The 114378-nt window shown below is 39.4% G+C and overlaps 1 protein-coding gene across 1 annotated transcript; it reads left to right on the top strand.

Moving 5' to 3' along the window:
- Positions 1 to 9074: 9074 nt before the first annotated feature.
- Positions 9075 to 105193, top strand: Tes (Testin). Its single transcript, XM_067159024.2, has 12 exons — positions 9075 to 9401; positions 9499 to 9641; positions 12000 to 12088; positions 13277 to 13395; positions 26936 to 27039; positions 38406 to 38560; positions 47170 to 47230; positions 47602 to 48178; positions 50842 to 51920; positions 56206 to 56310; positions 76618 to 76776; positions 99768 to 105193. The coding sequence occupies exons 2-12, from the start codon at positions 9579 to 9581 to the stop codon at positions 99975 to 99977; spliced, it is 2721 nt and encodes a 906-aa protein (XP_067015125.2). The 5' UTR covers positions 9075 to 9401; positions 9499 to 9578; the 3' UTR covers positions 99978 to 105193.
- The last annotated feature ends 9185 nt before the right edge of the window (positions 105194 to 114378 follow it).

Below are 114378 nucleotides of genomic sequence, written 5' to 3'. Positions count from 1 at the left end.
GGGTGAATGTAAATTTAGAATCAGCAACTAGTCTTTGAGATAGCACTCTGCCTATATGAGTCGATATGAATGGCAGCTTGGGATTGGTTGGATGTCTATGTTTCAGCTCATAACCACCAGACAGAGCCAAAATCGATCAAAACGTCAATTTAGAAGTAAAGCCGTGCAGAGTATAATGCTGCAGCTGGGAACATGAACAATGATTAACATCAGCGAAGAATGAGCAGGTGCATTATTTAAATCTCCCATTAATCACACTCTGGCCTGAGAACATGCAAGCATAGAAAAACTAATATTGGTCTTAACTGTTTGAGTGCTGAATACAATTAATTGTACCATTGGTTTTCTTAACATTGCTCTCTTGTTACTGTGCCAACCCTGTGCATGACCAACCTCAGGAATATACCTGATACTATTCTTGTATGCTGAGTAAACCACAGAGCCATGTGTGTCTCCAGAAGTAGAAATCTTATTTCTTAATTTTTTGACTTCTTGATGGAGATTCAAGCCAATGTTCCTATCGGATGGGAACCAAGACACCTTTTGGCAGCCCCCAGTGGTGAAGCAGCAGTTAGGTAGTTAATAAGAAGACAGTCCATGCATAAATATAGGAAGGGTACACAGGAAAAAGGGGGAATGTCATATTTTCTACAAACTGAGATAATTCAATTTGAAAGTTTCAACCTTTAAGATTATCTACAATATAAAATACTATGTTATAGCTTAATGTATTGGTATTGTACATAGATAATAATGAAAATGTAGAATTAAGTTTTATAATTGAAAAAAAAAATTGAAAATGAAGTAAGTACACATTTGTCACGAAAATAAAGGGGAATGTCAGTCTTATGAACTCATTATCACAGAAATAAAGAGGAATGTCACTTTTAACAAATAACATTATTACCATGTCAATTAATAGTGAGGAAGTGTATCAATGAAGGATCTTCCCTGTGGTCCACAAAATGCACATGCAGATCAGAAAATTTTGCTGCAGAGATTGGATGTAAACCTGAAATGGAAATAAATTACAAATTTAAAATCTGAATATTCCCAGCATGCTTGCAAATGTAGAGCAACTTCATGTACTCTTAAGTTTTCCAGTTAGGTTCATAAGATGACTCTGGAAGAACAAACTCACTAACTGGTGTTTCTGGGAAGTGTGGAGTTGATCTTGGAGCATTTACAACAGATCTTTCCCAATGACCATTGTAACTGTCTCTGTATTCCATGAATCATGGATGCTCAATGGAGATGACATGTTCCCTTATAGGCCTTGTTTTAAAAGGGCAAACTTTTCTGTACAAGGGAATCAGAAATGTGGTCCATTGACGAATCATTGGTTGATAAACTTCAATTACATGGAAAGGGAAGAGCTTATTTCTGGCACAGTCCTAAAATGATCCGCCCAGTCTTCTGGCATTTCAGCTGCAAATTTTTTATTAATAAGTGCCTTGTTTCTAACACATTCTTAAGTACGAATGTCCACAAATTGGAAATACTATTTTCACAGAATCAAGGCATTTAGCATGAGATAGTGGAGACAGTCCAGTTCTTGTTCAGTCCACATGCAGAATCACAGAAGATTGTTAAGTGTTTTATCTCATTGCAAAGTTCACAAAATATAAAATGCACACTTCATCTGCTGCTTTATGTGCAACTGTCTCTGGGTATGTATAGAATACAGTGTGTCCATTAGACAAAACATGTATATTGAAGGAGAACAGTGACAGCTGTCTATGGTAATACACGTTGTTAGTGGATAAATTAGGTATGTATAAATTCTTTTGGAAATCACTATTGATTCCCTATCAAAATCTTGGAAGTAAGCCTCGCAAGTCGTTTACGTGTGTAAAACTTGCATCTTTTTGAGTGTGCTATTTACCAACTGAGGAGCCCAACTTAGCACACTGGGGCAAAACGCTGGCAACCAGGAATGAATTAGCTGGAAAATTTATAATGTCCAATAAAGGACCATTTATATTGGTATAATAAATTTACTCATTCGGGACAAATATTTCAGGTTCCCTATAGGAATCTATATCATCTGATGGCGAGGCAGGCATCAAATTTTGGTAAGGAGACAGTCTCTCATAGTGCATTGGCTCTCCCGGTGGCTCCAAGTAGCCTACGCAGTAGCCTCCACGATATGCACTAGCCATGCGTCTTGGTGGGTGGGCTATTTACCAACTGATGAGCCCAACTTGGCACACTGGGGTGAAATGCTGGCAACCAGGAATGAGTTAGCTGAAAAATTTATGTCCAAAAACGGACCATTTATATTGGCATTATTAATTTATCTCTTTCCGCATTAAGTTCCTACACTTATGTTCTCTTCTAGCTTTTAATGTTTTTGTACCTTAGACCGTTATTCCTTATCACCTCTCATTGCATTTGTACTAATTTTAAAATCATAAATGAAGTCCCAAGTTACAAACAAAAATTAAAATTGTTTTGATTTGAGTGACAACTAACGGAGGTCAAGGGCAAGTGAAAGCACTAAAATTTTAAACAGTACAACTGACAGAGTTTCAGTTTTGGGTGTCAAAATACTCATCGCCCATTTGGCAAATAGAGTGGTCCTGATATCGGTGTTCGGCTGACAGGCATGTTACCCGATGATAAAGTCAAGGCCAATTATGTTTTCGTATGATAGCAGCCTACTCATATTGGAGTGAAGAGCTATAACTCACGATCTTTGAATTGGAACATTTTAGTAGAAATATTTTATGAGACATTAGGGTAATTTTAGTAAATTGATTGTATTCTTAGATAATAGACAAGGATGACATTTTAAGAAAATTATAAATAGAATAGTGTATTTTTAGTGTTCTTATATGACATTTAGGATATATTTTATTTTAATTATGACAAATATTAGATTTATATTAACGAGCATCCGTGGCTCAGGCGGCAGCGCGTCGGCCTCTCACTACTGGGTTCCGTGATTCAAATCCTGGTCACTCCATGTGAGATTTGTGCTGGACAATTGCTGAGGTGGGACAAGTTTTTCTCCAGGTACTCTGGCTTTCATTCCAGTATCATTTCATCTGTCAGTCATTAATCATTGCCCCAGAGGAGTGTGACAAGCTTCGGCAGCCGGCACAATTCCTATCCTCGCCGCTATATGGGGGCTTCATTCATTCCATTCCTGACCTGGTCGAATGACTGGAAACAGGTCTTGGATTTTCATTTTGTTAGATTTATATTAAGAGATGTTTAGAAATTTGGTGTTTGATGTGTAATATTAGGTTGAGAGGTCCAAGAAATAATTGGTAGTGACAGGAAAACCCGCTGAGGAAGAGGACAGTAGGTCCTCGAAACATGTTACAGTGTATGAGGTAATATAATATAATTAATTTTTTTTGCTAGGGGCTTTATGTCGCACCGACACAGACAGGTCTTATGGCGACGATGGGATAGGAAAGGCCTAGGAGTTGGAAGGAAGCGGCCGTGGCGTTAATTAAGGTACAGCCCCAGCATTTGCCTGGTGTGAAAATGGGAAACCACGGAAAACCATCTTCAGGGCTGCCGATAGTGGGGCTCAAACCTACTATCTCCCGGATGCAAGCTCACAGCCGCGCGCCTCTACGCGCACGGCCAACTCGCCCGGTATATAATTAATTAAACAAGGCTGACTTGTAACTGCCAAAGGTGTATTTATTGAAGTAGAGATTATAGTCAATACAGACCATTATAAAGATCAAACCACAATGGTTAAGTTAATAAACTCTTCAAACATCTGACTAGTTCTGCTGGGTTTGAACTCACTATATCGAGGATCTGGATATCAACACTCTACCACCAAACTATAGAGGCAGCATGAAGGAGGTGAAATAAAGAAGGAACACCCAATAATTTTCTTAATCAATAGGAAATAAAAGGGCCTGCATATTATCAGAGGTTGGAGACAATTACTCATTGCTAGATGACAGAAGTTAACATGTGCTGGGACATACTATGCAGGCCTTGGCAATAACAAAATTAGATAGAGGAAAGTCGATTATGGTACCAGCATCTAGCCTTTTTTTTTTTTAATGCTATTTGTTCGGGGCGTTGATCTATGAAGATCTTTTGCCCCTACTTGCACTGTATGTGAGGAACTTGCGTGTATTATGTAAATGGCAGAAGTGTAAAGTGTTGAACATGAGGAAAGGAACGTTAAGGATGATACAAACACGCAGTCCCCAGACCAGGGATATTAATCATTTCCAATTAAAACCCCCTGACCCGGCCGGGAATCGAACCCAGGGCCGCGGGGTGACAGGCGGACACGTTGCCCCCTACACCGCGGGGCTGGACAGCATCTAGCCTTAAGATACTTCAAACATACAGCCTGTGTCATTTCATCTTGACAAAGAAACAATGTAGCTGAAACATCCACGCTTTTATCATTTCTGTGCACGGCCTAATATCCTTAGAAACAATCTAAGCTTGTTGCTTGACATCGGCTTTGAAAGCTTGCCCTTATATATTTTAATCTTGTTTGATAATTAAGGTATGTTGAACCATAGATTTTCCAATTCTTTGATGCCGACTTGGATGCAAAATAAAAAAGATAATTGCAGAGTTTTCATCAAATTTTTAAGACGTTGAGATTTTCAAACCTAAAATTTGCCCTGCATGGGGTCAAGTGGTTCTTATGAGCATATGCATGTACTGTAAGGTACAGAGTTTCTTCTGCAAAGAGCATCAGAATCTGAATGATTCCAGAACAGGAAAATATTCCCATAATGAAAGCATAAGCATTATTCCCACCCATTTTCTTTCAATTTATGATGGCTGGTCGATGATTCTCTGTGATAGACTTTGTACAGCTACTGGCTAAAATTAATAAAATAGTGCTATAAACAGCATACTGCTCACCACTTGGACCGTCCTGATTAAACCTGTGCATTAGTATTGGATACAGTAGGCAGTATCAGGGATTAGATGGGGGGCAGTCCCTCCCCATTTGTGGAGAAAACGTATTTTTATTCCATTTTAGCCGGCTGAAACTATTAATTAAATTATTTAAATAAGCAATTTGTACAAGCCCTGTTGTCTTATCAGCTAATTCTTTCTTTTATTTTCTTTAATTATTAACAAAATTATTAGCGGAAATATGGACAAAATGTCGTTCAATGCGGCTAACCGATTTGTATAGCGCCATAGACTTTACATGTGTTACAAGGATGGGTAGAAGGAGTATATATTTTTGTCAAGGCCATGGACACTGAGGTACGATTCACCTGCTTCCCGTGTGCATTCATCAGTCTGGCAGTCTCTTTAGTACCTGTTAGTTCCTTAGAGTGCAGTCAAATACTAAATTATTTTTAATTGTATGAACAACACACTGTACTTCTATTTAATTGTAATACATATCGTCCCTGTTCTGCCAAAACAGCGAATGTGACAATGCTCTTCCTATCCATTATTTCCCTTAAGACTGGTCACGCCTTCCAGCCACATATTGATATGCGGTCCATCAGAACAATGTCCGTTGAGTTCATTTTCCTATGAGGATGTGTAAAGGAAAATGAATCTTACTGTACCATACTGAAGGAATGTATGTTTGCATGAATTTACCCCTCCTAGAGTGTGATGTATTTAAAGTTCATTCTCCTTTACACATGAGCATAGGAAAATGAACTCGACGCAAATTGTTCTGATGGACCGCATATCAATATGTGGCTGGAAGGTGTGACCAGTCTTAAGGGAAATATTGGATAGGAAGAGCATTGTCACATTCGCCGTTTTGGCAGAACAGGGACGATATGTAATTATTGTTCCTTTGGTGAAAGTTTTATTGTATATTGTTGAATCAAAATCTCAAAAAAACTATTATTACCACAGTTAAGTGGGTAAACTGTCAACCTTTACTTCTCTGTCGAAATTCGCTTAGAGGGCATCAAGAAACTTACAACTTCATCGAACCCAGGTACCTTTTTTTTGTCTACATTTTTGCTGCACCCCCCCCCCCCCACTTGTATTCCCAATTGCCGCTACTGGCAGTGGGAATGTGAGGGCACAAACACACGTGAAGAAGGCTTTGGTTGATCCGGCAGACCACCAGCTGGGAAGTTTGTTTAATTCATGGTTGACCCTGCGCACCACACAGAGACACGCCATGGCAGCTGGTCATGTCGACCAGTACCGGTACAATATCCAGGCACTGAGCTTGATAGCTGCAGTCGCTTAAGTGCAGCCAGTATTCGGCAGATAGTGGGTTCGAACCCCACTGTCAGCAGCCCTGAAGATGATTTTCCATGGTTTCCCATTTTCACACCAGACAAATGCTGGGACTGTACTTTAATTAAGGCCTCAGCTGCTTCCTTCCCACTCCTAGCCCTTTCCCGTTCCGTCGTCGCCATAAGACCTATCTGTGTCGGTGCGACGTAAAACATATTGTAAAAAATAACAATATCCAGGCAACTACCAGAGCACAATCTGTCGTCACTTAGCATTGCCGAGAACGTCTGAAATTCAGCCAGGAATGAGAAGCATGGTAGTTTACGGATTTGCGGCGAATCACAATTTTGTCTATATATAAACAACTGCCGAATTAGAGTTTGGAGACTTCTTAGGCAGCACAATGATCCACACCACATTGTCGAGCAGAGACCATCCCAACAAAAAGTGAGATTCCATTTCCCATGGTTCCGGCTCCCCATGGGTTTTGAATGAAAGAACATCCAAAAGATTCTGCGAGCGCTGTACTTTCCTTCCAAGTGCAGCTCAGCAACTCCATTTTTTCAGCTGGATAATGCTCAACCTCACACAACAAGGGTACCGTATCTCTGGCCTGCCTTCGCGATGTCAACATGCTTCTTCCTCTGTCACCAAAGACTCCAGACCTCGCGCCCATAGGTAACGTTTGAGTCCAGATTGGATGACACAACTGCAGATTTGGAGGGTTAATTAATTGCATCAGATGTGGCAGAATCTTCCTCAGGAGAATATTCGACATATGTATGGCCGTATCGTCTGTGTGATACGGGTTGCTAATCCTGGTAATGTTTGTACGGTACCGTGCAGTAAATGCTTGGTGTGGCATAATACACTGACTGACAGAGCAAATGCAACACCAAGAAGGAGTGGTCAGAACTTTATGCCAATTGCAGGGTAGACTGACGTCACTGAGGTATGCTCATGATGTGAAATGCGCCGCTGTGCTGCGCACGTAGCGAACGATAAATGGGACACGGCGTTGGCGAATGGCCCACTTCGTACCGTGATTTCTCAGCCGACAGTCATTGTAGAACGTGTTTTCGTGTGCCACAGGACACGTGTATAGCTAAGAAAGCCAGGCCGCCGTCATCGGAGGCATTTCCAGCAGACAGACGACTTTACGAGGGGTATGGTGATCGGGCTGAGAAGGGCAGGTTGGTCGCTTCGTCAAATCGCAGCCGATACCCATAGGGATGTGTCCACGGTGCAGCGCCTGTGGCGAAGATGGTTGGCGCAGGGACATGTGGCACGTGCGAGGGGTCCAGGCGCAGCCCGAGTGACGTCAGCACGCGAGGATCGGCGCATCCGCCGCCAAGCGGTGGCAGCCCCGCACGCCACGTCAACCGCCATTCTTCAGCATGTGCAAGACACCCTGGCTGTTCCAATATCGACCAGAACAATTTCCCGTCGATTGGTTGAAGGAGGCCTGCACTCCCGGCGTCCGCTCAGAAGACTACCATTGACTCCACAGCATAGACGTGCACGCCTGGCATGGTGCCGGGCTAGAGCGACTTGGATGAGGGAATGGCGGAACGTCGTGTTCTCCGATGAGTCACGCTTCTGTTCTGTCAGTGATAGTCACCGCAGACGAGTGTGGCGTCGGCGTGGAGAAAGGTCAAATCCGGCAGTAACTGTGGAGCGCCCTACCGCTAGACAACGCGGCATCATGGTTTGGGGCGCTATTGCGTATGATTCCACGTCACCTCTAGTGCGTATTCAAGGCAGGTTAAATGCCCACCGCTACGTGCAGCATGTGCTGCGGCCGGTGGCACTCCCGTACCTTCAGGGGCTGCCCAATGCTCTGTTTCAGCAGGATAATGCCCGCCCACACACTGCTCGCATCTCCCAACAGGCTCTACGAGGTGTACAGATGCTTCCGTGGCCAGCGTACTCTCCGGATCTCTCACCAATCGAGCACGTGTGGGATCTCATTGGACGCCGTTTGCAAACTCTGCCCCAGCCTCGTACGGACGACCAACTGTGGCAAATGGTTGACAGAGAATGGAGAACCATCCCTCAGGACACAATTCGCACTCTTATTGACTCTTTACCTCGACGTGTTTCTGCGTGCATCGCCGCTCGCGGTGGTCCTACATCCTACTGAGTCGATGCCGTGCGCATTGTGTAACCTGCATATCGGTTTGAAATAAACATCAATTATTCGTCCGTGCCGTCTCTGTTTTTTCCCCAACTTTCATCCCTTTCGAACCACTCCTTTTTGGTGTTGCATTTGCTCTGTCAGTCAGTGTATTTTGATGTATCCAGTTACGTGACCGTATCGATGGCTCCTTCACGGTGCGCATTTTATGTTTACCTATGAATGTTTTAAGAAATTTGGCCCTAAAATGGCTCTTATTTTTTTAAATACATCTTGCTGTCATCAAATACAGTAGAGACAATACAAGACACCAAATACAGTAGAGACAATACGCGACACTGAGCGAGATATCGAGGGACAGCTATTGGAGCTCACTCTAGCGGATAGACCTGAACGGTACTGATTCTGTCATAAGAGCACGTATATTTTGTGTGAAGGTTTTGGTGTTATTTATGCGTTTTCAGTGAGTTGACATAATTAAATAGTAGCATGTGTCATTCCTTCATATCTCCTCTCAACATGAGGGGAAAGGTATGTGCGCAATATAACACCAAAACTTCACACAAAAATATATACACGTGCTCTTATGACTGAATCAGTACCGTTCAGGTCTATCCGCTAGAGTGAGCTCTCATATGTCCCTCGATATCTCGCTCAGTGTCGTGTATTGTCTCTACTGTATTTGCTGTCATTTCGTCCTTACTGAGACAAGTATATTATCTTCCTTTTAGAACTACCTTGAATTTCTCTCAGCGAATGGGCGAACACTAGACCAAAGAGAAGGAGAAGAGAGTTGGGTGTTTACGTTTCTTTATCTTTGTTTCTGTTTGATATTTAAATTTTTGGTTATTTTTCGTCATTTTCAGTCATTGACTTTTATTTTGTTTTTGTTTTAATGTTTGATAGTCCGTATTCAGTTTGTTTTTGTTTGTAAATTCAAGCTGTTCAGATATTTCATAATATTTTACCGTGGGGCTTTGCTGTTTCTTGGAGGCTCATTTCATGGGCTGGGCTACGCCTATTCCCACTGCTGTTTATCTAAATCATGAAGTAAAGCTAATATATCCTATTTAATACGATACATTTATACAGAGTAAGTAGGTAATTATTGATAACAAACTGCATTCGAGATAACGTTACTCTTTCTGAGTAGTCATATTAATCATTTATGACGACATTCATGTCTCCAGGTATTAAGGAGTGACTCACCCGGCCAGTGATTGGAAATCTCTCAAAAGTTGTTGTAGTTTTGTTGCTTTGTTTCTTGACGATGGCAGAGAATGTGGACCAGACTCCAGAATGGATGTTACGGCTAGAAAACAAGAACAAGAGGGTAAGATGATCAGTTGTAGTCATAGCCTGCATGATATACGGAGGCACTGCGTGACGTACTTTATGTAATTAATTTACCACAACATACTTACGACCTCATTAACTGTATTATGAATATAAAAATAGAGCATTGTTATGTTTAAATTAAATTGTATTGTAACAGACATTTAAGTTTACATTGAAATTTCAATTTTGTTTTCTGTCAGGTTACTTTTTAAATTAATTTTAATTTCGTAGTAGGCCCTACTGTAACTTAATTGGTAATTGTGTCATTGATGAGTTCAAAAAATTAGGAATTAACATGTTTGCCTGCAGTTGTGGCAGGATGGGTCTTATTCCCTTGAATATGAGTATAATACAACAATTTGACAGATTGAAATTCGACAAGTGGATATTTCTTGGAGTGTTATCACTGATAGTCAAATTTATTTTTTGCTCTTTGATCCCATTCAGCTCAGGAAGAATATGAGCTATAGACAACTTATAATTGATTACTAGAGATTGGATTTTCATGCAGTAAAATCAATCAATCATCATTGGTCTGCACTTAGGATTGCCATCCATTGGCAGATTCCATATCAGATGTTTACCTAGTCTTATCTTAAATGATTTCAAAGAACTTAGAAATGTATTGACTATTTCCCTTGATAAATTATTAAAAGGTCAACCTGCAAAGTTTGTAATGAGTAACAAGTATCTGTTAGCCTGTTCTTTGGTGCTTTGGGAAGAATTGGGATTTTAGATGCCATATTCCCAATATTATTGCAGATTTTGTAGAGAATTGTTATGTTTTAGAAACAAAACAATGAAGTTAACCTCCTAAGAACAACCTTAATGCAAAACAGTTTCGCATTTAATGGAAAAGAAATTGTCAAATGGAAGGGTTAACTTGAAAACATTGAAAACAATTCTTAACTAACCATCTGAAGGGTTTTTACGGCGGTGCAGATACGTTGGTGGCATCATATGCATATGTGATAGTGACATTACAAACCTACAGCACTTATTAAACACACTGAATTCCTCCAATAGGTCAGTCAAATTCACAATGGGACCAGAAACTAACACGATCAATTTTTTAGACATGACAATCGGTAGAAAAAACAAGAACCTGTCTTACAAAATATGTGGGGAAACCCACACAAGACTTCACGCAATAGACAACAAATCGAACCACCCAAACATGCACAAATTAGCAAGACTGAATACAGTGATACACAGAGTAATATTCATACAAATGACCACAACAGATTTCAAAAATTAAATACAAACAAAAATACAAATCATGAAAGGAAACAAACCACCCAGCTGACACAGTACATAGATTATTAAGGAAATAAAAAACACAAGACTTAATAACAACAAATTCATCGTCCCCAGTCATGTAAACAAGAACACCTGCAACATAGCTACATTTTAAAAAAAGCTAGGCCTAAAAATAGCCTTCAGAATAAACAACTTTTTTTTTTTTTTTGCTAGTTGCTTTACGTTGCACCGACACAGATAGGTCTTATGGCGACGATGGGACAGGAAAGGTCTAGGAATGGGAAGGAAGCGGGCGTGGCCTTAATTTAGGTACAGCCCCAGCATTTGCCTGGTGTGAAAATGGGAAACCACGGAAAACCATCTTCAGGGCTGCTGACAGTGGGGTTCGAACCTACTATCTCCCGAATACTGAATACTGGCTGCACTTAAGCGACTGCAACTGTCGAGCTCGGTAGGTGAACAACGTACTACAAAGACCCAGAAGCACATGCAACGTAAACAGGACAGACTTTATCTTCAAATAAAGCATTTATGCACTCATATATCAAGAACCAAACTGCAGTGCTACATATACAGGCCAAACAAAACGCAATTTCCTCACCAGATATAAAGAACACAAAATTGCTGTTGGATACGATTGAAAACACGTATGACAGCTGCCACCTTGTCACCGATATCAACACAGATCTTAAAATTTTACACATCGAAAATAAAAGTAAATCATTAAACATGAAGGCAATAGAAATATACTTTTTTTAAAAGAAGCCAACCAAACCAACATCAGTATCACACAAACCTGAAAAATTTCCCCCCTCTTCATGCTACTAAATTTAAATTCTGATAAAACAGCATTTCACACTATTTTTCTTTAGCTCTTAATTAATCCATTGGAAATTACTCTGATGTGAAGTACTTCTGGGTGTAGGTTAGATTATACCTAACTTATTTGTACTAAATTCTATGAATTCAGGCAGCAGCTCACCAATTGGTACTGTTTTGTAAGCTATTGTTTTACCACTGAAGATAGTCGCACAAAGTAATCTTTAAGCATATTGGTTTTCCTTTCTAAATCATTATTGTAATTTGGTTTCAGCCTCATCGTTTGGCACATGAAATTGGAGCTGGGTCACCTTGTTTGAGCTGTGGAGATGCTTGCCCTGGACTTGATTTACATTTTTGGAGGTGAGTTTTAGCCTATTCATCATTACCAAATGTTCTTTATCTGTGTAAATAAGAGTTTTGCTATTCTGTAGTCATAGTTTTTTTTAAAATCTGTATTTGTGTCCGTCTTGTCCAGAATAAGAAGGAATTATAATTTTTAAATTTCCATCTCTTATGTATGTGTGAATATATATATTTTTGCTGGTGGTTTAAAGTTGCACTAACACATTGTAGGTTTTCAGTGATGCAAGGATAGGAATGTATTATCTGTGCACTTTTTAGCGATAGTTTTACACTCTAGTGCTGAATCGGTCGACTTCGGTTATCTTTGAGATTAGTATTGGCAACCTTTGAAACACAAACTAAGAATGGCTTATCATCACTGTGCGACATCTGGCGTACACTTTAAGTACTCGTACTGTTGTTGTTTACACAGCAAAGCCAAACTATAGAATTCATGCTAGGAACACGTTTCGCATCGGGAAATGTTATATAGTATTATATATTGTGTGTGTGACATAGTTGTTGGCATAAGATAATAAAGGTTTAGAAAAATTCATATCGATCGTTCATATTATCGATTCAATTCAGATTTCATTTTCATTCAGTTGGTAGTACTACCAGAACCGGCAGTGCTCCCTTCTTACTCCGCAACCGAGTACAAAAATCCATCACTAAAAAGTGCGCGTACTATACAGATCCCTTCAAGATGGCGTGGAGTGATATTGCCTTAGTGGATAAATAAGATTGATTGGAGTTTTTTTTAAGTAGGAAAGATCGTAATACAAAGATAAAGTTGAGATTCTAGAGGACAAATTGGGGCAGATATTCATTTATAGGAAGAGGAATTATGGATGGTATAATTTATCAAGGGAATGTTGATACTTTTCCAAGTTCTTCAAAATTATTTAAGAAAAGATTAATAAACATTTGATAGGGAATCTGCCATCCGGACAACAATCCTAAATGCAGATCGGTGATGATTGATTGATTGATTCATTCATTCATTCATTCATTCATTCATTCATTCATTCATTCATTCGATTGACATAATAAGAATAAATAGGGCCCAAAATACGTTCTAAAATTTAAGAGTATTGAGTTGCTAGATAAAACTATGGATGACAATCTAATGTGAAACTTACAAACTGAAAAGGGCATTAATCCATTACTGTTCAGTTTGACAAATACGTGTTTATTTGTCTGCAGGAAGTTATGTCGCAACTGCAAGTGCAAGAAAGAGGAGCACGATGTGAAGGATGACGAAGGATACGAGCAGTTTGAGATCCTGCTGGGACCTGAGGCCAAGAAACGGAAAATTGGTGGAGGTGAGCAGATGAGCAAAGAGACAGGGGAAGGGATCAAAACATAGGTGTCTATAGTAGCCCTTACACTTACAGTACCAAGCTCGATAGCTGCAGTCGCTTAAGTGCGGCCAGTATCCAGTATTCGGGAGATAGTAGGTTCGAACCCCACTGTCGGCAGCCCTGAAAATGGTTTTCCGTGGTTTCCCATTTTCACACCAGGCAAATGCTGGGGCTGTACCTTAATTAAGGCCACGGCCGCTTCCTTCCCACTCCTAGCCCTTACCTGTCCCATTGTCGCCATAAGACCTATCTGTGTCGGTGCGCGGTGCGACGTAAAGCAACTAGCAAAAAAAAAAAAAAAAAAACACTTACAGTAATAATAATCATCATCATCAGTTAACCATGTCCAGTTGCCTGGGTTTTGTATACGAGTTCTTGCCAACGTTGTCTGTCCGGGTATAGCTTCTCCTGTTCTGCTTGGATGCTGCCTCTTCCAGTCGGATCCTTCTCCACTAGGCTGATCCATCATATCCTTGATCAACTTCTAGGACTTCTGCCGTCCAGATCTCTTTCCAGCCATGTTTTAGCTGCTCAGTTTGGCTCCATTCTCGTAACATGTTTAGACATGGACCATTCCAGTCTCAGCTTTGAGCTTGCATCCAGGAGATAGTGGGTTCGAATCCTACTGTCGGCTGCCCTGAAGATGGTTTTCCTATACCATCGTCACCATAAGACCTATCTGTGTCGGTGCAATGTAAAGCCGCTAGCAAAAAATTCTCAGGTTTGCTGTTTGTTACATTACAGAGTGTCTATTTAACTTCAGTCTCAACACAGATATTCTGATTACAGATCTTATCCATTCATGTTTTCTGAACCATTTTCCTGGCAAATTTCTTTTCTGCAGCTTGGATTCTGCCCTTATTTTTATCTGTAATTGTACAGATCTCAGGACTATAATTATGTGGTAACTAACATAAAGTACATCGTACATTATTAGATTGGAACTTGACTGTTCCACAGGACACTTCTAACTTGATTGTAGAACTGGGGTATTCCACGAACAAACTTTGCAACTTTTCAACTTTGCACTTTTCACTTTTCAATTCTTGCAAAGTGCAAAGTCTTTCTGTTCCACCATGAACTAGGTTGTACTTTTCAATTTCTTTGCAAAGTGAAAAGTATTTACGAATGTTTGATCTTCTTCTTCTTTCGGTGCCTATCCGTTTCGGGTGTTGGCGATCATGATGGCTATTTTCGTCTCGTTTGCGGCAGCGCGGAACAGTTCAACTGATGACATATTGCACCAGCCTCTAAGATTGGCAAACCAAGATATTCTTCTTCTTCCAGGACCTCCTTTGCTGTTGATTTTCCCCTGGAGTATTTTTTGGAGTAGGTTGTATCTATCTGTGTTGCACATTATATGTCCCAGATACTGCAGCTTTCGGCATTTCACTATCTTGATCAACTGAGGTGTTGTGTTCATCCTTCTCATTACTTCCACGTTTGTAATTCTCTGGGTCCAAGATATTCTCAGGATCCGCCTATAAAGCAATGTTTCAAAGGCCTCCAGCTTCTTCTTTGTGTTTTTATTTAAGGTCCATGTCTCTACACCATATAAAAGAACAGAAAATACATAACAGTGCAGAAGTCTGATTTTAGTCTGATCAAGTTTATTCCATGAGCAAACTGTGTAGGCCTAATGCTCTATGATTTTTATGCTTTACTTTTCGCGGCGAACTTGACAGTATAATTGTCGTACCGTTAAAGTTTTTATCATGGGAAAGAAATGTTTTTACAAGAAGCTGGTTGTGCTGGAAGTTGTCAAGGAAAAACGTGACATCCTGTTTGGCAACTTTAAAAATAACCTCTCAAAAGATGACACACATCAATATTAACGAGAGTACCATCAATACATCCACATACAGAAGGAAATTCACCCTTCATTAGAAATCTCGTTGCTATATAAAGTGGATTATCAGGCCAACGTACTGTTAGGAAATATTACATTTACTGTAACATCTACGATTTTGGTAACAGTTCTGCAAATAATTGATTTTGATGTCCCATGCATTGCTGCTACACCGTGCAGCTGGGCACCATTTCCTAACCAATGTACGCATATAAGAATTTGTTCTTTTTCGAAAAGGAATTGATTTCTTTTTGTTGCATGTTACAATAAATGATCGATCATTTCAAGAATAAAGTCAGCCTGTGTTGGGGTAATACGAAATCATTCGCAAAATTCCGTCGAAGTGAGGTTATGAAAATTAATCCTGTCTTTGTACGTTCTCTATTGGATTTTTCATCACTGTCCTCACTTGATGCTAACAAAAGCTCACGTCGTAACGTGTTTATATCACTAAACCAAATTCTACGCCTAGAAAATAGTGTACATACTTGTTAATTAACAGATGAAAAGGGAATCATCTCTTTGCAAGATTTATGAAAACTTTTCACTTCATTTCTTTGCACTTTGCATTTCTGTACCAATGGAGGAACATAACAGGCTTGAAAAGTGAAAAGATTCCTAACTTTTCACTTTGCAAGCTGAAACTGAAAAGTGATGGTGGAACAAAATCTGAACTGAAAAGTGGAAAGTGTAAAGTGAAAAGTTGCTAAGTTCGTTCGTGGAACAGGCCCTTGGCTCCTTTTTGAATCATGCTGGTGATCTCTGCATGGGAATGATTACCTTGTATTTCAATACCCTGCCTGGTAACCATGATCATTAAGGCATCAAATCTATAAGATCTGACACCATGGTTAGCCGGTTCGAGTCCTGTCGGTGGAAAAAATTGGAACCATTGTTCTCCCCAGAAATTTCCATCAGCTGGGTGGGGAACACTGTGTAAAAAATGAATATAACAACATTTCAGTTTATTTCTTTCAGGGCATTAACTGTAATATCAGACAGGTAAACATTAACTGCAAAATTGGACTCTTTTAATTTTAGTATCAGGAACAAGACATAATGGAATATTTTGAACTTGACCGAGTGAGTGGCCGCGTGGTTTGGGTCTTTTAGCTGACAGCTTGCATTCGGGGGATAGTGGGTTCGAACACCACTGTCGGCAGTCCTGAAGATGGTTTTCCGGCAAGAGTAACTGTGTGTTTTTTTCTTCTGTGTTCTTTTAGGAGTTTTGGTGTCGGAACAAATAGTGTGCGCAAAAGAATATAGTGATGTTCACCTAGATGACCCAGGTAGTGATTTCATGTGTTGTGAAGTGCTCAGAAATAAGTCTGCACAATTTAAACGGCTTTGTTTTTATTCCACGTGCTACGGCGGCTGCTGGCGTGCCCAATCCTCCCCTGCCGGTAGTGTACGACTTGCCGTCTCAAGTTGGAATTTACCTCAGGTTGGAAACTGGTTGACTGCCGTTCGTGAGTTTAATTTTCCTTCACTGCTGACTGCAAACCTCCCTTGCATTCTTGTAGCACCGGCTTCGATTCCGGCCTCCAGTAAATTATCTCGGTTTTCTACTCGGCCTACTTTTAGTTTATTATTGACATTCGTACTGTTAGCTGGTGATGTAGAGATAAACCCGGAACCCGCGGCGGATAGTGCGTTCTCAGTTTACCATCACAATATCCGTTCTCTTAAAAACAAAATTATTGACTGTGAGCTCTACCTACAAGAACTATCTTCTTTCGACATTGTCATCTTTTCTGAGAGTTGGTTAATTGAGTTTGTTTCAGACACGGAAATCCCTCTTTCCAAAGAGTTTTTAATTTTCAGAAAAGGCCGTGGATCTCGGGGCAGGGGTGTTCTCCTGGCTGTTAAATCCAAATGGCACGCTAACCTACATACTGATTTAAGTAGTGACTGTGAAGCCATATGGGTAGAAGTGAAATTTCCTAATATCTGTTTGCTTGTTTTTACAGACCACCTTGATCAACCCTGAATTATTCCGAAAATTTTCTCTCTTCTGTAATGTAATTATACTTGGTAACTTTCACCTCTCTGTATCTTGGAATTCCCCTGCACAAGGTGTCCCTTCTAATAGCCTCGGCAAGTGGTATCCCGACCATTATATTAATGGCCTAGGCCTCCAATAGTACATCCTTGAGAACACCTGTGGGGATAGTCTTCTTAACTACCTGCTCTGCTCCATTGAGCCTTCAGTTATTTCTGTGGGACGAAATATTTTAAAATCGAACCACAAGTCTGTAGAGGCAACATTCTCTGTTGCCCCTCCCCGCCTCCCGAAATGTCATCGACCCTTTACCAGGAATTGTGTACCCATGTGGCGAGAGGTTGTTTGGCAGGCTGTCAATCACACCCTCTCTCTTCTACCCTGGCACTTGCTGCAAGTGGGTGAAGTCCAAAAAGCAGTGGACCTGTTCTATGACTGGACTCATGCTGTTCCCACTCATAAAACATCTGCAAGATGTCCATCATGGAAGAAAAGTGACATCAAAATTGCATAAATTAAAAAAACGAAAGCTGGGAAAGACTGGAAAAGGTCTCCTTCTGAAGCCAGCTATAAAACTTTTTCTGACCTTCGCAAACACCATAAATAGCTTCTAAAACGGGATTACCAGGACTACATAAGCTTTGCCTGCCTGGAAGTGAGAAGTAATAGCAAACGATTCTGGTCTGTGATAAACAGCAGGAAAAATACAAAACGTGTGCCAGACACAGTGGGCCGATTGCAGAAACGATATTTAGATAATGTCTACGGTTAAACACTGCCGCGAGCACTGTTTAACCTCAAATGAGAGGAGTGAATCACAACCAGAGGTTATGTACCATGAAATATGTAATTCGTATTATGTTGAGACGATTCCGGGAAGAAAGGTTAGTCCGACGGCCTCTCTGTGGATCGCCTGCTGCTAAATCACAGCAGTTCATTTGACATGTACGGGGAGATAGATCTTAAAATAAGGTTTCGCTTTTCGAGAGACTTGTTTCTTGAGACTGACAAAGGGACAGTCCGATAATTGTCAATTTGAATACAATTATTGGAAACCGATATATTTTTTATATAAACGGGGTAATTTCTGTGGAATTATGTCACTTAGACTACATACATATCAGAGTTACATGTCCCGATTATCAGAGGGCTGTCACATACATCAATTGGGAGAGATTCACTTATATTTACTGCCAAGTAAACATACATAATAGTGAAAACTAAAAGAGTAGGTTGTATGGGTTTTTTATATGTATTTATTTTTGTATAAGTTTTCGGCAACTGTCAGATAAGAAAACGTAAGTGGTGGTGATTATTGTTTAAAGAGGACTGGGGAAGAAGAGCCGTGGCCATAATAACAGCCTTACTATTTGTCTGGTGTAAAAAATAGGGAAACTACAGTAAACAATCTTCAAGGCTGCCGATGATGTGTTTCGAACCTACGATCTCCAGAATGCAAGCTACATCTATATGGCCCGTACAACACTCGGTTACACATTACTATTGCTTCATGTTCCCATCATCGAAGCTACCGTATTTATGAGTAGATTACACTCACTGTAACAACGCTATATTCAAAGCTACACTTCCCCCGGTGGCGTGTCGCTTTAGTGTCGATAATATTATGAGATTTAAATTCCATCGAAAGCGATACTCTTATCTGTGAACAAGTCATGCTCATACTTAGCCATATTTGAGTTATGTGTAGGAAGACAAACAGCTGTTTGGCGCGTGCACAGATGAATTTCATTGGGTGCAACAAGCAAAGAGTTGCATGAAAGATACTTCTGTCTCCATTTTCAAACCAGTATTGAAACTTTAAGCGATGTCTAGTTAAACATCGACTGAGGATTGTTTATGCAATGGAAGATCGTGCTTGTTTTGGACGTTGTTTAGGTAGATGTTGTCTAAGGCTTAAAAATAGTCATCATTTCTGCAATCGATCCAGTGACTTGGGGTGATAATTTAGCCAGTGGTAGGAAAGAAGTTCAGACCGCAACTGGTGGAGAAGCCTCGTTTGCCGACCCATCGCTTAAGATGGAACGACGTGGGATATGTATGTATGGTAGTAATAGACCGAAAATTTGGAACGATTACTTTGTGTCTAATTTTGTTGCACCTGTTCAGTTCCCAGATTTTCTGTGTATTGATTCTGTTCCTTCTCATAGTCTCAGTAATCTTTGCACCTCTGAGTCAGAAGTCTATTCTTTACTTTTCTCCCTGCCAGAAAATAAACCTACTGATCCGGATGGCCTCAGTCCTGTCTTCCTTAAGAATACCGCTACGACTCTGGCCTATTCTATTGCTGTTATATTTAACCGTTGCTTCTTAGCTGGCTACTTTCCTGACGACTGGAAAATCGTTAACATCACTCTGGTTTTTAAAAGTGGAAAGAGGTCTGATGTCGGAAACTATCGCCCGATTTCTATATTACCAAACCTGTCTCTCATCTATGAAAAGATTGTCCACCAGCATCTTCTTTCTTTCACCCTTCCTTATATATCATCCCAGCAGCATGGTTTTCTTCCTGGTAGCTCCTGCCTAACCAATCTGGCTGTTCTTTTACATCATGCAACATCTGCTCTTAATGCCATTTCTCAGCTGGACGTGTGCTACATTGATATTGCAAAGGCTTTTGATACGGTAGACCACGCACTTCTTTCCTATAAACTCTCAGAACATTTTAATATCCATTGTCGCTTCCTAACTCTCCTGCTGAGCTTCCTCAATACCAGAACTCAGCATGTGGTTCTTGATGGGTTCAGTTCAACTTTTGTTATGGTACATTCTGGCATCCCACAGGGCAGTGTCCTAGGTCCCCTTCTTTTTGTCCTATTTATTGACAATCTCAATACTATATCCTCCGTTTCATGTGAAGTTCTACTATTTGCAGATGACTGTAAAATATTCAAACAAATCAATTCTTTATCAGACGTACACTCCTTTTAGAGCAGGCTTAACTGACACTCGGAATGGTGCTCCACATGGCGTCTTAACCCTAATCCTACCAAGTGTTCCTCTATTTTGATCACGCTTCGTAAATCCCCTATTCTTAGTAAATACTCCCTCCTTGGTAACGCACTCCCAACTCTGATGGAACAAAATGACTTAGGAGTGTTGTTTGATGCTAAATTGTTATTTGTCCCCCATATACAAAAGATAACCTCACGAGCAATGTCACTTCTCGGTTTGTTGTATAGATTTTCTGACATCACCGATATCCACGACCTCAGAGCCTACTATATATCTTGCATCCTACCAATAATTGATTTTGCGTCTCCTATTTGATCTACCTCTTCACCCACTAATCTGAATTACATTGACCGAGTGCAGTCATTCTTGTGTGCCATTGTTAGAGCCAGAGTATCTGATTGTCGAAACTTAAGCAGTAATCAGATACTGGATAAGTTAAACCTTCGCCCGTTATCTAGTCGCAGGAAAGTAGCCGACCTTAGATTCCTATATAACGCTGTTAACAGTTTATTTCTGCTGAACTTGTATCCTTGTTTTCCCTACATGTTCCAACTCGCATAACCAGGATTAATCCACCCTTTCATATTACGTATTCCCGCCAACCCTCCTTAACTCTTTATCTTCTGACAGGAAGTTGGACAATTTTTTTTTTTTTTTTTTTTTTTTTTTCCATATGCCTCCTTTAATCGATTCTTCCTTAACTTAACAGAGTTCATTTTCTTCATATTCTGTTCACATTTCTTTCCCCTCTTTTGTACATAATTATTTATTTATTTATTTGCTTGCTTGCTTGCTTGCTTGCTTGCTTGCTTGCTTGCTTGCTTGCTTGCTTGCTTGCTTGCTTGCTTGCTTGCTTGCTTGCTTGCTTGCTTGCTTGCTTGCTTGCTTGCTTGCTTGCTTGCTTGCTTGCTTGCTTGCTTGCTTGCTTGCTTGCTTGCTTGCTTGCTTGCTTGCTTGCTTGCTTGCTTGCTTGCTTGCTTGCTTGCTTGCTTGCTTGCTTGCTTGCTTGCTTGCTTGCTTGCTTGCTTGCTTGCTTGCTTGCTTGCTTGCTTGCTTGCTTGCTTGCTTGCTTGCTTGCTTGCTTGCTTGCTTGCTTGCTTGCTTGCTTGCTTGCTTGCTTGCTTGCTTGCTTGCTTGCTTGCTTGCTTGCTTGCTTGCTTGCTTGCTTGCTTGCTTGCTTGCTTGCTTGCTTGCTTGCTTGCTTGCTTGCTTGCTTGCTTGCTTGCTTGCTTGCTTGCTTGCTTGCTTGCTTGCTTGCTTGCTTGCTTGCTTGCTTGCTTGCTTGCTTGCTTGCTTGCTTGCTTGCTTGCTTGCTTGCTTGCTTGCTTGCTTGCTTGCTTGCTTGCTTGCTTGCTTGCTTGCTTGCTTGCTTGCTTGCTTGCTTGCTTGCTTGCTTGCTTGCTTGCTTGCTTGCTTGCTTGCTTGCTTGCTTGCTTGCTTGCTTGCTTGCTTGCTTGCTTGCTTGCTTGCTTGCTTGCTTGCTTGCTTGCTTGCTTGCTTGCTTGCTTGCTTGCTTGCTTGCTTGCTTGCTTGCTTGCTTGCTTGCTTGCTTGCTTGCTTGCTTGCTTGCTTGCTTGCTTGCTTGCTTGCTTGCTTGCTTGCTTGCTTGCTTGCTTGCTTGCTTGCTTGCTTGCTTGCTTGCTTGCTTGCTTGCTTGCTTGCTTGCTTGCTTGCTTGCTTGCTTGCTTGCTTGCTTGCTTGCTTGCTTGCTTGCTTGCTTGCTTGCTTGCTTGCTTGCTTGCTTGCTTGCTTGCTTGCTTGCTTGCTTGCTTGCTTGCTTGCTTGCTTGCTTGCTTGCTTGCTTGCTTGCTTGCTTGCTTGCTTGCTTGCTTGCTTGCTTGCTTGCTTGCTTGCTTGCTTGCTTGCTTGCTTGCTTGCTTGCTTGCTTGCTTGCTTGCTTGCTTGCTTGCTTGCTTGCTTGCTTGCTTGCTTGCTTGCTTGCTTGCTTGCTTGCTTGCTTGCTTGCTTGCTTGCTTGCTTGCTTGCTTGCTTGCTTGCTTGCTTGCTTGCTTGCTTGCTTGCTTGCTTGCTTGCTTGCTTGCTTGCTTGCTTGCTTGCTTGCTTGCTTGCTTGCTTGCTTGCTTGCTTGCTTGCTTGCTTGCTTGCTTGCTTGCTTGCTTGCTTGCTTGCTTGCTTGCTTGCTTGCTTGCTTGCTTGCTTGCTTGCTTGCTTGCTTGCTTGCTTGCTTGCTTGCTTGCTTGCTTGCTTGCTTGCTTGCTTGCTTGCTTGCTTGCTTGCTTGCTTGCTTGCTTGCTTGCTTGCTTGCTTGCTTGCTTGCTTGCTTGCTTGCTTGCTTGCTTGCTTGCTTGCTTGCTTGCTTGCTTGCTTGCTTGCTTGCTTGCTTGCTTGCTTGCTTGCTTGCTTGCTTGCTTGCTTGCTTGCTTGCTTGCTTGCTTGCTTGCTTGCTTGCTTGCTTGCTTGCTTGCTTGCTTGCTTGCTTGCTTGCTTGCTTGCTTGCTTGCTTGCTTGCTTGCTTGCTTGCTTGCTTGCTTGCTTGCTTGCTTGCTTGCTTGCTTGCTTGCTTGCTTGCTTGCTTGCTTGCTTGCTTGCTTGCTTGCTTGCTTGCTTGCTTGCTTGCTTGCTTGCTTGCTTGCTTGCTTGCTTGCTTGCTTGCTTGCTTGCTTGCTTGCTTGCTTGCTTGCTTGCTTGCTTGCTTGCTTGCTTGCTTGCTTGCTTGCTTGCTTGCTTGCTTGCTTGCTTGCTTGCTTGCTTGCTTGCTTGCTTGCTTGCTTGCTTGCTTGCTTGCTTGCTTGCTTGCTTGCTTGCTTGCTTGCTTGCTTGCTTGCTTGCTTGCTTGCTTGCTTGCTTGCTTGCTTGCTTGCTTGCTTGCTTGCTTGCTTGCTTGCTTGCTTGCTTGCTTGCTTGCTTGCTTGCTTGCTTGCTTGCTTGCTTGCTTGCTTGCTTGCTTGCTTGCTTGCTTGCTTGCTTGCTTGCTTGCTTGCTTGCTTGCTTGCTTGCTTGCTTGCTTGCTTGCTTGCTTGCTTGCTTGCTTGCTTGCTTGCTTGCTTGCTTGCTTGCTTGCTTGCTTGCTTGCTTGCTTGCTTGCTTGCTTGCTTGCTTGCTTGCTTGCTTGCTTGCTTGCTTGCTTGCTTGCTTGCTTGCTTGCTTGCTTGCTTGCTTGCTTGCTTGCTTGCTTGCTTGCTTGCTTGCTTGCTTGCTTGCTTGCTTGCTTGCTTGCTTGCTTGCTTGCTTGCTTGCTTGCTTGCTTGCTTGCTTGCTTGCTTGCTTGCTTGCTTGCTTGCTTGCTTGCTTGCTTGCTTGCTTGCTTGCTTGCTTGCTTGCTTGCTTGCTTGCTTGCTTGCTTGCTTGCTTGCTTGCTTGCTTGCTTGCTTGCTTGCTTGCTTGCTTGCTTGCTTGCTTGCTTGCTTGCTTGCTTGCTTGCTTGCTTGCTTGCTTGCTTGCTTGCTTGCTTGCTTGCTTGCTTGCTTGCTTGCTTGCTTGCTTGCTTGCTTGCTTGCTTGCTTGCTTGCTTGCTTGCTTGCTTGCTTGCTTGCTTGCTTGCTTGCTTGCTTGCTTGCTTGCTTGCTTGCTTGCTTGCTTGCTTGCTTGCTTGCTTGCTTGCTTGCTTGCTTGCTTGCTTGCTTGCTTGCTTGCTTGCTTGCTTGCTTGCTTGCTTGCTTGCTTGCTTGCTTGCTTGCTTGCTTGCTTGCTTGCTTGCTTGCTTGCTTGCTTGCTTGCTTGCTTGCTTGCTTGCTTGCTTGCTTGCTTGCTTGCTTGCTTGCTTGCTTGCTTGCTTGCTTGCTTGCTTGCTTGCTTGCTTGCTTGCTTGCTTGCTTGCTTGCTTGCTTGCTTGCTTGCTTGCTTGCTTGCTTGCTTGCTTGCTTGCTTGCTTGCTTGCTTGCTTGCTTGCTTGCTTGCTTGCTTGCTTGCTTGCTTGCTTGCTTGCTTGCTTGCTTGCTTGCTTGCTTGCTTGCTTGCTTGCTTGCTTGCTTGCTTGCTTGCTTGCTTGCTTGCTTGCTTGCTTGCTTGCTTGCTTGCTTGCTTGCTTGCTTGCTTGCTTGCTTGCTTGCTTGCTTGCTTGCTTGCTTGCTTGCTTGCTTGCTTGCTTGCTTGCTTGCTTGCTTGCTTGCTTGCTTGCTTGCTTGCTTGCTTGCTTGCTTGCTTGCTTGCTTGCTTGCTTGCTTGCTTGCTTGCTTGCTTGCTTGCTTGCTTGCTTGCTTGCTTGCTTGCTTGCTTGCTTGCTTGCTTGCTTGCTTGCTTGCTTGCTTGCTTGCTTGCTTGCTTGCTTGCTTGCTTGCTTGCTTGCTTGCTTGCTTGCTTGCTTGCTTGCTTGCTTGCTTGCTTGCTTGCTTGCTTGCTTGCTTGCTTGCTTGCTTGCTTGCTTGCTTGCTTGCTTGCTTGCTTGCTTGCTTGCTTGCTTGCTTGCTTGCTTGCTTGCTTGCTTGCTTGCTTGCTTGCTTGCTTGCTTGCTTGCTTGCTTGCTTGCTTGCTTGCTTGCTTGCTTGCTTGCTTGCTTGCTTGCTTGCTTGCTTGCTTGCTTGCTTGCTTGCTTGCACTCAAATCAGACTACAATAAATTTGACTTCCTTTTCTTCTCCCAAAAAGTCTTGAGTTTGGTTGACCTGGCTGCCCTCTCCGCATCCGTTATAACATATTGTTTCCTCTGTACAGTGGTCAGAGGAAGCCTGATGCATTTATTCTTCAAAATACTCTTCTCGCCTCTGTTTTCTATGGTTTGCGTGGTAATATTCAACTCCTCCAAATCGCTTTGAACTTCTTTGAACCAATTGTTTTTTGATTTACTATTCCAAAAGTAATTAAATAATTGTTTTAAAACTCTGTTATCACTTAGTCGAAATATATGACAAAAAAAGGCAATTCTTCTTTTTCTCATCGTGTCTGTGATGGACTCACTTTCCCGATAGATAACCTCATTCGGCAACAATCTCCACTGTCCATCCACCTGATGTTTCTTGTTTATTTATTTTTTTACTGTAATATACCGTTACTTATGTGTTATATCTGTATTTATCTTAGTGTGCCTAGCTATAAGTTCTTCTCTTTGTTTTACGTTCAATCTTTAATTTTCCTTATTTCTTTTGCCTTCATGTTTTGCTGTTAATTGGTGCCTCTACAGTTATTTTGTTAGTTTTTAATTTTTTCCTCGGATATTTTTTCCTCATTGTTCTTCCACTTATTTTTTTTATGTTTGCTATGTGGTGCTCCATTGTAAATATTTTTTCTCATTGCGGAACTCTGTAATTCGGCCTCTCGCTGTTTTGGTTTCCCAAATAAATACCTTAATTAAGGCCACGGCCACTTCTAGCCCTAACCGTTGTAAAAAAGAAATATATTTTGAACTTCTAGTGTTGTTCTACTGCTCATTCGTAATCACGTAACACCTTGGCTTACCACTCTGTTGTTGTGGAGTGCCATATGGCTTTGTGACTTTGTGTGGAATCGAGTGCTTGCATGCGATTCCACGCTAATTGAGACACTGTTCATGCACGACACTACATGATAGTCAAGCTAAACATTTAAACTCCGATCTACTTGATGCGATTATGCTCAAAATAATGAAGATTTATCATTCAAATAAACAGTTTTACAGTATTTACGTTTTAATACATAACTAACACATACCTAGGTTATAATAGGCTGTAGTCTGTAAAAAAAAAAGGTAGGTATATAATTTCTAATCCATAGATAGCATTCCATAGGCCTGGATTCAGTTCCAAATACCTACAGTACTCGTATATAGTGAGGGTATATGATGCTGTTTTTGGCAATTTGTCTGTCAGATGGGAACGTTAAGCCTTGACCGGACTCCTTGGTGTTATTCATCAGGAATGGGCAATGCGCCGACACTGGGTTTCACTGTCTCCCTACTGGATCATCACCACCACCACCACCATCACCATCATCATCACAACGCTACACAACACACAACATAGCTGTCATCACACTGGATAACAGAAACACATGCACTTGTGCTATGAACTTCACCTCCGAGGTGTCCGGCTCCATGGCTAAATGGTTAACGTGGTGGTGTTTGGTTACAGGGGCCCCGGGTTCGATTCCCGGCAAGGTCGGGAATTTTAACCATCATTGGTTAATTACGCTGGCATGGGGACTGGGTGTTTTTGTAGTCTTCAAGATCATTTCATCCTCATGACGCGCAGGTCGCCTACGGGTGTCAGATCAAAAGACCTGCACCTGGCGAGCCGAACATGTCCTCGGACACTTCTGGCAATAAATCCATACGTCATTTCATTTATCTCTGATGCAAGGTTTAAGTAACTCCATGGACAAAGATGGTGTACACAAATAAATGAAGACTGCAGACCGCCCATCATCATGGCTAATGGACTTGTATCCAAGTGCCCAAGCAGTGAAACAAACACACACACACACACACACACACACACACACACAGACACACTCACTCACTCTCTCTCTCTCTCTGTACAGTCACCTGTAAATAGTGTTTCACTACCCTAACCTCTTTATATTTCTTTCCAGAACCTAAATAATAATGATCAAAATAATAAGTGCACCCCCAAAGGCCATGGTGATAAAAATGCACTATTTAAAATTCTAGATAAACATGTTAAAACGCTTGCCACAAAGCAGTCATGATCCATTTATACAGGTATAACACTCTGCTAGGGTTAATGTTTTGTCTGTTTATGCATTTTAAGGTTGCAGATAAGGAGATGTGTTGTTTTCTTTCCGCAGTATTGAAGCTGAAGGTCCCAGAAGAAGTGAAGCCTGCATCAGTAGAGCCTAGCAACAAGGGTGTCGCTTTTGACTGGGTTCCTCCTAATGTATCGGATGATGTGGTGAGTCATGCAATCATTGAAGGGATGAGACTGGTACATTGCATTAGAATCTGACTCGGGAATCTTGTTTCATATAGGATTATACTTATACAGTGAAACCTTGTTAGTGCGTTCCTCATTAATATGTTTTCCCGCTTAGTACGTCGTAAATTCAAAGTCCCAATTTTCATCGTGTTAAATCTTTATAAAAAATACCTCGCTAATTACGTCAAACCTTTTTGCTACTGCTGCTTAGTATGATCACATTTTTCCTAACCCTGAAAATGTTATTTGTCATCCCTTGTGAATAAAACTTAATTTCCAACTCTGGTAAGAGCCGTTGCCGCAGTTGAGTGATAAATTCCTGAACTTCACGGCATAAGTTACACCTTAGGGGAGCTAGCCGTTAGCATCAGGAATGTTTAGGTTTGCTTGCCGGTTAGCAGCGAGATTGCTGAATAACACAGTGAGCCTATTTGTGCTTGTATCTTAGAAGTGAAGCTTCCACGGTGTGAAGAATTATTTAATTTATTTTCCGGGTTGAACCGTGTTGTACTTGTACGCATATCACGTACAGTTTGCCGACGTTTCGAATACATTGCAGTATTCATTGTCAAGGCGACTGAAATACCCCTACTCGATCCGAGGTAATCAGTCTCCCAGGCTTGTATTTTGCATTCCATTCAGAAGTCAGAAATTGATTCTGTGTTGAGTGGTACAGTGAAGTGTAGCGAATATTTGTTGCATGATGTGGTAGCTTATGTCCGGATTAGGAACATGGTCATGAAAAACTGACTAGCGTGGTGCACATTTGTCTTGTAATAGCCTAGTTATGAATATGGAAAAAGTCATGAAATTCCTTACTAATGAAGACAAAATTAAAATCTGTTAGAAAATGGATTGGCGTCCGCATCTTCAAGTGTACAGAGGTCACGAATATTGAACTCGCACCTTAGAGTTTCAACTCGAGTTGGTTAAAATGTATTCAGAATTGTGGCCAAAGTAATTCCATTCCTCCCGGTCGTACAGTGTCGAGTGTAATCTCCAATACATTCTTTAAGAGTGTGACCAGAAAATTATGTTAAATAACCCACGCTCCGAAACAAAAGGCTTCTACTAACATTTGTTTTAGAAAGAGTGTGATTGCAATAATACTTTGATGTTTTTATTGGCCCCCGTGCATGTGTTTTTATATTTGTTGTCTGGTGTTTTTCACACTGTTAAGTGCGTTTTTTATATAAGCCCCTGCAGAAAAGGTTTGCATATTTGTTCTCTCTTGTTTTTCACACCTTTTAATACTTTCCTATTGTCTTAAAATGGTAGATATAGTTTTCATTGTACCCGCGGATACACGATATAAAATGCCCTCGTGTGGGAGGAAATCATATCTGGTGTGTCCATATTCCTGTTGGACAATTTTTATTCGTATATTCAATTGTACGGTTTCTCACTTAACATGTTCTTTTTTGTTGCCCCCTGCAGAAACATCTTAACAAGGATTTACTGTATTGTTTGTGACCCATTGCGCGGTAAGGGACCCAAAAATTGGTAATGGAAATTTTACAGTATTGCTGAACAAAAGTGTCTGGGGTGTAAAAGTTGCATTTCTACGTTTTAACTTCTTGCGCTATCTATGAGTCTTCTTAGCAAACTAAGTTATGCAGCAGTTCGAGTCTTTGCCAATCATTGTCTTGAAAACTTTGTACAGTTGGTAAAAAAATTAGTGAAAACTGCATTTTTCTAAAAATACAGTTTTCTTAATAGCAACAGTTAATAATATCTTCTGAAGTATTGCTCCTAGGAGTATGAACTCTTTTTTTTTTTAAATGCTCTGTGTCTTATGCCAATTTTAGGACCATAAAATCTCTAAAATGAAAAATTCTACTTTATATCCCTTTCCACACAATGGGTTGCATTTTTGTTTTGGTTTTCTATATAATAATAATAATAATAATAATAATAATAATAATAATAATAATAATAATAATAATAAATGAGAGGGACTCTGTGCACAAACCACTCACCTTTTAAAGTTTGTGGGCTGTTATACTTTGTACACTAGTCTCCCTCCCCTGCGAACCATGTGACCTTGCCACGGTGTAGAGGCTTGTGTCTCCCAGGGAAGCAGATGGCCAAGCCACAGGTGCAACCTCGTCAGACGGGTATCTGTCAAGAGTCCAGACTTATGAGTGATTTGTTGAAAGGGGCATAGCAGCTTTTCAGAAATTGCAAGGGTGGCAGTCTTGATGATTGACTGATATGGCTTTGTAATAATATTTAACATAGCTTAGCTGTATTGATATCGCTGCAAGGCTAAAAGCAACGGGAAACTACAGCCGTAACTAACTCCCGAGGACATGCAGCTCTCTCCGTATGAATGATGTACTTACGGTGGTTTCCTCCTGGGTAAAATATTCTGGAGGTAAAATTGTCTTCCATTCGCACATCCGGGTGGGGACTACACGCGAGGGGGCAATCATCAGGCAGATGGATACCGACATTCTGTGAATTGGAACATGGAATTTTAGAAGTTTGAATCGTTGTGGTAGATTAGAGAAGACACGCAGGACTTGTTTAGTTGGTTTTTAGGAAAGTGTAGGTGGCAAGAATGGGAGGGGTAGACCAAGATATGAATATGACAAGCAGATTAGATCAGATGTAGTATGTAGTAGTTCCGTAGAAATGAAAAGGTTAGCACAGGATAGGGTGGCGTGGAGAACTGCATCAAACAAGTCTATGGATGGACTGATGACTCAAACACCACCACACTTCTTTCGCTAATCCAGCCATTCCTTGCACGGAGGGGCGTTTAATTAGTGATAGTGCCGGATTACTGAGTGTGTCTGAGAAATACCTACTCCTACTGTACTTTATAAAGTCTGATATTACAATGTAGCATTCATATTTCTACTTCTTCTTATTCGTGGCCTTTTTTCCCCAATTTGTTGGGGTCATCACTCTGTGTGGATTTGGCCCTGTGTTACGGCTGGATGGCCTTCCTGACACCAACCCTATATGGAGGGGTGTATTCATAACTGCATGCTTCTGTGATGGTAGGTAATATGATGTATGGGTATGAAAATGTGTATTAACCTTTGTCAAGCAGATTAAGATTTGGCTTCTGAGCGCAATTAGTTTTCATGAAAATTTTTCGTTGTTAATACCCATAAACATTCCGATAATGTAAGTAGTTAAGTAAAAATAAGTCATTCATACCTAATTTCATCAAAACAGATTGCAGATATCCATTTATTCTTGAAGAAATAAATCCTCAACTGCCTGTTTTGGTGCAAAAACGGCACACCCCACAATAAATAAATAAAAAAAGAAACAAAGTTAGGTTTTGGTCCACCCAATCAATACACATCACTTTACAAGTGAACTATTTAATTAAAAACATATTAAAAATATTTAGGGACATGTTTTGTATCTATTTGAAACTTCATCAGCCATAAAATTACGTGGTAGATTACAAAACTCAAATCAGAAACTGAAAAAAAATGTAAAAATGGAGAACCTAATGTCTTTTTGAGAAATGCAAAAAATATAAATATATTTATACATTATTTACACAAATTGACCTCACTTCTTGCAAACAATCCTTCTACCAGATTCTAACAATGCTTGCAACGTTTTTTAAGTAAGGTCGTTCATATTTAACTTGGCTGAAGGATTGTTTGCAAGAAGTTTTAAGCTACCTCTTTAAATATATGTATATTTGTTGTCCTATGTTTTCTCAGTAGTTTAAAAAGGAACATCCATTTCAAATACGGACAGCAACAATGGACATTGATTCCATACGAGACGTTGAGGCAGTCAAAGAAATATTAATGTTTATTTATTCCACCTATTCAATACATAAAAAGTGATTTTAAATTATAGGGACATGTTTTGTCCTTTATTTAAGGGCATCTTCAGCCTAAATCTCAATCTGAAAGATTAAAAATCAGGATCCTGATTGTTCTTAACCCTTTCCGGCCCTTAGCGCCCGAAAGCACCTGACTGTTCATTTAACCTTCCAGTCCTTAGCGCCCGAAAGCGCCCGGCTGCATTATCTGCATTCGTCTGCGATCTGTGTGATAGTTTTTTATTTTTCTCATCAGTGAAGTGTTTATAAGGCATTTATGAACACGCAGTGCAATCTACAAGTCTTAGTGAATAAAGGAAGAGTGATAATCTGTCTTGACGTTGCCTAGGCAATGGTCTTGAACTTCCGCGAGCACGGGTCAGCTGTTTCGTTCGTAAACATGGCAGGATTGAATATCGCGTATATTGAAACTGAGCTGAATATGGGCGGAAAAAATGACACAGAATCCTTGAGTAGGGGTGCAGGTGAATTTTTAATGAGTGAATAATGTATCAACGAAGATAATTTTAGTGATAACAGTGATATGAATGAAAACGAATATCGATAAATCGGACCTGATGGAGTTATCACGGCAATTCGGGTAACACAAATATTACGTTTCGTTACTCCGAGTGATTAAATGGATGATGTTGAACCTGCGCATAATTCGGGAAGAGTATTAGGGGAAAGAGATTGTTTTTTGCTTATGTTAGGAGGAGAAAAACTATTCAGTGACATAGCCTATTGCGCATATAACAATGCAGCCTTCAAACAGTCGCATTCCGGTAAGATAAAAACAGAATGGGAAGACCCTTGCCCAGAGGAAATAAAATCTTATATACATGGGTATCATTCCACTTCCAAAATCACGTGATTATTGGTTCTGAGCAATTCAGACAACATGGGAATGTGACAAATGCAGACTGTGTCTGTGTTGAGTATTACGAGGAGGGGGGGTGGGTGAAAAACACATTATGACTCAATAAACAGAGAAATGGATGTGATGGTATATTTTCTAATGTTATTGAAAATTTGAATTCATTGTGATCAATAGTTTTTACTGTATTTAACTTTTTCTGAAACAATATGGTCTGTTTCAGTCTTTGCTAAATAATAGGTTGAAACCTGGGGATAAGGGGAGTGAAAATGCGGGCGGAAAAAGGTTAATCGTGGTTGATTAAAAAAAAAAAATTACAAATGAATGTGAGGATGATGTAGGAAATAGTTAAGATATTCTTAAAAATAAAGTCTTAATAGAGTCTTACAAACAAATAGACGTCATTTATACACTTTCTTGAATGTCCTTGTCTAAAAATATGGTAACAAGTTGCATATTGGTAGTTCTATAAGAACGCAAATTGCTACGTCGAATCTTGTAAAGCAGCGCCCTGTGTTGGTTGAGAGCGACTGTAGCTTCTTGTGTAGAGTCAAAAGGGAAATTTGGTTTGAAGTCTCTTTATTAATGTTAAATTGGTTAACGTAAAATTGAACGTGAACCGGCCTTTCAAAACTGCAATGAAACAGTTGTACACCGAACGGATGTCTGATGGTGACCCTGCGTTAACACCAACCAGACGAGTGAAGAGGCCTGAAGTGGGACTAATATGCAGCTGGATCAAGACCGCATGGGCGTGCATTCCCAACGATCTAGTGTCCGAAAGCTTTAACAAACGTGGAATTTCAAATTCAGTGGACGGTAGTGAGGACGACTATTTGAAGACAGATGCCAGCGACAAAAGTTCCTATGGTGAAACTTCAGATGACGACGGTGAATTGTGTATGATCTGAGTATTGGACCGGTTTTGTTTACAATTTTTGTGATGATTTTATTAATTGTAAGCTGTTTGAATTTATATTTGTGGTATTTTTTAAGAAAATTATATAGGTATTTAAGTTGTCTGTTTGTTTTTTTTCCTTTCCCATTTTTGCTGTCTCAAATTTAGGGTGCGGGTCTTATTCGGTGGTAGGTGGTATTGAGGATTATACGGTAATGTACTATGTAGAGTTGTTGAAAATGAGTTGTAACGTGGAAGTAAAGCATTTCCGGAGCCATATTGTTCTGTGCATCAGGAATGTGTCCTGAACGTTTGGCTGTACCTTTCTGTTACACCCTGTCGTCGTCATCATCATGATTTTCATTTCTCCCTTGTCCAGCTCCTGCCAGGTCGGGGTGTTGATGGCACTTCTCCACCATTACCTCTCCTTCCACCACTCATCTTCAGTAATTGTATTCCAGTCCAGTCTTCTACTGTTCTTGACAGAGTCCATCCATCTTGCTCAGGGCCTCGCTTTTGCCCTCTTTCCTTAGCCTCCAACTCTGTTTTGCTATCCTTTCCTCCTCCGTTTTCATAACATGTCCAAACAATCTCAGTTTATTCTTCTCCATCCTATCACTGAGTTTTTCTACTCCTATCTCTTTTCTGACCTCAACATTTCTTACTCTGTCTCCTTATCTTCCCTACCGTACTCCTAAGGAACCAAGCTCGATAGCTGCAGTCGCTTAAGTGCGGCTATTATCCAGTATTCGGGAGATAGTAGGTTCGAACCCCACTTTCGGCAGCCCTGAGGATGGTTTTCCGTGGTTTCCCATTTTCACACCAGGCAAATGCTGGGGCTGTACCTTAATTAAGGCCATGGCCGCTTCCTTCCAACTCCTAGCTCTTCCCTGTCCCATCGTTGCCATAAGACCTATCTGTGTCGGTGCGACGTAAAACAACTAGCAAAAAAAAAGGAACTTCCTCTCACTGGCGTAAATTTTACTCTCATTTCTTGCTGTCAAAGACCAAATCTCTGATGAATACGTTAATATAGGGGTATAGTACTTCTTGAAGGAGAGTAACAAGAGGAAGAATATGGCTTCAGGAGTGGAAGATCTACAGTGGACCCAATCTTTAGCATGAGACAGCTGATGGAAAAGAACTGGGAATATGGAAAGGATCTGGTCGTGACTTTCATAGATAGAGAAAAGGTATACATTAGTGTCCCCAGAGAGAAGGTTTGGGAAACCATGGTTAAAAAGAGACTTGGAAAAGAAATGTTAGAAATGGTGCAAGCATTGTACAACTGTGTTACCAGGGTACTGATCCCAGTTGGAAAGACAGAATGGTTTAGGAATAAGACTGTACTAAGACAGGGGAGTGTGCTGTCACCTCTTTTGTTTATTATGGTCAGGCACGAAATTGTAAAGGAAACAAAGGAAGCCTATGGAGATAAAGAGATGAAGATACTGCTATTTGCAGATGATGTTGTGATCTAATAATTTTATTTGCTTTACGTCCCACTAATAACTACTTTTACTGTTTGGAGACACCAAGGTGCCGGAATTTAGTCCCTCAGGAGTTCTTTTATGTGCCAGTAAATTTTTTTTTTTGCTAGTTGCTTTACGTCGCACCGACACAGATAGGTCTTATGGCGACGATGGGACAGGGAAGGAAGCGGCCGTAGCCTTAATTAAGTTACAGCCCCAGGTATGAAAATGGGAAACCACGGAAAACCATTTTCAGGGCTGCCGACAGTGGGGTTCGAACCTACTATCTCCCGAATACTCCAGTAAATCTATCGACATGGGCTGCAGTATTTGAGCACCTTCAAATACCACCAGACTGAACCAGGATCAAACCTGCCAAGATGGGGTCAGGAGGCCTGCGCCTCAACCATCTGAGCCACTCAGCGCGACTATATTGTTATCTGAAGAAAGAACAGCAAAGAAGTGCAACAACAACTAGCTGTACTGAATGAAATATTTGAGAAGTATGGCATGAAAATCAGTAGAGATAAAAGCAAGACTGTGTGATATTGAGAGGGGAAAGGCAAGCAAAAGGCACTGTGAGAATTGGAAGTCTGAGTCTGGAAATTATGAACAGCTTTACCTAGGAAGTGAATTATTGCAAAATGCTAGGGTGGCCATGGAGATTAGCAGGAGGGTACAACAGGGCAATGCATTCTACCAAAGTGTATGAAAACTTGTTTGGAGAAAAGAAGTACCAAGGAAAAGTAAAGAGATAATGAACGAAATGTACTATGTACTTATACTGACGTATGCAGCTGAGACTTGGACTTTCACTAGCAGGCAAGAGTGTGGAATTCAAGCCAGTGAGATGAAATTCCTAAGAAGTGAGATAGAAAGGACAGAGTGAGAAATGAAGATGTTGGGATAGGAAAGGTAAACGAGAGAATTGAAAAGAATAAACTAAGATGGTTGGGGCATGTAAACATGTAAAGAGGATGGAGGAGAAAAGAATTCCAAGACAGGTGCTGTAGACAAAATGCGAGGGCAAGACAGCAAGACGAAGACCTAGAACAAGGTGGATTGAATCCGTGAAGACCAGCATAAGAAGACAAAATTTAGAATGGGACAAGATTGTGGAAGAGGAATGGTGGAAGAAAAGAGGAAGATGGAGAAGTGCCATAATTACCCCAACCTGGCAGGAGCTGGATCAAGGGAAATGATGTTGAGTACATTTTGTACATTATCTCTTTCTTCTCTGTTCAACACCAGGTTCCTTACATTCTTGTAGAACGTGTTTCCCCGTTTGTACCCTTCTGCTGTCTCCTTATCCAACCGTGCGTCTTGTATTATTTCAGTTTCCAAATATTTGAAGTATTCAACAACATCAAGGTTTACTGGGCAAGTTGGCTGTGCAGCTGTGAGCTTGCATCCAGGAGATAGTGGGTTTGAACCCCACCGTCGGCAGCCCTGAAGATGGTTTTCCATGGTTTCCCATTTTCACACCAGGCAAATGCTGGTTCTGTTCCTTAATTAAGGCCAGGGCCGCTTCCTTCCCACTCCTAGGCCTTTCCTATCCCATCGTCGCCATAAGACCTATCTGTGTCGGTGCGACATAAAACACATTGTAAAAAAAAAATCAAGGATTTTGTCCCCTGATACTAATGATTTCTCTTTCTCCTCTTGTCATTACCACTGTTTTTGCTCTTTTCCACACTGAATTTCATACCGTATTGCTCAACATACACCCTGTATTAGGATAAATACAATAACAGGCCAGCGTAGGATGAGAGAGCAACAGATAGAAGAGACAAACATGAAAATACAAAAAGGATAAAGATGTTCATATCTTCACACACTGCTGCCCTCTCTGAAAAGTATTCCCTCATCAGTCCCTTCTCCTCCACATCCATCTCTTCTCTGCCTCCAGTGAACTCATTTCTGCTCTCCAGCTTATCATTCTTTATCAGCTCACATAATTTATGATTTGTAAATAGAAAAGCAGTGAAACCTCTCATTTACAGACGTTAACAATTTGTCTGCATCTGGGTTGTGTCCTTTGTTGGGAGGGAGGTTGTCCAATTGGCTACTTTAAGTTTAAATACAGTGTAAATGTTTTAAACTTTTGAATTAGAAAAGGTCAAAGGAAAGGAAAATATCATGCTATTTCACAGTAGGCTTAAAATAAATTCTACAGTATTTAATGTTTACAGTATTTATAATCCAAATACTTAGTAAACTTCCTTGTGATTGATCACCTGGGCTTGGTCATGTAGGTAGTGTGGGAGGTCTGATTAGAGTGCTGTCTCTTTTCCTGGTTGGCTATCTCTTAACTCGCTTGTTGACACATTCTGTTGAGCCACTGCTTAGCACAATGTGTAGACGAAGACTGGATGGCGAGAGGAGAGGGAGACGACGCAGCCCCCTTCGATTGTCCCTCCCCACATGCGCTGCAGATTCAAGTCATGAATAACACACAGTACAGCATTACGAAGATCACTGAACCCATTTCCTTCAAGATTAATGGGCTCGCCTAGAAGTAAGATTTAAATCGTCCCCAACATGAGTAAGTCACCCGGTCTGAACTACTGTGCATTGCTCGGAAATGAATACCATAAATAGAACAGCAACCAGAATTTTCATGCTCAGTTTTCAGTGAAGCATTCAAAATAAATGCACTCACCAGCAATGGTGTCAGAATGAAGATTTTTTGTGGCAAATCTCAAAACATGTTGGTGTATATATGGAGACACTTTACACTTTTTGGAGTCTCAATACATTTATCTTTGCTCCAATATAATTGAATGCAAGGCTTACAAACCTAGGATATCAGCAGAGGGCAAAGTAAGTGTTAATTTCATCCTCATTACTGTCAAACCACTTATCTGTTCCTTCTTTCCTATCTGGGTCTGATAATTGTTCCGTAGTGTAAATATTTGTTTCCCACGCAATGTGGGAAAACAACTGGTCCATAAATTCCAAACACAAAGAGAACACCATTACAGAAGTATCTAAATATTTGCCTCTCAATTCTCCTGACACCCCTGGAGAGCCTGTAAAGTGGGTATAGTTTGCTTTCCCACATGGGGCTTTACGTATGATTTCATAGTCACTCGTATCAGATGAACTGCCACTTTCACTTAAAATCTCTTCTTCAGTGTTGTTCTAATCATCATCACTGTCCTCCATATCGAAAACACTTTCAGTCAACTCAGCAATAACACTGCTGCCACTGGCATTTATTATGCTTGGAACCATGGCTAGGAGACTGATGATGCTACGATTAATATATAAGTAATAATAATAATAGATGGGTCGAAACTAGTACCGTGTAATTTATAATTTTATGAATATATTTTAGTATTGAAAAGGTGGAAACGTTTACGTTGTTATTATTATTACTTATATATTATTCTCAGTTCAATACGGACCAAAAACATGAAATTCATAACCATTAATGCTACGATTAAGCAATAAATTACTGTAAAAGTTCTTAGAAGGAGAGCTGTAAACAAGCCACATTTCTATTCTATTCGTGGAAGTTTGCAAAAAGGGAAACACTAGCAGGGATGTTCAAAATACAGTCTAGTACATACAAGTTGGCACGCCACGTGATGTCTCGTCATTTGGGTTGAAGGCTTGGCCAGTGCTCACATGAACGTCACATCAAACGAGTCGAGTGGATTAAAGAGAAACTGACAAGTTAGTGAAGGAAAAAATGAAGTTACAGTATGTGTGAAATTGCTCATGGTACCTGGACTTGGACTCATCAGTCACGCAACATTTTATGATTTTCTTTATTCACCCTCTGCCAGCTAGCACTACTGATTAGCTGGGAGGTACAGTACTACTACAGAACTCTTCGTCTTCTTGTCAATACAGTACATTTCTGCACAGTTCTCAGAACTAATTTTCCATTTTTGTAAAACACCGTACAGAGTATTAGGTCTCTAAATGCCTGTTATATCCATAGGCAAGAGATAAAGGCAGCTTTAAGACTCTCAAATAGCTGTCCATGTCCGTACCGAGAGTATCCATGAACAAGAGTTGATTTTTTAATTACCGTATCTATATTATTTCAGTTGAGAGAATTACACTGTTTTATTTTCACTTGTGCGACGTTTTTGTATTCTATTGGTAGAGTTAAGTTACTTACGTCTGTTTTTACTTTGTACCATATTCTGGAACTCAGTTCTTAAGTCTTTTTTCATCTAATTATTTAAACCCTGCTTATTCATGTGTTTTAAATAATGTCGTTAAGGAGAAAATTTACAGTTGTGTTTGACAAATTATAAGAATATGATTTTCTTTCAGGCCGCAGAGTACATGCGGAAACTGCCAGCACGCAAGATGCCTATCAGTGGCAGTGATGGTGCTCTGTACCGTCGGCAGCAGTTGGAGAAACAAGTACCGTTGCACGATCTTGATGCAAGCAAGTGCCATAATCTAACCCCAGAGGAGACTGAAGCGTAAGTGGTCTTTCCTTTCTATAATTTCTCATAAAGGTGTAGCGACAGAGCAATGTAATGACAGTTTAATGCTTCATAACCCATGCTAGATTGAATGTGGACTGGTCTCTTGATCAGAAAGACGTTCTTGTTATGCACGTGATATGTTACTTTTCCGTGAACTTTTATTTAAGCTCGTATTTATCGTCTTTATTCTGCTCTGTTAGTCTAGTGTTACTGAGATCAACAACATGTTGGACAGGGTGATTGGCAACCTGCCCCACATGAATAAAGTGGTGGTGGTGGTGATTATTGTTTTAAGAGGAAGAACCACTTGGCTACCATCCTCTATTAACACTAATCAGAGGGGAAAAATGGAAGGGGTCCAGCACTTCAAAAAATGATGGTATGGGCCAAAGAAAGACAAGGGCCTCAAAGGGCGTGAAAATGAAGGCCTCCCTAGAAGCTTGTTGTTACCTGATTCCGTCGGGGTCAGAAAAGAACAAGAGGTGACCAAGGGAAGTCGGATAGGATAGATGAAATTAAGGAGCCTGGCACAAGTAAATGGAAGCCATGCAAGGACTCAGCTAAGGACCCCGTGGTTGCTAACCTACGGTCCCAAGTTGCGGGCCCCTTTTAGTCGCCTCTTATGACAGGCAGGGTGATACCATGGGTGTTATTGTACCGCCCCACCCACAGGGGGATACATGAATAGAGTTGTCAGGTTTAATGTACTATATTCCGCACGGTTTTACTTCTACATTGATGTTTTGCAAAAGAAATGAGCGTCACCTTACCTCTGTTTCTAGCGCGCTACTGCCACAAGAACAGCTGATGCAATACGACCGCGGTAAACAGTCTTCGTAAAATGTAATACCATACTCAGAAAAGCTAATGAATCGGGATTGAAAACACATTCACAAAAATAACACTAACTAACAATATCAGACACTAAAAAAGAGAATACGTTTTTAAGAACAAAAGAGAATGAGGAAATAACACATCACTCACCATTAATGGCTGGCACAGGAAGGAGGTTATGGCCTTCACTGACCTCAGAGTCACTTTCTTGTTACTTGTGTTTCCCCAACTATACTGAGACATGCTAAATATGCACAAACTAAGTACACTAACCAGTACACTGACATAAATAAAACTACAGCTATACTGTACTATACTAGAGAGATAAAGACTATTGTGAAAAACACTAATTACTGAAGCAAAATGCAAAGGTTGTGAACCGTACTGAATGCCATGCACGCTGAGTAAGATAGGTTAACCACATGGTGAATGTAAATATTAGAGTTGGCAACTAGGTTTCGAGATTGCACTCTGTCGATATAAGTCGTTATGAATGGCAGCTTGGGATTGGTTGTATGTCTGTTTCAGCGCATAACCTCCAGACAGAGCGAAAACGTCCATTTAGAAGTAAAGCAGTGCGGAGGTTAGGGAGATTCACGTATCTGGGATCTCTAATCTCCCATAACGAAGACTGCTCGGATGAGGCAAGACGAGACAAGGCGACACCTTGCCTAGGGGTGCGAGGTGGCTGCCAAACTCTGCAAAATGCAGAATAACAGGACCATCATCAAGAATGCAAAACTGAAAGTGGTAAATTCACTGATATTTACAATCTTGTGTATGTCGCTGAGACATGGACTGTTAAAACAGCAGACAGGTGGAAGAGGTTTGCACATATCTTGGGCAACACTTTGGTTCTTGAGAGAATCATCGGAGACAAAGACAGGAGCATGGAGGAGATCAACCAAGCCTTCTTAATATATTTGACTTCACCGATTGCAATATACCAGATGGATGATCGAATAAGGGCTCTTATATCGCGTGGCTTCCAGAGAGGCCTGGTGTAGATCTTTTTACTTGATGCCCATGGGTGACGCACGCACGTGTCCCTGTGTGTGTGATGTAAGGGAAGGTTGAAACCTGGTGTCGGCACATAACCTTCTCCTGTCAAATAACACAAAGGGGTCTGCTCAAGACTTAACATCACCATCCAACAGACGGATTGCCATCAACAGTATCCTATGCTGTCACACTATATGAACGCTGTGGAGATGTTTGGAATTGAACCCAGGTTTTTGGCACGCAATCTAGTGATTAGAAATTGTATGCCACTGCCTCTCCTACCCTGCCGACCAACATTCTGTTGGTGAATGTTTTTAATGTTATAAATAATTTCTTTGCAGACAAAGTAGGGGTTCCCACACTACAAAAAATGTAAAATTAAGCAATTTCCTCAATTGTGCTGAAAGTTGAAGGTCTAAAGGGCCCAGAAAGGTTTCAAATTGTGAGTCTTGGATAGATCTGTCAAACTAAAAAGATAAATTTTGAAAATCACTTCTAGCCTAAATGCATTTCTGGAAAAACAGCCTAAAATTGCTTGTTTATTTGCTAGTTTTCTTTTTGATTCAAATCCTAGCCAAATTAACTTGTTTACATGATTCTTTCTGTAATGCATTCCAAATGTCCACACCGAATGTAGTTATAAGGGCTTAAGTGAAACAATGCATTGACTCACATTAGCGCTCTTAGTCCTAGGAAGGTAAACTGCTAATCTAATCGATCGCATAACAGTCCTTTTTAGGAATAAATAAAGAATATATTTTCATACTTCATTATAATTTATTACCTAAAATTCGTAGCTCATATCCCTGGGATGTTTTCAACGTTGAGTTGCTTGCCTGAAGTCTAGAATTGTGGATTTTTTTCCGCCAGACTTGAACCAACTAACCATGGTGTCAGAGACCGTAAAGATTTCATATCTTAATAATCATGACCACCGGGTATAGGACACTACTGTAAAGTTGTTATTTGAGGCTTCGCAGCGGCTGAAGATCGAATTACTCTTGACATCTCACCACACTCTGTCAAGCGTAAAGAGGAAATGGAGAAAGACTTATCTATGTATAAGTTTGCTCTATCTCGATAGCTGCAGTCGCTTAAGTGCGGCCAGTATCCAGTAATCGGGAGATAGTGGGTTCGAGCCCCACTGTCGGCAGCCCTGAATATGGTTTTCCGTGGTTTCCCATTTTCACACCAGGCAAATGCCGGGGCTGTACCTTAATTGAGGTCACGGCCGCTTCCTTCCAATTCCTAGGCCTTTCCTATCACATCGTCGCCATAAGACCTATCTGTGTCGGTGCGACGTAAAGCAAATAGCAAAAAAAAATTAGTTTGCTCTGTGGAGCTGTGGTAGGGTATTAGCTTCCGAATCCAAAGATCACAGGTTCACTTCCTGAGGGTGATTAAATTTATCAAGGATGGAGAAAATGTTCAATTAGCACTTCGTGTTACAAGGTCGCAATAAAAAGACCTCTAGTGACATTCAGTGTTTAGCTTATTCGCTGTAGTATACCTTTTTGCTAGTATTTGTAGGACAGTGATTTACAGCATCTTAATCACTGTCATGTAAATGATTGTTCATACTTAAATCAGAAAGAAAGTCACTCCCACAAGATCTTTCAGAGTCACTAAAATCGCTTTCATACAACTCTACTTTGGCACCGACATGAAAGAGCATTAAGAGTGATGAACTTCATATTATTGGTCCGTATTGAACTGAGATAACATGCAAATAATGCACGGTACAGTTTTACACACACACACACACACACACACACACACACACACACACACCCAGGCAAATGCTGGGGCTGTACCTTAATTAAGGCCACGGCCGCTTCCTTCCAACTCCTAGGCCTTTCCTATCCCATCGTCGCCATAAGACCTATCTGTGTCGGTGCGACGTAAAGCCCCTAGCACAAGAGTTTTCCACCTATTCAATACTAAGTTGTATTTACAATATTTACATTACATGGGACTAGTTTCAACCCTACTCGGGGTCATCATCAGCCATATTAAAACATACACAATATTTGGAGAAATCCTAAAATGTTTTCTGGCAGTAAGCGTCTTATGAAAAATATAATTTTACAATATGAAGTGTGGTTGAAATGTTGCAAATGAAAATGAAATATTATGTGTGATGTAGGTGAGTAATAATTAATACAAGTACATTATACATGCTAAGAATTCTGGAACAAAAGTACAAATAAGGTGCTCTGTGTTGTAAAATTTATGGACTCATGGAATTCAGTAGGTCCTGGTGATATATAATGGTTGTGGACTGAGTGCTATGGCAGTAAGAATGAACACAAAATAAACTGACACATATATAAAAATATACAGGTATGGACAATGTCTGAATAACAAAATGCGTAGTTGATACTCTCTGGAAGAAGAGTCGACTAAACACTGTATCAGCTTAAGCGGAGAATTTGGCAGTTAGCGTATTGAGTAACCAAGCCGTGTTGATGGGCTGCGTGTGAAGTTTTTTGAATTCTTGCTAAGAAGAAAGTAGACACTGCGCGTGGTGATATTAATTGGTGAAATTCTCAGTTCATAGCAGAAAACAAATTGGACCTATTAAAATTGAGAAAAGCCAGTGAAAAGCAAATTGCGCGGAAAACGAAAAGATTACCACAAAGTAAATGGACACCTACCTCGCGCTGTGGTGTGTGTAGTTTAGCTGATAGTGTGTGAGCGGTGGCGGAAGGGGAAATATGGGCGGGGAGGAGTGCAGGCGTATGCGGGTTGGGTAGAGTGGAGGTGGCTTGGAAGGGCATGGGGTAGGGGTTTGGAAGGGGAGATTTAAGGCGGAGCTGAAGGGTGTGGGAGAAAGGGTAATTGTTTCTGAAAAGTACCTTTATTAAACTTAGGATTGAGTTCTGGTTGGCTGAATTATTGTTTCTGAGAAAAGTGATAAATAAATTGTAAAGTATATTGGGTTTCTCTGAGATTTCGTTAAGACTGTAATTGGCGTTAAAATATTGGTCTAGATGTATGTATTAATTTTCCATTATGTTGAGTAAAGGACCCTTATTTGCTAATTCAAGGATGTCCGTATCCTGTTCGATATTGGTAAAATTATGGTTATAATCTTGCATGTGTTGGCCGATAGCTGAAAACTTATTGTATTTTATTGTGTTACTGTGCTCATGGTATCTTGTATTGAAGTTTCTTCCAGTTTGCCTGATGTAGGAATAGTCACAGGTATTGCATTGATAAAATATGAATGTTAACAATTTAAAAACATCAATAAGATTATATTGTGTCTATTAAAACAAATTGATCATTAAAATTGCTTAAAATGTAAACTGGAATGAATGAATTAAAATGTTATTATGGTATGTAGTGATTAGATGTTTGTATAAATCATTGACCATTATATCTTCGCTCAATTGCATTAGACTGTTTATGGTAAAAACAGTTATTCACATAAGGGTGAGCTCTTGTAATAAACTATGATGTTTTTTTTTTTAATAAACATGATGATGAATACTAAAATCGCATATAATGGTTGAAAAACGAACTTCACTTCTTGCCAACATCTTTATGGACGATATGGAAACCAAATTAATAATTAATAAAATTAACGGCATAAATCTCTGGCTGAGATTTGTGGATGATACGTTCGCTATCATAGATAAACAATTGAACAATAGTGACAACGTACTCAGGCTCCTCAACAACCTTAACCACAGTATTCAGTTTACTAAAGAGGACGAGGTCAACAACTCCTTAAACTTTTTAGACTTAACTTTGACTAGAGATAAAGACAAGTTCACTTACCAAATTTACAGGAAACCATCTGCCGCTCCTATAACAATAAAAAGCGAATCCTTCCACCCTCACTCCCATAAGCAGGCTACATTTTACAGCTTGATTCACAGGGCCATGAACATTCCTCTTTCTAATGCTAATCGAGAAAAAGAACTACATTTCATCAAAGAACTAGCCATGATGAATAGTTTTAAACCTGATATGATCACCAGAATCATAGGTAATTTAGATTAAAGAGTACAACTACATTAGTTCCCGAAAAACCAAAAAAACAAAATTTCGCTATTTTTACTTTTACCAACCCAGCTATTCACAATGTCACTAAACCATTAAAAAAGCACAATATTAACATTGCATACCGAACCCGTAACACCAACCAAAATATTTTTTTCTATTCCAACTCCGTCAATACAATTTACGACAGATTCTCAAACTCGATAATATATAGACTCAGATGTACACAGTGCAATTTTTCTTATATAGGGCAAACTGGCCGTAGCTTTAGAATAAGATATTTAGAACATTATAATGCCTTGAAACACAAAAAGCATTCCGCCATGAGTATTCATATGAGGGACACAGGGCATAGCAGTGCTGGACCGGCCGCCCGTCAGCCTGTCTATAGGCGGGCGTAGCACTCATCGGGTTAATATCATCTTTAATTTCTGCTATTCCATAATATTGTTCAATTATTCTTCTGCTAATTCTATTAAGAATATTATGTATGATATTTATCCTTTTTTTAAGTAGACACCTTATTCATTTTTTATTTTTTACGATTTGCTTTACATTGCACTGACACAGATAGGTCTTATGGCAACGATGGGATAGGAAAGGGCTAGGAGCTGTACCTTAATTCTGAGGGCTGTCAACAGTGGGGTCCACACCTACTATCTCCCAAATGCAAGCTAATAGCTATGAGACCCAAACCGGACAGCCACTTGCTTGGTCACTTTATTCATAATTATTATGAATATTATGTATGATAATTATATATAAAATGCCTACTTCAACACAAAGAGAAAAATACAGAAAACTCTCCGTTTCAGTAAAATCTGACAAAATAACTTACAGTAAAAACAAGAGACATTGTCTCATGGTCATATGAATTTCCTGGTGAGTGTAGGTTTCTACTCTAGGCTTACTTGCAATCAAAACACATGAAAAATAAAATGCCTAACAGCAGGCAAGCTCAGGAAGAAGACTTTGCAGACCGGGCGAGTTGGCCGTGCGCGTAGAGGCGCGCGGCTGTGAGCTTGCATCCGGGAGATAGTAGGTTCGAATCCCACTATCGGCAGCCCTGAAGATGGTTTTCCGTGGTTTCCCATTTTCACACCAGGCAAATGCTGGGGCTGTACCTTAATTAAGGCCACGGCCGCTTCCTTCCAACTCCTAGGCCTTTCCTATCCCATCGTCGCCATAAGACCTATCTGTGTCGGTGCGACGTAAAGCCCCTAGCAAAAAAAAAAAGACTTTGCAGTACAACAATATTCATCACGACCAAATATAAATGAAAGAAGACGTATCTTTATCTTATCCATAAACTGTACAAAAGTAAGATCCTTCTAGATACACACACCAGGCTACAGACCAAGCTTAATAAGAGATCTAATGGAAAGGTGTTCTCATTTTAAGAAAGGAAGGCAGCATCTCTCACATATGTACATACATACATACATACATCAGCATTATAAACAGTTATGCCTTTCAGCATTCAGTCTGCAAGCCTCTGTGAATTTACTAAATGTCGCCACAATCCTCTATTTGCAACTAGTGCTGTGGCCTCATTTAGTTCTATACCTCTTATCTTTAAATCGTTAGAAACTGAGTCTTAACCATCGTCGTCTTGGTCTCCCTCTACTTCTCTTACCCTCAATGGGAGTCCATTATTCCCCTAGGTAACCTGTTCTGCTCCATTCGCCTCACATGACCCCACCATCGAAGCCTGTATATGTGTACTACTTCATCCATTGAGTTCATTCCTAACTTAGCCGTAGCATCTCTCAGAATGAAGAAATATTAGGCTGATCAAAAAGCAAAAAAATCTTCTGTATAATTGACTAGAGTGGTCTGTGGTAGGCCTAAAAATGTAAAATAACATCAATAAAATAAATATTCTTAATTATCATTAATTATGATGTTTCTGATTTATGAATAATAATAATAGATTAATCATGGTCCACAAAAAAAATGTTTAAACTTAAAAAAACAATCATGGCACAAGAAATGTAATGCTGAATGGAAATGTTTCTGTATCAAAGGTCAATCAAGGAAATGTCAGCTACGTGCACCACACAGGCACTATACCACGTTAGTGGCGGATATTGCCTAGCACATGAAGTTCCAGGGGAAAAGAGGGAGAGGGACACCTAGAACAACGTGGATAGATTCAATAAAGAGGAGTGCAAGAAGAAGAAACCTGAACTGGGACAAAATGGTGGAACAGGAATGGTAAAAGGAGAGAGAAAAGTGGAGAAGTCCCGTAAATGGCCCGACCCGGCAGGAGCTGGATAAGGGGAAAGACAGATGATGATTGCCTCCTCAAACTCGGGTGACAGCCTGCACTCACTTCAGCATACTTTGAATTAATTGCCAGGTGACGTCCTACGGCAGGGCTTTCCAGTCTTCCGATACGGCAGCTCATCAAAATCCATGTTCATTTGTGGTTCGCTTAAAGTTCTGTTGTTGAAAATTGTGCGAGATGGATGTAAGAATTCTAACAGTGTAATTCCCAGCATTCCAAAGGAGATGCAATGGATGAGAGGCAGAAACTTTTCAGACAAATTAACTTGCAATGAAGCAGGACATTGCCTTGTGATAAGGAGACTGGATCAATTTGCCGGTGAGTGTATTTACATTTCTATTCTGTGTTCTCTTCTTCTTCCCTGACCATATATGTGCTCTGAATGTGGTCACTTAGATTTAGCTCGTAGTCATTTTATTGCTGTATTGTGTAAAGTTCGTTTCTTTTTTTTTTTTTTTTTTTTCAGACTCACTGAGTACCTGGAAAACTTGAAGAGTAATGTGGTTGGTCAAGGATGTGTCACAAAGGTAATTGTTGCTTGTTACTATTTTCTTCCACCTCGTGGTATTGACTGCTCACGGGATCCAAATCTTGTCACATTTGGTTAATATTCAACATATTTTACTGTACCATGCTTTAATTTTTCTGCATTTTCCTGTAATCTGTGGAGTAATAAATAAATATCTACTATTTATTGGAGGACTGGAAAGTTTGTAGGTGTATTTTCACATGACGTCAAGAGTTATTTTTAACTGAGTCGAAACTGAAACGGGATGGCTCCAGATATTACCAACATGGTAAAGGCTAGAGGGGGGCCTATGTCCAAGAGTGTACAGCCCCAGCCTTTGGCTTGAATACCCAACATAAATTTGAGTGGATAATTTCTTTTTTTTTACAGGTGCCTGGTTTGTATTCTGAGTCAAGAATATTGATGCAGGGTCCCCACCAACTACATAGCACTTCTCAAGTCTTGGGGAGACCCTTGGCATCTTCACAGTCTGCCGATTCCATCCGTACCCTGCCTCCCATACCATCATTGCCATTGGGTTACAACTCCGTACCACGCCCTTTCCAACCGCACACAAGGGCTTCTAATGAAGATGACGATGATGACCTTCCTCCTCCACCCTTACCGGATTCCCTCCCACCAAACTTGGATCTCAAAACTCCCAGCGCCTTCATCCCCAACTGGTCGTTGCCCCAGCAGAAACTTCAGGATGGAACTTTGTCCGGTGTTGGTCTCGTGGGGGATGTAGTCCACTCGGTGGGTGTACCTGGAGAGCAGTGGATGTCTTCAGACCCATCTCAGGCCCATCGCCAGTCTGCACCCAACAGTCTTCAGCACGGACTGCTCGGCCAGTACCCAGCTGCGAGCGGTCGCGTCATTTTGCAGGGAGGACTCAGCAGTCACAAACTCCACTCCGAAAACATCCCGGGACAGGGGGCCAAGTACACTGCTGCTCTCGCTTCTTCAGGTATGTTTGTATTGTGGCTGCTCAGAATTGAAAGAGAATGCATGAAGGCTAAATATTTTGCTAGTTTCTAAGTAATGGAAAGGAACAAAGAAGTGAAAAAATCAAGTCACATAGAGAGAGATTAGGTCATGGAAGTAACACATAATGGGATAAACACAATGACAGGTCAGTAAGCGAAGAGGGAGCATCAAAGAGAGAAGGTGACGATGAACATGAATACTCTTTTTTGTGCTTTATGACACACTGACACAGATAGGTCTTATGTCGACGATGGGATAGAAAAGGCCTAGGAGTTGGAAGAACCACTATCTCCCGGATGCAAGCTCACAACTGCGCGCCCCTAACTGGACAGCCAACCCGCCCAGTATGAATACTCGAAATGACTGTCTCCACATCAGCTTACACAGCAGTCTTCAAATAGATCTCCTTAGGAGCTCTTACCATGCGAGCGTGGATTGCTAACCACAAGGCCCTCAGTTGAGTCTTGGCATTGGTTCCATATACTTACTTAGGCCTGGCTGCTCACTTTCATATATCCTATCTGATCTTGCTTAGTCAACTCTTGTTCTTTTCCTATCCTGACGGTATTAGGTGTCCAGGCCTAGGGAGTTTTTCATTTTCACACCCTTCTTGGCCCTCGTCTTTTTTGTCTGATATATTCTTTTTCAAAGTGTTGGACCCCTTCCATTTTTCCCTTTGATTAATATTGATAGAGAATGGTTGCCCAGTTGTACTTCCTCTTAAAACAATCACCACCACTCTCTTCTCATCTATCCCAGTTCTTCTACATCCATTTCTTCTCAGCCCCTCATGGGCTCGTTTCTGCTTCAGCAGGACTGCGGGCATCAACACGCATTGAAGGGCCATTTTAATAACAATGGGGTGTGGCCTCCAGAGAAGCTTGGTGCAGGTCGTTCAAGTTGACGCCCATGGGTGGGTGAGGTTTGTGCCCTATCCAGGATGAAATCTAAATTTAAAGATGGCACAAATTCCCAGTACCTAAACCAGAGGAAATAACTAATGAAGGTTAAAATTCCTATCACGGCTGGGAATAAAACCTGGAACTGCTTGGACCAAAGTTAACGCTTTGTCCACGGACCAGGACAGGGACTATTTTCACAGATTTTCAGACTTGATGTAGGAAGTATAGCATAAGAAGGGAGGTGTATAAATGGAGGAAAAGGGAAGAGAGAAAAAAAAAAAAAAAAAAAAAAAAAATGAATACAGGTGGTAAAAGACTGTGGAGAAAGACCAAACACAATAGTAGAAAAGGAACCCAATATGGGTCATTGTAAGTAATGGAATGGACAAACAAGTAACAAGTCATCCTCTTCCTGTTGCTCCCTCTAATGATACTAATGATGAAAGCAAGTTGGCTGCCCAGTAAATGGTGCGCAGCTTTGAACTTGCGGATTGTTGCTTCGAATCTCACCATCGGCAGCCCTGAAGACAGAGTTCTGTGGTTTCTCATTTTCACTCCAGGCAAATACTAGGGCTTTACCTTAATTAAGGCCCCAACCGCTACTTTCCCAGTCATAGCCCTTCCCCATCTTTGTGTCGCCGAAAACTTTGGATGTGTTAGTGCAGCGTGAAACCACTGGGAAAAGTGAAAAGAGCTTGCAGTCAATGAAGATGAGTAGATTGACCTTGTCCTCTGTTTTCATGTTTGTACTTATCTTGCCACGCTGAATGGCTCAGGCGGTTGAGGCGCTGGCCTTCTGAACCCAACTTGGCAGGTTTGCTCCTGCCTCAGTCCCGTGATATTTGAAAGTGTTCAAATACGTCATTCGGGATATTTACATCACATGACATACACTGTCCGTTCACTCCCAACAGTCTTCATTCACTGTCCTTGGCCGATCGAACGCTCCACCAGACAAAACGCTCACTTCACAGCAGGTGAACTGAGAGACTCGACTCCTTGGTAACAGACGGACATAGTGATCACTCGGTTCCACGGTCAAAACACTGGACACACAGACTGCCTCCTCAACTCGAGGTGGCACTGTCCACAGCAGCACTCGCTCTCAGGCTGAACTGACTGCACTCCGCACTCCACTGCTCTGGCCCGCCTTAAATAGGGAGGCCAATGGTTCCAGAACAGTCCAGAAGCTGGACATGCCCAGAATTGTCACAATTTTTCTGGAGATACCAGAGAGAAGCTGGTACAACCCACTACGAGCACCTCCTTCCTGAAGTGGACACGCTGGCAGCGCCCAGTAGCCCAGCTTTTACGTCACTCCTGACGGGAGCCAGACCATTTCACTCCTCTCAGTTCATAATCAGCATCGCAGAAAGTGTCACAGTATTCATGTTACTTGAGTTTTCATTGAGGTGTCTAGTTTCAAAATTGGACAATTCCAACATGAGTTTCAAAACTGGACAGGTCCGGTTTCAGTACCACAGAAGTTCAAAATATTTTCCAATAAACCATCATCTAATGCAGTTAAATGATCACCCATCAGTGTGATATAATATTCTTTGCTATATGTCTGCAACACACTTTCTCCATTTTCAAAAAGCTGGAAAGATGGGTGTGTCCGGTTGTGAAACTAGACGCCTTATTTGTTGGTTTCTTTCCATGACTTAACTAGTAAAAATAGGTAATGTGTGGTGTCTTTGTGCTAACATCTGTCTGTTGCTGAATAAAAGATTGTTTGCAGGTGCCACTCAAGGACTTCCTCAAAATGCCAGCCTGTCTGTTTTGCACACTGAGAAGGGAATGTCTCAGTCCTCAGGTGTGCCCAGTCACTCTGGTAACTACACTCGACCTCTCCAAGCTCAAGGAGGACGTCAGATTCAGGAGCCTCGCTACGGCTCTGTGCCCCCCGATGGTGGCTCGGCTGCCATGCTCCCTCAAGACGGCACAACACTTGCATCCTTACCGCCTAAAGGAATGGCTCATGCCTCTGCAGCACCTGGACAGATAGCTCCTCAGTACTCTGCAAACCTGAAAAATAAAGCTGTCATGGGATCACGCTCTGCTAAAGGAGAAGTTGGGGCATGGCCACAAGACGGAGTACTCAAGGCCAGTACCTATCCTCAAGGAGTGGCTCACTCATCACCTGCTTCTGGTATGCCATCAAATATTGGACAGAAAGGAGACATTGGGCCACATCCATATGATGGAGTGGTGATGGCCAATGCCTATCCTCAAGGAGTTGCTCATTCATCTTCTGCTCCAGGCCAGATGATCCCTGGTATGTCATCAGCTATTGGACAGAATGGTGTTCCTAGGGTACAAGATGGTACTCTCTCTGGTGTAAAACTTCCTCATGAAGTTGCTTATTCGTCAAGTGTACCTGGACAGAAGGCTCCTGTCTTGTCTGCCTCCTTAGGAGATCATGGTGCTATACCTCAGTATCCTGCTCCTCAACTGCAGTACGTTTCTGAAGCTCCTGGGGAGGGTATGGTGGCCAGTACCCTGCCAGTGGATGGTGTCCTCACGGCATCTCTAAGGCCCCAAGGCGAGTTGGCAAGCTCCAGCGCTGTCGCCACAGATGCCTTGCCCAAGTCTGCATTGGTGATGCAGCAGACTCATCCGACCCTTGGAGTAGAAGACTTAACCGGCCTCATGGAGCAGCTGTCAGGGTCCGATGGACAGGAAGTTGCTGCACAGGCACACCTTGACTGCCCCGAGTGCAATGAGGCTATTTGTGCTGGGGAAGTGGCTGTCTTTGCTGAGAGAGCAGGCAACGAGACTGCATGGCATCCGCAGTGTTTCGTTTGCAGCACATGCAAGGTGAGCATCATAAGCTTACAAATTGTATTAGAAAAATGTAATTTGGGTACTTTTTTAATACGTGTGTATTAAATCCTCAAATATTATGCCTTTGGGGGGTCATTTTACCTTTGAGTTATAAGTTGTTTTTTTTTAAATGATCGTTCAAGGCACTTGTCAAATTCGGGGAAGGTTGATGAAACAAGTCATGTTGATTGTGTTATGCTTATTGCTTCCTCCAACATCCAAATTTTTTTTTTTTTTTAGGAAAGGAAAGAAAATGAGGGATGTCTTCACATAGATTCAAGGACATATTGACAGGGGGAGAAGGGGTCCAGTGCATCCAGCTGCACCCCTTCAAAATTTCCTCATTCTTTTGGAAAGTTTCATGGAGGTCTATTTGAGAATATTTCACATTGCAAACTGAAGTCGGTAGCTGATCAATTTTCACTAGAATAAATGTCTGTAGAATAAAATCATTTATAAATTATGCAGCCTATTCTAAACATTTAATTTTTGCAACTTAGAAATTATTATAAACTTTAGTTAGCAGTATACCCCTTTCAGACATGAAAGAAAACTGGATGTGTGAATTTTTGTTTGTACGTCAAGAACTGACTAAAATGCTCCTCAGTACACATATTAATAGTTTATTTTACAAAATAAAAACTAACATCCGAAAAACAGGACCCACACAATTGTGCGTATCAAAATTCAAAACCTCGTTGTATCACGTACTGTGGTGTAGCTTCAAAATTTACGTTCGCTAACCAATGTACACACTTCATTGAATATATTCCGGTATTCAGTAAAGCTTCTAGATTAATACAAATGCAGTAAATAAATACTTACTTTCGGCACTACTGCTTCCTGCCATCTCGCCGATCAACTGTGCTTTTTAAACTCTTCTTCCTTCGCCCTGGTGGTCAAGCGCATACTAAAATCAATTGAAATACACGCCACGTGTCCTGCACAATCACTGCAGTCCGGTGTAGCGCCGAAAAAACATCAAATACGGTCAGGGATAACTAAAATACGAACCCGCACAATTGTGCGTACTCGGTCTGAAAGGGATACAATAAGCTGGACAGGAATTGGATAACATACCTTTTCATTTGTTATTCAGGTGATTTTTTTTTTTTTTTTTTTCTAGTGTCTTTACGTTGCACTGACACAGATAGGTCTTATGGCGACGATGGGATAGGAAAGGCCTGGGAGTGGGAAGGAAGCGGCCGTGGCCTTAATTAAGGTTCAGCCCCAGCATTTGCCTGCTGTGAAAATGGGAAACCACGGAAAACAATCTTCAGGGCTGCCGGCAGTGGGTTTCGAACCCACTATGCAAGCCTACAGCCGCACGCCCCTAACCGCACGGCCAACTCGCCCAGTCAGATGATTTTATGCAAGTAACAAATAGTGATATTTAAATCCTTTATTGTAACTACATATTAATTATTATTGTTACAGACTTTTCTGTGGTTTGCAAAGGAAAGGAGATGTGAGGGGTGAATGGGAGGACAAAGCAAAAATTAAAGTTCAAGAAAACTTATTAAAATTTTGGAAATTCATATTTTCTTTCTCTTCAACAGAATAAGCCTTGAATATCACAATAACAGTGTAATAGACTATACAGAAGGTGAGTGGGAGCTCAGGCAACAAAATTATTTTAGCACAAGCGCTTTGTAATATTACAAAATCCAAATATTCAGACACCAAGGAGAGCTAGTCAGCTCTTTAACATGGGGAGCTCAGAAGCTCTGAGATCATTTACAAGAAAAAGTTCAGTAGCTCTGAGAAATTTACACCACACGAGCACAGAAGCTCATACATTTACAGAAGAATTAAAACTTAAATGGCATTACATGAGGGTTTAATTTATTTAGTACAGTTTAGAAATGGGTATGTTAAATACCCGTTAGGAAGGAAGCCATCACTTCTGATATACTTTACCAGGTGGGTCTTGGACCCAGTAGTATCATGTGCTAAATTTACAAGGCAAGAGGTCTCAGAAAAATTTATTAGGATCGCGAAACCAGAAATACAGTTTACCCAATGTCTTGAAATAGGCTAAGAGAAAAAACAACACGCCTTCTTAGAAAAGCAATAGCATGCTCATTATTGACACTACAGGGGAATACAGATCCGTAGTAAACAGGAGCAGAAGGCCCACGCTACTCGGCCATAAAAGTGAAGAAAGGACAATATTCAGAATTCATGAAATTTAGGCAAAATATCAACTCTCGGCAAATTATGCCAGACCTCCACATTGTTACATGTTACATTTTACTAAGTCGACACTGGAAAGTATGGCTTCCTTCTTAACAAATCATACATTTCTAAATACATGCTTTCGTAGATCATCTCTTGTTTATCCTGCATTCCTAGTCTTTTACCATATGCATTCATGTCTATCATTTTATATCTTACATTGTATGTTTATGTGCTTTCTTTATAGATTGTAATAGCTTGTGCGTTTTGTATACGACAATTGCCCTTGATGGTGTAGGAGATGAATTAATCTGAAAGTCAGATTGGCGTGATTGACACAGAGTGATTTTTAGTTATAGGAAGAATCTGAGGAATATTCTGATGATTTTGGTATAAGCTGAATGTTGCGCCAAGACAGGCTAAATTCAGTGCCGTGGTGATAGGACATGATTTAGCACTGGAACGGTAGTAGCTGTGCCCGATTCAGACCAAACAGGAAATCATCTTTAGGACTACTGATCGTGGAGTGGTCACATATTGAGACTCGGTTATATGTTTAATTGTCATACTCAGGAACTTTTCCCTAATTTTAATTAATAGGTGATCCAGCTAATATGGATACCCCCAATATTTCTTCAACAGTTTAAAATATCAAAATGAAGTTTCCAAGAAATTATAGTATGTAAGGGGGCCAGTAATTTTCTATATAGCCATTATTCTTAACACTTGTGTGTACAGGGAAATTGAACCAATAATTTTTTTTTTTTTTTTTTAAAGTGGAAAATTTTTCTTTCTTCCTGCCCCCAAAATTATATTTGGAAGATCTTGAAACTAGGAATTCAGCAATGTAGGATTTGCAGTGAAATGTGTCATAAAAGCAGCTAGGTTATGCATTAATGTGATGGAGTTCATTGTACCTGCAGTATGGAACAAGTGACGTTGCTTCAGGTTACAGGCATCCTCTTTGACAAGAAGATATCTCTGCATCTGAAGTTAAAGATATACCGCACGATTGTCTGCCCAGTAGTTCTCTATGGGACATCAAGTTGGCCTTCGACTGCAAGGCACGAGCAGATGCTTCATACCATAGAAATGAAGATACTAAGATGGTCACTTTTAATGATGCCGTCCAGACCTCTTTCAAAGTTGCCCCGATACAGAACAAGATGCGAGAGACAAGGCTCTGCTGGTATGGCCACATGGCCAGAGTTGATGCAATGTCCTTTGCACAGCAAGCTCTTGCACTTAACCGTGATGGACAGAAACCAAGAGGAAGGCCAATAAAACGCTGGATGGACTGTGTCCTTGAGGATATGCAGCATGTGGGCATACGACTAGCTGATGCCAACAATCGGATGAAGTGGAAGGCCCTGTGTAAAATTATGGCGGACCCCGCATCTTGACAGGAAATGTGAATTTGACCATAATAGCCAGAATAGGTTCGTATTGACTTCAATCAGTATTGTGTGTTGGACAATAAACTAGGTATTGTGTTGAAGTGACAAGGCAGATCCTTAATACATAATATTGCTTTCTTGATGGGAAAAATGCCAAGGAGGAAGAACTCGCTGTGCGTCCTTGTGCTGCAACCAATTTGTAGCTGCATGCTCAAAATCAGAAGATCATATTAGGTTCAATTTCTTTGCACTGAGCAAGTATCTGTGCGGTTAGGGTCGCACGCTGTGTGCTTGCATTCGGGAGATAGTAGGTTCGAACCCCACTGTCGGTTGATTTTCTGTGGTTCCCATTTTCATACCAGGCAAATGCTGGAGCAAATGCTTAATTAAGGCCACGGCCACTTCCCATTCCTAGCCTTGCCCCATCCAATTCGTCGCCATAAGACCTATCTGTGTCAGTGCGACATAAAGTAAATTGAAAAAATATCTTTGCACACAAGTGTTATGAATAGTAGTTGTATGGCACATTACTCACTCCCTTGCATACCATCGTTTAACGAAAACCTCATTTTGGTAAACTAAACCATTGTGGAAATATTGGATGCATCCACATTAGCTGAACCATCCGATATATGTAGCAATTCGTTGTGTAATACTTTGAGGTGAAATCAAAGGGTTTTTAACTGTTGTTGTTTCCTTTCCAGGAGCTTCTCGTTGACCTCATCTACTTCTACCACAAGGGAAAGGTGTATTGTGGCCGTCATTTTGCCGAGTTGCTCAACATTCCACGTTGTTTCGCCTGTGACGAGGTGAGTTACTGCAAGTTGACAGTCTTCTGTCATTATTAACGATATTTTGCTGAACAAGTTTGACAGTATTAGCTGCATTCAGGTAACAAAGAAGCACATATTTGTTTTCACTACTATTGAAAAGGAAAGAAATATCACATGATTGAACACATTATCACAGCTGATAAGTAAGAAACTATTGAGCTCTATATTCGTGAGACTAGTGAGTTTGAACCCCAGCTGTCCTGAGAATGGTTTTCGGTTTTCACTTCGGGCAAATGCTGGGACACTTCCGACTCGTAGGCCACATTACAAGTAATAAATCTCATTGTAGACCATATTGGACATCAGATTATGAACATTAAAATGAGAATAATAATTTACACCACCTTTCCAATACTTATCTTTCCTTATATTTAGGATATAAACATTATGACTGGTGTTGTAAGTTGGGATATGTTTCGCTTAACTGTCGTAAGCATCATCAGCCGAAAATAAATCTTAGCCTAAAGTTAGGTCAAGGCCCCGAACCTAGTGTCCGTAAAATATATGGTACCCTAAGATTCGATATTTACATTATAGAAAATCAAATAGGCCTAAAACTAGTGTGAAAACATATAAGAATGTTCAACATGGCTAAGAGAAAAATTCAGAATCGTATTGACAGATGTTAAAAACATATAAAGTACAACATAGAGCTGGTAGTGAAGTAATTAAAATCATATAGGATATCATTGCTACCAGTCAGTCAATAAGAATGTTCATACATAAAACTTGTGTGAAAACATATAAGAATGTTCATCATGGCTAAGAGAAAAACACACAATCGTGTTGACAGAGGTTAAAAACAAAGTACAACCTAGAGCTAGTAGTGAAGTAATTAAAATCATTGCTACCAGTCCTTTAAAATAATGGTTAAAGCCGAAAACAGGTGTCTTCATTTATACTGGGAGTTCAGGATCATGTATGGAGAATATAAGACGCAATGTGCGTGAACTGAAGTCTGAAAAATGGAAAAGGGAAAAGGATGTACTCAGTGCCTTGAAAATGGAGTGTTCAAAATGAGAGTCTAAGATCGCTTATCTCTTATGTTGGAAGAGCGTTGACTGGTCACATTAGTCCCTCGAGGGGGTCTGGTAAACGTCTGCCCATTGCTACGTGTGTTGTATCGGTGTGCTTGCTTGGGCGGAGAGCAAGTCGGGAGGTGAGGGGTAGGCGCAACACTGAGAACGCTAGAAGTTGGCGGCGGAGTTGTATTATGGGTAAGGTAGAATCTGTTATTACGACCGGAGGGATATTTAAAGGTTTATAATTGAAAATTTTTGTGAAATTATTATGATTTATATCAAAATGAGTCCTCCCCTGCGAACCATGTGACCTTGCTGCTGCGGGGAGACTTGCATGTCCCAATGAAGCAGATAGCCGAGCTGCAGGTGCAACCATATCGGATGGGTAGCTGTTGAGAGACCAGACTAAGGAATGGTTCATCGAAAGGGGGATAGATAGACTAAAATTAGATGTAGTTCGTATAAGTGAAGTATATTGGCAGGAAGAACAGGATTTTTGGTCAGGTGACTACCGAATTATCAACACAAAATCAAGCAGGGAACGTGCAGGAGTTGGTTTAATAATGAATAAGAAAGTAGGGCAGCGGATAAACTACTACGACCAGCATAGTGAAAAAATTATTTTCGTCAAGATAGACACCAAACCAATGCCCACCACAATAGTGCAGGACTATGTGCCTACTAGTTCAGCGTTTGATGAGGAAATCAAAAGCATATATGAAGAGAGAGAAGTTTTAATACAATATGTAAAAGGTGACGAGAAGATAATTGTGATGGAGGAATGGAATGCAGTGGTAGGCCAAGGAAGAGAAGGTAATACAGTAGGAAATTTCAGATTGGGACAAAGGAACGAAAGAGGAAGTCGGCTGGTTGAATTCTGCACTGATCATAATTTAGTCCTTGCCAATACTTGGTTCAAACACCACAAACGACGGCTGTATATGTGGACGAGACCTGGAGACACTGAAAGGTATCAAATAGACTTGTATGATTAGGCAGAGATTCAGAAACCAGCTATTGGATTGCAAAACGTTCCCAGGAGCAGACGTGGACTCTGACCACAACTTGTTGGTCATGAAATGCCATCTGAAGTTGAAGAAATTGAAGAAAGGAAAGAATGCAAAAAGATGGAATCTAGACAAGTTGAAAGAAAAGCGTGTGAGGGATTTTTCAAGGATCATGTTGAACAAGGGCTAAATGAAAAGGCTGAAGGAAACACAATAGAGGAAGAGTGGATAGTCATGAAAAACGAAGTCAGTAGGGCTGCTGAAGAAATATTAGGAAAGAAGAAAAGATCAACTAAGAGTCAGTGGATAACTCAGGAGATACTAGAACTGATTGATGAACGACAAAAATACAAGAATGCTAGAAATGAAGAGGGCAGAAAAGAATACAGGCCATGAAAGAATCAGGTGGATAGAAAGTGCAAGGTAGCTAAGGAAGACTGGCTGAAGGAGAAGTGCAAGGATGTCGAAGGTTGTATGGTCCTGGGAAAGGTAGATGCTGCATACCGGAAAATCAAGGAAACATTTGGAGAAAGGAAATCTAGGTGTAAGAATGTTAAGAGCTCAGATGGAAAACCACTTCTAGGGAAAGAAGACAAAGCAGAAAGATGGCAGCAACATATCCAACAGTTGTATCAAGGTAAAGATGTAGATAATTTGGTTCTGGTACAAGAAGAGACTGTTGATTCTGATGAAATGGGAGACCCAATTTTGAGGTCAGAGAATAACAGAGCTGTGAGCGACCCAAATAGGAACAACGCTCCTGGAATTGATGACATTCCCTCTGAATTACTGCCTTAGGAGAAACCAGCATGGCAAGGTTATTCCATTTAGTGTGCAAGATAATGAGACAGGAGAAGTCCCATCTGATTTTCGGCAGAATGTTATTATACCTATTCCCAAGAAAGCCAGTGCTGACAGGTGTGAAAACTACTGCACCATTAGTTTAGTATCTCATTCCTGCAAAATTTTAACACACATTATTTACAGAAGAATGGAAAAACAAGTTGAAGCTCAGTTGGGAGAAGATCATTTTGAATTCAGAAGAAATGTAGGAACACGTGAAGCAATCCTGACTTTACGTCTGATCTTAGGGGAAGATGTACAATATTATAGGGAAGGATCCACCTTTCAATACTCCGTAGTAAAACTTCGGAGCGTGGGTTGGCGACCACGGAGCCCTTAGCTGAGTCCTGGCATTGCTTCCACTTACTTGTGCCAGGCTCCTCACTTTCATCTATCCTGTCCGACCTCCCTTTGTCAACTCTTGTTCCTTTCCGACCCCGACGCTATTAGGTTTCCGAGGGCTAGGGAGTCTTTCATTTTCATGCCCTTCGTGGCCCTTGTCTTCCTTTGGCTGATATCTTCATTTTTCGAAGTATCGGATCCCTTCCATTTTTCTTTCCTTCCCACCCTCCATCCCCCAGGGGCTCTGAACTTCGGAGCGTGGGTTGGCGACCACGGGGCCCTTAGCTGAGTCCTGGCATTGCTTCCACTTACTTGTGCCAGGCTCCTCACTTTCATCTATCCTGTCCGACCTCCCTTGGTCAACTCTTGTTCTTTTCCGACCCCGATGCTATTAGGTTTGCGAGGGTTAGGGAGTCTTTCATTTTCACTCCCTTCGTGGCCCTTGTCTTCCTTTAACCGATATCTTCATTTTTCGAAGTGTCGGTTCTCTTCCTCTTTTTTCCTCGAATTAGTGTTATATAAAGGATTGTTGCCAAATTTTATTTCCTCTAATAACAATAACCACCATCACCACCCTCTAATAAACGTTCCCCACCCCCTTTCTCTATTTATCATTTCTTTATCAATTACTACGGCAAGTTGTTTCGAGTTGAACCTCGTATTTCTTTCATTATTTCTTCCCATTTTTAAATATATTTTTATTTGGCTTTATTCTTTTTTAACGTTTTAAATTATAAAAAACCTATATATCCACTTTGATTTTGACGAAATTAAATCCTACACTGTTTTCCTAAGACTTCATTCACGTCACCTTTTACTCTTCGGCCAGAGAAACAAATGCCTACAAGACCTGCCTAGCAACGACTTTACATAAGTGCATACTTGATCTGCTTATGAACTTCAAATATATTTGTTTTCGGCGCAAGATAGTGATGTTCTGTTTACTCTCTTGACTGTGATTATTGTGTTTTGAACATTAACTGAATTGCTACAATATGATACAATGTTAATATTTTGCCTGTGTTCAATATATTAGTTGTTTTAAGATCTTCGCTAATTGGCTGATGATGACACTTGAAATGTGTTGAAACCGGTCCCAGTAAACAGGTTGTAACTACTTTTTACTACGGAGTATTGAAAGGTGGATCCTTCCCTATAATATTGTACATCTTCTTATTTCTCTATTCAATACGGAACAATCATGAAGTTTTTAGCTTTAAATGATCTTAGGGGATCGAATCAAGAAGGACAAACCCACGTACATGGAATTCGTAGATCTAGAAAAAGCATTCGATAATGTTGATTGGACCAAGCTATTTAAGATTCTGAAGGTGATTGGAATCAGATACCGAGAACGAAGAATTATTTACAATCTGTATAAAAATCAGTCTGCAGTGATAAAGAATCAATGGCTTTGAAAAAGAAACAGCAATCCTGAAAGGAGTGAGGCAAGGCTGCAGTTTGTCCTCTCTCCTTTTCAGTGTTTACATAGAACAGGCAGTAAAGGAAATCAAAGAGGAATTCAGAAAGGGAATCACAATCCAAGGAGAGGAAATCAAAACCTTGAAATTTGCCGGTGTTATTGTTATTTTATCTGAGACTGCAGAAGATCTCGAGAAGCTGCTGAATGGTATGGACGAAGTCTTGGGTAAGGAGTACGAGATGAAAATAAATAAGTCCAAAACAAAAGAAATGGAGTGCAGTCGAACGAAGGCAGGTGATGTAGGAAATATTTCATTAGGAAATGAATTCTTAAAGGATGTAGATGAATATTGTTACTTGGGTAGTAAAATAACTAACGATGGCAGAAGTAAGGAAGACATAAAATGCAGACTAGCACAAGCAAGGAAGAGCTTTTTTAAGAAAAGAAATTTGCTCACTTCAAACATTGATATAGGAATTAGAAAGATGTTTTTGAAGACTGGTGTGTGGAATGTGGCATTGTATGGAAGTGAAACATGGACGATAACTCACTCGGAAAGAAAGAGAATAGAAGCTTTTGAAATGTGGTGTTACAGAAGAATGCTGAAGGTGAGATAGATGGATCGAATCACGAATGAAGAGATACTGAATCAAATTGATGAGCTGAGATCGATTTGGCTAAATTTGACGAGAAGAAGAGATGATAGGACACATCTTATCACACCCAGGACTTGTTCAGTTGTTTTTAGAAGTAAGTGTAGGTGGCAAGAACAGTAGGGTTAGACCCAAGGTATAAATATGACAGGCAGATTAGAGCAGATGTAGGATGCAATAGTTACGTAGAAATAAAGAGGTTAGCACAGGATAGGGTGGCGTGGAAGGCTGCATCAAACCAGTCTATGGACTGATGACTCAAACAACACATCAAAATTAGTGAGTAACTTGGGGACTTCTTCAATTAACGGGCTGTTATTCTCAGGGACATTATTCAAATTATTATTATTATTATTAAAATGTTGATCCCAAAAGATGTATTTTCCAATCCGGTCATTAAGATTCTTTTAATTATATATTTCATAATGTGGTGGTCCTGATCAGTTGTAGAATAATTGTGGCTGGAGCCCCTCATGTGGTTGCTCATAGCAGAGTATTTTTTATGCTTTAAGGCATTATAATTTTCCAAGTATCTAGCTCTAAAACTACGGCCAGTTTGTCCGATATAAGAAAATTCACACTGGGGACATTTAAGTCTCTAAATACCAGAGTTCAAAAATATGTCCTAAGAAGTATTTACCAAAATGGAATTAAAGAATATGTTCCGATTAGTGTTGCGGGTTCGGTAGGCGATTCTGATATTATGCTTCTTAAACGAGTTAGTAATGCTGTATATTACCGGGTTAGTGAAGGTAAAGGTGGCAGTGTTTATTCTTTTGGGCTTATCTGGACTTAAATTTGTGGCAGTTTTTGATTTTATTTTACCAATAATCTTATTGATCAGGTTAGGTTTATAGCCGTTAAGTTTTGCAAGTTCTTTTATGTATTCAAATTCTTTTTTTCCTGTTAGAAGGGGATAGTGGAACATTTAATGCTTGATAAACTAAACTGTAGAAAGTTGCTTGTTTATGAGATTGAGGGTGTAAAGTCTCGTTCTTTATTGTCAAAGGAGCAGCGGACAGCTTTCTGGAAAATAAAATTATCATTGGCTCTGGTCAAGGCTAAGTCCAAGTAGTTTAATGACTTGTTGATTTCGTCTTCCTTAATGAACCTGATATTGTAGTCAAGGTCATTAAGGGTCTTTAATATGTTATCACTATTATTGTTACCCTCGTACGGTAAGGACAACAGCCTTAGTACTTTGTTACTCAGCAGAGGAGTATGCTAGTCCCGTTTGGTAATAATCTACACATGCCAGAAAAGTCGATGTCGCCCTGAATGAAACATGCAGACATATTACAGGATGTCTGAAACCAACACCAACAGACAAACTGTACTCCCTTGCAGGAATAGCCCCTCCTGAGATCAGAGGCGAAATAGCTGCAAATGTGGAGAGGTTAAGGGCTTCTACCAGCTCAGCCCACCCCCTGCATGGACACAAACTACCACCAACTCGACTGAAGTCCAGGAACAGTTTCATGCACTCCTCATCCCCCACTAGTGCAGATGCAAGGAAGACCAGACTTCTACTCTGGAATCAGAAGATCCCTTTTCATCCAGAACGCTTAAAATTGGAGGAAAAGCTTCCCCCTGGTCATGAAGAAACTTGGACTACATGGAAGGCACTGAACAGACTAAGAGCAGGCATTGGAAGATCAAAGGACAATATGAAGAAATGGGCCTCCTGAAGGGGGTTCAGACCCTATGTGAATATAAACAACAAAGCACCTTATTAATTGCCCTTTATGCCCTGTTAAATGCACAGAACTTGATCTGGCATAGGCTAGTATCAGTGCTGTTAACGTGGCCAAATTATGGGCCGATATTTTGTAAATAACTGTTTAATTTTATGTAATATTGTAATTTAATATATTTTATCTAATTTGCAATCTGTTAATCTATATTGTGCTACTGACACATATAAATAAATAAATAAATAAATAAATAAATAAATAAATAAATAAATATATAACTATTATTCTTATTCTTATTTTAATGTTCATAATCTGATGTCCAATACGGTCTACAAGGAGATTTAGTACTTGTAATGTAACTGCCAACCTGGCAAATGAAAAGAACAAATATCTTAACCTCAAAGTTAAGGTCAATAGAATAATCAGGCACATTACATTTTTAAAGGAGTGCTTAATGTATGGATTGGTTCCCAGGTTCTTGCAACATTTACACTGAAAGAACTTTCATCCCCAAATCTACATAACACCCAAGAGAAAATTAATTCTATTTGGCTGAAAAATGAAATCAAAACACTCTACAGGAAAAATCACTCCTGAACTTGCAGCTTTACAAAGTTCATCTAAAAACTTCATCCAATATGTCCCCTTTAGAATGGGACTTTTTTTCTAAATTTGCTAATGACAAGGTGTCAATCGTAGCAAATAAAAAACAAGAAGTTTTAGACAAAAAAATGTACTTTTCTTAAAGAATCAAAAACTAAATTAGTCAAATCTTTCAAAATCACAGGAACATCCTCTCCCCAAATCAAAGTTGTTCCAAACACTGTGAATTTGTCCAATACTTACTTTTCAAACAGCGAAATGGACCTTTTGAACAAAGGTTTCAAAATTAACTGGCCCAACCCCAAAAAAATTGACGATCTGGTGACCAACATTGCAGAAATCGAATCTAATGTTTCAAAACTTCCTGCTGAACACCGTAATGATGTTAAATATGATATTAAAAAGAAGCTTCCGTTACTAACCAATGAAATAAATTCCAAGCCTTCTTTAAATCTTAACAAGCAAATAATTGAAGTAAAGAACAAAATCAGAAACAATAATATAATAGTCACAAAAGCCGACAAAGGCTCTGAAACTGTATTATTGAACAGAGATGAATATATTAGTAAAACTGAAGACTTCTTTTCCGCCAATACCTACAAACTAATCGACAAGGATCCCACTTTAAAGATCCAATGTGTTTTAAAGAACTTGCTGAAAAATTCATCTTTTCTCTTTCAAGGGCACGAACAACAAAAACTCACCATTATGAATCCCAGGTTACCTACTGCTAAAGCCTTACCAAAAATACATTAAAAAAAGAGGTACCAATGCACCCTATTATAAACTGTCAAAATAGCCCCACCTACAAGGTTTCTGAATTACTACACCACTTTTTAAATAGCCATTATAAATTCAATAATGAAGCCTACATCAAAAATCCAGTTGATTTTTGCAATAAACTTTCTAAATTTAAGTTACATGACAATCATGTCATAGTTTCGTATGTCACCAATATGTATAATATACCAGTAAATGAAACCATTAGAATAATAGAAACTAACCTCTTGAAACATAACAATATAAGCAAATGTGAAACAGATGAACAGATCAAATTGCTAATATTTGTAGTAAACAACAACTTCTTTACATCCAGTAACAAAATTTACCAACAGAAGAGACTAGTGATGGGCGACCCGATATCTGGAATTATAATACCAATATAATGGTCCGTTATTGGACATTATAAATTTTCCAGCTAACTCATTCTTGGTTGCCTGCGTTTCGCCCTCGTGTGCTAAGTTAGGCTCGTCAGTTGGGACTTAGCACACCACCCAAGACGCAAGGCTAGTGCATACCGTGGAGGCCACTGCATAGGCTGCTTGAAGCCACCAGCAGTGCCAATGCACTATGAGAGCTATGTCTCACACGAGGGCAAAACGCAGGCAACCAAGAATGAGTTAGCTGGAAAATTTATAATGTCCAATAACGGACCATTATATTGGTATTATAAATTTACTCATTCGGGACAAATATTTTAGGTTCCCTATGGGAATCAACATCTACATCATCTGGAATTATTGCAAACATTTTTATGGATCACCTTGAGACTAATAAGATAATCAATAAAATCAGTGGTTTACAGCTTTGGCTAAGATACGTCGATGACACATTTGCCATCATCGACACACACACCACAGTAATAGTGATAACTAGGGCTCGGATGTTTAGGAAATGTCATATTTTTTCTTTGTCTGCATTTTCTTGCCGGGTTGGATTTTGATGCAAATCAGGTGATTAATGTCACAATTAAATGATTTTTATTTGTCACATAAATGCATATTTTGGCTATTTTTTGTCATAAGGTCATTATTTAGTTATATTCGTAGAAACGTCATATTTCGGCGGTGTGACGACAACTGTAGCTGTACAAACTCATCTTCGACTTACCGAGTGCGAACTAGTGTTCACAAAACTGCTTCTCATTATCACATCTGCAGTTAATACAAGTGGAATACTCTTTGTATAGAGTGAAAGTCATAGACCTCACTGCACCTTTTACCCCACCCACTGTACTCGGCAACCCAGTCTCCCAGGTACAGACAGAAATAATCATGAAAAGCTCATCCCAGCAGTAAGCTAATTACCTCTGGCAATCGCTCACTTGTCTTTGTTCAGATATTAGAACCTCAGCCTCTTTCCAGTTACTTCTAAACTTGTAGCATTTGGGAAATCACACGTTTTTGTTTTCTTTTCTTTTCTTTTGTTTTGTTTTCTTTTGTTTTGTTTTGTTTTGTTTTGTTTTGTTTTGTTTTGTTTTGTTTTGTTTTGTTTCAAATTAGTATATAAAACATTTTAGCCTTAGGTGCAGATTGAAACACCCATTTTTCTACCATAATGTATTGAAAGACATCTGCTTAATTTGCTTCGTGGGCTGATGGCCTAGATGTTAGGCCCCTTTAAACAACAAGCATCGTCAATCATCATCAATTCGCTTCGTGGTACTCAATTAAAATTTTAACGCATTTGAATAATATTAGTGAAGTCTGGGCTTAAACGTCCCAAAAATATTTAAAAGTAGATTGATTTCTATTTTTCTCGAAATGCAGAATGCAAACATGTCTTGACTTTTAAAATGTTATGTGATCTAATTATCTTAACGAACTTAGTACTTTATAGGTATGCATTCACAAATGTTTGATGAGTGAATCAAGGGCAATCGACTGTGAATAACTGCTAAACAGTATATACAGAAAATTGACATGAAAGTAAGAATAAATAATTTAGTTAACAAATATTCATCAAAGGCATTGCCGTTTCGATGTATAATTTATTTTAAAATTGCCATATTTAGATTAATCATTTTTGGGTCATATTTCGTAATTTTTATGTCATATTTCATCACTTTTGAGGTCATATTTTGTCAATTTTTAGGTCATATTTGCTTGCTTATTTGGCTTATTTTTAGGTCTTAAACATCCGAGCCCTGGTGATAACATATTAAAGACCCTTAATGACCTTGATTACAATATCAGGTTCACTAAGGAAGACAAAATCAACTTCTTGGACTTACCCTTGACCAGAGCCAATGATAATTTTATTTTCCAAATTTACAGAAAGCCCTCTGCTGCTTCTTTGACAATAAAGAATGAGTCTTTACACCCTCAATATCATAAACAAGCAACTTTCTACAGTTTAGTTTATCGAGCATTAAATGTTCCACTATCCCCTTCTAACAGGAAAAAAAGAATTTGAATACATAAAAGAACTTGCAAAACTTAACGGCTATAAACCTAACCTGATCAATAAGATTATTGGTAAAATAAAATCAAAAACTGCCACAAATTTAAGTCCAGATAAGCCCAAAAGAATAAACACGGCCACCTTCACCTTCACGAACCCGGCAATATACAGCATTACTAACCCGTTTAAGAAGCATAATATCATAATCGCCTACCGAACCTGCAACACTATTACATAAAATCAGCTTCATGGTCCGTATCGCACTTCAATAGATTCACAATTAAGTATTTATTTTCCACCTAGTCGATACAATGATTGCTTAAGGCAATTTTTAATGGTCAAAAGTGGTACATGTTTCGTATATTATCAATACGAAACATGTACCACTTTTGACCATTAAAAATTGCCTTAAGCAATCATTGTATCGACTAGGTGGAAAATAAATACTTAATTGTGAACCTGCAACACTAATCGGAACATATTCTTTAATTCCATTTCGGTAAACACTTCTCGGGACAAATTTTTGAACTCTGGTATTTACAGACTTAAATGCCCCCCGTGTGAATTTTCTTATATCGGATAAACTGGCCGTAGTTTTAGAATTAGATACTTGGAACATTATAATGCCTTAAAGCATAAAAAAATACTCTGCTATGAGCAACCACATGAGGGGTTCCGATCACAATTATTCTACAATAATTGATCAGGACCTCCACATTATTAAATATGTAAATGAAAGCAGCTTAATGACCGGATTGGAAAATACTTACATTTTTTTGGGATCAATATTTTAATAATAATAATAATAATAATAATAATAATAATAATAATAATTTGAATGATGTCCCTGAGAACAACAGCCCGTTAATTGAAGAAGTCCCCAAGTTACTCACTAATTTTGGTATAAATCATAATAATTTCACAAAAATTTTCAATTATAAACCTTTAAATATCCCTCCAGTCGTAATAACAGATTCCACCTTACTCCCTCCCCATAATACAACTTGCCGCCAACTTCTAGCGCTATCATTGTTGCGCCTACCCCTCCCCTCTCGACTTGCTCTCCGCTCAAGCAAGCACACCTATACAACACACGTAGCAACGGGCAGTCATTTACCAGATCCCCTCGAGCGGCTAATGTGACCAGTCAACACTCTTCCAACATAAGAGGTAAGCGATCTTAGACTCTCATTTTGAACATTCTATTTTCAAGGGCTGACTACATCTTTTTCTTTTTTCCATTTTTCAGACTTCAGTTCACGCTCATTGCATCTTATTTTCTCCATATATGATCTTGAACTCCCAGTAAATATGAAGACACCTGTTTTCGGCTTTAACCATTATTTTAAAGAAACTGCTTATAAGCAGCTTCAGGCGTGATCAATCCTGTTTGAAGTGTTACTACTCCAAGTCAACTACAATATGTGATTTCTCGTACCCAACTCGCATGTCTATGCAAGAATAAGATTTAGTTAGCTCTGTCAACATGATTCTGTGTTTTTCTCTTAGCCATGTTGAACATTCTTATATGTTTTCACACTAGTTGTAAGCCTGTTTGATTTTCTATAATGTAAATATCGAATCTTAGGGTACCATATATTTTAAGGACACTAGGTTCGGGGCCCTGACCTAACTTTAGGCTAAGATTTATTTTCGGCTGATGATGCTTACGACAGTTAAGCGAAACGTCCCAACTTACAACACCAGTCGTAATGTTTATATCCTAAAGATAAGTATTGGAAAGCTGGTGTAAATTATTATTCTTATTTTAATGTTCATAATCATAGGCCATAATTTCATCTTCATTAGCTTCTGAACTGAGATTGGCATCAGGAAGGGCATCCAGTTGTAAGAAGAAATGCCATATAATTTTCATCCTGCCTCGTTCCCGGCCCCAGGGAAACGAGACTAAGGGGTAGACATGCACTTCTGGAAAACTTTGTCTCCAATGCCTGTATTGTATTCTCGTTCCTGTTGGTTACTGTCCATGTCTTGGTGACATAGGTCAATATCAGCACATAATAAGACTTGCAGAGGGTTTTCTTACACTTACATCTTCTTTCCATACCAAATCTCTTGTTCTTTGGCAGAATCCACTAGCTTGCTGTATTCTTTGACTTCTTTTTCTTTTAACAGTTCGACCAATAATTATCACGCTATACACGACTTCCAGTGCCTCTCCATTTGGGTCATGTTACCCCCCTTTTGCTCCTATTTCCTCTCATCGTTACTAGGGTCTGACTCTTGTTTCTACTTATTGTAAGACCCACTCCTCTAATTGTCTTGTTCTAGGTATACAGTTGAACCTGAACATCCTTCCCATCATTCCTCAAACAACCATACCTTAATATTGTACCAATTCGTCGTCTTGATAACTTTCCTACAGTGATGTGGCTTTCCTTTACCATGGGTTTACTTAGCCTTCCGGAAATTAGATATCTTGAAGGCGTGCACATTCCTTGATTTGACTTCATTGATGAAGGAAATGCATATTATTCCTGAAACATGTATGATAGAATAACTCATTTTCAATCATTAAAAGTGTATTGACAAGGTGGGCCCAACATAAACTAATTTAAATAGTTTCTTTAATATATTTAGACAAGTCAATACAAGATCAAATGGAATGGCGTATGGCTTTTAGTGCCGGGAGTGTCCGAGGACAAGTTTGGCTCGCCAGGTGCAGGAATTTTTTATTTGACTCCCGTAGGCGACCTGCGCGTCGTGATGAGGATGAAATGATGATGAAGACGACACATACACCCAGCCCCCGTGCCAGCGAAATTAATCAATGATGGTTAAAATTCCCGACCCTGCCGGGAATCGAACCCGGGACCCCTCTGACCAAAGGCCAGCACGCTAACCATTTAGCCATGGAGCCGGACACAGGATCAAATAAAATACCTATTATGGTTAAGTTTATCAACACTCCATTCACTTCTCGCACCTCCCTGGAGACAGAAGAGATGTCCATCGTTTCTGGGATACTCCTTAGGTCTTTGTTTCTGATTAACTTTGATGCTTCATATAGGCTAATATTTATTGATTCATTCATTCATTCATTTTTTTTATTATTATTATTATTATTGAAACAGCCTCTACAATCTGTGTCTTACGAGAAGTCGCAGCAACTTGTAGGTACAGCATAAGTAACAGATACTACATTCTAAGCTAAAAACATTCGTTGTGACAGACAGTGCGAACCATCTGAAACAGATGCATGTTCGCTGTTAATTTGTTCATATACAGTACTTATAATTGTAGTAGGCTAAATGTGTAATTGAAGCATAATTGCACTACCACTGTAAGTTTCAAAACGGTAGCTCATTTCGCAACAGTAACCGCGGACAGAACAGATGTTTGTCAGGCCTTGAGGCTTGAGATAGGCGCATGCGCGGCAGTCACGCGACTTCTTGTCAGACGACCATAGTATCTGCAGTATTGGAGGGGAAGTGTTGGAGAAGTAAATCACTATCCCCTTTTATTTATATATTCATCTGAAACATTAATATTTTGATCACTACAGGTGCTCCACATAGTATTCAAGCTATTTGACCAATGCTGTAGGAATTAGCAGTTTATATACTGAGCAGAATAAAATAGAGCTGTCACTACTGTCTGTAGCCAGATCATTTCGGCAGAGGAAATGTTAAGAGGAGAAGGAGGAGCATGTCAGTCACGACTATGAGGTTAACCATTAGTATTAATTTGAAAATACATAATAACGAATATAAGGACAAACTTAAAGTAGCATATACCTGAACGGTCAGTGCAGGGTATGACTAAATAATAAGAATTTTCTAATTGATTCACAGGGAATATGGATTCTCTCTGTAGTGTACAGTGTTCAGCCTGATCAATTGCCATGAACGTTCTCCAAGTTTTACGATCTTCAACATTTTGCTTCAGTCACATAGTGGTCTGCACCCGTATGACCTGTTACATGAATGAGTTTCAAGATCTTCCAGTTGGATTTTTCCCTTCGATAAGACTACTTCACTTGTGAGTGACGCCCCGCATGTCCCCACCAGGAAAGATGTCATTTCCGGATGGTTAGTAGAATTGATCTTTTTTGCTTAACTTTATCAAGGACTTTAACATTTGACACTTTTTCAGTCCAAGAAATTCTCAACACTTTAGGATAGCACCACATTCCAAATGCTTTCAGGTGTGCGATTTCTACCTGGATTATATTGCCCTGAATTACCATTAAATCTTCCATAGGACCAGTTCTAAGACCAAAGTTCAGTTCGACAAGGACAACTTTCATCATATCCCGTTAGCGATATGATTGTTGCAGATCCAGCGAAGAAAGGACGTGCCTGCATTTCCACGCTTATTAAATGAAATCCAGCTTCATAATTTAAGTTCAGATTTGGTAAGAGTAAATAACACTTGCATTCATGAGTAAATGCATGTAGATTATAGGAAATGTAGGAAAAATTCATACTCATAGGATAGAAGAGTACAGTAGAGAAACTACTTATACTTCAGCATGAAGTTTGTACCTGCCGTACGTCAAATCCATGGTTGATATAGATATTGATTACCATAGGGAACCTGAAATATTTGTCCCGAATGAGCACATTTATAACACCAATATAGTTGGTCCATTATTGGATTTTATAAATTTAAAAATAGTGTGAAAAAACATGGAATGTTACAACATGGCTAAGAGAAAAAACACAATCGAGTTGAGACAGAGGATAAGAACAGAAAGTAGGCTACAATACAGAGCTGGTAGTGAAATAAAATTATTTTTCTCTTAGCCATGTTGTAACATTCCATGTTTTTTCACACTAGTTTTAAGCCTATTTTCATTTTATAAATATAAATGTTGATTCTTAGGGTGCCATATATGTTAAGGACAACACTAGGTTCAGGGCCCTGACCTAACTTTAGGCTAAGATTTATTTTTGGCTGACGATGCTTACGACTGTTAAGCGAAACATGTCTCATCTTACAACGCCTGTTGTAATGTTTATTTCCTAAATATAGGAAAGATAAGTATTGGAAAGGTGGTGTTAACTATTATTCTCGTTTTAATGTTCATATCTGATGTCCAATACGGTCTACAATGAGATTTATTACTTGTAATTCACACTGTACATCGTTAGGGCATATATCTGATCTTGTGCCGCTACGCGTCCTAACGCAGGAAGACCGAGTACGAAATTATCTTTACGCGTATTGCCAGAAGTGCGTTTCAATGGGGTAATCCATTACCTCGAAACAAGAGGGAAGCAGCTGCGGTGCGCTCAATGTGGTAAAGCTGCCAGGAAACAGTGCAAAAAATTTAACGTTGGCTGCCACGTCCTTTGCTTCGAGGCATTTCACTCACACTAAACCAGACTGGATGGCGAAAAGAAGAGTGTAACCTCAAAATACACACTAAACTATTTTGAAGTTCTACTTGTAACTTTCCTTTTTTGCTATTTTCAAAGTGATCATACTTGCTTAAAATTTGGTATTGTGTGTATAACAAAACTACAAACGTACGAATATTGTCCTTTTATTTTGAAACAGTGCCTTATCTAAACTGAGACAAAGCTGTTCTTCATTTATGTTTTGAATCACATATTTTGTAATATTTTGTGCTTATTCAACACTTGTGTGACTAATATTTACTAAGTGATTAATTATTACATTCATATGAGCTTAAAATGCGAAGAAAAGTTCCTTTATTGAGCATGTCTTTTACCCTACCCGCCCATGCTCACTGTCGACATATGTCGACATGGTAAATCTCCGCGAAAATATGTTAATGGAACCTAAAGTCATAACCCTTTCATTTAGATTACAAACAATTGTACTTACGAAATATATCGCAATATTCCACAGAAAAATAATTTGGGCAGATACGGGTTAAAAAAGTGCTGGTCTTGTTGATATGTGAAGTATTGTGTAAAACATTCATGTTTTTATTGTTGGTTTTGAAAGCTATTTTAACGCCTTGTTTCTTGAAGATATTGGTTAACTTGTAAATATCATTGTTGAACGTGAAGGTGGAGAATGTTAGAGATTTTGTTATTTCTTTTTTGTGGGTAGTTTTAGGGCGATGTTTGTATTTATTGATTATCCTTTCTATAAAATGATTGCTGAAGCCGTTGAATTTTGCAATACCATGGATTGTGTTCAGTTCATTCTTTAGATCTTTCTTGGACATAACTATGCTAAAAGCTCGATGAACTAGGTTATTGTATGTAGCTTGTATTTTGGGATTGGGGGTGTACTGAATCTTGGCGAATGGTGGAGGCTGTTTGAGTAGGTTTTCTGAATATTTTATAACTGAAAGAATCTGAGTTTCTAGTGATAATTAAATCTAGAAAGTTAATTTTTTGATTTGATTTGGATTCTAGTGTGAATTTGCTATGAGGATCAATATTGTTGAGTCTTAGGTGGGTGGTGGAAGCGTTAATTGATTTTTCGTCCATGATTACGAAAACATCATCAGCATATCTGGCCCAGAATTTTAACAACACAGAGCACCTTATTTGTACTTTTATTCCAGAATTCTTAGGATGTATAATGTATTAATTATTACTCACCTATATCACACGTAACATTTCATTTTCATTTGCAACATTTCAACCACACTTCATATTGTAAAATTATATTTTCATAAGGCTCTTACTGCTAGAAAACATGTTTTAGGATTTCTCCAAATATTGTGTATGTTTTAATATGGCTGATGATGACCCTGAGTAGGGTTGAAACTAGTCCCATGTAATCTAAAACCAGGCGAGTTGGCCGTGCGCGTAGAGGCGTGCGGCTGTGAGCTTGTATCCGGGAGATAGTAGATTTCAATCCCACTATTGGCAGCCCTGAAAATGGTTTTCCGTGGTTTCCTATTTTCACACCAGGCAAATGCTGGGGCTGTACCTTAATTAAGGCCACGGTCGCGTCCTTCCAACTCCTAGGCCTTTCCTATCCCATCGTCACCATAAGACCTATCTGTGTCAGTGCGACGTAAAGCCCCTAGCAAAAAAAAAAAGTAATGTAAATATTGTAAATACAACTTAGTATTGAATAGGTGGAAAACTCTACTGTGCATTATTTGTATGTTATCTCAGTTCAATATGGACCCAAAATATGAAGTTCATAACCCTTAACTATGCTTAGTACCCACTATGTGAGGGAAGAACACCACAGGATAGTGCGGGTCCTTGTGGTTAGTCCATTTATGTGAGGAATGCCATGGGTTAGCATTGCCTCTATAGGTTTGCGTTGTCTGTAAATAGCACCTCAGTGTGCGAAACACCATAGGTCTGTGTAACATGTGCGAATTTCATTACCTGTGAGTAGTACTGTAATGTGTGGAATACCACGAGTCTACAATGGTTTTGATTAGTACCACAACATGACAAATAGCATGGTTCTATTTTGCTAGCGATAAGTACCATTATGAGGGGCCGATGACCTGGATTTTGGACCCGTTTCGACTATACAAGCCTCATTGATTCAGTGTTGTGCTTTAGAAGCAGTCCCTTGGTCAGTAATACTATTGTTTAATGCTCATTTCTGGGAATGTGGGGCATTGTGCGTCAGATCCGCTGATTGTTTTAACTTCATATCCATCCATTCATTCTTCGTCCTCATGTTTTTGAATTCTGGTCAATGGAGGATTATGAATTTTTAAATTGTCATAACATTTTGTCTAATTTCGTACCATTAGGGGCCGATGACCTAGATGTTAGGCCCCTTTAAACAACAAGCATCATCATCATCATCATCATCATCATCAAATATGTCAGCCTGGTGTCTGTAGATTTACTGGCATGTAAAAGAACTCCTGCGGGACTAAGTTCCAGCACCTTGGCGTCTCCAAAAACCATAAAATTAGTTAGTGGGACGTAAAGCCAATAACTATTATTATTATTATTATTATTATTATTATTATTATTATTATTATTATTATTATTATTTCTTTAACTTTCAGGGGGCTTGATAGCCAAGTGACCACAATTGCAGTCCTCATGTCTGCAGCACTGATAACCCTCACGAGTAGAGGAAATGCTTTGACACAATCAAAAGATCAGGGTATGGTATGCCTTGAGTCTGCAGCTTATTATTGGGCCAATTTTCTTTCACGATACCATCAACACAGAAGGTTACTGCATTGAAATTCTGGAACCTTTCGTGGCCCAACTCAATGAGCATCAGATTGAGGATCAAATGTCAGATTTTTACTACATATTTACTGTTTTGGACACTCTGTATTTTATCTTAAAATTATATGTCCACTTTTTATATGAGCAAAGCCTGCGTGGTGGCCATGAACGTTTAGGCTTCAAGTCTTTATTTTTCTGACACTGTGGTTAGCCTGTTGAAATCAGGTTAATGGAAAAAAAGTTCCACCAGATTGTTGTCCAACAGGGTAGCAGAGGTGAGGGTTTAATCACTAGTTTGCATGTCAAAATCTGGGTACAGTTTTCTACATCTCTGCAGTGCTCATAAGATGCTGTTGATGGTGATTCTTCCGCCAAATGGAAAATTTAAGCCTTGATATTACTCGACCGGAGTAGGCTGTCTTAATAAACTTCACCATACTTGGTTGTGTTTGATCCAAATTTACTACTATAACAACAGAATCCTGTGAATCAGGGCTATGAATAGGTCAACCTTGTCAATACAGTTACATACACAAATATATACAGTATAACTTATTTATTACGTATCACACCAAACATGTTTTGAGAATTGGCCAGTTCTGTTTCTCAGCGGCCTTCAAACAAGTTCCAAAATCCAAGGACTAGATCCTAAAACACACTATTTACACTAAAATATGTGCTCACACTAAAAACTTGTACAATATTGCAATAGCTCCCCATTTGGTCTGGTCTAAAAACTTTCCTGTTGCAATATTGTGTATGTAACTGTATTGACAAGGCCCTGTTTCACAGGATTCCATTAAGGAATAGGCTATGCGCCTGCACAAAGTTTCACCCTCTCCCTACCCCTTTACCATCATTACACACTGGACACAGAAACACATACCCTCACGTAACAATCTTCTCCTCTGAGGCAAAGGAGCAACTTATTACTGCCTCATCAAAGTTGTTGTGCACAAATAATGAAGATTGCAAACCACCCATTATCACAGCCATTGGACTTGTATCCAAGAACACACTAACACAAATCTTTTGTGAAAAGTACTAAGAGTATAAGTCAAAATTTACCCATTTCTTGATTAGGGTAACTTTGAATTAATCTTTTCGGCTTTTATAATCTTAGGAGTACAAGTCAGGTCTCGTGTCATTACTGAACTATATTATAGTAATATAACAATGTGTGAAGCGGCTTCTGGTGACGAATGAAAGTTTAAATGGCTCTCCTGAAAATCAACTTTTTTGACTTAAACTCTTAGTACTTTTCACGAAAGAATTTTTGTACGAGGTAATGAGTTACGTAACCAAATTTATATACTGTATACAAAAAGAAAATATCTAACCTCCCTGTCAAATTGTTGACAAATTTTTTCATTGCATTCAGTACAGTTGTTTTATGTTGCAGCTTATCTTTGTAAAGGAGTACACAGTTGCAGAAGGGAAAGCATTCCACGTCCGTCACTTCTGCTGCTACGAATGTGACGATCCTCTGGCTGGCAAGCAGTATGTGCCTGTTGATAACCAGCCTGTCTGCCTGGACTGCTTTGACCTCAGATATGGGAAGGTGGGCCTGATTTTTATAACAAACAGCTGTTGCATATTTCTGACATATATTCTGCAAATTTTGATCACATTTCAGCATAAAATATTTTGTAAGATTTATTGGTAATGTTTCTTCTTCTTCCTTTGTTCTCCTTTCCCACCTTCCAAACACTTTATTGTAGACTGGGCCTCATATTTTCCTTAGTATCCTCCTCTCAAATGCTCAGATTTGTTGTTGGAAGGTTAGTGGTAACACACGTGTTTCGCATCCATACAGCAATACAGGTCGCACTAAGGTGATGTAGAGATGGAATTTATTTTCTTGTGATATCAGCTGCAATTTGAGCAGGTTATTTTTAAACTATAGAAGATGGAATGAAGAAGAGCATCCAGCTATAAAAACATGCCATAAATTTAATCTCACTTCATCCCCGACCCCATTTCAGGAAACTGAGCTAAGAGACATGCATTTAAACTATAAAAAGACACGAGTTGTTATCCTCTGTCTTACTTCCTTTTCCAGCTCACTTCTACTCAATATTTGAAGGTTTCTAGTTGTTCAAAATTGTATTCATATCCTAGGATAATCATCATCTTCATTCCCGTTTCCAGCTTCCCAAGTCGGGTTGTGAATCGAGGACCTCCATCGCTGCCTGTCTCTCCACCACTCTTCTCCTTTTTTAAGTACATCTGGTTTTCCTCTCCTCTTCTCTATGCACTCCTACACTGAGTCTGTCCATCTCTTTCGGGGTCTTCCTCGTGGTCTCTTTCCTGTTAACTTCTCTAAAAAAACTTTTTTGGCACACTCTCTTCTCCCATTCTCATCCTATGCCCATACCACTTTAGCTTTGTTGTTTCTATCCTGTCTTGAAGTTTCAAGATTCCTGTCCTTTTCCTTATCTTTTCAGTTCTAATTCTATCCTTTCTGGTCTTGTCCTCGATACCTCTTAGGAATTTCATCTCCACTGCCTGTATTCTACCCTCCTCTTGTTTTGATGTAGTCCACGATCCAGCTGCACAGGTTGGATATAATACTTTCTTAGATCTCTTCGGGACATCTTGGTTCCATAAAATACCCCTTACACTCTGGTAGAAGCTGTTGGCTTTTATTCTTTTCCCAGTTTCCTCGGTCTCTTTCCATCTTCTGTGATCACACTTCCCAAGTAGTTGAAACTTTTAACCACTTCCAGAATTTTACCATTCAATTTTATCTTTCCTCGTCCTTCCTTCCTTCCTTCCTTCCTTCCTTCCTTCCTTCCTTCCTTCCTTCCTTCCTTCCTTCCTTCCTTCCTTCCTTCCTTCCTTCCTTCCCCTTGTCATCACTATTGTTTTACTTTTCTCTGTGCTTACTTTTATCCCAAATTTTTCTATCTTGATTCCATACATCTACTTGTTTTTGCACTTCCCTATCATCATCATCTTCCATATCACTATATCATCTAGAAACAACATGGCTTTTTGTTGCCTGTCTTCCCAATCTCTGTTTAATGTTCTTATGAATTTCATCCATGACTATGATGAAGAGTATGGGGGATAGTACACTTTCCTGTCAGAGACCAGTTTCAACTTTAAACCATTTTGTTCTTCCTATACTAGTCTTCACACTACTAACACATTTTTTGTACATAGCTTTTATCATTTGCACTTCCACTCTGTTAACTCTTTTCTTTCCTTAATGTGTCCCATATCAACTGTCTGGGCACACTGTCGTAAGCTTTCTCAGTATCAATAAATGTTATCCCTTTGCCTTTTCCAAACTCCCACCTTTTCTCCATCATATTCTTAATGTAAAGATCAGGTCAAACGTTGATCTGTCTTTCCTAAAACCATACCGTTCTTCTTCCATTTGTCCTTCTAGCTTCCTCCTACGCTTCCTTCCAATACTCTATCAAAGATCTTAGCTACATGGGCAGTGAGGGTGGTCCCTCTGTAGTTATTACATTCCTTTTTTATCACCTTTTATAAATATCGGTATAATTAAACCCTTTCCCCACTCTTCTGGGATCTCTTTCTTCCTCCAGATTATTCTAAATATACAGCCACTGTAGCCCTATTGGTCCTGCTGCTTTTATAATTTCCGTAGTTACCTCATCCACTCCTGCTGCTTTACCGCTCTTCATCTTTTGTATGGCTTCCTCTGTTTCTAACATCGATATCTCCTTTTCTTGTTCTTCTACTTTCCCCATTGTTTCTTCTTGCTCCTTCTCATCTACCAGTTCACTATATTTAATACCGTATTTATGCGAATAATCCCTGCACCCTAATTTTAGGAAGGCTCATTTTGAAAAAAATAAATGAAATAAAATTCTTCCACATTTCATATCACTCCGCGAGTTCCACATGGTCTTTGCGCAAATATGAACGTGTAAATGTACGGATATAGTTGCTTTGCCTGAAAATATTTGAGAAATACATTATCACTGCTATAAAATATATTTGCCATGAAAATTATCAAGTAGGCCTTGGTATTTCATTAATCTGAACTTGCAGTAGGCTCCATTTCCTGTAGATCGAAAGATCCGTTCTCTTGCATCACTAGTATCCTCTCCTAAATTACTTACAAATTCGTTACACACCACATCTAAAACACTTTCACACACGGTGCTTTCTTTACGCGGATATTAACACGATCGGTGGTGGATAATTTTTTTTTTTTTTTTTTTTTTTTTTTTTTTTTTTTTTTTTTTTTTTTTTTTTGTGCAATGTAAACTAAACAGTTGAAATACACACCGGCGAACTCGGATGTTAGTTTTGCGATATGGTAAAACCTCGTTAATTCAAAGTCGTTGGGATGCAAACATTGGACTTCGAATTATGTGATTTCGAATTAACTGCCAACTCATACTTCAGAAATGCCTTGCCGCATCAAAAAATATTCTAAGATCCGTCACTGTATGCAATTAACATTGATTCACAATTTAAACCTTTCAACTGAAATGGAAAAGAACTATTTCCAAAATGTATGCAACAAGGTGCATTTACAGTATTCAAATAATGCACTTTGATAACTCCCTGACAAACATAACCTCACGCAACGAAAGAAAAACAGGAGAAAAAAAATATTCGAAGACGAGAAGTCTATGCTGGCTCCCCTGTGTTAGTACTTTATTCACTGGATTACTGTACTCTATGCAATTATAGATGCCTTGTATTTGCACGGAAACTACCCGATGCCCTTAAAACATCATGGCTTGTCGAACTTTCCTATGATAAGGGGAGGAGGAAGTCTTTCGCTTCCCTCTGCTTTGCAACACAGTACAGTGACCTCATCTCCTTTTAAAAAGTCTGTTTGGGCTAGGCATAAAAAAATCCAATGCAGTTTCATTGGCATTGACAATATTGTTTGTTGCATACAAATTGATTATAATTGAGCCACGCTTTTTCGCCAATTGTCGGCATCGCCAAAGAGAATCGCCATTGTTCGTGGATTGTGCTTCTTCGCACACTGCCTGTTGCGTGATACTGTGGCGTTCTTTAAAATGCTGAATACAAAAGAATTACGATTTTACTTGAACTTAGCAGCTATGAAACAAACTGTCAACACAGTGAAGTGAGTGAAAGTGCGAAAAGCTATCTGTGCACGTTACGGAAGACGCATTCTATCGGGACACAGAGAAATTTTGAATTTAAATTACTGTGTAAAATACTATTATTTTTTTTTATGTAAAGGCAGTTTTAAATTAAGTCTGAATTGTTTTGCATTTAAATGGGGGTAGTTTTTCTTCATCTGTGGATACACAAAACGTAACTGTACACCCAATATCGAAAACTAGGTGAGCCAGGAGAGTGTTGCCAACATTGATGCAAATAAAACCCGCACCCCAGTTTCGTGCTTCAAATTAAAAAAAAACCATGGGGGGATTATTCGCGTAAATACGGTATTTAGCAATTCCGAGAAGTATTCTTCCCATCCTTTTAGTATGTCATCTCTTTGCGTCAATATCTGCCCTGTGTCAGTTTTTATAAATTTTGTATCTTCACTGTTTCTTAAACTATTCTTCACCAAACCATACAAAACCTTTTTACTTTCATTTATATCCTCCTGTAAAGTTTCTGTGAAACTTTCCCAGCTTGTCCATTTCTCTTCTTGTACTATTTTCTTACATACCTTTTTTACTTCTTTATATTTCTGCCAATTCTCTGTACTATTGCTGCCTATTCATTGCCTTCAAGCCATTTGTTTCTCTTTAACACTAGAACGGCCGTACTTTTCGTATACCTGTAAAGGCCGCTGGCGGTCATTTTGACCACTGCCGCTTACTGACATATATCTAGCAACCAGGATCTGGGAAACATGCAAATGTTCAATAATTAATTGTAAAACAACATAGTTAACCATTGGGATGTATTGTATACAGATCAATCCATTGTTAAATATTAATAATTGTTCATATTCTCTCACTTCTAATAGGAAACAATGAATTATATTGGTGGACTTGCTATTGAATACATTTGTGAAAAATGATAAAATAAGTCTCTATTTGTTTACAAGCCTATTTAGGCACTTGAAAAGCAATTTATGAAGTTATTGCCTTACACGAACATTTTCCACAGACTACTTTGTTGCACGAAGAACATGTGTCAGAGGTTTTGTTCTGTTTACCATTGGAGTTCACTTGACATTGTCATCGCTTATGACTGGCACATTGCACCTGTGTCTGAGGCTCAGGCTGAAGTGTAAGGATTTCAGTCAACCGGGATAATGTCTTCACAAAATCAGATCTTAGTTCTTATATTACTTCAAGAATATATCATGTCGAGAGATTCTCTGTCCCGTAACTTCCTTGTAGACTATCCATGAATTTATTGTTGCTAGATCGAGTACGTTGTAAAATACATTTACAAGGCCACCTTCGGCATCCAGCCCTAGTGGTGTATGTATGCGCCATTTGATCAGCTACATCCACACCATACTCAGTTCCGTTATAAAATTCAGTAGTACTAGGGAGCTTCTTGTTATCTTCACTGACTTGAACGCTCGGGTGTAGAGTGCTTAGCAGAAGCACATTCTTGTGCACTTTTCCTTGATATACTGTGAGAGTAGTGTGATCTTCCTTTTGAAGTAGGGCAATCTCTTGCAGATTCATACGTAGTGCTTTGATTGACTCCGGGATTTCCTTCCTCACTTGATTGATTGTTCCAACAATACTAGTTTTCTTCTCTTTCAGTCTCTCAGCCAACTTTACCGATGTAAAGAAGTTATCAGTGGTCACATTACGTCCTTTCATAAGGTATGGGTCCATAAGTTTCATGACAACATTTTGAATCATTGGCAGGTCACATTTAGTTTTCCCAAGATAAGGAAACTCATTGCACAAATACCTAGAATCAAAGTCTACCAGTAGCCAGAATTTTATGCCAAATTTATCTGGCTTGTTGGCCATGTACTGCATGATCCTGCATCGAGCTTTGCTGGTGAAGAGTTGTTCATCAGCTGTTACATTCGCTCCTGGTTTATAGCACCCATAACAATTCTCAATAAATCTATTCCAAATAGCAGGCGCCAAAGCAAATTTATCTGTCTGCAAACGAGTGGATCTAGTTTTACGGAGATCAGAGCGCAAATACCTTAGAATTTCTTTGAACCTGTTCCTTGCCATAGTGTTAGTGAAAACAGGAGGACCCCATAAAGAAGACCACATATGATCTATGGCTAGACTAGTAAGTTTTAAGCTTCACGGGCATATAACAAAGCAATAAAAACATCTAATTCTTCCAAAGAAATAGACCAATTATTATCTATTGTCTGTCTACGAGTTTCGGTCTCTGTGCACATCTTTATATGCTTCAGCATGGATGTGTCAATGAACAAACGGCAGGCACTAACCTTGCTATTAGTCTCTACGTTACACTTAGCATGAGAAGTATGCCCTCCTGCCTCTTTCAGTACATTCTGAGCAGCCATCTTTCCAGGGGCGTTCCCAATACTATCGATAACAGTCCAAATAGTTGTTCTATCTGTACCACATAACTGATCCTCTGGTGCAAATGAAGAAGACTTTACCAGTTCGTGACCTCTCCCACCTCGTCCCCTTCCTCTTTGAACAGGTGGCCCGCTGCTAAGAGACCATCGTCTGCTGCAAGATTGATCACGGCTGATTGAAGGAGTAACTGCGTCTATCATAGGTGTGAAGTCCACTGTGTGCATGTTTTCATTAGCCGAATCACTATCACTATCCGACATATTACCACACTGTTGAAGTATAAAATCCTCGTCGTCACTTATTACGTCTATATCTGATAATGTATCTTTGTCCCCTGATTCATCTTCTCCTAGCTTTTCAAGTTCTGCTAATAATTGAACAGGAATAAGTTTTTGCCGCCGAGCCATTATTACACACTATACTACACAAGGGACAGGCACTAACTCGTCCACTCGCAACCACTGCTAGAAGCATACTACAGTAGAACCTCGATAATTCGAAATCGGTTAATTCAAAATCCCGCCTAATTCGAAGAAACTCTCGTTCCCGGAAACATGAGATACAGTTTTGCATGTTATTTCAATTGTTTAATTCGAAATACGGATAATTCGTAATTCGAAATACAATGTCGGCCCCATTACCGAAATTCAGACTTTTAATTCGAAACTGCCTTTACATTTTAAAACAATAGTATGTTACAGAGTAATTTCAACTCGGGGTAGCTTTCTGCACTTACACTCACTTCGGTGGGTCTACAGTGCACTTCATGATTGCTAAGTTGAATGAAATCGGAATTCAACCTTTTAAGGAACGCCGTAATATCACGCAACAGGCAATGTGCGGGAAAAAAGAATCCGCGAACACTGGCGATACCGACAGTTGACGAAAAAACGTGGCTCATATAATAAATTCGTAGGCACCGAACAATATTGTCATTGCCGGTGAAACTGCATTGCTTTATTTTAATGCGAGCCCAAACGGTCTTATGGTTTTAAAGAAGAAATTGCCAGCCGGGAAATCGTACAAGTGTGAGGTATGGGGGTCATAGTAGTGCGTTGCAATGCACATGGAAGCGAGATACTTTATCCCCTCGTCATAGGAAAGTTCGATAAGCCACAATGTTTTAAGAGCGTCGGGCACTTTCCATGCCAGTACAAAGCATCTATAATAAAAATGCAAACAGTACAGAAATCAAAAAAAATAATGCATTTGCACAGGGGAACTGGCATAATTTATCCTCGTCTTTGAATTGTGCGATATTTTTTCTTTCGTTGCGTGAGGTTATGTTTGTCAGTGATTTATCCAAGTGCATTATTTGAACATTGTAAATGCACCTTGTTGGATACATTTCGGAAATAGTTTTTTCCATGGCATTTGGAAGGTTTAAACTGTGAATCGAGGTGATTGCATGTATTAATGGATCTTACAATACTTTATGATGCGGCAAGTGTTTACATTTCTGAAGTACGAGGAAAGTGCCATGGCGGGAAATCGTACAAGGATAGTGTCATAGAAAAGTTCGATTTTAAGGGCATCGGTTACTTTCTGTGTAAATACAAGGCATCTAAATGCATACAGTATAGTAATCCAATTAATAAAGCACTTGCACATGGGAGACAGCATAGATTTCTCCTCGTCTTCGAATCGTGCTTTTATTCCTTTCTTTCGTTGCGTGAGGTTATGTTTAGCAATCAGATATCCGAGTGCATTATTTGAATACTGTAAATGCACCTTCTTGGATACTTTTTGGAAATAGTTCTTTTTTCATGGCATTTGAAAGGTATAAACTGTGAATCAAGGTTAACTGCATGCAGTAACGGGCCTTAGAATATTTTGTAACGCGGCAAGGGTTGGTACTTCTCAATTGCGAATTGGCGGTTAATTCGAAATCACGTAATTCGAAGTCCGATTTTTGAGTCCCAACGACTTCGAATTAACGAGGTTTTACTGTATTTAGTTACATCATACACTCCTATAGCACCACTTGTAAATATATCACAAGAAGCAAGCAGTGAGCAGAATAGAGCTCTCCGCATCAAGGAAGTGAAGCGGTCGTTTTTTTTATGGCCTTCCTAGGTATAACGGACAATATCGGTGTTCCCTTATTATCTACGGATGTAATGTTTGGCGTGAATGTACATAACCCTAAAAGATTAAAAGTCACAACAGCACAACCTCGTGCATAAAAATGTACGAGCATAGAAATACCTTGAAATTCGCTAACGGTCAAAATGACTGCTCTGGCTGTTCTAGTGTTAACTGCTTCCTTTACCTTGCTGTTTTAATAAGGAGTCTCCTTTTCCTTTTTCCTCCCTGAAATTCTTCCACACACTTTACAAAACCATTTCTGAAACATGTCCATTACTCTTCCACACTGTTCACGTCATCTTTGGGAATTTCTTTCTTCAGATCCTCTTGAAACTTTTCCCTTATTTCTTTCTCTTTTAACTTCCATCGCTTTACTTATCTTTCCCTTTTTTCTATTAACTTTGTTATTTTACAAGTCTTAATTTGGCTACCACCACTTTATGGTCTCCTTCGAAATCTGCTCTTGGCATTGCTGTCACATCTTCCAGTTGTCCACGTTTCTCCTTCTCCACCAGAATAATATCAATCATTGTCTTTGTCTTTCTATCTCCCCAACCATATCCAGTTATTTTTTGTGAGTTCTTTTTTCGAAACCATGTATTGCCAACAATTAATCCATTCCTTCTACAGAAATCTATTACCAAATGTCCTTCTTCATCTTGGTATCTCTTCTTTTCCCTGCCTGTTGTTTCAACATGTGCATTTATGTCTCCCATTATTCTAACTTTCCAGTTCTTCTAGAAACTCTTCTAAACATTCATTTGCATTCCCCGATTGGAGTGCATAAACCTGTATAGAATTCTTGACTCCACTCTCAAGTCCAAGTCTAACTTTAATTATCCTGTCACTGATCTGGTCAATTTTGTCCACATATTGTACTAGGTCTTTTCTCAGTATAACAGCAACACCATTTGTTGCCATCTTTCCTCCACTCCATTATATTCTGTACCCTTTCTTCAATTCTTTTTGACTTTTCCCCTTCGATTTTGTCTCACTCATTCCCATCATTGCTGTTTCTTTCTTCTCCATATGCTCTATCAGTTCTTCTACCTTGCCATTCAAAGTCATGACATTCAATCAATCAATACTGATCTGCATTTAGGGCAGTCGCCCAGGTGGCAGATTCCCTATCTGTTGCTTTCCTAGCCTTTTCCGAAATGATTTCAAAGAAATTGGAAATTTATTGAACATCTCCCTTGGTAAGTTATTCCAATCCCTAACTCCCCTTCCTATAAATGAATATTTGCCCCAGTTTGTCCTCTTGAATTCCAACTTTATCTTCATATTGTGATCTTTCCTACTTTTATAGACGCCATTCAAACCTATTCGTCTACTAATGTCAATCCACGCCATCTCTCCGCTGACAGCTCGGAACATACCACTTAGTTGAGCAGCTCTTCTTCTTTCTCTCAATTCTACCCAACCCAAACATTGCAACATTTTAGTAACGCTACACTTTTGTCGGAAATCACCCAGAACAAATCGAGCTGCTTTTCTTTGGATTTTTTCCAGTTCTTGAATCAGGTAATCCTGGTGAGGGTCCCATAAACTGGAACCATACTCTAGTTGGGGTCTTACCAGAGACTTATATGCACTCTCCTTTACATCCTTACTGCAACCCCTAAACACCCTCATAACCATGTGCAGAGATCGGTACCCTTTATTTACAATCCCATTTATGTGATTACCCCAGTGAAGATCTTTCCTTATATTAACACCTAGATACTTACAATGATCCCCAAAAGGAACTTTCACCCCATCAACGCAGTAATTAAAACTGAGAGGACTTTTCCTATTTGTGAAACTCACAACCTGACTTTTAGCCCCGTTTATCAACATACCATTGCCTGCTGTCCATCTCACAATATTTTCGAGGTCACGTTGCAGTTGCTCACAATCTTGTAACTTATTTATCGCTCTATAGAGAATAACATCATCCGCAAAAAGCCTTACCTCTGATTCCACTCCTTTACTCATATCATTTATATATATATAAGAAAACATAAAGGTCCGATAACACTGCCCTGAGGAACTCCCCTCTCAACTATTACAGGGTCAGACAAAGCTTCACCTACTCTGACTCTCTGAGATCTATTTTCTAGAAATATAGCAACCCATTCAGTCACTCTTTTGTCTAGTCCAATTGCACTCATTTTTGCCAGTAGTCTCCCATGATCCACCCTATCAAATGCTTTAGACATGTCAATCGCGATACAGTCCATTTGACCTCCAGAATCCAAGATATCTGCTATATCTTGCTGGAATCCTACAAGTTGAGCTTCAGTGGAATAATATTTTCTAAAACCGAATTGCCTTCTATCGAACCAGTTATTAATTTCACAAACATGTCTAATATAATCAGAAAGAATGCCTTCCCAAAGCTTACATACAATGCATGTCAAACTTACTGGCCTGTAATTTTCAGCTTTATGTCTATCACCCTTTCCTTTATACACAGGGGCTACTATAGCAACTCTCCATTCATCTGGTATAGCTCCTTCGGCCAAACAATAATCAAATAAGTACTTCAGATATGGTTCAATATCCCAGCCCATTGTCTTTAGTATATCCCCAGAAATCTGATCAATTCCAGCCGCTTTTCTAGTTTTCAACTTTTGTATCTTATTGTAAATGTCATTGTTATCATATGTAAATTTTATTACTTCTTTGGCCTTAGTCTCTTCCTCTATCTCGACATTATCCTTGTAACCAACAATCTTTACATACTGCTGACTGAATACTTCTGCCTTTTGAAGATCCCTACATACACACTCCCCTTGTTCATTAATTATTCCTGGAATGTCCTTCTTGGAACCTGTTTCTGCCTTAAAATACCTATACATACCCTTCAATTTTTCACTAAAATTTGTATGACTGCCAATTATACTTGCCATCATGTTATCCTTAGCTGCCTTCTTTGCTAGATTCAATTTTCTAGTAAGTTCCTTCAATTTCTCCTTACTTCCACAGCCATTTCTAACTCTATTTCTTTCCAGTCTGCACCTCCTTCTTAGTCTCTTTATTTCTCTGTTATAATAAGGTGGGTCTTTACCATTCCTTACCACCCTTAAAGCTACAAACTTGTTTTCACATTCGTCAACAATTTCTTTAAACCCATCCCAGAGTCTGTTTACATTTTTATTTACCGTTTTCCACCGATCATAGTTACTTTTTAGAAACTGCCTCATACCTGCTTTATCAGCCATATGGTACTGCCTAACAGTCCTACTTTTAAGACCTTCCTTTCTATCACATTTATTTTTAACTACCACAAAAACAGCTTCATGATCACTAATACCATCTATTACTTCAGTTTCCCTATAGAGCTCATCTGGTTTTATCAGCACCACATCCAAAATATTTTTCCCTCTGGTTGGTTCCATCACTTTCTGAATCAGCTGTCCTTCCCATATTAACTTATTTGCCATTTGTTGGTCATGCTTCCTGTCGTTCGCATTTCCTTCCCAATTGACATCTGGCAAATTCAGATCTCCCGCTACAATCACATTTCTTTCCATGTCGTTTCTCACATAGCTGACTATCCTATCAAATAATTCCGAATCCGCATCAGTGCTACCCTTTCCCGATCTGTACACTCCAAATATATCAAGTTGCCTATTATCTTTAGAAATGAGCCTTACACCTAGAATTTCATGTGTCTCATCTTTAACTTTTTCGTAGCTTACAAATTCTTCTTTCACCAGAATGAAAACTCCCCCTCCCACCTTTCCTATCCTATCTCTACGATACACACTCCAGTGCCGTGAGAAAATTTCTGCATCCATTATATCATTTCTCAGCCATGATTCAACTCCTATTACAATATCTGGTAAATATATATCTATTAAATTAATTCTATTCCTTTCTTTACAATACTTCTACAGTTCAACACTAACAATTTTATGTCATCCCTACTTGATTTCCAGTTCCCTGTTCCCTTATCACCGCTCCCTAGGCCATCCCGTTTCCCTGAATGTACCTCCCTATTACCCTTCCAAACAAATTTCCTAACTTATACGTACCACTGCGGTTTAAATGAATGCCATCCGAGCGCAGATCCCTATCTCCTACCCACCCATTAGGATCTAGAAATTTCACTCCCAGTTTCCCACATACCCACTCCATAGTCTCATTTAAATCCCCAATCACCCTCCAGTCAGTATCCCTCCTACACAGTATTCCACTAATAACAATCTCCGCTTTCTTAAACTTCACCCGTGCTGCATTTACCAGATCCCACACATCTCCAACTATGTTGGTACTTATATCAGCTTGCTTTACGTTGTTGGTACCAACGTGAAACACTACCACCTTCTCCTTCCCCTCCTCCCTCTCTTCTACTTTCCTCAACATCTGCCTCAACCTAATTCCTGGATAACATTCTACCCTGGTTCCCTTTCCTCCACACACTTTCCCCACGTGTCTAACGATGGAATCCCCCATGACCAGAGCCTCAACCCTACCCACCTCTTTTGATCCCCTCCCCTCCTGGTCAGCCCTATCTTTCCCGATAGCTGCAGAAGCTACTTCCTCCTCCCTTTTCTCCTTCCCATGACCCTGTTCCACCTGTCTTTTCCTATCCTCTACTCTACATTTCCCTTTCCTACCTTTTCCCTTCCTCCTACTTCCACGCATCTCAGCAACAGTTCCCTTTCCCTCATCTTCCCTCTGTTGTTCTACCTGGAGTGACTCGTACCGATTTCGCACAGACACCTGTCCTGAATTCTGCTCCTGAATAGAGCCCTTGGCCTGCAATCTCCTTCCCCTTAGAACATTAGACCACCTGTCTTCTACAACTCCTCCCTTTCCTTCCCCTCCCTCTTGTACACCTACTGTAACCTGTACATTGTTTGAGAGAGTCCTATCTTCCTTCCTGTCTTCTGTGAGAATCCTAATTATCTCCCTCAAACTTTCCAACTCCTCCCTCATACCCCTCAATGCCTCACCACACCCACAATAAGTACACTCGCGCTCCTTAGCCATTCTTTACGGGGGGAAATTTTTAAATTAAAAAATAAAATAACTTATTTGCAAAAAAATAAATGAACGGAGGGATATATTGTCTGGGATAGTACACAACAATAAGGTAATTAATATACGACTACACTACAATACTACTTAGTCGTGCTCTATTTTTTTATCCTACAACCCCTAACAGGATAAAAGCTGCTGTTAATTACTGAATATCGAAAGTAATACACAAGAACTACACAATTCCAAACTGCAATTAAGCCTATCCTAATTTGACCAATATTTTAGTAAGAGTTTCTACGGATACCTCTACTACACCAGTACTACAAAAATATTTTACAATAATAAAATAAGCACACTAAATTCCAATAGGATATTACTCGTATACTACTGTACAGTACACTACAGTAATTTTTAAACTTCTTTCAGACGTATCCTAATTACGATACCGGTACCGTACCGTATGTCACTACTAAGCACAACAGAAATGAAATTTGCAAGAACTACTGTACTCAAAGATTACCAACGAAGCTAAATGCTTAGACACATTGATAATACCGATTCTTGTGATGTCTGGTAGCCCACTTTTCATAGTTACCCCTGAGCACCGGGAACTGTGCGTCGCTTCAGGGGGCGCCCTAGCATTTTCCGAGGCCTCAATTCACTCGAACTCATTATATAGGTTGTTTGTACGATGGTTTTGCCACTCCCAAAAGCATTCTATTACCTTCTGCCAGGTTCAAATTAGGCCACCCTTAACATGTAGTCAGACGCCTTCTGTACCCGCTCCTCTGGAGTATAGACGCTACGGGTTTGCCCCTTCCGCCATCTCCATACCGAAGTCCATCTTCTTCGCCGAAGATGTCGTTGAGGTCTTCACCCATTACCCAGGGCAAGGGCCCTCCATATTTATGACCCCTGGAGAGAGGGTGTCCCAGTATTTTAAAGCCCCCTGGAATTAGGCTACCTGTTGGTCCGCAGGTTGTATTGGGTATTTCAACCAGTCCTACATACTGTAGGGACCCCCTATCCGCCGCCTGAGGACGTGCTCTGTTGGTGTCAGGTTCCCCTGGTTACTTACTGGAAGTTAACCCCACCCACAAAGGCTGAGGTTATTTGCACAGCCTAGGATAATATACATCCTAAATACTTGAAAAGATCCAACTGTTCCAATTGTGTATTCCCTACCTGATATTCATTCCTCTTAGGTTTCTTCCCTACTGAGATCACTTGGTCTTGGAAATACTAATGTTCTTATCATTCCTTATGCATCTCTTTTCAAGCTTGAAGATTGCAGGCTTTTAACAATGTCTGCAACATTTCTACTCAGCTGAATACCTAACTCCATGTTATGCTTTTCAGTAAATGACCCATGTAAACAATAAGGATAAAAGATTACAGCCTTGTGTAAACCCATAACTATTTTGAACCAAGAACTCATTCTGTAGTCAGTTCTCACTGTCAGCATAAATGCTTTTGATTGCCCATAATAATCTACCCCTGACACCGCAATCCATCAAAATGGCCAGCACATTTTCTGTTGGTGCCTTCTCTAGATCTACGAAACATAACTGTCTACAGTTCTCATTATATTTTTCCATAACTAAACAGATACTAGGCCTAAATATCTGGTCCTCGCAGCCCCTCCGTGGTGTGAAACCACATTGGTTTTCATCCAATTTACTCTCTGCCATACATTGCATTATCTTTTCTAAAATGCCTCTGAACACCTTGCATGGTTTATTAATCAATTAAACTCCTCAATATTTGTTGCTAGTCTTCCCATTCCCTTTCTTATTTTTCTTCTTAGGACGCAGTCTTCCCACAAAGGTTGGCGATCCAATTTATTATGATTACTCGCAAAACAGCAACTCAAAATATTTCAGTAGAACTTTTTTATGTGGCCACACCATCTGAGGCAGAAGTCTTGAGATTTTTCCAGATAGGTGCAGCCTTTTGTTTGTTCTGCATGTGTTCATCCCTGGCCCAGCCGAGTTTCATCAGTCCAATCAACCAGAGGAGCATTTTCATTTCCATTGGAAACTGGAAACGGGAAATGAAGATGATGTATATAAAATTTGTACATCACGCTGGGTTGTTGCCAGTATTCAGCTTCCTATAGTGCAACTCGATGGACAACACAGCAGTATATTTTTTATTTCAAATATATTGGCATATATTGGCACATGGTTCATGTTTGTGGGTTACTGTAGTCACGTCCTAGTAAGTGGTCCTGAGAGTCGGGATACCAGTTGCAATGGAATGAGAGTGGGCATCTCGGACATATTCTGAGTCATGGCCCTCCTTGTGCTCAGGCGGCTAGGACTATACAATTCACAGGTGTTTCATAACCCGTTAGAGGAGAGATCCTCACTTGGACTATGTGCAAGTAGGGTAGCATCCTGCTTCATGAATTTACCGAGCTCAGAACATTTTAAGCAAGCCTCGGACCTATGGGAGTAATGGAGTCCCACTCCCACTTGACAGGCGAGGGACTCCTTGGAAACAACTTGGCAAACGAAATGGAATTCGATGGGGAGCTATCAATATTAATGGGGCTTATGGAAGAAAGAAGGTAGAACTGGCTGAGTCAGCAAAGAGAATGCATCTGGATGTGCTAGGAGTAAGTGATTTTCGGGTAAGGGGAGATAACGAGGAAGAGATAGGAGATTATAGAGTGTACTTGACGGGTGTTAGAAAGGAAAGGGCAGAGTCTGGGGTAGGGCTCTTTATCAGGAATACCATTACACGCAACATAGTTTCTGTTAGGCACGTAAATGAGCGAATGATGTGGGTAGATTTGTCAGTTGGAGGAATTAGGACAAGAATTGTGTCCGTGTATTCACCATGTGAGGGTGCAGATGAGAATGAAGTTGTCAAGTTTTATGAAGCATTGAGTGACATCGTGGTCAGGGTTAACAGCAAGAATAGAATAGTGCTAATGGGCGATTTCAATGCGAGAGTTGGGAATAGAACTGAAGGATACGAAAGGGTGATAGGTAAATGTGGGGAAGATATGGAAGCTAATGGGAATGGGAAGCGTTTGCTGGACTTCTGTGCTAGTATGGGTTTAACTGTTACGAGTACATTCTTCAAGCATAAGGCTATTCATCGCTACACATGGGAGGCTAGGGGTACCAGATCCATAATAGACTATATCTTAACAGACTTTGAATTCAGGAAATCTGTCAGGAATGTACGAGTTTTTTGCGGATTTTTCGATGATACAGACCACTATCTGATCTGTAGTGAACTAAGTGTCTCTAGGCCTAGGGTAGAGAAAGTGAAATCTGCCTGCAAACGAATAAGGGTAGAAAATCTCCAGGACGAGGAAATTAAGACGGAAGTACATGGATATGATTAGTGAGAAGTTTCGAACAGTAGACAGTAAGCAGGTTCAGGATATAGAAAGTGAATGGGCGGCATACAGGGATGCTGTAGTAGAAACAGCAAGGGAATGCCTAGGAGCAACTGTGTGTAAAGATGGGAAAAGGCGAACATCTTGGTGGAATGATGAAGTGAGAGCAGCCTGTAAACGTGAAAAGAAGGCTTATCAGAAATGGCTCCAAACAAGGGCCAAGGCAGACAGGGATTTGTACGTAGGTGAAAGAAACAGAGAGAAACAAATAGTTGTTGAATCCAAAAACAAGTCGTGGGAAGATTTTGGTAATAACCTGGAAAGGCTAAGTCAAGCAGCAGGGAAACCTTTCTGGGCAGTAATCTTAGGAAGGGAGGTAAAAAGGAAATGAACAGTGTTTTGAGTAATTCAGGTGAACTCATAATAGATCCCAGGGAATCACTGGAGAGGTGGAGGGAATATTTTGAACATCTTCTCAATGTAAAAGGAAATCATCATGGTGGTGTTGCGAACAGCCAAGGTCATGGGGAGGAGGAAAATGATGTTGGTGAAATTATGCTTGAGGAAGTGGAAAGGATGGTAAATAAACTCAGTTGTCATAAAGCAGCAGGAATGAATGAAATTAGACCTGAAATGGTGAAGTATAGTGGGAAGGCAGGGATGAAATGGCTTCATAGAGTAATAAAATTAGCCTGGAGTGTTGGTAAGGTACCTTCAGATTGGACAAAAGCAGTAATTGCACCTATCTATAAGCAAGGGAACAGGAAGGATTGCAACAACTATCGAGGTATCTCATTGATTAGTATACCAGGCAAAGTATTCACTGGCATCTTGGAAGGGAGGGTCCTATCAGTCGTTGAGAGGAAGTTGGATGAAAACCAGTGTGGTTTCAGACCACAGAGAGGCTGTCAGGATCAGATTTTTAGTATGCGCCAGGTAATTGAAAAATGCTACGAGAGGAATAGGCAGTTGTGTTTATGTTTCGTAGATCTAGAGAAAGCATATGACAGGGTACCGAGGGAAAAGATGTTCACTATACTGGGGGACTATGGAATTAACGGTAGATTATTCAAATCAATCAAAGGCATTTATGTTGACAATTGGGCTTCAGTGACAATTGATGGTAGAATGAGTTCTTGGTTCAGGGTACTTACAGGGGTTAGACAAGGCTATAATCTTTCACCTTTGCTGTTCGTAGTTTACATGGGTCATCTGCCAAAAGGTCTAAAATGGCAGGGAGGGATTTAGTTAGGTGGAAAGGTAGTAAGCAGTTTGGCCTATGCTGACGACTTGGTCTTAATGTCAGACTGTGCCGAAAGCCTGCAGTCTAATATTTTGGAACTTGAAAATAGGTGCAATGATTATGGTATGAAAATTAGCCTCTCGAAGACTAAATTGATGTCAGTAGGTAAGAAATTCAACAGAATTGAATGTCAGATTGGTGATACAAAGCTAGAACAGGTCAATAATTTCAAGTATTTAGGTTGTGTGTTCTCCCAGGATGGTAATATAGTAAGTGAGATTGAATCAAGGTGTAGTAAAGCTAATGCAGTGAGTTCGCAGTTGCGATCAGTAGTATTCTGTAAGAAGGAAGTCAGCTCCCAGACGAAACTATCTTTACATCGGTCTGTTTTCAGACCAACTTTGCTTTACAGGAGCGAAAGCTGGGTGGACTCAGGATATCTTATTCATAAGTTAGAAGTAACAGACATGAAAGTAGCAAGAATGATTGCTGGTACAAACAGGTGGGAACAATGGCAGGAGGGTACTCGGAATTATGAGATAAAGGCTAATTTAGTAATGAACTTGATGGATGAAGTTCATCCATACGCATAAACCGGCTTCGGTGATGGGGTCATGTGAGGCGAATGGAGGAGGATAGGTTACCTAGGAGAATAACGGACTCTGCTGTTGAGGGTAAGAGAAGTAGAGGGAGACCAAGACGACGATGGTTAGACTCGGTTTCTAACGATTTAAAGATAAGAGGTATAGAACTAAATGAGGCCACAACACTAGTTGCAAATCGAGGATTGTTGCGATGTTTAGTAAATTCACAGAGGCTTGCAGACTGAACGCTGAAAGGCATAACAGTCTATAATGGGTATGTATGTATTGGCATCATTCTGTAGCACTGTGTACTTGTCACGTCTCTTCACTTCATCCACACATCATTTGCCCTCCCCTGAACTGCTTGCAACAGGTCACAATTACAGAATATCCGGGACCCCAAATACTTGAAGGGCTGGGCTGAGTGGCTGGCGGTTAAGGCGCTGGTCTTCTGACCCTAACTTGGCGGGTTCGATCCTGCCTCAGTCCGGTGGTATTTGAAGATGTTCAAATACGTCAGCCTTGTATCAGTAGATTTACTGGCACATAAAAGAACTCCTGCGGGACAAACTTTTGGCACCTTGGCGTTTCCTAAAACCTGTCTTAAAGTAGTTAGTGGGACATAAAAGGAATAATATTACTTAATTAATACTTGAAGGATTCAATTCTCCTAACCTTGCATCGCTGAAAACCTTTGATATTAGTGTGATGTTAAAATTGCTAGGAAAAAGCTTGGTTCTCTAACTCGCTTTCTTCAGTGCTGATCTTTGCTGTATCATCACATCCACAGGCTATGTACTCTTGTTTTATCTAAGTTTAATATCTGTCCGTAGTTTTCTGAATGGTTCTTCCACAACTCTGTTAAGTTCAACAGTTCTTCACATGATCTTGCAGCCAACATCACATAATCGGCGTACAGAAGAGTCCAGGGTATCTCTGACTGGATCTCTTTTGTGATGATGTCCATTAGAATGATGAAGAGAAGGGGAGAGAGTGCCAAACTCTGACATGTATGGGAAAGGAATCTGATATTGTTCCAAGTGCACCTCTTACTGCACTTGTGGACCGCTTCATATATTCTCCAGGGATGCTGTGATCGCATGTACTGTGGCAGATAATGCTATGGCGCACCTGATCGAAAGCCTTCCGTTGATTTAAAATGGCTAAGTTGATGTCCTTTTTCTTCTCCAGATGTTCTCCTGGTACTTTGACTCTGTAGTTCATTTATCATCCTCTCCACTTCCTCCAATGTTATTTCATTGTCATCATTGTTCTCCTTTCCGTGGACTTAATGTTCCATCTACACAAAGATTTCCAGTTTTATTAACTTCTTCAATAGTGGTTTTTAGCCACAAAGCTGAAATCTTTTTCAGAGGAAATTATATATTTGTAGGAAACAAGGAATTAATGGCAGTTATGAAGGGAAAATGATGCAAACAGATTCATTGGATCTTTAATGGTTATTAAAAGCTTACTTTACAATTTATTTACACTTTTTACCTTTGTTTTGGTGTTTTATTGATATTTTGTTAGTAATTCTTGTAATGTATTGTAAAATATAAACTTAAAAGTAGCAATTGGTCCTCGATACTTTCGATACCTTGATACTCACGATACTTGCATGGTATCGACATCGAACTATACTTCAGAAAATACACTTGATACTTTTTCTTTACTTTGGTGGTAATTCTGCAATTTTATTTTAAAATCACAAATTATTATTGCCGCAAGTAGAACATTTTAAAGTGGTTACAATGACCACGTCAACAGTAGAGACGAAGACAGAGACATGGTCAGGAAGACCCTTCCTTCAGTTCCTGCTTATTCAGTGCAAACCCAAACATCTATTTACCTCACTGCAAGTCAAGCAAGAACCTGACTAATTACATATTGAGTTCTATTTTATAGAAAGTGCTTCTTTGTGACTTTCTAACAATAGAGAAATTACCTTCATTGTTGTGGGAAAAATGAAACTCCTCCTAAAAGAAATATTTGACAGATCAACTTACAGTCAGAGCTTTCTGACGAAAGTATGTCACTTGATTAATTATCGAATCATAAAGCGATCTCTTTTGTTATGTTCTTAATTGTCATGTTTGAATGCCAGCGCCGTCAGTTGAGGGGAAGCGTCATCTTCTGGAGCTCTGTTGCAGCTGTTAGGAATTTCCCCGCGGCAGGGCTTGGTCCCCATTACCTTAATTTCTGGATTTTCCCACTTGTTTGTCTGGAGATAATGAGAAATGTCAATGCAGGTAAACAGACAACTTCTTCGAGAAAACCAAATGCAAGGTAAGGCCTAATGAGGTTGACCGTCTGCTGTGAGCATTAGTTTCAGCCCCGCTGAACACTCACCAAACTGATTATATATTCTTCAGTTGTTACCTCTATGTGACAGAAGATTGTATCGTTTTGTTTCGTGGTACTGTACCATCTGTATTCTATTTCGTTCAGTTTGAGTGAAGTGTGGAACTATTTTCAAGTAGGCCCCCATTGTGATGATAACGCTATTTGTCGCATTTGTAAAAGGCGTTCTTCACGTGGTGGAAAATCTCACAACACTAGGAACCTAAAAAACATGTCACATCAGTGCACAAAATTGCTTTTTCAGAACATCTTAGTAAAAAATTCTGCGGAAGTGGAAATTTAACTTCCGAAGAAGTAATATTAGATGAGCCTGTGACTCTTCTTTCATGGTCATCGACGACATTGGTATCATCACCATCATTCTCTCAACAGTCTCAAGCCACACTTCAATCATTTATGGACAAGAAATCTGCATTTAAACCAGGTGATAGTCGGTCAAAGACAGTTACCAGAAAAATCGCTACATTGGTATGCAAAGTATACTCGTAAAAATTGATCAGTTCACAAACTTTGCTTTATTTTATTTTAGATGTCATCTACTGCAAAGCCCAAGAAATTGCCAGGAATGTGGCACCTGTACAGTAACATTATGCAAGAAAATAATCGTGTGTCAGGTTCACTGCCAGTTAACAGTTCCCAAGGGGAAATCACTGCATATCTCAATGACGATTTGTCACTGCCTCTTTCTAGTCCACTGGATTGCTTGAAAACAAATTCAAAATTTCCAAAACTGACAAAAATAGCCGCTAAATATTTGTGTATTCCACCTGCAACAGTTTTCTCTGAAAGACTATAGCACAGAAGGACTCATATGTGACAGAAAAAGAAGTAGACTTGACCCTGAAAGAGTTTTAACAAAAACTTATAAAAATGGACTGTTTCAAAAATGCATTTTGCTTTTAAATGTCTAATATAGAGTTTAAAAATAAGTACATTGATGGTTTTAAATTTTGTCTCATTAAATATGTGCACCTAATTAATTTCACTGACATTACGTAGTTCTCCCAACATTCTATTTTGTATTGAAACTAAAAGTAGAAATGACAGTATCGGGTATCATGGAAAATATGGTGTATCGGTATCGAGTATCGAGAGAAATTGGTATTGACCCATCCCTTCTTAAAAGCTTTCCACTCTGTCGAGCACACAATTTCAGTGTGAATATTACCTGTAAGAAAAAACATTATACAAGGAATAAAATACACACTATTAAACTATTTAATCCTTGTTTTGAACGACCTGCATAAGCAGAAACATATCAGGAAGAAGAAGATTCCTTGTTTTTTTAATGTGTTTTTCTGCAGGTATGATATAGTTTAATATTTATATTTATTATTTAAACTGAGTCGTCACTGAAAAGTATGGCTTCCTTCTTAACAAAATAATGTGTTGTAACCAGCACACATTAAACTCCAGCTTTTGAATTATTCCCATGAACAAACCTAACACAATAAATGGCAGAATTTCACAAGAGTGGGTTTTTTCCAAAACCGTGCCCTTGTATTGTATTTACAATGTTTTCAACGTACTCTTTAGCATAAGACGGTCTAGCAAGCCTAGAATCTAACGGCCAAGAGGAATTGTCGTGCTGACCACACGACACCTCGTAATCTGCAGGCCTTCGGGCTGAGCAGCGGTCGCTTGGTAGGCCAAGGCCCTTCAAGGGCTGTAGTGCATGGGGTTTGGTTTGGTTCTTTATCATAAGAATTTGTTTCGATCACTACCAAGCATCATTATCGTCCATTAGAAATAGTTTGAAACAGTCAGTAGCACGTACGTCTGGTAATAATTCAACCCCAACACAACAGTTTCCAGTAAACGGAAATTATATTAGATTGTGCTGTATACCCTGGCTAACAATTTTTCCACACAAAGTTGTTCCACAGCACCTACCATCACCATTTCTTCCAACTTAATATGTTCTTCAATTTCACTAGAAATACCAACAAGATCATTATCCGAACAATTATTCAAATCATTATCACTACTAGCAGAAATACTAAGTTCACTTAGAAATTAATTTTCGATGCAGTCCCTTGTTTAATTTTCAGACAAACATCTCTTTCATATTGCGCTCTCCCTTTCTGTTTACCTTGTCAGCTGGTCAAAGGTAGTATGTAAATGAGAGGAGATAAGACATATTTTAGGGGAACAATTTTGTGAATCAGCTGAAAACCCTCCAGCCCTCTGTTGAGAATACTGGAAAACATTTTCCACAGAGATTACAATATCCGAGAAATTATTGGATGACCGCGAAATGAACACCGTGGCTAAACGAGAATTTCTCTGGCTTGCCACTGAAGAGTTTAAGATGATTTCCAAAATATTCCTTCCATTTGTCTATTGTTTCTCTGAGTCTTACTGGCGGATATTTTAAAATCATACATCTTATAAATATTGAAGAAGAAATAGGAGGTTCTTTTAATAATTGTGATGTCTGATTGATTCTCCTTTCTGACCAGTTGTGTTCTGTTGTTTCAGAAGTGCCATACGTGTAAACAAAAGATTGCTGCCGGCGATCAGCGTGTGGGATGGAAAGAGCTGAACTGGCACGTCAAAGGAGATTGCTTCCGGTGTTTTGAGTGTGCCAAATCCCTGCTGGGTGGGCGCTTTGTTGTCAAGGAAAACCAGCCCTTCTGTAGTAAGGAATGCGTTCAGGCAGGCCTTGCGAAGCTGCGTTCAATATCATGAAGACACTGTAACTTGTAGAACCATAGAAGTTTGGTAAAAGTTCAATGCATCTGTGATTTGTTTCCCGTTCATTCAGAATGTTTTTTGACCTCATTATATGACTGAATATGGAGAAATCAAGTTTGCAAGGAAATTCTATGCTAAGTTTCCTTCATATAAGATATATTCACCCAATATGACTCTCTTTTTATCTGATCCTTCAAATTCTTCTCCAAGAACATAATAAAATTCAAACTGAAAATACTCCAATTGGGTGTACCATCCTGGATTATGCACATACATTTCACTATAGACTTCAAACAAAAGTACCTAGTTATAACTGCAATTTCAGCAGCATTTTCTAAAGGAGAGAAAATGACGGTTGCAAGTGGTGTGATAGATCAAACAGAATCATTTTTGTTCACAATTTGTATAACAAGAAATGAGACTGCAAATTAATAAATTTTATAAGATAATTTATGTTGTAGTCTCCTCTAAATGGGTTTTAAAACTCATTGTTCACTCATTCATATGTCAGTAACAGAAGTATACAGGTTAAATCTTTAAGAGATATCTGCATCTTTGTATTTAAATTTTTATTTTTTTCAATTTTTCTTTACATCCCACCAACACAGATAGGTCTTACGGCAATGATGAGAGAGGAGAGGGCTAGGAGTGGGAAGGAAGCAACCGTAGTCTCACTTAAGGTACAGCCCTAGCATTTGACTGGTGTGAAAACGGAAAACTATCTTCAGGACTGCCAATAGTGGGATTTGAAAATAATAATATAATAATAATACACATTTAAGTTCTTTGGACAACTAATGGTTTTATACTGTGATGCCAAAATTTTTTTTCTGATGATAGTTTTACAGTTTGACAATAAATCTGATGGTCTTTTGTATTTTAAGCAAAGCACCTTTGAACATCAATTAGTGATAGACCTCTGACACAACTGGTCACAACTGTTTAAAATTCTAAAATGTCCAAATAGAAAAAAAGGTATTATCATTTCAAAAGTTTTGTTTTATTGTGTAATGAAAAGGGAGTTTAATATGAACTATCTTTTGTAGAAGTCTAAATATGGTAACTGAGATGTTTCAGTTTGTTCAAATGTTGTAATGTGATATGCTGGCTGCCTAGAGGGTGTCAGATCAAAATGCCTGCATGTGATAGCCAACGCCATAGGATGATTGTTATTAAGAAAGAGAGACCACCTGAGATCCACCCATATTAGGGAATCAAAATGATTGGCCTCCTAACCATTACATATGAACAATAGTGTATTTAATTACTTTTATGTGTTTCTTTAATTAGATGCAAGCAGGATATGAGTTATGATTTAAAATTGGTTACAAACCATCAGGTGGACTTTTCTCTTCCTGATGTTATTGAAAAAGAAAATACAATACATGATATTTCAAGCCAGGGAGTGCAATCCCCCAGTGTATGTTTCAGCAATAAATCTGCTGTGTTCTCGATGTTGATATCTGGGTTTTGTTTTATTCTTAGGAAGTCCATTATTCCATTATCTCCTTAGGAATTGTGTCTCTTTTTTTTTTCTTTTTATACCATATTCAGTCATGAATCTCAAGCCTCTCGGAGGATCTAAAGAAAAAGATAAATGCAGGTAATATTTATTGCTTCTGAGGTTTTGAATATAATTTCATTTTGGGTTTTTAAAAATGTGTTTCCAAATTTTTTTATGTAGGACCTTTGTTTAGTTCACAGATGCAGAACTCCATTGTATATAATATCCAGTAGATAGTACTTTTCAGAATTAGAGAAAAAAATGTGTTGTACATGTCAGTCAAGAAGAGAAATATAAATCTCCTTTTGTTATATTCCTCTTTGCTGAGGAGTGTTTGGTTCTTATCATGAGCACAGTATTATGTTGTATTGAAAGGTATGTAACATGGAGAAATTCTTGTGTGTTGGAGTAGAGTGGTTCAGAGAGAAACTATTGTCAGTTGGCAGACAGTGTTACATAAAAGAGAAATGCAAAGCATCGTGTCACAAGAATTTAATAAAAGTTTCTTGCAATCATTGGCTGTAAAATACAAGGGTAGAGGCATTCTTGATGGTGAAACTGTCATTTGCTATTAGCCTACACAGTCTAATTGTTTCCCATTCATTCAGAATACTTTTACTGACCTCATTATATGACTAAATAAGAAAGAAATCAAGTTTGCAAGGAAATTCTATGCTCTGAGAGTAGATTAGACAGACTCCAAGTTCTAGTTCACGATCTGTCTTCATCCAGTCCAGCCTTTGCCATAGAAGTTTTCCTATATTTCCCTCTTCTTTTCATGCAGCTCTATTTGTAGTTGTAGATGGCAAAACCAATTTTTGCAGAGTTCTTTCATAAAGAAACATTCTCTTGTGAGCTCATAACACAGTCTAGATGATGGAGTGAATTCAGAAAGGCATAGTAGTTTTATCTTGTAGACTCTTTCACATTTTCGATATCTTGTAGATTATATTTGGCAAGGCATTCCCATATCAGTTCCAACCCATAAAGGAGTTATTTAACGTTGATATTAAAAACAGAACCAAAATAGCTGCATTATGGGAGCAATGAAAAAGAAGTTCCAGAGAAGCAAACTGATATCCTGCAGTGAATGTAAGTTTCTCAACTCTGTCTGTAAACAATTGTCACCAACCTAAAATCACAATGTTCTTCCTCTCTTGTCACTGAACCATCTTGCTCAAGTATTCAACTTCTTATTAACCCTCATACAAGACCCCACCGCAATAGACTTTTTTTTTTTAAATGGATTTTTCAGAACATTCTACGAGGCCCATAGTATGATGACAATATTTGTTGTGTGAGATATGCTGTCAAACTGTTTAAAGTGAAAGACAGTGTAGATATGTTTGGACCGAGTTATGGGAATATTGCTTCCATCCTCTTACGAATAGAACCCACAACTGTCCTTACAATAATTAAAGATAGATTCATGCCAGGTATTTTAGTGTATAAAGTGACTTTGATCTACAAGTATTAATAATTGTATATCTTCAAAAAGATTATGTACAAGATGTACTATACCCCTATAATAATGTATGCATCAGAGACTTGGACATTGACAGAAAGAGATGAGAGTAAAATTTAGGCCAGCGAAATGAAGTTCCTGAGGAGTATGGTAGGGAAGACGAGGAGAGACAAAGTAAGAAATGTTGAGGCCAGAAAAGAAATAGGGGTAGAAAAACTGAGTGATAGGATGGAGAAGAATAAATTGAGATTGTTTGGACATGTTATGAGGATGGAGGAGGGAAGGATACTGAAACAAGTGTTGGAGGCTAAGATAGAAGGAAAGAGAGCAAGAGGGAGGCCCAGAGCAAGATGGATAGACTCTGTCAAGAACAGTATAAGAAAAAGATTACTGGACTGGAATACAATTACTGAAGAAGAGTAGTGGAAGAAGAGGCAACGGTGGAGAAGTGCCATCAACACCCCGACCTGGCAGGAGCTGGACAAGGGAAAATGAAAATGATTATTATCTTCAAAATTGCATGTTTAAGATGTAACTGCAGTTTCTCTTTAATGGGGGTTAAATTTATTGGTTTTATACGTTGATCTCTACTAGCATGGCAAGATCGGCAGGACATACAAAAGAAAGCTGTTAGTAGAAACTACAGAAATTATTTTGTTGAGGAAGCTCGTACAAAACTTGCCACCGGAGCACCTTCACTTCAGACGGCCTCAAAGCTGTGCAAAGTAAGTTGGCACGCTTTGTAATAAATTTGAAAGTCTTCATACAGATTAGGTGGCGATTTGGTGGGCATAAGCTTCATTGTGTCGGAAAAGCCCCAGTGTATAGATATGGTCTTTTATCACAATCAATGTGTATTTCCCATGAAGTTGGGAAATACGTTCATGATTAACAATCAACACAAACTGGCTGGATACTGCAGTAGCTTTTCTCTCTGAACCCCTCTTAATATTTGTGCAATTCTATAAAAAGACTGGTAGGAACTGTTACCTTGCTCTCTTGATACATTCCATTTGCTCTTCTCTGTCCTGTTTGTGGCCTTTGACAGCTTTTTACATATGTCAACATATTCAATACAATTATGTTTATAATTGAACTATTCGAAGAGGTAACTACTTTTTTACTTGCTTGTAAGAGAAATATTGAAGGAGTTGTCTTGTTTGATGACTATTTTTGTAATCAAGTGTATATTTTTGAGATTATATTTATACATGCTATATTGTTGTAATTCAGCGTGCCTTCCAACATAGAGTAGTAGACATGCAGGAATATGGTATGAATAGATTAGCTGATTATAGATTGAATTTACACTGACCTACAGTGTATTTATGGAAGCTGATGGTGTGGTTTCTGACTGCAAGACATTCCACAGTAAATGAAGGGCAGCAGAGTGAGAGTATTGAGAAATTAAGGAAGGAATTTATTGAGATAATGATCCAATTCAAAAGGTGATATCACTCTTCCCTGAGAAGTGATGGTATTTATGTTTGTTCTGCTATACCTCAGATACAGGTAGAGATTTTTCTTTGAAATTTGGTGTATGTGCAAGCTCATTGATACTTAGGTTGTTCAGAAATGATTGACACTAAATGTTTTTCTGCTTTGCAGTAACAATTTATTGAAATATGTTCGTAGTAAACCATCCTATCGGGGGTATCCCCACGCCACCTCTAGGCAACGTAGTTTCTTGAGAGGAAGGCTTTTTAGAGTTCTTCCACTCCATGGACTAGCATTTCTTTTCTGGAGTCTTGTGCTAGAACCATGACTTGTCAACAGTAACCTGACGCTCAAAGAACTCTGCAGAATTGATGCTCTACAGGTGCAGCTGGTGTTGGCTTATCTCCACAAACTTCTGCTTCTACACAATAATAAAAGAAAGGACTCCTGGTGGATGATGGTGTATATTTCCTATTTCTCCAGTATATTGCAGTCCACAATTATTACAATTTATAAGATGCACTTTTTTTTTTTTCTTCTTCTTTTTCTGGCTTAATTTTATCTTAAATGGGTTCCAAAATTTACCTTTGACTGCTTTGTTTTAAATGCAACTCTGAAACACTTTTTTCTCAAAATTCTCCCCATTTTTTTGTTTCCTCTGATAACTTTCCATAATGATAATTATTCATTGCTTACTATAGTCTACTAGATTTTCTGTAGGTAGATTAGATATCTCTAACCTATATTTTTTTCTAGATCCCTACTAATTGTTCACTTTAGCCATTACTTACAGCTATCTCTCTTTAATTCAATTGTTCTTTGAGCGTCAGGTTACTGTTGACAAGTCATGGTTCTAGCACAAGACTCCAGAAAAGAAATGCTAGTCCATGGAGTGGAAGAACTCTAAAAAGCCTTCCTCTCAATATTCGATTGATCATACTGTGAAAATTGGCATGTTTATGAGTTTCTTCTGATCATACAATTGAAAAATGTTCACTCAACCACACAAACATTGACTGTTGCAGAAGATTACTTCCTTTGAGAATCCTCTTGTTTGAAGTAGGATGAACATATTGTGCAGGTAGTAGGATTCCAAGTATCTTGTCTTCGGGCGCTGGCTATCCACAGTTCACGAATATCCTCGCATTTCGAGAATATATAAAATAAAGTACTTCTTTGCCAGCCAGTTTTTCTGTGATTGAGTGTACCTATGTCAACAGCTTGTTTATATTGTTTTGCTCTGAAGATAGCTTGATCGCTGAAACCAAGTCAGAGAAGGAGACAGGGGAATAAGAAATGAACACATAATAGGACGAACAAAATGGCAGGACAGTGCGGGAAAAGGGAACAACAGAAATAGAAGATGAGGACAAACTTGAAACACAAAAGGACAAGGACAGTCTCCACATCTTCATTCACTGCTGTATTCAAATTGATAGGCTCTCTTATCAATTCCCAGAGGTGCCAACCTTTGAAATGGTAATCAAACTCTACCCCTTAGCAAAGTGTTAGTCAAGTCCATAGAATGTTCCTCCCTTCTCGATGATACCCCCTCTTCTCTTCCCGTCAGCAATCTATTCTACAGTATGTCATATTATACAATAACATTTGCACACTGCCTGTTAATTCAGTGTTAAAACATTCTTTGTAACTTGTTTCGCACCCAGCAGCTGCTCTTCAGTGTAGGTATTTTTGAAGCATCCTTTCCGCTGTGATGACACTTTCGTCTTCTGAACCATTAAGTGATTCAGTGTACCTACATATGCTTAATGTAGCTGTCATTACTTAAGAATTTATAGTGGAGAAGAACAGAGTAGAGTTCCTTCATTCACACAATGAATTTAACATTGCTTATGGGTAACAAAAGGAAGTGACGATCGAATGAAGTATCGTTGCCAACTCACAAGCATTGAAACGAGAAAGGTGGAGCAGAAATGCTGCAAAGGATTGAATATCCTTCCTTCTTTTTTCCGTAGAAAATTATTTTTTCGTGTTAATGTCACTTTTCCGTAATAATTCCCCCTTTGAATGTAATGCCGTAATCGTGAGGTAAAATTCATAATAATTACTGACAATCCGTAATAGTTGGCACCTCTGAATTCCAGTTCCTTTACATGCATCTCTTCTCTGCCCCCCAACAAGCTTGTTTCTGCTTCCCAGCTTTGAAGAAGGGTGGGCATCAACACTTATAGAGGGGCCATCTTGATAGATCATAAGTCCTGATGTGAGACAAGTGTAAGATAAGAAAAAAAATGGAAAAGGAAAGAAATATTAGATAAAGATGACAGACAGATGGTAAAAGAATACGAACACAGAACAAACACACAAGGAGAAAAGTATTGCAATGGTACAATAATATAAGTATAGGAAAGGAACAGATAAGTGTCATATCTAGTCAGAGAGAAGGAGAGAGGGGAATAGGAAAAGAAACACACATAATAGGATGAACACAGCGGCAAGTCAGTAAGCAAATCAAGTTTTTAGTGAAAGACACAATTTCAACTTTGTACATGCTTCGATATCATGGTTTTTCCACTTCGGTAGCAACGAACTGTACCATTTAAATTAGGAAGAGATCCACTTGGTGCTGAATTGTCAGCATTGCGGTCTTTAATTCAGAGGGCCTCAGGTTTGACTCCCAGCTTGGTTGGGGATTTAAGCCATGACTGACTAATGGGACTGGATGTGTAGTTTCAATACACACCTATTTATATACACACAATACACCACGCTACCAACCACCTCAGAAACACACAATGTATACATCCCTTCACATAGGGTTGATATTAGAAAGAGCATCCAACCCGTAAAACACGTCATATCCACCTGCATGACACAGCTTACATGCACAACCCTCCAGGGTACGGGAGAAGTGGCAGAGAGAGAGCTCCTGCATCGCAGATGTCTGTAGGAGACTTCTGCATTCGTCACTTTGCAACTTCCTTGTATCTAAAAATAAGACATATTATTTTCCATTCTTGTAAAGGTGCATTCTACCATTTTATTAAATTCATAAGTTTTTGTGCCTGATAGATTTCCTTCCTTAATGCCTCACAACTTCTCACCAGTTAGCCTTAATCACTAATTTCTCATGTGTTTACTAGACCCATTTCTGGATATTTTTGTCATTCTCTACCAGAGCAAGTTAAGATAGTACTTTTGTAGTGATTTTTTCATTCATTTCTTGGAATTGTAAAGTACAATAAGAAATGGATGTCAGAAATAAAGAAAAAGGATTCATGCATTTTCCTGAATTGTAGCCAATTACGTGCCATTCTAGTATACATATTTTGTAGCAAATTTGTTGCATATAATCAAGGGCATTTATGTATATGTGATCTTTTGTACCTCAATAAAGTAATTGATGATTGGACTGTTGCATTTATTTTTTTTTAATTTCTTAATCTTGAGAGAGAGTATGTGTGTTGTGTTTGTGTGCGTGCATGTGTTCAGATCCTTCGCGTATTTATGTTTACTCATTATGTTAGCAGGTTTTATCTTAAATGTCTTATCCAAAACTGGACGTTGACAATCTAGTCATTACCCCTAGTTCAGGTTCTACCCACTCCTCCTCTAGCCAACAGCACATGGATTACCTATCTGAGTGATGACCACACTCAAAGTTGCTTAACTTTGGAGATCATGCAGGATCCAGTGTTTCAGCAAGGAAATGCAGTTGGCGTAGGTTTACAGTTGAGCCTGAGTTGTACGTATATGAAGGTGAAGAACACATTTTACGTATAGCTATGAATTACTTGCAAATCAGGTTTATATATGTCGCATTTTTTTTTTTCTCTCTATTTTCAGGAGTAAGATTAAATACAGGATATTTTAGAGATATAAGTTAACAATGAAATTTGTACCGATGTCAAAATAAAACTGGCCTGGGAAATATTTATAAAGACTGATGCAGAATTGATTCTTGTTAATGAACAGGAGAACTGCCCATCACAGGAAATGCTGGAAACCGTGATTTCAATGTACTAATCGGTTTCTGTCACATATCTGCGCGTGCGCATCTCGTGAGTACATCGCTGTGAGTGAATGAGAGGAGCAGACATGTTTAGTGACCAGCTGAATGCAACATGAAATGGTGCTCACGATCAAACAGCGTGTGTTCATTGTCGAGTGTTATGTGAAGCACGATTCGTGAAAAACCTGTGCAGAACTGTTTGTGCATGAGTACAAGACTGGAAGATTATTGGAAAAAACCTCCAGCAAAGTCTGCAATGCAAAACTTCATGGCAAAATGGCGTGAAACGGGCTCTGTAGTGAATAAAAACTGTAACTATCGGAAAAGAATTCGAACACCAGGAAACATTTCTAGAGTGAAGGAAAGCCTGCAACAAAGTCACACGAAATCTCAACACAATTTATCTGTGCAAGTTTGAATTTTGAGATCGTCATGTCAAAACATTATCAAAAAGGATCTGTATCCTTACAAATTTACTGTTATGCATGCGTTAAAGCGACCAGACGAACCTTCGCATGGTGAGTTCTGCTGGTGGTTCCTGAATTAAGTGGAGTCAGGAATTCTGGATCCTTGGTTTTTCATTTCTTCAGATGAGGCCATTTCCAGCTTCTTCTGTGATATTCACTAACAAGGGTCAGCCCTATTGCAAATATTTTCTGGGCCAGTTTTATTTTGTCCATTTCAATATTGTTGTTTTTGCACCCAATTTTTAAAAATTCATCTAAAATAGTGTTTTTTTACTAATGGCTATACAGTTCCTAAATCTCCAGCTATTTCAGTTTTCTTTTTTATGTGGATTATTGTCCACTTCTCGTATAGATTTTACTTTCTTGTCCAGCTTGTAAGTAACTTTTCCCCTTTCCATGACCAACTGACAATTTCTACTGATAGAACTGCAGTTTTTATTACTCAATACGGCAAATGATAGCTTTCAACATCATTTGAATGTGTGTCATTTAAATAACCTGCTTACAGATAAAATGGAAGCGTGTCCTGTGTCCCAAACACGTGTCTACTGACCAAGCAAGTGACTGCTTGGTTTGGGACACGTAGCTATCAGCTTGCATTCAGGAGATATAGGGTTCGAATTTCACTGTCAGCAGCCATGAAGATGGTTTTCCGCGGTTTCCCATTTTCACACAAGGCAAATGTGGGGGCTTGGCCACTTCCTTTCCTCTCTCACTGATGCCATAAGTCGGTACAACAAAGCAAATTTTTTAAAAAAGCAAAAGAATTCTACTGCAGCTATATGCCGCGTGGTAACTTCCCATGACCTTCGCTATACCACCATACCGCACCCCTTTGATATCTGCAGCTAAAGTTCCGCTGCCAACAATGCCAACTCTAATGCATGACATTCTGACTTGCCTGTGTTTTGACCAAAGGAAAGGCATATGTTGGCGACATTATTTTAACTTCACTACATACAAATAAATTGTGTTTTATGAAAATTTATGCGTATAATACCGAATTATGTAGGAGTTCCTACGAATGAGGTTTAATTAACATGTTAAATTAAATTTTGCTGGGACCTATAGAAATTTACAGATAAAACAGAATTGAGGAGCAATTTTCCAAAACTTGACATTTACGGCAAAGCTCATTTTTCAGGAAATGTGGTGGGGTTTTATTTCACTTAGAAACATATGCATTAAACATTTCAAATTTTCGTCAATATTAATTCCAATAGAGATAAGCATGGTACCTGAATAGAACTTCTTAAAACTTAAAGGTGCACGAGATAAGATTAGGAGATAATCTTCTCAAGTTTTTTTCAAAAGTCGATATATGCAAATATTCTGGTAAAATGGAACTTCACATTAATACTCTAACTGAATGATATACTTTTATTTATGGAATTATTTACTTATTTTTTATTTTTGTTATTTTGTGAATAATATTTTTTTGAATCACCGCTGGATACTGTGGTTCAAATCCCGGTCACTCCATGTGAGATTTGTGCTGGACAAAGCGGAGGAGGGATAGGTTTTTCTCCGGTTTTCCCTGTCATCTTTCATTCCAGCAACACTCGCCATTCTCATTTCATAGCATCTATCAGTCATTAATAAATCACTTTGGGAGTGGTGACCCCATTGATTTTTGAGCTCCATTGTCATACATTTATAATACAGGCTACTTGGTATTATAGGATTACATAATTTTAGATTCTAACATGCTTAGTATCAAGCAATGCAACATAAAACAAAATAAAGTATTAACCTATATTATCAGTCCTATTGTAATGAATGAACACATTAATATCATACAGGTTAAATTAAAATTAAGTCTTACAAAATAAAGTTTACTCAATTTATATTTAAGAACACATCAAAACACATAGCTATCCGAAGGCTGTTAATTGTCTTCTAACATGACCCTGTAGAAGTCCACATCATCTGGTATTTTGAAAAAATTCAGCAGAGCATGAACATCCTTCTTCTTTTCTTTGCTCACCATATTTTTCTTTAGTAAAGCAGAGGATTGTAGTTCCAAGAATACAACCTTTCAATAACAAGAGTCCGATGTTCCATAATACCACAGAGTAACACTTCTGATTATCCATGACAATGTCACATGATTAACAGTTAACTGCATTTATCGAGTTTTGCTTTAACTTTCTGAGAGCATATATCGACTTTGGCAAAAACCTACTGATTTCAACCACTTCTATACATGGCAAATATGGACTTTTGCAAAAGATGGTGAGCAAGGTCAAACTGATAACATTAGCAGCATAACTCAATTTCAAACATTTTTGCACTTATCGAGTTATGAAAAAACGCTTCTCAGTTGTGCAGAACTGAGTTACATATAAACAAGTCTCAACTATTATGTCTTTCACCATTAAGTCTGGAAACCTCCGTCAATGAACTAAGTGCCTCTATAATCCCCTATTTGCAACTAGCTCTGTGGCCTTCATTGGTTCTATGCACCAAGCGAGTTGAGCGTGCTGTTAGGATCACATAGCTGTGAGCTTGCATTCGGGAGATGGTGTATTTGAATCCCACTGTCAGTAGCCGTGAAGATAGTTTTCTGTAGTTTCCCATTTCCATACCAGGTAAATGCTGGGGATGTACCTTAATCAAGGTCAAGGCTGCTACCCTGTCCAATACTAGCCCCCCTCCCATTCTTGCATTGCCAGAAACCTTCCATGTGTTAGTGCAACGTACAACCACTTTTTAAAAAATTTATTCTTTGCCTCTTACTTTAGTCTCACTCTTCTTCTCTTATCCTTGTCCCATTCACCTCACAGGACCCACCACTAAAGCCACTTCATATGCACAACTTCATCCATCATGTTCATTTGTAACTTTGCATTATTCTATTACCTCCAGGCATTCTTTCCACCTGTTTGTAGCAGAAATCATCCTCTCTATTTCATACCAACTTATAAATAATATATACTGAGTCCATACAGTTTTCACTCTTGTTCAGCAAAGGCAATGTGCAGAGTGACATACTGAACTCGATAGCTGCAGTTCCTTAAGTGCAGCCAGGATCCAGTATTTGGGAGATAGTGGGTTTGAAACAACGTAAAGCAACTTGAAAAAAAAAAAAAAAAAAAAAAAAAGCAGTGACATAAGAATAAATTCAACTCAGTGCTCGGTTCTTTTTCGCAGATTATCCTACATCGCACCTGCAGGCTCACTTCATTAGCTTTGCTATGATTTCGTTCTATTTTTCATTTCATTTCATACTTATCCAGATTACTTGAAATGATCTATTCATCTCATGTTTGTATTCCCTGTCTGATGACTTCAATTCTGGAAAATTCTTTCACATCAGATTCACTCCATTTCTTTTCAAGCTCCAAGATTGTAGGCTTTCAGCACAGTCTGCCGTTAGGATCAAGTCATTGGTACAGCCAAACTGCTCACTATATTTCCAACTGACTGCATCCCTCTCTTCCATTTTTTACATTTCAGTAAATAATCCTTGTAAACTTTGAAAAAAAAAGTGAATAACTAGCAGCCTTGTCTAATTCCTGTTACTAGTATCTGACAGTAACAGCTTTTACAATCTGCTTTACATCGCACCGACACAGATAGGTCTTATGGCGACGATGAGATAGGAAGCCTGGTGTGAAAATGGGAAACCACAGAAAACCATCTTCAGAGCTGCCGACAGTGTGGTTCGAACCCACTATCTCCCGATTACTGGATACTGGCCGCACTTAAGCGACTGGAGCTATTGAGCTCGGTTTTGTCATAGTTAAAAATAAATGTGATTAGAAAGGAAGGAACACCATATGAATGATAAAACAGGCATGAGGGAGTTTTTAAAAAGTAACTATAATCGGTGGAAAATGGTAAATAAAAATGTAAACAGACTCTGGGATGGGTTTAAAGCAATTGTTGAGGAATGTGAAAACAGGTTTGTACCTTTCAAGGTGGTAACGAATGGTAAAGATCCACTATATTATAACAGAGAAGTAGAGAGATTAAGGAGGAGGTGCAGGTTGGAAAGAAATAGTTAGGAATGGCTGTGGAAGTAAGGAAAAATTGAAGGAACTTATTAGGAAATTGAATCTAGCAAAGAAGTCAGCTAAGGATAACATGATGGCAAGCATAACTGGCAGTCATACAAATTTTAGTGAAAAATGGAAGGGTATATATAGGTACTTTAACGCAGAAACAGGTTCCAAGAAGGACATTCCAGGAATCATTGATGAAGAAGCGGAGTGTGTATGCAAGGATCTTCAAAAGGCAGAAGTATTCAGTCACCAGTACATAATGATTGTTAGTTATAAGGATAATATCCAGATAGGGGAGGTATTAAATTATTAAAGTATTAAAATTTACCTATGATAACAACATTTAAAATAAGGTACAAAAGTTGAAAACTAGAAAAGCAGCTGTAATGATGAAATTTCAGGGGATATGGGTTGGGATATACAGTAGTACCATATCTGAAGTAGTTATTTGATTATTGTTTGCATGGACGACCTATACTAAATGATTGGAGAGTTGGTATTGTAGGCCCTGTGTATAAAGGAAAGGGTGATAGACATAAAGCCGAAAATTACAGCCCAGTCAGTTTGACATGCATTGCATGTAAGATTTGGGAAAGCATTCTTTCTGATGCTTGAGAAATTAATAACTGGTTCAATAGAAGGCAGTTCGGGTTTAGGAAAGGTAATTCCACTGAAGCTCAACAAGCAAGATATCTTGGATTGAGGAGGTGAAATGGACTGTATCGCGATTGACCTATCTAAGGCATTTGATAGGGTAGAACATGGGAGACTACTGGCAAAAATGAGTGCAATTGGATTAGACAAAAGAGTGACTGAATGGGTGGCTATATTTCTAGAAAATAGATCTCGGAGAATTAGAGTAGGTGAAGCTTTATCTGACCCTGTAATGATAAAAAGGGGAATTCCTCAAGGCAGTATTATTGGACCTTTATATTTTCTTATATATATGTTATAGTGGTAAGCTGGTGGATTGGAATCTATGCTAGCCATAAGATATGACATGTTATATGGTAGTGGAACAGGAAGTTTCAGTTAAGGTATACCATCACTGATGATGGTACACCTTCGCTTTTCCCTCTAATGAAAGTGGATTATTGATACCAGTTTTTCCAAACAATACACATTCACTACGGATAGTGCATCATTGCTAATGATGGTATACCTTCAATGCCAAGAGGTAAGGAATGTGAACCATGTTTCTGCAATAGCAAAACATAGTCATATTTCAAAAGAACAGAATTGAACATACAGTACATTTACTGCAGCAAGGACGTGCACCATGGCACTTAGAGTTGCAAAACACATTTTTCTTTTTGAAAAAGCATCTCAGAGTCTGACATTTGTGCTGGCAGTTGCATTTGAAGAATCCCTGACTGATTCCTGTCGACTGAGAAGGTGCAACTGTTCTCAAGGCAACAGTTTTCCTGCTGGAACTTCCTCCTCTGAGATTATTCTAAGAGGGCAAGTACTGAACTGGGACCTGAAACAAAATGTTGTCGCAGTCGTATATCGTAAATGTAAATTCATTTATTTATTTATTAT

The sequence above is a fragment of the Anabrus simplex genome, chromosome X (assembly GCF_040414725.1).
Source record: "Anabrus simplex isolate iqAnaSimp1 chromosome X, ASM4041472v1, whole genome shotgun sequence".
In the NCBI taxonomy this organism is placed as follows: domain Eukaryota; kingdom Metazoa; phylum Arthropoda; class Insecta; order Orthoptera; family Tettigoniidae; genus Anabrus; species Anabrus simplex.
This window is presented reverse-complemented; position numbering and strand designations above follow the sequence as displayed.

Excerpts from the sequence above, each read along its gene's own strand:
- Tes (XM_067159024.2), top strand. The coding sequence starts at position 9,579 with ATGGCAGAGAATGTGGACCAGACTCCAGAATGGATGTTACGGCTAGAA. Across the intron at positions 12,089-13,276 it reads CTTGATTTACATTTTTGGAG|GAAGTTATGTCGCAACTGCA; the intron begins GTGAGTTTTAGC and ends ATTTGTCTGCAG. Across the intron at positions 27,040-38,405 it reads CTAATGTATCGGATGATGTG|GCCGCAGAGTACATGCGGAA; the intron begins GTGAGTCATGCA and ends ATTTTCTTTCAG.